The sequence below is a fragment of the Tursiops truncatus genome, chromosome 3 (assembly GCF_011762595.2).
Source record: "Tursiops truncatus isolate mTurTru1 chromosome 3, mTurTru1.mat.Y, whole genome shotgun sequence".
NCBI classification, from domain to species: Eukaryota; Metazoa; Chordata; class Mammalia; order Artiodactyla; family Delphinidae; genus Tursiops; species Tursiops truncatus.
In genome coordinates, this window is record NC_047036.1 from 25,111,793 (window position 1) to 25,255,971 (window position 144,179).

At 37.0% G+C, this 144,179-nt stretch overlaps 2 protein-coding genes across 2 annotated transcripts; one reads left to right on the forward strand and one right to left on the reverse strand.

Annotated features, from left to right (window-relative positions):
- Positions 1-33,301: 33,301 nt before the first annotated feature.
- LOC109548997 (transmembrane protein 125) lies at positions 33,302-57,046 on the reverse strand. Its single transcript, XM_019929176.1, is given in 3 exon segments — positions 33,302-33,591; positions 33,594-33,797; positions 56,977-57,046. Coding segments are annotated over 3 exon segments (564 nt in total).
- A 42,637-nt stretch (positions 57,047-99,683) lies between these two features.
- Positions 99,684-100,293, forward strand: LOC101331255 (high mobility group protein B3). The gene is given in 2 exon segments (XM_019929247.3): positions 99,684-99,818; positions 99,821-100,293. Coding segments are annotated over 2 exon segments (594 nt in total). The 5' UTR covers positions 99,684-99,697.
- The last annotated feature ends 43,886 nt before the right edge of the window (positions 100,294-144,179 follow it).

Below are 144,179 nucleotides of genomic sequence, written 5' to 3' on the forward strand. Positions count from 1 at the left end.
AAGCAATGGTGAAACTGACTCCACCTCTGGACGAGGAGCTTGAAGCGACATTGAAAAGGTGTGGTTTCAGTGAGGGGTGAAGAATTGGGGGCAATGGTTGCAATCGATCTACTACCATTCCTCTCTCTGGCTTTAGCTCCATAAATTACCACTCACAAATTACAAATTACGCTCACCCCCTCCCAAGGTGCCCAAATCCAATTATTGTATCATCTTCAAAGTCCAGCATCTTGTGATCTACATGAAGTCTAGATAAGGCTCTTCAGATGCGTCACATTTTGATTCAAAGACTTAATGAACCAAAAAAACAAGGTATTTGTACTTTACTAATCCCACCCTGCATGTGATAGTGAGGACAGGAAAATTGCAATAATGACAAGGACAGGAAAATTGCATTAAACAGCACTCTCATTCAGAAAGGCAAGAATGGGAGGCATGTAGAACTCTCTGGACCTTAAAAATTTTGAAATCCAACTGGGTAAATGTTGCCAGGTTCCCTGACACTGGGAGAAAAGAATGTTCCCAGATTTGGCCTCCATTCTGCTCCCAAGGACAGACTGTTCTCCATAGCTCCACTTTTAGGAACCTTCTTCCTTTCCCATCTCTCTCCTTACCCCTTCTGAAGAGATCAGGGGAATTTACACCCTCTGAATATCGGTTTCAACTGGCTTTCTCTAAAGGATGAGAACCCAGAAGCCATTTTGCATTTTGAACATTCTCAGTACCTTTGAGGCCAAGATGATGAGGCCACTTTTGCCTGTACAACTATTTAAAAAAATTTTTTTGAACTTTCAAATAATTTGATTTACATCCACTCAACAAATTATTTTTAATCACACTCATTTGGGTCATATCAGACAATTGCGGGAGCCACCCTTTGTTCCTAGCAGCCTTCTGCCTACCTGAGTGGACTAAGCACTTCCTTAACTCTTTCAGAGGTCTTAACAACACATCTTAAGACACACTGATGATTTGATCTATGTCCCTAGGCTATAGTTTACTTTGATAATCTTTTCCTGACTAGAAGGACTAGAGATGAGAAAATGTTTTATTTTGTAGCCCATAAGTTTGGCCCTCTCACGTTGCCTCTAAATTCTGCTTAGGAAGGGCCAGCTTTTCTTTAGTTCATCACTTTCTTGCTGTACCACACACAATTAAGAAAATTCAGCTGACACTCTCAACATTCTGCCTGCAGATCTCCTTAGGCAAATCCAAAAGTTCATTAGATATACTTTCCATCTTCCAAGTTACTGCAAGCAACAGTTTTGTCAATTATTTTGCAATGACATTACATGGATCATCCTCTTCTCCAGACTCCAGTTACAGTTTCCTACCATGCCCCCAGTCCTTGTTAACAGTCTGCTTATCATTTTCCAACCGCCACCTGCAACCAATCACATAGCTGATGCCACATATTTCAAGTTTCTCGTATGACAGTGCCCTCTGTCAAGTATCAATTCTGTCTCAGCTATCTGTTGCCACAATCAAATTTTGTAGTAAACTACCCCCAAACTCACTGTCCTAAAACCATAAGTGTTTATTCTTGCTCACAGTGCTATGAATAGGTTGGGTGGCTCCTCTGATCCTGACTGTGCTCACTAATAAGTCTCGAGTGAGCTGTGGGTCAGTTTGGAGGCTCTGCTGATCTTCACTGGATTCTCTCAAATCTGTGGAGTTGGCTAATTGTGGGTCACTCTTCTCCATGTGCCTCTCACATCCCTCGAATGTGCCAGCCCATTCTCATGGCAAAGCCAAGGTCCAAGGGGGAAAAAAAAAAAAGTACAATCATTTAAGGCTTTTGGAATCCCAGGCTTGGAAATAATGTCTAGTCATTTGTTTGCTAAAATTAGTCAAAGCTCAGCCCAGATTGAATGTGAGGAGACACTATCTATGATGAAAAGAGCTTCTAGGACAGATTGTGAAGGATGTTGCTAAAGACAAGTATGGAAAATTGGGTCCATTTTTACAATCAATCTACCACACAGGTAAACAGAAATTTAGTAAGTTTTTTCTGATGCCCATGCTTTATTAAAAGAGCCAACAGTTGTGATCTTTCCTATTAAAAAATAATAACTAGTGTTTAATCTGATCATGAATGTCATTTATTATATTGCAGTGAATATAAAAAAGAGAAGAAAATAAAAAATCACCCAACTCCAACTGAGGAAAATTGCCATGGTAATTTGATGCTGGTTTCTTTAAAATGTTTTATATTTATTTGACATAGATCCATATATAATTGCATCATTAAGTTGATACTGCATGCATGATTGTGGATTGTGCTTGTTTCACTTATATCATGAACACTAAACCGTCATTAAAAATTATTATTAAAACATTCAATGACTTATTCATAGCTTATGTCTATTTTAGATTTCATTACCGTTCTCCTAATTCTGTATGTCTACATGTTTTTGTCAACTTGATTTTTATGGTCTGAGAGGTAAGTTCAAGTCTTTCAATGTCTCCGACACTTCATTGCAATTCCTACAATTTAAAAATTTCTTTTGAAGTTGTACTCTATGAAGTATAGAGACTCATGCAGATCTTCATTGTAATGTAACATTTTTCATAAAAATATCTTTCACTGTGACTTGCAGTTTTAAAAATTTCAATTCAAGCTTTTCCAATATTGGGAATATTTTATATTTTTTAATCATGCTTCCTCCCAGAACTCTCTGATCTTTATTCTAAATTATTTCCCCTCTTAGACTCTCTCCTAACACTTGTTCTTTTCCTTTATAAACCCCATCACAATTTTAACTCCATATTTTTTTGTAAACCGCATCAGATATAGTATATTATTTTTGAAAGAAACCAGTGATAAACCAGCTCTCCTTCCATGACCCATTCAAGTACTGAACTCTAACACCTGAAGCTGCTCAGACTACCACTGGTTAGAATGAAAGGTAGTAAATTAGTAGTGCATGAAATATATGCAGCCAATGAAAGCCAAACAGTTCTTTTGTACAGTTCACAGAGAATATTTCGAACCTCTTGTTACAATTTTCTTCTCACTTATTAGATGGTGTAAGTCTAAAACTACCCTTGTTCCTTTTTAGTCCCATGTTTTCATTTTGCAATGAAATGCAATGAACTCTAATGAGCAATGAGTTCTAAAAAAACAAAAGTACAAGTCAAAAAAGAATTAAGTACATGGAACTTCCCTGGAGGTCCAGTGGTTAAGACTCCATGCTTCCACTGCAGGGGGCAGAGGTTCGATCCCTGGTCTGGGAACTAAGATCCTGCATGCTGTGGTGCAGCCAAAAAAACAAATAAAAAAAATTAAGCACTAAATTTCCATTTATCATGAAACATCATTATGAACATGTAACATGCACAAAATTTTTATTGACATTTACCCTCTCCTCTTACAGCCATAGTAACACAGAGACATAAAAGTTACAAGGCACAAATATGCTAAAGAATTGTCCGTTTTTATTTCAAAAGGTAGTAATTATTTTATGTAAGAAGTCTGGGATGAAAAATAATTTATCATCTGTATTTTAAAAAAGTATGTTTACTTCTCACTCAAACATAAATTTTCATTTAGATCAAATGACTCTTCTAAATTAATTTTTCATTTTTAGTTGAAATTGTCTTGTACATATACTGTAAGTAAAGCTATAACTATTAATGAACTGGCTCCATCAGCATAAAACTCTATACAGAGTTGGAAAAAAACAGATTTTTATCAAAGACAGATGTTTTAAATAGAAAATCAGTTAATTCTCATAGTGTTTTGACATTTTTATATACAATATAAAGATTTGGAGGTGTATTCAGTTGAAGGATAAATATTTCACATTATTATGAATGATATTATAAATTCAGTTCAAAAGTTAAACATTAATATTAAGATTATTTTTATTATTATATTTTGCTGAAAAAAATATGAATCTAAATTTTGATGGAACACATTGCCAAGATAAAGCAATGGTATTTCTAAATCAAAAAGCTGCGTAGTAGGGATGCTTTTGAAATTAGTTTCAGTAGTTATAATTCATAGTTGCTCCCCAAAGCTATGATATACTATCAGTATAAATGGGGCCTACAGTTTAGTTGTTGAAATTCCCTTTCTCTCTCTCTCTCTCTCTCTCTCTCTCTCTCTCTCTCTTTTCAATTGGATAGTTTGATAATATATATAAGAATAGAATGAAATGGAAAGCTCTATGATTTTATAGCAATTTGATTTGATAATACATAGTAAAGAATCATTTAAAAAAAGAGCTTATTTGAAGAATTTATTTGTCTTATTTGTCAAGGAAACTTCCTCTGAATAAAGAAAAAAAGACAGCATGTGTGAACTTATTTCATATCAAATGTTTACACATCTAAATAAAATATGTAATGTTTATAACAACTCCATTTAACAGCATATGTTCTCAGTTTATCACGGACTTCAGCAACTGCAGTGTATTTTTTCAATTAAAATATTATAATCTACATAGATAACTGCATTAAATGTATTAGCAATTTCAAATGTATTACATAAAAAGTTAACTTTGAAGATTGTTGATTTTATGAAAAAATTGACTTATTTACAGATTATATTCTTTATCAAGAAGGGTGGCATCTAATTAGAGACAGGTATACTCTAAAAACTGAGAAAAAGGTGTGAATATGTACCAAGTAAAACTATTTTGCTTATGTTAATTTTTAATGTTTAGATACTAAATCTGAGGGTTTTTTAAAAAAAATTATTCTTTAATGTACAAAGATATGTTACTTTTCATTTTGTTAGAGAAAATTTTAAAATAAGACTTGAAAAAGTAAATTAGTTATTATATTTACCAATACAATAAAACCAAGAAATATTTCAATAGTTAAATAATTTTAATTAATTTAGCATCCCTTTTACTCTCAGTAACATCCTGGTTTGGATAATGAATTAGTCTCCTTTCCTTGAGATCACTAAAATAGGTCCTTCAGCTTTCACTTATTTATTCCAATTAGATGTAATCCACAAAGTGAAGTTGATTTTTGTAGTCAGGTCCTGAGACAAAAATCATGAGAAATCTGGTCACTGTGTGTTGTACTTTTATTGTTCTGAACTTTAAGAGTGGTGCTTTGGAATCATTCTCATCTCATCATGTCCTAAATGATCTCCTTCAAGTGAAGGAAAGACAACTGGCATTTTCTGACACCTTTTACTTCAAAAATGCTAGATAAAATAGTCTTTACTTCACAAAGACTTTAAAATGGAAGACTTTATTTAATAATCCAGGCAGTCCTTACTTTGCACAGTATGTCAGACCATAAAAATGAGCATATAAACTAATACCATACACACTGATCTTAAATAATTAACAGGAAAAATTACAATTGTTCTGTGATCTCTAAAATTATTTTTCCAGAACTTTAAAACTCTCTTATTGTCAATTAAATATATATAGAGAAAGAAAACAACACATAAAAATAATATTTGTTTTGTGCACTGTAACTTGTAACATTGAGATTTTAAAGTGTTTTATTTCTTTACAAAAAAACTTACCAAGAACAGTTTTAAGAGTGCTTGCCTTCTCTTATCATCTTATAATTTACCATGTGGAGCCGGCATCTTTTCTACACCCTGATGAATTTTCATAATCCTTTCTAAGTTTGGATCAGCTTCCAACATTTTATCCTTTGCACTTTTGCAATGTTGTGAAATATCTCTGGGAGTTCCTTTCATTCAAAGATTTTGCCGGTGTCACCTTTCCTCTAGGATATCTTCAACCTTTTTGTCACAATCATCTCTTTATTTGTGTTAGTAAGTTCGTCTTTACTAAGTTTCTCCAGGTGCATATCTAGCATCTCTCAAACAGTGGCAGTGTCAACATGCCCTTAGACAGCTGTTTCTTCTACACCTCAATTTACATTCAATTCAAATTTCACTTCTAGTATTAAAACTTTTCCGCTATTTTTTTTTTCACTACACTTTCCTCTTTGTTGTCCATCCCTAAAAGACTTCAAGAGAAGAATCAACTCTACAGATCATGGATAATTTTTAATATCACCTGGCTGAATACAAGGGGTAAGTCTTGTCAACTGCTTAAGCTTTATTCTACCGCAAAGAAGAAAGATTCAAAGATTCTTTTATAAAAAATGAGAATTTTTACATCAGAGAAAAAGAAGACAATGTGGAGAAGCTTGACAGAAGGAAGCCCCAGCAATATAATGTTTTGCTCAGTTGAACCAGGCATGCGGTGTTAAGGCTGATTCTTGAAAGTATGCTACCTCTCTGTAAGTTTTCACAATTCAAATCTAGGTAAGGTAGAACTGCTGGAGGAGACTCAGCTATTGTTTAATTACAAGAAATGATTAGTTTCTCTCCTGGTGACTTCAGAAGGCAAATTTGTATTACGGGGCAGTCTGTCAATCAACGGTTGCTTTCTTTTTCCTTCTTCTTTTTCCTTCTTCTTTTTCCTCCAATGAAGTAATTCAGTGATGACTCAAGCTGCTGAACTCAGCAGTTAACATTTTGAAGAACATCCAGGTCTAGCATTTTATATATTTCTAGTCTTTATAACCAGGCCCTAAAATAGGAAAAAAAATGAAGGAAGACAAGACATAAAAAGAGCAAGAAGGGTAGCATCTTCCAAGAAAACTGTCAAGCAAAGCATATCAAATTCTTCTCCCTGGATATTTTGTTCATTCTCTTTCATTTCCACCATGGCATTCCCTCTCCACATTCATTTGAAAGAAAAAGAAAAAACAGCCATGGAGATGAAAGAATAGTGATCCCATTCAATGTCTCTGTCCAGGTGGATAAAGTGCTATTGGAAAAGAGCTTGAAGTATATTTCTAAAATCTGCAAGGTTTCAATTGTAAGAGATGTTTCTTCCCTCTTTAGCCCTATCTGAGCTATCTTTACATTTTTTTCCAGAAACAATCTTTGACATAACACCTTTTAAAAATCTTTAGCTCATTATCTGTTCTCTATTTTTCAGTTAATCTACAACTAGATGCTTTATATTCAGCTCCAATAAAAAGTCTCATAATCCTTGCTGGAAGAGTCTCTCTTGCCCAAGGTCATACGATAAAAATATATCCTTTCATAATTATCAAATGAATAAACCAAATTTATAGAGGAAAATACAATCTTGTCATAATTCCTTGATTCAAAGAAAATGCTAAAAATTTTTAATGTTTCTAATTTAGCAACTTCTGAAATTGCCAACTTTACAATTTTGCTGCATAGCTAATTTAACTGGTGCTTCAATTACAATCATGTGATAGAAATTGTATCTTATACAACCTTATAAAGTGATCCCTGCTAAAAATAAAAGAGGTGTGTCCATTCGTATCAAAAGCCCCAACTTCCTCTTATGCTCTGGAGCCCTTTCTGTCTTGCCTTTTGAAAGACTTGACTTCAGCAATTGTCTCTGGTAGCCTGCCTCATCAATTTCTCCTTCTCTAATTGTTCATCCATTAGCATAAAAGTCTATACTAATCTTCCAACTTAAAGTAGCCTGCCTCATCAATTTCTCCTTCTCTAATTGTTCATCCATTAGCATAAAAGTCTATACTAATCTTCCAACTTAAGAAATACCTTCCTTAACCCAAGCACTATTTTTAAACTACTGGCTTATGTTTCTATTCTCCATATCATATTAAAATGATACAAAAGATTTTCTACATTGAAGTCCACTTTATTAGGTTCCTTTCACTCTTCTTTGAATTGAAAACTCCCTATTGTTTTATTTAACCAGGAAGAAAGAAGAGGTAGGGAGAGTTTAGATTTGTTGGTTGAGCAACCAAAGTTGTCTTCCACGTGCTCTAATACATCATTAATGTTTCTGAATATTCCATGTATGTTTGAAAAGAAATGTTTATTATCGTTTTTGAGAATTTATTTTAATTATTCTTTTCTGATACTGGTAATCCTTAACATCTATGCATACACACATACCATATGCACTCACACATATACACACACAGAAGCCTGTAAATGTTTTATTCGATTGTTACACTCGTTTTTGTCTTTTTGCTTTGTCGTCTCTAACACGGATTTAAAATCTTTTATTTTTTTTTTGTCCATTTCTTCTGGCTTTCTATGAAATTTTGCTTTATGTATTTTGTAACTATGTACACATAAAAGTTCATGACACTCATATCACCTTGGTATACTGTTATTTTTGCCAGTATGAAATGTTTCCCTTTGCCCTACATAAATAATTCACTTTCAATTCTATTTTGTCTGATAATAACATTTCTTCAACTCTTTTCTTTTGATTAATCTTTGTTGTTGGTAATACATTATTCTACCCTTTTGCATTTCAATCTTTTTTATGTATTTTAATTTCAAGTATGGCTCTTGTATATGTATTTTGGCTCTTGTATATGTATAAGTATGGCTCTTGTATAGCAAGTGTATTTGGTTTGGGGAATTTTTAACACATTCTAAGGATATCTATATTTTAAAATGGAATTTAACTCATTAATATTTTTATGATTAATGAATTCTTATAAGTATTCTGCCATTTTAATATATGTATTCTATTTTTGATTTAAAAAAACATTTCCTTTCTCTCTCACTCTTCATTTGACTGATCTAGTATATTTCTGTTGTTATGTTTTTATATTTTTCCTATTACTATAACTCCTATTGGGAGTTATATATCCTTTTCCTTTTCTGCTACTGTAACCCTTAGTATTTAATATATAAACCTCTCAAATACATCAGAATCTACATAGCACACTGGAACATCTGATATTTCAATAAATTTTTTAATGTTTTCATCAAAAATTATTTGGTGTCAGTTATAAGTTTGTTTTTTCACACACCACTGTTTATTTATACCAAAATCTTGTCCATTTTGGACTTTTTAAATTAAATTTTACGGAAGACATCTTCAAGTAAAACATTTTAAAAAGGTCTATTTGTACTAAACTTTCTGAGACCCTTTTTGTTCCAAAATATTCTTATTATTCTCCCACTCTTGAATGCTTATAAAGCACTCTAAATTCCAAATAATTTTTCCTAAGATAGTTGAAGATCTAGTTTGCTGATGCCAATTTTATTTCCTTCTTGATAACTATTTTTAAAATAAACCTAATTTTTAGAACAGTTCTAGATTAACAGAAAAATTATGAAGATAATACAGAGAGTTTCAAACATCCCAGCCCCAGTTTCACTTATGTCGAGAGTTTAGCTAAGTTACTCCATGGCATTGCTGCCTTGACAACCATTTTGTTTGGCCAAGCAGCCTACAGTGACCCTAAACTGACACTACTCCCTCATACAAGCACATGTCCTAGATAGCAGCCTGCAGTCACTGTGTTCCTGGTATGACTTACCCAATAGCCCTTGCGGTCAACAGTCTACTCTGCCTCCCAATGCCTTCGCAAAGGATCTACTTAGATAAGATCCCCATGTGGATTACCGTAACTGGCCCTTTCAATTTGAACAGACCAATCCACCCTTAGCCTGGGAGCCCCAAAGCACTTCACCCATGGTCCCTAGTAAAGGCATGTGCCCCAGGTTTTGTATCTTTGTCTGCACTCTGCCTTGACCTCCCACGAGGTTCCTCAAGGCATGCTGTGTGCTTCCTCCAGGACATGTGAGTAATAAGCTTCTCTATTTCAATTTCTTTTGTGGTCTGTTGTTGAACTGCTCACCACCCAACACCCTGTGTTCCTTAACAAGTGTTACACAAATTCATAACACCTTATTAACACACTAGTATGGTATTATTGTCACAATAAACACCATACATTTTTACTAGTTAAAGTCCATGTTTTAGTCAGATTCCTTCAGTTTTTACCTAATATTCCTTTTCTGTTCCAAGGTCCCGTCCTTATCATATTAGTTATCATGTCCCCTTAGGCTTCTCTTGACTGTGACAATTTCCCAGACTTCCTTTGCTTTTTGATGACCTTGGCAATTTTGAGGAGGAGTAGTTAGATATTTTTTAGACCATCCCTCAGTCAAGACTTGTCTGTTATTTTTGTCCTGATCCATCTGGGAATATGAGTTTGGGGGAAGGAAGACCACAGGGTCTTCCTGCTAGGGTCTCATCACACCCTAGCAAGGATATATATGATCTATCAACATGACTTATCACTGTTGATGCTGACCTTCACCACTTGGATGAGTTAATGCTTGTCAGATTTCCCCACTGTAAATCTACCATTATATTTTCCCCATTCTTACTATGCTCTTTAGAGGAAAATCACTATCTGCAGCCCATTCTTGGGAAATGGGGAGCTCTGCTCGGCCTCCTAGAGAATGGAGTATCGTCATTCATTATTTGGAATTCTGTCTAGAAGAGTTGTCTCTTCTTTCCCATTTATTCAGTTGTTTATTTATGTCAACATGGACTCATAAATATGTATTTCATCCTTTGGACTATAACCCAAACTTATTTATTGTTGAAATTTTTCCAACTTTGGACATGGGGAGCTCTTTCAGTAAGATTCAAATATCTGACCTATATCATTTTTCTCCTCCCTGAAGAATTTCTTTTATGCTTTTCGCAGGGTGGTTCTGCAGACAATGCATTCCTTAAGTTTGCATGTGAGAAAATCTTTATTTCACAACTTTTAAAGGATGAATTCATTGGATATAGAATTCTAGGTTCATATTTTCTTACAACATTTCAAATATTCCACTCCACTCTCTTCTCCTTTGAATTTTTTCTTGGGAGAAGTCTGATGTAGTTCTTAACCTTGTTACTCTACAGGTAAATTTATTTTTCATCTGGCTTCTTTGAAGATTTTTAATTTGTCATTTTTTACTTCACACTGAATATGATATTCCTAGGTGTAGATTTTTTTGGGGGGTAGGGTGGGGGTATTCATTGTGGTTGCTATCTTGCTCTTTCTGTACCTATGCTCTGGTGTATGTCACTAGTTTTGGAAAACTGTCAGTCATTACTACTCCAAATATTCCTTCTGCTCCATTTTCTTTTTCTTCTGGTATTCCAATTATGTGTGTGATACCTTTTGAAATTTTCCTACAGTTATTGCATGTTCTGTCCTGTCCTATGTATCTTTGCATTTGGTTATTAGAAGATTATGATGATCTTTTGGTGATGTCATTTTCCTTGATTCTTCGTGTTCCTTGGAGTTTTACATTGCTGTTTTCACAAAGTACTAGTCACATCCTTCGATCTTTACCAGCGGCCTTCAGGTGACATACTCCTTGTTGGTCCTGCTTGTATTCTGAGGCTTTCTCTGACCTTATATGGGTACACCTGCTCCATGCTTCTTGCTCCCTCTTGTGGCAGAATTTTTAAGCTAGTATGCTGTCTCTCAAACTTAAAATGCACCAGGCCCGCTATTGGAAACCTCTCTTTTTTTCCCCCAGTGGTGGTACTACAGCTCACAATTGTGGCTTCTCCCTTCCCCACACACCCTGTTCAGTGTTTTGTGTGTATTCACTGTCTGTCTAAGTTTGCTTTTGCTGCTGCCCTCGGGAGAATGCACAAGGAGCCAGCCACAGAGAGGAGAGAGGTGTGGGCTTGGCCTTTGGGGCACTGGAGGTGCCGGCATGCCAGTTGGAGGGATTCTCTGGTGAGGTTTTGCCAGAAGATCGTAGGTGGGCTTTCTGCAGCAGGACCTGTGTTCCTTTAATGCTCTGATAGTCTTAACTGCCTCCTTCCTGATCTCCTCCCCTCCCCCAAGTCATGGAGCTCTTCCTTTAATATCTGAGAGAGAAATGATTTTCTTTAGCGGTGTCCTGCATGGCTGGGAAGGCCAGGTGCTCACTTACCACTCTCCCTTTTCACTGATAGGAGGGATCTCCAGCTTTCTTTTTCTCTAATTCTCTATGCTGTGCCGCCTTGGGGTGGGGGGGGGGGGGGGCGGTGATTCTGGCAAAGTTCCTTCTGACCACTCCAATGTGTCCAAACTTGTTTTTTTCTGTTTTTCCTCCAGTAGAGTGCTGGAATTTCTCCTCTAGGAACCTGAACTTCTACAAAGGCTCTCATGTGTAGGGCATTTGCCACACACATTATAAGGAACTGGCTCACATGATTATGAGGGCTGGGAAGTCCCGAGATCTGCAAGCAGGAGACCCAGGAAAGCAGATGTTACAGATCCAGTAAAATCCAGAGACCTGAGAAGCAGTAATGCTGAGGGTGTAAGTTCCAGTCTGAATCTAGAGGTCTGAGAACCAAGAGAGCCAATGGCATATATTACTCAGCCATAAAAAGGAATGAAATTGGGTCATTTGTAGGGACGTGGGTGGACCTAGAGTCTTTCATACAGAGTGAGGTAAGTCAGAAAGAGAAAAATAAATGTATATTAACACATATATGTGGTATCTAGAAAAATGGTACAGATAAACCAGTTTTCAAGGCAGAAACAGAGACACAGATGTAGAGAACAAATGTATGGACACCAAGGGGGGAAGAGGGGGGTGGGGGGGATGCACTGAGAGATTGGGATTGACATGTATACACTAATATGTATAAAATAGATAACTAATAAGAACCTGCAGTATAGCACAGGGAACTCCACTTCGCTGTACAGCAGAAACTAACACAACATGGTAAAGCAGCTATACTCCAATAAAAAAAATCAATCAATAAATAAAGTAAATCCAAAAAAAAAAAATTTCAATCTGAGTCCAAGTCTGAAGGCAGGAGAAGGCCCATGTCCTAGCTCAAAGACCATCAGACAAAGAGAGTAAATTCTCCCTCACTCTACATTTTGTTCTATTCAGGCCTTAAAATAGAGTGGACAATGTTTACCCACATCCAGAAAGACCTTCATAATAATGTTGAATCAAATATCTGGGTACTCCTTGGCCCAGTCAAGTTGACACATGAAATTAACATCACAGCCAGGTTGAGTTATCATTATTTGCAACATAAAGCATTTTAACTAATATACCGGGTTTGCTACCTCTGAAGGATGTAGCATGTCTTAACTAATTGATGTTTCAAACCCAGCACTTTTTCATGATTTTCATTATTCATTATTCACTTATTTTATCTAATCTATTGTATCTTATATTGTATGTGATAATCATAAAATTGCCTCTTTCACTTAATAGCCAATAACTACTAGAGGAGTTTTATAAGAGTGAAAAATAATTTTGTAAGAATAATTAAGGAAGAAACAGGAAGCAGAGTGAATGAAATTTTTTTTGGACAACCCGAGGAAAATACATAAACACAGGTGCAGTGGAAAACCTCAACATCAGGTTATTTCTCTCTCCATTCCTCTGTGGCTGGTGGTAATTGTATGTGTGTATGTGCACACTCGTGCATATGTGTGCAGATACCAGTGTGTAAGTCAATCATTCCAAAAGCTAAAATTCCCATCAACTGGTATTTTGCACAGCCAGCGCTCTATGTGGATTTTCTAACATTATGGTTAGGTGTAATCTTTACATGATAGGACTTTAGGGCATTCATATAACTGTTATGATCACAGCTAATTGCAAGCTTCTCATTCATAGTTCACAGCCTAGCTTATATTTTTTTCAAATTCCAAATAGTTGAATAGATTTAAAACTCTAGAGTAACATCTGGCAAAGTTTCTGAGAATGAATGGAAGTAAATTTGAACTCTCTTGCTACTTTATGAAAGACTAAGCCATGTTCTGTTGAGGCCTCCTATAGAGAAATGAGTGGCTTCAAAGCACAGTCACCAACTTATTAAAATGGGAACTATTTCAATTAATTAGATGTTTAGAAGAATTCGTGTAGACAGCAAGCATATTTTGTCATATTTTCTTACATAAGGTCACAGCCTCAAAAGCCAGGTCCTCCCCATCAGTAGGTAGAGTACAAGTGCAGTTAGAGGTGTGATATCAGCAGTTTTGAAAAGTAACTCACCCTGAAATGACTTATTAGCTCATTAACACTCAAGGTGGAACTGTTTTCAGATTAACTAGCTTCAGCAAGCACAGAATGGGCAAAAGCACAAATGCATCTGTTCTAAAACAAAATCTGTCTCTTATTGCAAAGCTGATACATGTTCATTTGAGGACATTTAGAGAATATACAAAAGTTAAAGAAATATAAGTCATCCATAAGCTCACTACCTAAGATTACTGTTCTTAACATTTTGGGTGAATATGCTCACTTTTCACTTATTTATGTGTATATAAACATATACATAGTTTAAAATTTAAGGTCACTACTTAGAAATACAGACATGATTTTACTTCTTCCTAACTGGATTCATTCACAAATCTCCCTTTTCACGTTTGTAGTGGAAGAAAATAAACTTGAGTTTTCCATTTTAAGATGATCAAAGCACTTCTCATTTAACTTAATCATTTCTGCGTTAGCTCACTCTCATTCATTTAAAGTTTCAACTTCTTTTTCTTTTCTTCCTCTCCATGATATGATGATGCTATGGTGTGAATGTTTGTATACCCCCAAAATTCATATGTTGAAACCTAATCCCCAATGTGATGGTACTAGGAGGTGGGCCCTTTGGAAGGTGATTAGATCATGAGGGCAGAGCCCTTGTAATAGAGACCCCACGGGGTTTCCGAGCTCCTACCCATACATGAGGTGAAAACTCAAAGTCCGCAACCTGATCTCAGGCTTCCAACCTTCTATACTGTGAGAAATACTTTTCTGTTGTTTATTAGCCACTTGGTCTATGATATTTTGTTAGAGCAGCCCAAGAGGACTAAGACAGATGGCATGGTAGGGCTGCCCTGGTTTGCACACAGATTTGGCCCTTAGATGAGAGGTCTCAGCAGACACAGTATTTGAGGGTGTGCGTGTGCCCCTGATGCATCTGCTGCTGATGTTATGTCACAGGCAGCACATGGTATTTCTCCTGCACAGCTCCCTGGTATGGTATCCAGCTGCTAGGCTGTCACCTTGGCCTGTGCTTCAACTCCCATTCAGGTACTACTTTGAACAGTTCCTTTGCTCAAGGATACAAATGATTTCCATGACAAATGGGACATCAATGACTTTCTGCACCTTCCCACCTCCTGTAGTGAGGTACCTGGTAACTACTTAACGCCTCCATTCCAAAAGGTTACAAATCCTACCCCTCCCTCTAGTAACGTACCCCTGCCATGGAACTTCGTGCACCCTTCTAGGCTGATTCTGGGTTCAGTGATGTCACTTCCTTTGGCCATCGGTATATTAGCTACTATGGCTCCAGCAGAGGCTAGTAATATACTTAGGGGTTGGGGTATGTCCTCTCTCTTGCTGGACTTGCTGAGACTACTGTGTGAACAAGTCGAAGCTAGCCTGCTGGAGGAAGTGGAGCCACATGGACGGAACTCAGCTGCCACAGACACTGCCGGAGATGTGAGCGAGGACATCTAAGTACAGACAGTACCCTGCAATTATCTGCCAACCAATTATATAACTAGAAGATGATTGCAGAGGAAAGAGTAAATCTAGTTGATGTCAGACCAAATTGTTGGGCTACAGAGTCAAGAGCTAAACAAACTGTGTCGTTTTAATCCAGTATGTTGTGGGATGGTGTGTTATACAGCAATAGATGGCTGACACAGTGATGGCTCTCTCAGGCCCTCTTTCTGTCTGAACATTTGCTGCCACCATTTCTGTGTTCTACTCTGCTTGTGTTGGAGGAGGGTGCCTTGTGGGTCAGCCTCCTACCTGAGTTCCATGTGGTAACTGATGTATAAATAGACCACATAATTTATTGTCTAAGCTGGGATGCTTTTGAGAGTGAAAGGGTGTGCTATTGATAATTACAGTAGTACAATAATAAATGAAAACCAGGACTATGGAGGGAAATGAAGATACATAGTCTTATGGGTATAAGTAAATTTGTTCCTTGGATTTCCATGTAGAATTTCTCCAGTAGAAATAAAGATTTCTTTGCCCCACTACCATCCATACCCTTAGGGTTTGTCTTTAGACAGTTTGGGCTGCTATAAAAAAATTACCACGGACTGGATGGCTTAAACAACAGAAATTTATTTCTCACGGCTCTGTAATCCAGGAAGTCCAAGATGAAGATACCAGCATGGTTGGGTTCTGGTGAGAGCCTTCCTCCTGAGTTGCAGATGGCCATATTCTTGCTGTGTCCTCACATGGCAGAAAACAGAGAAAGAGGTAGCAAGCTCTCTTGTGTCTGTTGTAAGAGCACTAATCCCATCATGACGGTTCTATCCTCATGATCTAATTACCTCCCAAAGACCCCATCTCCAATGCCATCATATTGGGGATTAGGGTTTGAACATAGGAATTGGGGGTGGGGGAGACACAAATATTCAGTCCATTGTTCTGTCTCCCCAGAAGGAGACAGAACCAGGGTTCAATGGCTTATATGCACCTATATTGTCTCTCTAGGTCTCCTTTTTGATTCTGATTCTTTCCCTCCCTCTAGCCCTCAAGTGGCTAACTCAGTATTGCTCTTTCAGCTGGAGAAATATGATTATATCTTGGAGAAGCCATACTGCACAGAGGTGAATAGCATGTTCTCTGGAGCCAGAATACCTGAATTAAAACACCAGCTCCTCTACTTACCAGCTGTGTATAACCTTGCTCAACTCACCTAACCTTCCTGTGCCTCAGTTTCCTCCTCTATACAATAGCAATACTAACACAACACCTACTGCACAAGGATTCAACAACTTAATATGTGAAAAGTACTTGCAGCAATTGATTTCATCCAGTGCAGAGGATTATAATTTTAATTATATCCTACCATGATTAGGTAGGATATAATTCACCCAGTTCTGTGATTTTCTTGGGTCTAAGTCCTCATGGCTCTTGTTTATGATCTTCCAATCCAACAATTCATAGGAAAACTCATAGAAAAACTTTCTGCCTTAATTGTCTAGTTCTTATATACCACATGTGCTTTGGTTTGTGGACTATTGATTTGGCAGTTGAATTTTAAAACTCTATTTTAAAAGTTAAAGGAAGATTGATCACTTTGGTAAGATGCTTCCACTTTTCTCTCCTTAGAGCAATAGGTGTCCACCTTGTAACCTGGTCTTAATTGTGGAAGGGGTGTAGGGATTAAAATATAGTTATCAAAACTGAAAAAAGACAGCAATTACATTTTAAAATATTATTCCATCATATACAAATACAGTTTTTAATGTGATTATCCTCTACAGATATTCCTTGACTTACAGTGGGGTTACGTCCAGATAAACCCACCCTAAGCTGAAAATATTGTATGCATTTAATACATCTAAGCTGCTGAACATCATAGCTTAGCCTAGCCTACCTTAAACATGCTCAGAACACTTACATTAACCCACAGTTGGGCAAAGCCATCTAACACAAAGCCTATTTTATAATAAAGTGTTGAATATCTCATGTAACTTATCGAATACTGTACTGAAAGTGAAGAACAGAATGGTTGTATGGGTACAGGATGGTTGTGAGTGTACCGTGTACCTTTTGTTTACCCTCCTGAACGTGTGGCTGACTCCATCACTGCTGTTGCCCAGCATCATGAGAGAGTATTGTACCATACATTGCTATTCTGGGAAAAGAGCAAAATTCAAAATTAGAAGTACGGCTTCTACTGAATGCACATTCTTTCACACAATCGTAATGTTGAAAAATCGTTAAGTCAAATCATTGTAAGTCGGGGACCGTCTTTACATATTCATAGTAAACTATGTTGCCATTTTGCACAATATATATATATACACACACATATATAGATATAATTTTTAATAATTATAACATAATGGTGATAGAATTTATTTTACCAGTATTTGAACATTTAGAATTATTTCTCTGATATGTTATGTGAATGAACACCTTATAGCAAAATTGTAGATAAATATGTCTTTACCATAAATCTGTAGAGATGAATTTGCTGTAACAAAGGGTATTTTCCATATTTGCCTACATATATATATATATATATATGTGTGTGTGTGTGTATATATGTATATAGATAGATAGATAAAGAGATAGCAAGATAGAGAGAGGCACCTCCAATATATCATTAGATATTTGGTTGGTCTTTAGTTAAGATGACCCTATGGAGACAGTTATGAAGTTAGAGTCAGAGGGTGGACTATGGAAATGGGTTTTCTGGGTGACTAGAAACACTTGACCCGTCCTCAGCAGGGATGGGGCTTTGCTATTAATAAGCATTCTTGGGTTTCGAGCCAGAATTAACTCGAAACCCAAGAATGCTTCAAATGTCAATGAATACTCTCTGTAAGGGTGTATATTATTTGTGACTATAAAGTCTTCATGAATTTTAATGCAAGCCAATAATACAAAACAGTTGCCAAACTTTTTCTATAAAGGGTCAGATAATAAATATTTTAGACTTTACAGGATATACGGTCTCTGCTGCAATTACTCAACTTTGGAAAGTAGCCATAGACGGTATATAAATTAATGAGGGTGGCTGTGCTCCAATAAAACTTTATTTATAACACAGACTATAGTTCAGATTTACCCAGCAGCTGTAGTTTGCCTACATCTGGTATAAAAGGACTGTGCATTAAATAAGTAGGCTTTCCCAACTCTTCATATCTTACACTATATGAGGGGTTGTATACTCCCATTAGGAACTTGGGAACCAAGAACAGCTAGCTAAGTTACACTATATTTTTCCCACATCATGCGGCTACTCTGTTCTGAGAAATATGAGACAATCTAATCCACGGTGGCTGTTTTTCTGTGAATACGTATGTGTTTATGTGTGCGTGAGAGAGAGAATGCCTGTCATTCTGTGGCAGTGAATAGTCTTAAACAATAGAATATATTTCTATAAAAGTTGAATCAGCTAACACAATCATTAGACTTACAGAAAAATGCACCCTTCCCATATAACAAAAATATAGTATAGTATATTGATCTGTTTAATCTTAACTGATTTGACAGATTTTTTAAAAGACAATTCTTTTTTTTTTTTTGCTTTAATTTGTATTTCATAGATTTCCAATGTGTTTAAACTTTTTCTTCCTTAAAATTGAATAGGTTATAATAAGAATTAGGTCCCAGACAAGTTTATGCTCCTTCTGGAATGACTGGGCCGCAGACTCTGAGAAGGCTCAGAAATTCACATGCACTCTCTGAAGTTGTCTCTTGAAGCCACAAAGCAATCAGCTGTGCCTAAGACACTGTGGTCAGTTGTTTAGTAATGCACTCCTTCCCTCCTTCCCTCCCTAATTAAGTTAGAAATTTTCCTCCTAATTAGGGAATTATGGATTTCCTTCCCTAATGAAATGTTAGCACGTAAGGTCTTTGCCTCTAGGTCTGTTTTCTACGGCACTTGTGCTAAGGAAGGGTGCATTTGTTTCCTGTGTATGTATGTGAGAGAGAGGCTAATTCAACTTTTTTACTTTCAAGGGCATTGTGTCATTTTGGATAGTAGATGTACCTTTCTAAAACTACCTTGCATATGTTAATATGAAATTAATTTTTATTACATTGCACTCACATGACCTTATACAATATAAACACTTCATTCATTTTCTTATATTAATAATTTTGGGGCTTCCCTGGTGGCGCAGTGGTTGAGAGTCCGCCTGCCGATGCAGGGGACACGGGTTCGTGACCCGGTCCGGGAAGATCCCACATGACGCGGAGCGGCTGCGCCCGTGAGTCACGGCCGCTGAGCCTGCGTGTCCGGAGCCTGTGCTCCGCAACGGGAGAGGCCACAACAATGTGAGGCCCGCGAACCGCAAAAAAATAAATAAATAAATAATTTTGTGTTCAAGTCAAAGAAGTAGAGAGATAAAGATGCATTATTTTCAAATTTTTCATTCTAAATATAAAAGCATAGAGTGAAAAAAATAGTTTTAAGTGCCAAACCACTTAGCTGGGTTTTCTATGAAGTATTAGTAAGTGATACACATGGCTTTAATTGAGAAGTGAAAGACTATTCATTCAAGAATGGCCGTTTTCTTTAAACTAGTATTTCAACACACAATTTGGCCCTCACTCACTGCTGAAGCCATCACCTCCTTCAAGTTATTCTACAAAGGAATCATTTTTAAAGAATCCTTTTGTCTTATTTTACTTCACAGCACTTACCAACAACTGACATATTTTAACTTTTACTTATTATTGTTACTCCAATTCACTGAAGTTTAAGGTCTGTGAGGACAGGAATTATTGTCTGTTTAGTTTATTGTTGTCTTCCCTGTACCTAGAATGGTACAGACTTGAAATATAGTAGGTATTTATTCATTTTTTAAAAATGAATAAATGTGGATTTAGGAAAAAAGAAACCAGGGTCAAAATTTAGATTATTACAATAATGACTTACACTTGTAAAACATCTAAGAAATTTCAAAGGGTTTTTCTGTATATCAATTCTATTATACCTGATAAGAATCTTGTCAGACAGGAAGAAGAGTTGTTTTGTGCTCATTTTACAGATAATCTACAACTTTTAGAGTTTGTGTGACTTCTCTAAGTTAACCATCTCAGTTATAGGAGGAAGCATAATCTTTACTGCTTTGTCAGATTTTAAGACCGGTGTTGGTGTTATTAATCTTTTAAGAATAAGTTATTTCTGGCTATAATATTATAGCAACTAGAGTTCATTATATTGTGACTACATAACTCTTATATTTTGAGACCACTGACATTGTGTCAACTGATGAACTTCCTTTGATACTGAAACACATAAACAAGTAAGGGAAGAATTAAATGGGGCAAGTGTTGAGTACGTCTGTTGATTATAAAATACACACACACACACACAAACACAACCCCCCCACATGTGTGCAGAGGCTGTACCATTAGATAGTATTCTAAAGGGAACATATCACTAGATAATAATTCATTACCTGCTGTTCTGTGATCAATTCTGGTGGAAAGCCTGCTGATAACCCTGGCATTTTCATCATTCCCAAATCTAAGTTCTTCTTTTTACTTCAACTTATCACCTCTTATCTTACACTAAAAAACCTTTTCTATTTTGTGCCATTCAAGAACTAATCTCCTGACCTGCTATTCTTGCCAATCAAATTAGTCAGAACTAATTAGCAAGAAAACAAATGTGATCATCTAAGGAGATTTTTGTTTCCTGCCTTATTGGAAAACAAAGACTGTGGTGGTTGGATTATTCGGTAAGTAGCAAAATAGGTAATTCCCATTTCTAAAGCAATTTAAAAGCCAAAGGTGGCTTCAGTTATTCACCAAATATGTATATCTCATGTGTTAACCAGGGGCAGTACAAAATGACGAAAGAATAATGGAATTTCTCAATCAACTCAGCTCTATTATATACAATGAAGAGATGTGCTCTTCACACTAAAACAGACAATGAATACACATTGTGCGACACACAAGGCTTAAAAATAGAGATGTGTGGGTGGCCAAGTATCTTCTGTGACAAAGACCTGATCTACTAATTATCTGCAACACATTTTGGGTCCCACGACTGCTACCCCAATCTTTTCACAATTCACCAGAGGGTGATTTTGGCAGGTTGTCAGAAAGCAAACAGGGAAATGAGTTGGGAAACATTAATAAAGGTTGAAAACAACAGCTTTTCATGCTTTGAGCTCATCATTCAAGTATAACAAAAACTGTAAGATGAGGAACGGGGACAATAGGCCGAGAAGATAAGAAAGAAGCAACCATTTAAATGACTATAAAGTTACATTTGTGAACTTCTTGTCAAATGTGTCTGTTGTAGCTTTTTCTTGAAGTTTTCTTATACTTTTTCTTTTTTAGAAAATCAACCAATGAATATGCACTCTCTATATAGTGAAACACTTCTCCTCCTAGATACAGCAAAATCCTTGTCCCTTTTAACATAAAAAAATAACACATTATTTTTTCCCAAAAGAGGAACAAAACTGTAACAGCTATAAAGATATTCATCAGAAGAACAGAACCAGAGGATAATGTGGAAACTAGCTTTGCTATGACTGATAAGAATAATTCCGTTAACAAGACAGTAGTCCTAATGCCTTGAACTCACTTTTCTGAGGCACAATTAACCAACAAGTGGCAAGGCTAAAAGCAGATTCCAAGCTTTCCAGATCTTAATACTGTGCCCTTGACACTGTGTCACCACTCTTCATCCATGTCTTTTATTTGCTACACAGATACTTGTACATTTATTCTCAAAACAACCCACAAAAGTGCCCCCTTATTATTAATCAAATGATCTTCTAATACCATTGAGTAGGCATTTGCCAGGACACAGGACTGGGAATTGGGAGACTTCAGCTATAATATCAGTGTTCAGTAATCTGTGGTCTCTGCACACCTCACTTAATTTCTATTTCTCCACCTCCTTCTTAGACCTTTCTTTGGTCCAACAAACATCTCACTTAGCATCTCTACTTGGCTATCTCACAGGCATATCAGCTTTACCATATCCAGAACTGAAATCTTGTTCTATTACCCCTCATTCTGTTTTTCCCCCAGCCTTTCCCATCTCAGTAAATAACATCGCAATAAGAAACACTCCGTAGCTCGAGACAAAAAATTTAGAGCAACTCTTTATGACACAGTCTCCCTAAATCCCAATATTAAATATTTTCTCAAATTATCTATATTCTGCTACCATAAGCCTATTCCAAGCCTGAATACCTGGTTTGATACTATTACTATCATGTTCCACTTCCCTCTCCATACCATTCTCTACATAGTACTGTACTTAAAATTTATTTTAAAATGTAAATTGGATCATGTCATCACTTGCTTAAAGTCCATGAAAGTCTCCTTATTACTCTTAAAATAAAATTCAAATTCTTTTTTATTTAGGTCTATCGAGTCTCATCTTGTGCCACTCTTGCCTTCGTTGGCAATGCTCCTGACATACTGGTCTTTTTTCAGTTCCTTACTTGTTCCAAGTTGTTTCCTATCTCAGGGTACCTTTGCTCATGCTCTTTCTTCTGCCCAGATCACTTTCTCTATTGCCCCACATAGCTGGTTCATTCTTATCCGTCAGGTATTAGGGTAAATATAACTTCTTAAAAGAGGTCTCCATTGTCCCATCCAATCTAAAATGAGCCTCCATCCCCTTATTCACTCTCAGCGTCACCAATAATTCTTGGTAACACTCTATTATTTTGCTAGGGTTGCTGTAACAAAAATACCACAAACCAGGTGACTAGACATGTACTGTTTCACAGTTCTGAAGGCTAGAATCTTGAGATCAAGGTGTCAGCAGAGTTGGTTCCTTCTGAGAGCTGTGAGGAAGACTCTGTTCCATGCTTCTCTTCTAGCTTCTGGTAGTTTGCAAGCAATCTTTGACATTACCCTGATATCTGTCTTCATGTTCACATGGTGTTCCTCCCGTGTTCATATCTGTATCTGAATTTCCCCTTTTTATAAGGACACCAGCCATATTGGATTAGGGGCCCAGCCTACTCCAGTGTACCCTCATCTTAAATTAGCTAATTACATCTGCAACAAAACTATTCCCAAATAAGATCACATCCTGAGGTACTGGGGGTTAGGACTTGAACATATGAATTTTTGGAGAGTACACAATTCAATTCATAACAAGCACTTTTCAAAATGTATTGTGTGTGTGTGTGTGTGTTTGCTTATTTTTTTAGTGACCATTTCCTCTACCAGACAGTTTATCTTTTACTTTTTTTTTTCACATAGATATACCTAATGCCCTCAATAGGTTTGGCACCTGATAGCTGATAAATATTTATTGTTTTACTACACATGTAACTACATGACTTATAAAGTCTATTACTGTTCTGAATTTTGTGATTTTGCTTTCTCTATACCCAGTTTTATCCTTATAATTTTACCCAATGCCATCCTAGGGCAAAGTTTTCAAAATGTAAACCATATGTCAAAATAAGGCAAACATAAATTCTGTTTTGCTCTATAATTTCCTAAATAATTCAAACCAAAGTATATATGTTTCTAGAAAGGAAATGGAAGTATTGCCATCGTTCACTTGGTAATTTTTCAACCAACTTTCCATTTACTTTAGCTCTGAGGAATGAGACCTGAGAATAATAATATAAAATGTAACCCCACTATATATTACACTGCACAAGAGAAACTTGAGAGAAAGCACCTCTACAATTCAAAATACCATACTGTCCATGGAGGAATTGTCTTTCCTTCTTTTTATGTCCATCCCACTCCAACAAGAGCCCTGAATCCTGTAATAGCCTACTTTCTGAATAAACTGAATCCTGCATTTATTATAAATTTCCTCAGCCTTCTCTTACTCTCCCTTCTTACCAGTTCCATCTCCTATGCTGTCAAAAAAGCATGAGTCTCCCATTTTAAGAAGGCTTGTTTTAAATCTTCCAAATCTATTATTGGATCTGGTCTCTCAACTCAACCTCTTGGATATTTTTCTTCAGCCTCTTTAAATCAATCATGTCACCTCTGCTAGACGAATCTTCCAAAATTGCCATTTTCATTATGCCACTTCCCTGACAAAACTATATTGGTACCATATCACCTATTGGATCAGGTTAAAGATTCTGAGTCTCCATTAACTAGCCTCAGATTGCTCATCCCTTTTTTTAACTTCCACTATGTCTCAAACTTAAGCCATCTGCTTTATTTTTCCAACAACTCTTGCCAATTTCAACTCTCTTGCTTTATTTATGCTGCTTTTCCAAGTGAGAAAGACTTGACTACTTCTTCCTGAAAAATCCAGCTCTATCCAGTCTTCAATTTCCAGCTAAGGAAGTTTTTCTCATAGGTTTGACCCTTCCAGTCCATAAAATCTTCTCTGTCTGAAATTCTGTAGCAATTTTATTTGGGAAGCAAAGAGAGAAAATATATTTATTTTTAGTTAGGTGAGTGAACAGTAAACTTTTGGTTCATCTGTGTTTTTTGGCATTCTTCATATCTCAGTAAATAGATAACCAACTTCAGCACCATCCACAATTAAGCTTGAGCTACATGGAATCAATTAAGGCAAATCCTTAAACAAGACGGAGTTTATTTCATGTACAAACTATTCTCTTTATATTTTGGTTTTATGCTCTTATTATTTTAATACCTAAGTGCTTTCATCACACCAGCTAATGTATAAAGTAGGAACAATTGCAAGATTTCATAAGAAATAAATTACATCTAAAATAAACCTAGAGAAGGTCTATAGCACTTAGTAGAAAGCCTTCACAAACACATGTCAGCAGAAATCACAGAAATTATAAAGCTATAGAAAGTTCATGGGAAAACATTGAATATTTTTCTCACCCCAAATAATGTTTTCTCTGGTAACTTTATTTTGTACCTAGTTGCTTTAATATTTTTAATCATATTAAAAGATTATTATGCTCCTGACTCAGGATTCAACTTCAAACTTACAGTGTAATACTGATTTGGGGAAAATGGGAAGCACAAGGATAAAAGAATATTAGTAGACTACAAAAGTGTGTTAATTAAGAATGCATTTCTTTAAAAATACCAAGAATAATCTCACCCACATAAAGAACACATTATCCATAATGTAGAGTGGAAATACATTAAATGCTGGGCATGTATTCAACAATATTAACTTTGTGATGCTTATAAAAACTGTGAAAAGTGTAAAATTTTACACTTTTGATTTATTGTTCAGAGTCTGTCTTCCATACTAGACTGTCAACTTTCTGAAGGTAGTGGCCGTGCCTGTGTTCTTTAGTATTCAATCCCATCATACAGACCCAGGTGGCCAATACTAAGGTTACTAGCCACATGTGGCTATTGTACACCTGAAATATATGGCTAGTTCAAATTGATTTATAACTAAAACATGCTGAATTTTGAAGTCTTAGTAAAAAATTACAGTATATCAATAATTTTTATGTTGAAGTAATACTGTACATATATTGTGGTAAATGAAATTTACAAAAAAAAAAAATTTACCTGTGTCTTTTCTACTCTTCGTAATGTGGAAGTTACAAAATTTTAAATTGCACATGTGGCTTAAATTATATTTCTGTTGGACTGTGCTGATCTCGACTGTGCATAACACCTCATAAACCTTCAGTAAAACCCCCTTATATGAATAAGTGAACACATTTCATAATAAGTTAAAGTAGCTGTATCTTGCCTCAATTATTTATTGTCAGTTTATAATATTAACTGTTTAAAACCATATTTTAAAATTTATTTTAAAATATTTATTTATTTATCTTGCCTGCGCTGGGTCTTAGTTGTGGCACACAGGATCTTTGTTGCGGCATGTGGACTTCTTAGTTGTGACATGTGGACTCTTAGTTGCAGCATGCTTGTAGGATCTAGTTCCCTGACCAGGGATCAAACCCCAGTTCCCTGCATTGGGAGCACAGAGTCTTAACCCACTGGACGAGGGAAGTCCTTAAAACCGTATTTTTTTTAAATTCTAGAAAATTTCAATTTTATGCTCAAAAAATCTGACTTTTTTTTCCAATATACTACTATCTTTCACATTATTTATACCATGCAGCACAAATAAATTTTATTTTTTTCTAGGCTGTTCATGTGACACATTAAAACATGTCTGTTTAAAATAAAATCCAAATTTTCAATTTTCCACATAAACCAAACAACATATTTCATACTTAATTTAAAAATTGGATTACTCTTTTCTTTGAATTGACTAGATGTTTTGACATTGTTAATCTTTTTGGTGATACATACTATCATATTTACAATAAATATTTACCAATATACCTTGAAATAAAGGTATATGCCAATATATCCCCCAGCAAGGTTGTTCTGCCTCCACTCTGTTCTACAGACAGCTTGCTCACTGACACACAAGTTCTACTACCAAGAACCAGTCTATTCACCTATGTTAGTCCTTACAGGCAAGAGCAAACCTCTCTTGAATACTAAAATTTAATAGAGCTTGGGAAAGTCTAGCCTAAGAATAACTAAATTAAGAATTACAGTTAGAGCCTGGATTTTTTTTTGTTTTGTTTTTTGGGGGGTACGCGGGCCTCTCACTGTTGCAGCCTCTCCCGTTGCAGAGCACAGTCTCCGGACGCGCAGGCTCAGCGGCCATGGCTCACGGGCACAGCCGCTCCGCGGCATGTGGGATCTTCCCTGACCGGGGCACGAACCTGTGTCCCCTGCATCGGCAGGCGGACTCTCAACCACTGCGCCACCAGGGAAGCCCTAGAGCCTGTTTTTGAGCACACCATATTGCCATCTGCTTCTCCTCTACCTTAGGCATCCATGGTCTATAAAATTGAGATTTTTGATTTTAATGACAAGAAATAATCATGGACCCTGACAGAATGCAAAAGCAAGAGGAGCTTTCCAGTAGCACAAAGATATAGAACTGCTAAGCAGCATTTTTTTCTCCAGAAAATTTTAGAACTGGCCAGTGAAATCTAGCCCAACCCTCTTATTTTACAAATGAATCAACAGATGCCTTGAGAGGTTGAGACTGCTCATTGTTCAGAGTGAGATCACTGTGATCCTCATCTAATTCTCTTCCCTTTGTAGCACATGATCCTCCTTTCACCCTGAATTTTTTTCATAAGACACATCCATATTGACTAACTGAACTGGGTTTCAAACAAGACATCAAAATTCCTCAAACTGAGCATATAAGAAAAATAATCAGTAGAAAAGAACAAAGATTGCTTAAATTCAATGAGAACAGTGAGATAAATGATGGCAGCCATAAATGATAACAAATCACTTTTTTTAGCATGATAACTTCCAAGGATACCATTTTCATTTTAGTTTTTTATACTTCCAAGCATGTACACGTTTTTCCTTCTGTATTTATGCGTACATTTTCCCTAATTACAAACTAAAATCACATGCAATGGAGGCACTCTGAATCCTCATACCTTCCCTCCTTCTCTTTAGAATCATTATTCTAAAGAATCACTCTTTAAACTCTTTAGAATCATTATTTCTAATCGTCATCTATGGGTATCTTATATGATTTTTAATACTTTAGGCAATCTTCCTTTATAACTAGATTGTGATTACAAGTGTTCTGAGAACAGCTACTATGCTTTATAAATCATTATTGCCCTAAGAGACTTTCACCAGAGGTCTGATACTCAGCAGAGTGTATTTTGCATATTAGACAATCAATAGATGCAAGTTGATTGACTGTTATGATCCATTGAGTTTGTGAGAGGGAGATGAACATGTTCCAGAGGCTGAAGGCAAGATGTGTGTTGTTGGTATCAGCAACTGGCAATACCTATAGTTGATTATGTGTCATAAGGACCCCTGATCAAATGCAGAAGTGAAGAGCCAGGCTACGCAGCTCTCCATGCTAGGGTTCTATAATGTTTACACAAACTCTGTGGCCTCACACCTCTTGCACTGTTTTTCTGGATTACAGGTCATAGCACTTTACAGACAATGTCATATTTACCTTTACAGTGTTCTCTGATTGTTGAGAAGGGGCTAATGCTTAGCCCATTTCCCTCTATTACCACAGGGAAAAATAGAAGCAAAGAGAGTCTGAATCATTTATACAACGCTGCACCATAAGGCAATGAAAGAGGCAGGTGCAGGTCTCAGATGGTTGTCCAAGTCCAAATTCCACGCTCTATCTGCTAGATAATCCTGCCTTCCCCCTCAATAGAATATTTCCCTAGATAGTTCCTGAAACATTTATAGCAGAAGCCTGCAGAGTGACTGTTATAGAAGTTTGTGGAAAACTTCCAGGCATCTAAAAATGTAAGAAACAGCCACATTTCACTTTGGGTATTCGCATTTGAGAAGTGATGGGTTTTTTTTTTTCTCCCCTCAAATATTCAAAAGTTTGATTTAAGGCAAAAGTTTTACTATTCCTCCCTAAAGTGGAGGAGTGAAAACACCCATGAATTTTCATCAGTTTGCTGTAGGCAGAAATTTGCCAGTTTGCAGAAAAATGGCTTAAAAATTGAAGCTGAGATGAAATACTTGAACTTCTTGTGTGAACCTATGAAAGTAATATTTTTCTTTATCAGCTGATATGAAGGTTTGCACGACCCTACATTACTTCAGAATAAAAGTGACTTTTCCTGTCTGAAATATCATAAAACTGTTTGGAGTCTTCAGAACACATTCATAAAAAGATTCTCATCCCCTTAATTTTGGCATAGGCCATCATTTCCCTTTTATTCTTTATCTATTCCCATATTTAACAGAAGTTCCTTATAACTAACTTCCTATATCCTTCACTATGAGGTACACTTTGGGAGGAGTGGTAAATGGGATAAAACTGGAAAACTTTCTCAGGGTATCAAACCCCGCAAAAGGCCAGAAACTTGCCTCCTATCTAGCTGGAAACCATAATCATATATAATGTAGTTGAGCCCCTGACTGAGTTGCATGCTGAAATATACATGTTGGGTTGGCATTTGCCCAAATCATCAACTACATCGTGTTAACATGGTGCTCATTTAGGCCATTTGGATGTCAGCAATAATTACCATAGGCAAAGGCACTTATGCTGCAGTGTGGTTCTCCCACTAATGGGACCAGAAGGATCCATTTGATGACACCTTGCTCTACTTATTTCTTTGTCACCCCCAGCTGGTGAGTCAGTTTTACCTTTATGGCATGTATTTAATTAAACCCATTTCTCAAAGATATTTTTCATTTCAGACCAACAAATATTTCTGGAGGCATCAACTACCTTAAAGCTGCTATAATAGATGCTGTAAAATATTTTTGCTGATAATGATATTAGCAATGTAAACATGAATTTATAAATCCATCCAATCACAGGCAACTGTTTGCTCAAGAAATTAGTTAGCATTGTAAGATGTGTGCTTCCTGTTTAACTGACTTATGGATGAAGGACACAATAATCCTTTCACTAATATTCTCCTGCAAACCACCTTGTGAGCTTTCTTAATTATTAGAATTTGAAGCCAATGAAAAGATTAAACAAAGTGGACATATCAGAATATTGAAGCAAGTGGAGGTTTTGACTTTCATTATTTTTTGACTCATACATATCTCTATTTCACTTTCTAATATAGATCCTGCCTTAGAAGTATTCTGTTGTCAGACAGGCATGTGTTTTTTAGTTGCTTGTTTAATAATTGTGGGGAAATTGTACATATTCACATGCTCTTGTTGCTGATCCTTCCTGTCTTATATTAAGGAAGAAAGAATTGAAAGGTTGCTGGGTGGATTAGGTGCACTGGTTATCATTACTGAATGAAGAAAAGCCAACCGGTGTTTACAAGAAGCAAGAAATACTCATGGCCTTATTAGTATTACGAAGCAGTCTAGATTTAGGATACAGTTTACTTAAACTCCACAAATTGACCTATGTTTCAACACCAATGTGCACTGAAGGTTCTCTGAGAAGCAGATGCCAAGACAAGATCAGATGGGCACGAGATTTGTTAATGTCTGTGAGAAAATTAGAAAGGAACCAGGAGGGTCTTCCCTCAGACCAAGATGTTTATCCGACTCTTGAGAGGACAGAGGGAATAAATGTTGACTGGAAGAAGGTAGATCTAAGAAATCTGGCAAGGTCAAAGGCCAATGGGAAGGACTGAGCCAAAGTGGCCCATTAGAGGAGTTCTGCATCTCCAGTAATGATCTAGCCTGCTGCTCTCAGCATTGCTGTCAGCATTGGCTCGGAACAGTGATTGAGAAGGCAGCCTTGGTGTGATAGTGGTGATGGATTTCAGAGCACAGTGCTTGGAGCCATTGCTGAACTATGCTCCCCTCAGTTGGAGCTCTGAGAAACACAATTTGATGCCTGCCACAGGCAACCTATTGCATCACATATATCTACTTTCCTCACTGGTTGGGGAGCATCTTATCCATGGTTCCCATGGGACTCCCTACCTGACAAGAAACTCAGAAGAGGTAGTGTTGATGCAGTCAATCTCGAGACCATAAATGATATTCAAACTATCCCTCCTCTGTTATCCATTCAGAATTGCCTTCATACTCAGTGATCACCTCAGCACGCTGTTGGTAGCACATCTCAGTACTCGTGTGACCCAAACCTTCTTTCCTGAGAGGTCTGTATCCTTAGTTAATCAGACCCTCAGATGGCGGTTGCTGCACATATCCATTCACAGTTACAATGGGGCAAGCGAGTACTAGGAGGTGCCCAGCTGAACCAACTGGGTGCTGCATATATTCCTACCCACTCCTACTGTATGAAGAGTAGCCCCGTGGCCTCTTGTTATCAAGGTCAATTGCCTCTACCAGTATGATGACTTCTCTTCTACCCTGGTGGTCTCTGGGCACAAGGAATCCAAAATACCCAGACAGCAGCTGTAACATGCACTTCAGTGGAACCTCTTATGTGTCCCTTGGCAAAAGTATGTCCCTTTTACTCACCAGGACCTCCAACTCTGCAAAACCCAGAGCATTCCATATAGAGGAACAAAATCCCTCAGCTGGTCATTGAGAGTGATGGTCCATGAGGATAATCCTGCTTCTATTCTATGGTTCCCAGTTCCCTGTATTCATCCCTTGGGGACACAGCGTCACAGAGAGGTCTCTGATTTAATGAATACACTACATCCTGAGAATGGCTCCCTATAAATTCAGAGTGTTGCCTCTGGACTGACACTTTGTCTGGATTTCTAGAGGCTGTTCCAGAGTTCTGTGGGGCTGGCTGGTACACTATGTTCTAGATGGTACACTATGTGATATAACCAGGGGCTCCCAAGGTCATCTGGCTTTACCTCACTTCTTTCATTGTGAGGTGCGCCCACTGTTTGGATGTTATGGGTTCAATATCTGAAAATTGGCTCATGCTTGGGAACTGAGCAAGAGATTTTTACTTTTTACTGAGGAGATTGTCCTTAATCCTCAGCCTCCTGCTTCTCTTTTGTTTCCTTTTATTTTTGGTTGTAGTTATTGAACAGCACTCTTGTTCCCAGGGACGCCATGTTCCATTAACCATCTTTAACCACTCCCTGTGAGTCAAGCTCATTTGGCTGCCCCTTTGACCTTGCTGATCTTTAGAGTAATTGTGGCCTCCTGGCATCTGGTGCCTAACTTTGCTACCTGGTTTCTAAAGACTGTATCTGCTTTTCAGCCACATTAACACAGGGAGATCAGCTCCGTGCTTTGAAACCACCTAGAGGGGTGGGATAGGGAGGGTGGGAGGGAGACACAAGAGGGAGGGGATATGGGGATATAGGTATACATATAGCTGATTCACTTTGTTATACAGCAGCAACTAACACAACATTGTAAAGCAATTATACTCCAATAAAGATGTTTAAAAAAAAAAAAAGAGTATCTGCTTTTCCTACCATCAGCTCTGGCTTGCAAAGGAGGCTCCTCAGAATTTCTGATACTAGTGTCCCTATCACCAGCATTTTGATGATGGCCTTGGAGAGTAATGTGACCTCTGGTTCCCTCTGTGGAACACATTCATCTGCTGGATCTTCTGGCCTCAGATAATATATCCACTCCAGTATGCCTGCTTCTCTCAGCCTCTTTATTCCTGCCTTTAATGTTAGATACCATAACTCAGATGCTTCTACTTCATTTAATGTTGGCCATCATTTTTCTTAGGTCTCCAAGAGCCACTGCAGCAGTGAGTTTACTTCATCTCCTAGGGTCCGTGCTAGGATATGCCTTGTCCCAGGAAAGTCAATTAACTGTCCCACATCAAGAATACTTGCTTACATAGTCTTACATTCTGGCCTCTTTAATGAAGCATCTTCAAATTCCCATCACAGGGGTATTCTCCTGGTTCAAGTACTTATTAGCTATTTCTTTCAACTCATTCATTGTATATAGTCTCTCTCCTTTTTGAGGCCTTCTTTTTGAGGTAATCCTGGGACTTACCAGGTATCAGCCTGCAGCAAGAAATGGAGAAGGGGCTCACCTGTCTCCTTGGGAGGAGAGTTTTTCATTTGTTTATCTTGTGTTTTTGTTTCAACAGCCACTATTCTTATTGCACATCTACCACGTGTCCAATCCTTCCATGCGTGATGCCATTCGATCCTCACAATTAATTACCACAACCAGGACTATGACCACGACCCTCAAGAAACTGAGGCTCAGAAAGGTTAGTCACTTGTCCGAGTTCCCCAGCTGGTAAGTGTTAGAGGAAAGATTCTCATCCTGACCTGTCACATTCCAGAGCCCATGTTCTTTCCACTTAGCCACCAGTTACTCTTCTCAGTGAAGGGTCCTTGGTGCAGTCTCTGGTGTGGACAGTCACTCCTGTGGAAATTCCTGATGGGTGTTACAAGGCAGGGTTGGATTTGACGGGTGTTGGTAATAGGAGTCAAGACATTTCAGGGATCCCAGACACTTCTTGGCCTAGAGACTCCACGTACAGCAGAGAGGCAGACTCTCACAGTTCCATGGACAAAAACTGGGGTTCCAAGGAGACATACATTCACCTTCCTGTGGTATGAATGTGTAGGTACCCATAGGCTCTGAATCACACATCATGCAATCCCACCAGAGGGCTATACAGTCCTGGGATATGCACCTACTCAAATACGCTCACCATCTTCTTCACACACACACACACACACACACACACACACATATACACCACTCAGGATGTTGAGGCAAGTGATGGAAAGAAGGGCTCTGGCTAGGTCATATGAGGCTGGATGTGGCTGCATGACACTGGCCAGCAGACAACCATCGTGAGATGCTGAAGATGCTTCCATTGCCACTGTGGTGGTCACCTTGGGCAGCAGGGGGTGGGCAGGCAGCCACACAGAAGGGTAGGCAGTGTCCAATCACACCCACTTGATACAGCAGCAAACCCAGCAGCAAGAGTGAGCCTGAGGCAACCAGAGCAATGCCTACTGACAACATGGCAGCCAGTGGCCAAGCAGGGCAAATGGCCAGGCCAGCCAGCACCAGGATGGTGACCAGTAGACAAGGCCACCAAGCAGCACCATGATGGCATCATCACCTCCACAGCTGTGCAGCTGACACATGCAGTTCATGTCCAGCTCAGCTGAGCTCATCAGCTGCTTAACCAGAACCAGAGGAGCCAGCAGACAGAGCACAGTGCCTACTACCAGCTGCTACTTGCTCAAGCAGCTGCTGGTGGGGGAGAGCAGTGCCAGGCTGGCCACAAGGCCTTCAGTAAGAGTGATAGCTCTTTCTCAGGAAGGTAGTCCACCTCTGAAGCCCAGAAGGTTCATGGACAAATGCAGAACTAGTATCAAGATATCCCCATCCTATGTCTCAGGGCCCCAGGTTTTCCCAGCCAGCACCCTGGCTTTGGCATAACAAAGCAGAACACTGGGTGATCATTCAAATGTCTCTGAAGCCCTGCAACTCTATTAGATCTTCAGCCTGTTGAACAGCTCTGTGTTTTCACTACAGGAAATAAGGGCCTCTTTGTAAGATACCAAAGCTTGTTAACAGCCCTCAGTCTCTTACTATTATCCCTCTGCAGGGCATAAATACAACTTAGAAAGAACTAGCCAAGTTCACTGTCTTTAAAAGCATTGTTAACAAAAAACTTTCAAATGCCTGAATCCTCATCCCCTATCACAGACTTGTTCTCCACAGAGACATTTTCCTGCCACCAGCAGTGAAATCCTTAGCAATTAACATTGCTTTGTACAAGGGAGTACCATTGCCCCACCTACCAAACAGAACAATATTCTTCCTCTTCACCCACAGGGCGATGAGTTGCCAGTCCTAAATACTTATCTTGTTTTCTTGGATAACTCCTGATACCACTTGTGTTATTTGGGTACTGTGAGAAGCAAATGACCCCTAGACAGAATTAGACGTGCAAAATTTTTTTAGGGAAAACATCTGTGAAGGAAACTGGGGAAGGAGCTGGAGGAGGGTGGGAGAACTGACAGTATGCAGGGCTGACCCTTGTGAGGGGAAAGAAAAGAAAGGAATGTCAGGTGCACGAGTAGTAGAGAATGTGGCAGTTTTAAGAAAGCTTGGCAAGGCTGTTGGTGAATCTTCAAGCCAAAGTTGCCCATTAGAGGAGTCCCCCATCTCCCAATATCAGGCCTGACTTAGCATCCTTCAGACCCTATAGCAACAGGATTGCTGATTAAGCTAATGAGTTAGTGTTTAGTTTCATCAAAACTTAAAAGTAAGAAAATAATGTAGAGATCTTCATGGACTGTATGTCTTTATTTTGCTATGTTTGTGTCATTACTGTAACCCCTATATTCTCTTGTTCTATAATTTTATTTTATTTATTTATTTATTTATTTATTTATTTTTTTGCGGTACGCGGGCCTCTCACCGTTGTGGTCTCTCCCGCTGCGGAGCCCAGGCTCCGGACGCGCAGGCTCAGCGGCCATGGCTCACGGGCACAGCCGCTCCGCGGCATGTGGGATCCTCCCGGACCGGGGCACGAACCCGTGTCCCCTGCATCAGCAGGCGGACTCTCAACCACCGCGCCACCAGAGAAGCCCTATAATTTTATTTTTATTAGCTCTTTGAAGTCCTCAAGAATTTAAAAGTGATTTTGTAAATTACTTTATGATTAAATTATTACGTCTACATTGTTATGTAGAGAACCCTGGATGAATCAGTCTGTGGGGAAGGAGGGGAGATTACAACTGATTTTTTTTAAAGAATATGTATTCTCAATTATAAATTGAACATAATTAAAATACTAAATTGTTTTGGTAAAGATTAATCAATCATCATATTGTACCGCATCAATACATATATCACTTCTACAGATGCACAGCAAGCTTCAGCCTTTCCTTCAGTTTATCTGTACTAGCTTTTTTTTCCTATTGCCATATTCATCTGTGCATAAAGCCTGGAGATAACTAATTTTACCTGCATCTCCATCTCTGATGGAATCACATCAGGCTGTTTTAATTTCTGTTGAAGTGCAGTGTTCACCACAATTCAGCATTAAATGTCTAGAGACAAGAGAGTGCCTAAATACTCCAAATTATCTCTGTTATAACTTATTTGAGATTATCATTTCACATTTTTGGGGTTTATTTTGTTACTTTTATGATTTCGAATCTTTCCATTTTTACCTGAGTGTCTCCTATATATTTAATACCCTATTCACATTATACATAAAATATGTTTCTAAAGGTCCAAATGTTTCTGGGGGGAGACACAGAGCATAAGGACTTTTGTAACCAAAGTTTTCTTCTGAGTGAAATTCACATGTATGTCTTTTCAAATGATTTCAGAGAAAACAATAAACCTTGTCAATACAGTGCAATTGATTCCAGTTGCCTGTTATTGTTTTATAAGAATGGCCCATCTCCGAAGAAATTATCAAATCGACCATGAAGAAATCCACACTGACATTAATATTGGCATTAGAACAGCAGAAAATAATGTACTCTGCTCATTTTCAGTTGGACAGACACAGCCTTAGACAACAAACATTTTCAGTAAATAGTATGGTGAGTTAATTTCCTTTGAATCCTTTATGAAGACAAGGGATTTATCACAAATGGAGTTCCCATTATGAGTCATGTTCTTTACCAATTCTCAATGCAGTCTTTGCTAGGTTTGAAGTATACATGAGTCAAATACACTCCTTTATTGTTTGCAGTATACCTGCTTACCCTGTTGTCATCACAATATGGATGGGATCATGTAGAAAACTGAACAACCTATTTTTGGACTTTCAGCTTAAGTACTTTAGTAGAAGCCACTCTGATAAATGATTTTATCTCTCATTTTCATAGGTTCATAGGTTCATGCTTAGCCTTCAAGGGTGAAGGCAACTGCCAATCAAGGAATATACCCACATCCGTTAGAAGTATAGATATAAAGGAAGAGAGAAGATACCCACCCAAAGAGCAGCCTGAGGAGTAGAAAAAAGAAACAAAGTAATAACCAAAGAAAGTGAACATGTCTCTATGCCTTTCCATTTATTCTCACTTTATTCTTTATAATTAAAACCCATATGCTGCAATATGACATTATCGTGTTTCTGAAGATTCCATTTTTCCATCTAGATATAAGGCTCCCTCAGGCTGGCTACAGATTTAGGGAGGAAGTCTTATATGTCCCCTAAAGTAAAGGTCCTTAACTCAGTGTAAGAGAGTCATCTCACTTTCTAAAATTGTTTGCAAAATAGTATAAACATGCATTTATCTGAGGGGAGGATTCATAGCTCTCATCAAGTCCTTATCCAATCTATAAAAACAACTACAACATTAAATAATATTAAGGATTACTGTTGTACTTTCTTTGTGTTTGTTTGTTTTTTTCCTGCTTCCTGTCATATTTCTTTCACTGCTAAGAATTTCTGCAGCACTACGGAAGTACTTGCCTTTGAACTTAACCTGAAAGTCTAGTGCAACTTCACTCTTCCTCCACTCCAAATCTTTGCTTTCAGAAGATTCTTGTATCTCTATTTCGCTGAAAAGATGTCACGTGATGTGATCATTCCAATTTAAAAGTGCTTTTTCTCTGACAAAGGTAATTTCCTCTTTTTCAGATGACAAGTTCCTCATATTCTCTAATATTTATTTATCCACCCTAGACATCAATCACATTTCTTCTAGTTCCCCATGATCCCAGCTATTAAACTTTCTGTATTCCCTCAAGCCTCATCAATTCTACCTAGGTCTTAATGCAACTTGTTGAAATTCACCTTCTCCTTTCTTCTTTACCAATACATTCTTCAAATTTTATAACAATCAAAATGTCAAAGAGAATGAGTCCAACTGTAGCAGTAGTGGAGGAAGGCACAATTAAGTTTCAGATTAGTCTGGGAAAGGCATTTCTAAATACTAATTATATATATATATTTATATGTGCATATATATATATATATATATATATATATATATATATATATACCAGAAAGAAAAATAAGAATATATTTTTAAACTCATGAATTAAAAAAACTAAATTTAATGATAAAATACAAACTAAGAAAAATATTGGTAACATTAGAGTAGATACAGTGCTAATAACCTCAATATAAAATTAGTTCTTATAAATCAATAGCCCATGAAAATATGCCTAAGAAATATCCCAAAAGAAAATGTGTAACAAACATGAACAGTTAATTCAGATACAAAAAAAAAATACCAAGTTATATTTGTGTTGAGCAAAGATAGTTTGAAAGCCTAATTTATAAGCAAACTTAGTAGGTAATATAAATGACAAAGAATAGGAAGTTAGTTAAAACAAAAAACAAAACCAAACCAAAACAAAAAAAACTTTGATACACGCATACCACTAAACACCATACAATTTCAAAGTCATTTAAAAATACATCTAATAATCTAGAAAATACTTATATTATTATTTAAAGCAGCAGGTTATCAAACATTACTGCATAGCACCTTTATTTTAAAGCTGTATCTATATACAAATCTGGAAATATATAAACCAAAATGTTAACTTATTTTATTCTCAGTGATAGAATTCCAACTGACTAATTTTCTCTGGGATTATATCATTCTATAATTTCTAAATTTTCTAAGGAAAAAGTTAGGTTTGTATGTTAGACATAAAAAAAGCAGAAAAAATAAATGTTATTTTAAAACAGATTACAAAAAGATGATTGAAAAATCTATGATTAAAAAGATTATTTTTAAATGGAAAATATTGTTGTTATACTAACTTATAAAGTCTACAGCTAGCAATAGAAAAATACTAAGGTACACCTTCTTGTTCTAAAGCCAGTGTTCCTTGCAGATTTATGTAAACCTAAAAGGCTTCTGCTCAAAGTAGCTTATCACTATAAGAAAAGCAGTGATTTAATTTTAAAACTTTTCTCCATTAATCATAAATATTAGAGTCCTGGGGAAAAAATGACATGTAATTTTGAAAATCTGATTATCTTTGAAAAAGATAATCAGTTTTCTCTAATAAAATAAAAAGTAATTGACTGATTTTATAATTTTTTGCATAAAGATAAAAATACAAGAGGAATGAGAAAGAGCCTTGTAAACTGCAAAATCAGTGCACACTTATTTTATTAGTTACACTACGATATTTAAGTGGAATATTTTCTTCTTTTGTTACCTAGGACCTCAGATAGTTAATAACTCTCAAATAATAAATCAATGTCCTAAATGCTGTAGACATACTGCATACTTTCTGTTTGGAATTACTTTCTTGAAAATAAGTTACTTTCTTTTAAAAATAAACTGTCAACTTTTAAAATTAAAAAGAATGTATTTTCTGGCGTTTAAAAAATGCTATGCTTGGCACTCTTGATGGATTAGATTAGACAGATGATAGATAGATATAGATATGACACGAATTCATATATTTATATGCATGCATGTTCACATTCTCTGCCAAAATAAACAATTTAAAATATCTGAAAAAGAGGTTGAAGATAATTGAAAAGAGAATCCTTCACTCCTTACCAAAAAAATGACAGATCTAGCATCAAGACACAGATATCCATTTTCTTGAACCTCTAAAAGTTAGTTGATAACAGAGCTTTGTTTTTCCCAGAAATCTTACTTCCTCCTGATGTTCCAAGAACTTGATCATTTCCCACACTTCTAGAGAAGCTATGCTTTTCACAAGCTTTGCTGAAACTCCTCTAGTGGTATGAGCAAAATGACTGACATAGCTTGAGAAAGAATGCACAAAAATCACTAGTGTGAGGTTGGCCATGTCCTCCTGCGGGAACAGTCAGAATGTGGCCCAGCTCTAATAGCAAAGAAGGAAATAGAGAACATACATCTGGGCAAAGAGCAAATGATGGTAGCAATTGTACCCTCAGAGATGAAGGGATTAAAAACAGCAGTGCCATTACTCAAAAATACCCATCAAAATCATGAATGCTAAGAAACCCCAAAGAAATTAAGAAAATCTAAATATCTCCCCAAAGGGGCACATAATTTTAGTGATAGGAAAACATTTATACTTCATTACTCTTTTAAAGAGTCCTGCTAGCAAAAGACATCAATATTTGTTTGAAAATAGGATGAAAGCCATATTTGGCAGGAGCACATGTGAAATCTTTCCAGAATGTATTTTTGTTCTCAATGGAACAACAAAACTTGATTTTTCTCCAATTTTAGAAAGGCATACACATATTTATATGTGTATATGCTTGTGTCAAAGCAAATGAAAAGAGTAACTTTAACAGGTAGTCCTCCCTCCTCCCTCACTCAAGTCATTCTTTTCCCCTGACCAACACGCGTAAACACAATCAGTAAAGACTTAGTTATGATAGCTGTATTGATGCTTTGAAGGACTGTTTGTGTGTGTGTGTGTGTGTGTGTGTGTGTGTGTGTGTGTGTGTGTGAGAGAGAGAGAGAGAGAGAGAGAGAGAGAGAGGAAAACTTTGTCAGGTGTCTTTTTTAAAATGTGCTTATATAAATGATATGTATCTATGAAAATATATAGTTTATAAACATTATCATGTTATGTCAACTGTCTGCAACTTACTTACGCTCAGAAATATGTCTTTGGGAACTTTCCATTTTAGGTACATATAAGTGTTCCTTTTAACTATACAGAAGGTCCATTACATAATACTAGCCGATATTTATTGAACACTTAGTATGTGCAAGACACTTTTGGTGGTTTATTTGTATTGTTTCCTTTAATTCCCACAAATGAGTTAGATGCTCTTATCATCTCCATTTTACAGATGAGAAAACAGAGTCACAGAAAAGTTCAGCTATTTCCCCAAGTTCACACTGCAGGGAAACAGCAGAGCTAGGTTTTTAATCCAGATAGGCTGATTCTTCTCTCAGTATTCGATATCATCCTTTATAAATGCCTAAGATTTTTTAAAGATATACTCTCATTAGTGGACAATTAGCTAATTGCATATTTAAAAAAAAGACAAAACATGCTACAGTAAACTTCTTTGTCTTAACCCTTTATGTACACAAATGAGCACCCCCTGACGTATACACTTAGGACTGCAATTCCTAGTGGAAAGTTATTTGCATAGGTTGTCCCTTAGAACTTAGTTTAAACTAGAGCCTAGAGGTTAAGACCCCTCAGCTGTAAAATCAGACAGACCTAGATTCAAATCTGTTTGTCTACTTAGGGGCTTTGGGGAAAAGGTCTCTCTGAACATGTTTATTCATATGTGAAAGGAGTATAATGACAGTACCTCTCTCAAAGTTTTACTAGAGATTAAATAAGTTAATGCACACAAAGAGCTTAATCTAGTGCTTAGTACGTAGTGAGTATTCATGATCATTATCAACTTCCATGGGAAGCCTTCTGTGAACCCCACGTCTATTCCCATTTCATCCTGCAGTAGCTTATAACCCATACATTATTCCTCCCCATTATATTGTAAGCAATCACTTCTTTTTCTGTCTCTCTCTCTCTCTCTTTGGATTTCAAGCTTCCTGATAGAAGGCACTATAGTTTCTATATGTATCAGAAATACTGGAAGGTACCTAGTACCATTCATGTTTTATGAATGAACGATTAATGGAGTTGCAGAAAATAGATTCCTAAACTCCTTCTAATTCTTCCCCATCTTTTTGGCTATCAATCTAAATACTCTTAATAATACTGATTTCTTTACATTCCTTCCATCGAAGCATACCTAATTTTCCTTTGTTATATTATTTCATGGGGCAATGTAATTAAAAAAAAAAAACTAAAGAAAATGAAGTTTAACCAGCTGAAGTCTCTCTGCAATATATAGCTGGGCCAAAGCCAAAACAACCAAAAATATTTGACACAGTATTCTGATCTGACCAAGATATGACAACCACACAGGCTCCTGCAGTCCACAAAGTAAAAATGTGGTTTCAGCTCTCAGATTTCATTATTCACATTGATCAAAATAAGTGGAGAATGAGAATTTTCCATTTCGCTCTGTGTTGTATAGACACAGCATAAGTTGTTGCAGTTTGTTTTATTCTGTTTGCCTGGAGGAAAAGTCGTTTTGCTGTTTTAATAATACATTGAGACGGTTTAATGACAGATGGGGTTTCAGAACTCTTAATCAGCTTGCCACGATAACTGGGGTAAACTGAGCCTGTGCAGCCATAACAAAGATGAAGAGAAATGTCACCTAACTTACAGTGAACATGTTAACAGAACTTATCATATGCTTTCAAATTCTGTTTCATTAATTCTGCAAGTTTTTTCCATCCTCTTTTCCTGTCTCTCTACTTTTTATTCTTACTTCGTTCATTTGATTCTACCTTTGTGTGTTCATAACTGACTCCAACCCCTATATTTGGAAATTTTGCTTTCATTTGAATAGGAATTTGGGATTCATTCTTAGTAAGGTCAAACAAAAAAAAATCTGCAGCTGAATTTGTGTGCTGGCCGAAGTACAAAAGTGAAATGAAACGTAGGGAAAGTATCCAAAATGAGAATGAAAAGAAATACATGAGTGCAGGGAATTGGAAGTGGTCTGGGTTTCATCTGCCTGATCTGTGTAATTTCTCCCTTTTACCACTGTTTCCATCATCCTGCATGTGTATGTTCCCTAATTTGTTATAAGAAAACTGTGAGAGAATTTAAAGGATGCAGTAGAGAGTTAGGGGCTGAGTTCTGTTCTCACATTCATTTTCTGTACTGGGCAGTAAAGGGTTCAGGTCACAGAACCTAGAGAGAGCATTCATCCAGAGTGTGATAATGGGATGTGGAGAGACAAAGCATAAAAGAACAAGAAACAGAGCTCTGTCCCTGACCAGATGCAAACTTGGAAAGAAGCTCTGACAGCTTCTGCCAAAAGAGCAATACTGTAAGGCACAGGCGAATGTCCAAATGGCCCAGTCAGCCCCAATCCTACCACCATGTACCCAAAACACCCATTAAAGGTTGGTGCACAGCAGCATTAATCCTGTGCCCACTGTGATGTGCTCCAACTCTAGTTCCAAAAAGCAGCATGATTATTTCTGACTCCTCTCTTACGACTACACTAATGAATTGTTCCTTTAGCTGTCATGTAAGATTTTGAAAGAAATAATTGGCTTACTATAGGAAAGAGAAATATTAAAATTGCATCTTCAATGTCTTAGAAAAACCTCCCCATGTCATAATCAAAGTTCCAAAACAAAGATATAATTAATTGGAGCTCTAGTGGAAAATATGTGTACGTATAATAAAGTTCTTATATTAAGTCTAGTGCCTTAGTGCTGCACTCTCAGCTGTAGGAGATGTCTCTATCTTGGTTTTATCAAGATGCTCTTCTCATGCAAGTTTCCTGGATTTTTTGCATCACCGTATAGTCAGTATCTATGACCAATACCAATCCATAACAAACTTGGCATTTCCTTATATTTGTGCTGATAAATATTTTCATAGAGGTCTTAGTATATCTTATAGTCATTGTTCACTTTTGCAAACCTCATGTAGAATCTGCATTTTTTAAACCTCCGTGGCTCTAAGCACAGTTACTCCTAATTTGATATACCCACAGCCAAAATGCATTGTGGTTCATTAATTTGAAATTGGTGCTGGGTAAATGCTCTCAGTAACTTATTACTTGGACAGGGTTGCTTACTGAGTTGCATTCCAACTACCCCAAAGTAATTGATTATACTTAGTTCTCGGACAGTCCTCTAAAATAGCTTCCCAAATTGGCACTAAGATGTTATATACACATCTCTAGGTCAATGAGGAATGGTTTGCTAAAGCATTTATTCAGCCTCGTAACCATTTCCAAATCACTTACTGAACACACACTTGTGGAGAGGCACTGGGAAAGTCCTGGGGCTATGAAGACATAGTTTATTCACAATCTGATGGAGAGAGAGATAAATGTGTAAACTAATGTGCATAACATGTGATAGATACTGTAAAAGGGATACAGCAGAAGAAAAAGGGAGTCGTCAAGTCTACTTGGAAAGAGTGGAATAGTCATTTCTACAGTTCAAGAATTCCTGGTATACCATCAAAAGAATATCAGATGCAGCTGAAACGTGTGTCATTAAACTAATATATCGAATAATGGACAAGATAGGATATTCAGTGAGCTCTCTAGAATTCTTCCCTTCTTTCTATTCAGAAATAAAAAGTGAATTCATAGTTTGCAAAATGTTTATCTCGATCAGGAAAATAAGGAAAAATATTTGTTTCCTAGTATCTCTTCTAGAAACTCCCACAATCTTCCCACCTTGGGTTGTGTTTTAGCTCCTGTCAGGATATAGTAAAGTCAATCTTTCCAGTGAATAGTTAATGGCTGTGCTCACCTCAGAAGAAAGTCAGGGAAATGTATGCATTTTGTACATTTCACCTGCAGAATTATATTTAGGGGATTAATTTTTGTATATTCTATTCTCCTTTGAAGTTATTCTTTTAAAAAGCATATTTTCAAATTCTTTAATCAATATAAAATTTTAAAAATTATACATTAAATATTCTCTGTGAAATACATCTTGGTGCTACAGCCCCTCATGTTTAATCGTTCAAACAAATTCAAGATAAAATTGTAGAACTATAGTATTAATTGCAAATGTTTTCTATAAAAAACTTTTGATGATTTTCATGTTTTCAGAAATGCAAATTCCATTTTGAGGTATCTTTTTTGTTTTTAAAGTAGTCATCAATAGAAGTAAGTCATTCTTAGTTGTCAGACACGCAAAGACTAGTAACAACATTTGTTAGCTGATTCATAGGATTCTCTAGTTAAAATTGAGGTGATTATTTATTGTATAAAATCTCTAAAAAGCATGAAATTCTCTTTCCTACTCTCATCTGCCTGAAGTCTATGAAAATTGATCAATCGGAATACTTCACATTCTACTTCCTCTAAAAAATAAAATCAATCAATAAATATTAGGTAGAACTTGTCTTTATTGCAGACATTTTATAATCCAATCTTAAGAATAAGAATTTTGATCTACAGATGATGATAATACCTAATGCATGGTCCTTTGTTTCATAACAGAAGGAACACAAGAATTATTTGACCTATATGGTCAAATGAAGTTTTTGAAACCATTAAATACTGCCTGCACTTCAGCAGAAAACATAGGAAGGCATTTGAAAGAATATAATCACTCATCATGCTTTCCCCTAGGACAACCACTATTTTCTTATCCACACACAAAAAAAGCATGAACAAAAGCACCACGAAAATTTCGATTACTATCACTTTCATAGCAATGAAAACTATTATGATGTAACAAAAAAAGATAGTGAACAAATCACAGCACACATAAATGCTCAAATTTTTGCAAATCTCTTCTGTCCATTAAAGTTAACAAATAAATTTTTTTCATAGTAATAATAGTTACAGACATTGCATAAAGTTAAAATGTCCATCAAAAAGGAATGTTATCACTGATAACATGCATATGTTGTGTATGTTTTGTGTATTTCTCAGGCTTAGAAAATGCCATTGAGATTGTGGGGAAAACAGGGCTGACACTGGGAGTTATCAAATTAAACAAAACCAAGCAAATAAGTAAACCTTGTTAGTCACAAAGGCAGTGGGAGCAGCAGGGACTCGACTGGAGGCAGCGAAAGATGTGCTTTTTAATCTTACCTCCTACTTCCCCACAGGAAATATGTTGATTCTTGGTGCAATCGGTTCCCATAAGAACTCAAAGGAGCCCTGATGATTTCTTTACTTTCCAGGAACTACTATAATAATATTTTTCAATTATTACAAAGCTTCCACCCATATGCTCAGGGTGCTATATCAACAATTAAAACATCATCATCGTAAACAATAATAATTAAAAACACATAAAGAGCACAGCACAAAACAGCCACAGAACACTGAGCACAAGCCGTGTTGAAGGGAGAAGGGTCCTTTTGCAGTGCTCCTTGTAATGTGATATTGCGTAGCCATTTTTTGAAGTTCAAAACCATAAGCAGTTCTAAAAGCATCATCAGTTTACTAACTACAAAATGCCTACAGGTTGATCTATGGAACATGGCTCTCATACTTGGGAGAATTATCTAGTATCCATTGTCTCCTTTAAAATCAGAACTTTCAAAAAATAATGTAATGCCAATTAAAATGAGGAAAGAACCTGCCAACAGAGCTTCTGACAGAATAGAGAATCTTGGCAGGATTTTAATAATTCTGTCTCCTGTTTCATGTTCCTCTGGTTGTGATGATTAGTAAGTTGCTTAACCCACTTATGGTTTTATTTCAGCATCTGTGAACAAGGAGTAGAATTGTTTCTGGCACTAGAGAAATTGCTTTAAGTTGTACAAACTAAAGATTCTATTTCTCCACCAAGTAATTCACATAACCCTCCCCACAAACCTGATGTTTAACCAGGAATACCAGCTCTCTGATTTGAAATACGCATTTTTTTAAAATTTATTTTAAGGAAATAATTCAGTGACATCTTCTTTATAGAAATGCCAAATATATTTTTAATAAAATTAACTTATTGAAGTCTTTTCTACACACTACAACATGAGCAAAGTATACATGTTTAGCTTGATAAATGATCAGGAAGTGAGCATACCTATATAACCACCACTCTGATAAATAAATGGAACGATTCCAGCATCACAGAAACCTCCTTTCTGTCCGCTCAAGTTGCTATCTTACTTCCAAAAGGTAACTAGGAGGCTACCTTCTATGGCCATCTCTTTGTGTTACCTGGTTTTGATCTGTATGGAAATAGATCTCTACTGTGCCTAGTCTTTACGACTCTTCTTTTGCTCCACGTTATGTGTGTGAAATTCATCCACTATGCTGTGTGTAGCAGCAGTGCCTCCACTGACATTACTGTTTGGCATCACTTAGTGTGAGTATGCCACAATTGACTTGGTCATACCAAGTGTTCAGCTGCTCTTATGAACATTCCCATACATGTTGTTGAGTGCACACAGGTTTTCACTTCTGTTAGGTACACACCCATAGTAGAATTGCCTGGTCATAGAATTTGTGCACCCAAATGTTCTGCTTTAGTAGATATTTCTATTCAGTTTTCCAAAGTGGCTGGCTCGTTTTACATAAATACCATCTGAATGGAAGAGTTCTAGTTGCTCAATATCCTCATCAAGAATTTTTCATTTTCAGCTTTTAAATTTTTTAAGTTCATTTTAAGTTAATTCATTCGGTTTCATTTTTCGTATTACCTCATTAGGGTTTTAATTTGAATTTCTGATGACAAATGATATTGAGCAATTTAGTATATGCATATTGGACATTTGAATATCTTCTTTTGCGAAATGACTCTTCAATAATTTTGCCCATTACTTTTAGACTGAGTTGTCTGTATTTTCCTTAATGATTTTAAGAAACTCTCTGCATACTCCTGATATGAGTCCTTTTTCAGTATTACCAACATGTTCTTGCACTCTGTGGTTTGTCTTTTCTCTTTCTTACTGGTGACTTTGAATGAACAGAAGGAATCAATTTTAATAAAGTTCACTTTAGAAGTCTTACTTTTATAGCAAAGGGTTTTTGTAGCCAACTCAAGAAGCATTTATCAACTCTCAAACCACAGACATTCTCCTTTGTTATTTTTCAGAAGACACATAGTTTTACCTTTGCATTTAGATCTACAGTTCATGGAGACATGATTTCTTTTTTAATCATTTGAAGTAAGCTTCAATTTTTAACTTTTATTTCCCATATTATGTCCAGTTGACCTAGAACCATTTACTGCAAACAACATCTTTTTTCCTATTGTGTTGCTTTATTTATCTATTCTTACTTCATTAAATTCTGAATAATTCCTGAATTACTAGAGTTTTATAAGTCTAGATATTTGAAAATGTCAGATTCCCCACTTTATTATTTTTCAAGATTGTCATTTCTATTCTAGTCTTTTGCTTTTCCATATATAATTTAGCTTCAGCTTGTCAGTTTCCACCAAAATATTTTGATTGGAATTCCATTAAATGTATAGATCTATTAGGGTATATTTGATATTATTACAATATTGAATTTTACAAACCATGGATATGGTACCTCTCTCCATTTATTAAGTCTTCTCTAATTTCTCTCATGTCTAGCAGTTTTGTTTGTAGAGAGTTTACATATGTTGTGTCAAATTTATTCCTGGTATATAATGTATTTTAAAGCTATTCTAAAAGTTATAAGTATATAGTTTTCATGTTCTAAATTTTTCTTATATTTAGAAATAAATCTAATGTTTATGTTAATATTGTATACAGAAACATTGCTGAATTTATCGATTAATTTTACTAGTTTTTCTAAATTATATCATATGCAAATAATGACAATTTTTTTCTTCTCTTCCAATACTTTTCCTCTTTATTTATTTAACCCCATTTCACTGACCAAGATCCCCAGAAAAATGATGAATAGAGGTGGTGTTAGTGGCATTCTTATCTCATTTGTCTCAAAGGGCAGCTTTCAATATTTAACCACTAAATAGGATGCTTGCTAGAGGTTTTGTTGATATCTTTTATCAAATTGAGGAAGTTCCCTTCTATTCCTAACTGCTAAGAGTTTTTATCATGAAAAGGTGTTGGACTTTATCAAATACCTTTTCTGCATCTATTTTAATGACCATATATTTTTCTCCTTAATCCTGTTAACTTAATTCTGGGAAATTACACTGATTGATTTTTGAATGTTAATCTCAATGTTGAATTTCCAGAATGAACATGCCAAATAATTTTCTTTGCATTTTATATGAGACTTTCAAATAAGAGAAAAATGTTTCATTGCAGAATTAATTGTGCCTTTAAAAATCTATCCTATTTTCAACAATTTCTGACACCTTTTTCTAAGGCGTTCAAAGTTACCGCCAGACAGAGTTAATGTCACTGGTTTTCATTTACCCTCAAGCATGCTTTTGTAATGATCTGGGAAATTCACATTTTCTTTGTCCATTTCAGCTCCTATAACCTAGAAATCAGTTTCTGAATATCTTAATATAGGAATAAATATTAAATATTGTATATTTATTTTATTGTAGGAAAATGGGTTACTCTTAAACCAGTGCTTTTTTTTAAAACATTGATCTAATAACTGGTTTGAAATGATACACACATGGCCTTTGTAATAATCAGTTCTGGGGTCCCCTTTAAAACCCTGATGAAGGCCTTTATAATTATAAGTCAAAGTTGTCTGAGCTTTCTCAGATCTCAGAGTAGCAACGTATGCTTCAGCCCCTTCTTCCAACCTATCTTACACTTCTAGATGGCAAGTTTCATGCAAACAGGAAGATACGGTTTATGAAAAGTTCATATAAAAATTTTAAAAATCACACAAATACGTGTAGCCTTAATCACTCTAAAAACACATATTTCCTTCTACTATACCACCAACATTTGGAAATGGAAATGCTATATACTAAGTACCATAGTACGGGAGTACTTAAGTTGGAAGAGACTTGGCTTTTCTAAAAAGTATTTGGAAAAAAAAAAAAAAGGTTTAATTATACAAAAGGAGTGATAACTAACCAGGAAGTGGGTGAAAGAATTTAAAAGCAATCCATTCAGAATTTTAGAATTGCCCCACATTTTAGGGGAGGCAATTAATAGCCAGTATTTGGGACTCCAGTAATGTTTCATGTTCAAGTAGAAAAATGTGGAAACTAAGCCAAGATGTTAGTCTGGGAAGCAGCTGCAGCCCATTTTAGAAGTACACACAGGCGGGCAGTCCATCAATGCTGTCACTAAGATACCAAATTTAGCATAAAACAATAAAGCTTGGAAAAAAATCTAACAAAAACTTGGAAAAAAATCTAACAAAAGCTTGGAAAAAAATCTAACAATCATCTTCACCGAGAACGTAAAGCTTGTGATAGGTTTGCTGTAATACGTTCATATGATTTAGCTCAGCTAAAACTTTTTTTAGTTCTTTGTAGTAAAATACGTGGTTTTCTCTGTCTTCACTCTTTGAAGTCTACTAGCATAATCCGTTTTACCTGATTTATGAGAATGTTTAATCAAACAGGATTTTGAACTTTTATTGTACCCTTCAAACAATGTCTGAGGATCATCTCCAAATGTTTTGAATTCCTACCAAGTAGCACTGTGCCTGCCATTTCCAATATAGGTAATAAGAAACCCTTATTATGTGATAAATAAATGTTTGATTAAAGAATGAAACAATTCAAATTTTATCTTTCAAAATCCTGATTGTGAATAGTCCATGGATCAAATTCATTAGCCTATATGAGAAAAAAAAGTTCATGTCTTTACTAGTACCTCTCATTTGTTACTACTAACTTTTACGCAACCTTGGAGTCTGGGATCCATGTTTGAAACTATGTTACTTTAATAATGGAAGTAAAACTTTCCACATACTCTGAAGATAAAACATTATTAAGGTGCAAAAATGAGAATCTTTCCCAAATCACATATTTGGGGGGATATTATTTTGCTCCAGTTGGCCTTACTAATTTTGCACTCAAATGTTACTTTTTTGTGTGTTACTTCTTATTCTACCCATGCAATTTCTAGTGGGGCACTTCAAGAAAAGGCTTTTTCCAAAAACTGAAGTAAAGAGGCTTACTTTTTATATGAACACTTCCTATAATAGCTTTATATTGTACTTTCAGAAATATCTTGATAAATAAAAATGATTAGTTTCATGGCCTTATTTATTAATCATAGGCATCCTTTAATTATCTTCATGTTATATTCACTGATAGCAAATTGCTTTCCTCAGATTGTATAAAGCAAAAATGGCCAGCGTTCAAGCACTCTGAATAAAATGTAAAGGAATGTGACATCACCTTAAAAGAACAAATGTGGTTCATAGCAACCAACATGGCAGGATTGCCACTGTCATCTTCACAACCAGTGGCTCCCTTGTCAATCCTTCAAATATTCCAGCACTTTGTTTTCTTTAATTATTAATTTAAACAATGAAATAGGGAGGAAACTTTAGCCACTTCTATAAGCAAAGCATAAAAAAACTTCTAGGCCAGATTTTGTTGTTATTCACACATTTCTCTCAACTTGGTTAAGAGCCTTGGATTATGGAGTGAGAATGGAGAATCTTGCTGGGAATTCTAAGTTCTCTCAATAGCAAGCGGAAAAGTTGATATGTAAAATTCTTTATTAACTAACCGGAGTCATCTAAAAATCAGCATGTCACATTCATAATTCAGTTCAGAAATTTAGAGCTAGAGATAGGGAGCATTAACACTTGAGAATCGCACAAAGCACTTCATTGGGTGTTCAGTCTGTTTGTACACAAGAAAAAAGGGGCACTTCTAGAAAAGAGAAAGTTTTGCTACTTCCATTCCCTGAAAGGATAAATGTTCTTAATTATATCTGGCACTACGTTTGAATGAAATGTGCCATGTTACTACATTTGAAATGTGTTTTTTTTACAGTGTTAGGTTGATGACATTTTTAGTCTTGGAGTTTATTTTTCTAGAAAGTTAGCAATCTAGAAACAAATATGAAGAATCATAGACTTTTTAACTGAAGAGAGGTTATAGATTAATTCAAATAATTACAACCATACTTTAACTTGTTACTTAAATTCACTAAATGTTCATTGAATGGAATTCTAAGTTGAAATATCTCAAAATAAATTCACATTTTTACTCTTCTAATGACTTCTCCTTCTCCCAGGTGTGAACAGACCTAATATGCAATAGATAAAATTTATTTTATTGTGTACACTATATACTATATAAAGCATCTATAATCTATGTGTAAGAACAACATTTGTATAAAGTACACATTCCAAGGAAATTCCCTGGTGGTCCAGTGGTTAGGACACGGTGCTTTCACTGCTGGGGCCTGGGTTCTATCCCTGGCTGGGGAACTAATATCCATAAGCTGTGTGGTGTGGCCAAAAAAAATTAATAAATACACAAAATAAAAATGTTATTAAAAATAAATTTTAAAGAAAGTACACATTCCAAAGCATCATAACTCAAAAATTCCAACTCATATAAATGTAAGCTATACTAACATTATTCAATTATTTTCAAATCTATTAATATAATTTATGCAAATTATGTATGTTTATAGAATATATTATATAAATATTAGAAATAAGTATATAAATATTAATATATACAAAATATATTCCTAAATAGATTAGGATTTTTTATAGATTCTGTTACAGCAATTGAAAATAAAACAAATTATGCTCAAAAAATTGAGAAGTGGTTAACAAACTGCATTTCACGATATCTAGAAATAATCACACTCACACGTATGCCCAAATATATAATAGCATTGTTTTATCAGTGTTTTCATCTTAATGCAATGATCTTATTACTAGAAAACTGTGTATTCTCTAGAAAGCAGATGTTTCCTACTTTGTAATATGCATCCTTTGAACAAGTTCAATATTCATTAAAGGTGAATTCTATTAAATCCAGATGTCCCTTATGATTTATCTATTACTCTTAATCTCATAGTTAAACACTCTGTTTCTTATACTCCTGTATCTTTTTCACATAGTTCTCATAGTTTCACATAATTACAGACTGTTACAGGCTGTAACTCTGTCCCCTTTTGTTTACATGGCACCTAGTGGATGTTCAATACATGTTTTTAAAATAGTATTTAATAAATTATTCCATTTCAGAAACTCAAAATATTGATTTCCTGATGTAACCTCTCAGTGTGTCATTTATCCATCCATTCTTTTACATTCTTCTGCCATTATTTCATACGTAGAAGTCCCTCAACTTACAGTTTTGCCCATGCTGAATAATGCCATCAGAATAATGATTATGAATCAATACTGTCATCCTACCATGCTTCTACAATAAAAATCATCAACACTCCCTATTGCTTATAGGATTAATTAATTAATTCAATCAAAAAACACATTTATTGAGTGTTTTCTATGTACCAAAATATTCAAACTTCATGAAGTGGAATATAAGTCCCTCCGAATTTGGCTGTAATCAACATGTTCAACAACATCTTCAAACTCTGACCCTCTTGGATCTTACATTCTAGCTTAATTTTTTTCTTTTCTTGCCTCCCTTATACATAACTTGTGCCTTCCTACTTTCCAAATTTTGCATGTTAAGACTGCTCTTTTCTTCATGGTCTACCCTAGTTTTTAAGACATGATCAAATTTTTCCTCTTTTATGAAAATTTCACAAACCATTCCAGATATGAATAATTTATTTTCTATTGTACAATTTCAATTATCCTTTAATTAAAGGCTGTCTTCCAAAATATTTAATTTTATTGTATCGTTTATTATTATTTTTTTTTCTGTGCGCGGGCCTCTCACCGTTGTGGCCTCTCCCGTTGCAGAGCACAGGCTCCGGACGCGCAGGCTCAGCGGCCATGGCTCACAAGCCCAGCCGCTCCGCGGCACGTGGGATCCTCCCGGACCGGGGCACGAACCCGCGTCCCCTGCATCGGCAGGCGGACGCTCAACCACTGCACCACCAGGGAAGCCCTGTATTGATTTTTATTAGGGAAATCAGCATTATATAATGAAAAAATTAAGGGCTTTAGCATTGCCCATATTTAAGTTCAAATTTCCAGTAAGCTACATACGAGCCAGGTGATCTTGGTTAAATTAATTTCTGGATGAGTTTCCTAGCTCTAAAGTAAAATTAATAATAACTACTTCCTAGAGTGATGGTAAGAATTCAGTGAAATAGCATTGGTACTTACTGACTATGATTTTCCTATAGTTTTGCATTTTTTAAATATACTTAATGTTTACTAATTAACAATTTGCAAGCCCTTGAGAGCCAAAGGGTTTTATTACATTTTACTATGTACACTATTGTAAAGAATAGAATCATAGGAAACATTTCTTTAATAATGGATTTTTTAGGTCATTTTCCTATTAATACACTTATGGAGAAAAAATAAACTATGGATATACAGACATGAGTGGAAGATGATACCCTATCATTTAACAATTTATGCTAAATTGTACATGTGTGTGCATGTATGTATGTATTTTTACATATGTTTAAGTTTATATATTATATATAATATACATGTATACTTGTATATATAGGTGTGTACAATATATAAATACACATACTCTCAAACATGTATATGTGTGTGTGCATATATATGCATACATGCATACACACATATATACAAAAATAATTAAGCCAGATAGGAAATTGAGTATCTTGGGTTGAAATATTTCTACATAGCACAGTTCTGTTGGATATGCATTTGGAATTAATAATGCACTTTCTCAGAGAGCAACATATCAACATTCTAAGGCAGATTTCAAGCCTTTAGTTTGAAGAGGGCTCAAAATGTGTACTTTAAACTGATCAGTTTCAATTATATTAAAGGAAGATCAATAAGTCAGTAAAATATACAAAAATTATTTCTGAGATTATACTAATTAAAAACTTATTTCTGGGCTTCCCTGGCGGTGCAGTGGTTGAGAGTCCGCCTGCAGATGCAGGGGACACGGGTTCGTGCCCCGGTCCGGGAAGATCCCACATGCCGTGGAGCGGCTGGGCCCGTGAGCCATGGCCGCTGAGCCTGCACGTCCGGAGCCTGTGCTCCACAGTGGGAGAGGCCACAACAGTGAGAGGCCCGCGTACCGAAAAAAAACAAAAAAAAAAACCCACTTATTTCTCTAAATATTTGCTTTTAAAGAGCATTTCTGGATTTAGGTGGAATTTTAAACAATCTTACATTGCATTATTAACTTGATTAAAGGAGCATTCCCATTTTTCCATATTTTATATCCTACACTGAATTCCAAGCACACAGTTCTATGGCAGTGCCCTTCACTTGTTCTTTCCAGTTGGAATGCATGGCTAATCTCTTAGGGGAATGTTCTTGCTATTTATTATTGATTTTACAGTTCAAAAATGTAAGTGGGCAGTGAATGGGCTGGATTTCAGATTAGGGAATAACCACTAAGAAGAAGAAACCAGTTGGACATTTGTGATAAATTGCTATTTTCTGTCTGAATTTTATACCTAGTTATAGGTAGTTTACAGAATTAAGCTCCATATGGACAAAATGTTACTAAGGGGACTACGACATAACCTGTATGTAGTTACAGATGCTTCTCTCACTCTTTCGGGACACATTTTAGGAGAAACATGGCATAATCAGGGATTTAGAAATAATGAAAGATTTGGCTTTCATCTGTTTTTCATGGATTTACCAGAGTTGAGATAAGAAAACAAACACACACAAATGTTAGCTGTAATAGCATTAAAGCAGACTAAACAAATGTTCCCTGGACGTGTTTACACACACACAGGCACATACATGCACATAAACACATAAAACGCTCATACCACCACCAGCAGCAGCAGTTAATTCCCAGTACAGAAATAGTTTCAGTGCTTTACAGTATTGGAGAAAAAAAATGATCTGTTATAAAAGAATCTTGATGAATTCCCCAATTGTATGGATTTTTTTGGCTTTATATTATCTAAGCTAAACTAATGCAGATGTCCCAAGTGCTGACCTATCAGGAATCTTCCAAACTGTAATAATGATTTGGGGTTATACATTACTGTTCTTTAAAATGTATTATAAATAACGTATCGGCCAATGTTCATCCAGGAAACTGAAACCACTAAGAATTTGAAACTGATAAAATTTAACGCAGGGAATTGGTCATACATATGATGGAAGAGCTGAAATGACCAAATAGGGGAGAGGAAGCAACACTAAGATTAGCAAAAGCATGAACCCACTTCTACCCACAGGCTCAAGAGATAATACAAAGGAGTAGATGATATTATTTGGGCCCAGGGCCCTAGATTACAAGGAGTCTGGGGCCAAGGTGGACCTTTCTAGCAGGAGCTGGACCAATGAAGGAGATACAGCTATTGCTAGAGAAGCTGCCTGAAGCAGAGAGCAAAGGGGAGAAATAATCTAGATTCTTCCTTCTGGGGCCTTCCAGTTGCCAACCTGTAACTCTCATTGGCTAACCCTGGCCAGAAGGCAGCTGACACAGGGGGAAATACCTCCTGCTGGGGCAATCCTCCCATGATTTTCCTTTCTGAGGAAAAAAAAAAAAAAGAATTGATCTGAGAGTAAATAGGTCCAGGATCAAAACAGATTTTATATATATATATATATATATATATATATATATATATATATAACTTCTACATAAAAAATTTTTTTATTATATCTACTCTTTTTTAGATTCTTTTCCCATTACAGAGTATTGAGAAAAGTTCCCTGTGCTATACAGAAGGTCCTTATTAGTTATCTATTTTTATATAGTAGTGTGTATATGTCAATCCCAATCTCCCTATTTATCCCTCCCCGCCCCTCCCCCTGCCCCACTTTCCCCCCAGTAATCATAAGTTTGTTTACTACATCTGTGACTCTTTCTATTTTGTAAAAAAGTTCATTTGTACCATTTTTTTAGATTCCACATTTAAGCAATATCATGTGATATTTGTCTTTCTCTGTCTGACTTACTTCACTCAGTCTGACAATCTCTAGGTCCATCCATGTTGCTGCAATTATTTCTATATTACATTGTCAAATGTCAAACTATTTAAAATTCAATCTACTATATTGAAATCCCAGATTTATGTAGAATTCCATCACCAAACTATAAAAAAAAAGAAACAAAACAATTTGGAGGTTAAAGAAAAATTGTTTGCATTGCTGAAAAGCTTAGACACTTCTCAACAGGGAGAGGTCAAGATGGCAGAGTAGGAGGACACTGGGCTCACCTCCCCTCATGAACGCATCAAAACTACAGCTACATATAGGGCGACTCTTGCTGGAATCCACCTGAGGACTAGCAGAACAGCTCTTCTACAACCAAGACTGTAAAAAAAGAGCCAAACAGAGTCTGGTAGGAAGGAAGGAAAAACGATCCAATTGGTACCCACACCACTAGTGTGGGACTCAGAAGAGGAGGGGGATATCACAGGCTCAAGGATCTTCCCTGGGGAGCAGGGGTTCAAGCCATATATCAGGCACCCCAGGCCTTGGGGCTGACATCGGGAAGATGAGTCACCTTAGCTGTTTGAAAACAAACAGGACTTACTGGAGGCCAGTAAGAAACCAAGAGTCTGCTCATGAAGAGCTTCCACACAGACTTGCTGGCTCCCAGTCACAGGGCAGAACAGCAGATTGAAAACTGGGGCTCTGGCCAGCTTGCCAGGACTACCCCAGCACAACCCCCCAGCCCACATTGGGCTCCTGCTCCAGCCCCTCTTACTGCAGTGTTGCTCGTCACTAAGGCAGAGGCTGCCAGTACCAACAAAAGTATGCACACTTGGAGGAAACAGAGCTGGCTCAGACCTGGCCCTGCCTCTGCCTGGGATGGAGGCAGCCATTGCCAGCACATACTTTGGTTCCCCCACTCAGGAGGAAGCAAGACTAGCTCCAGGGAGGAGACCTCCACAGCCAGCATGCATCCCTGCAGGCACTCAGAAGGGAGTGAAGCTAGCCCCAGGACAGAGATTGCCATCCCTGAGGCACACTTGTGCACACTTAGGAGGGGGTGGGCCCAGCTCAGTAGTGTGGCACTAACCCCTCTGGCTCTGACCCAGCCTGAACCAAGGCTCATACATCAGCCAGCACTCACTTTGGGGTACACACTCAGGAGAGAGCAAGGCTAGCTCCAGGGCAGAGAATACTGTCTCTGGAGCTCCCATGCCTGCGTGAAATGAAAAATACATTAGAAGGAATTAACAGCAGATTATGTGATACAGAAGAACACATATGCAATCTGGAAGATAGAATAATCAAATTCATCCAATTTGAACAACAAAAAGAAAAAAAAATTAAATAGAACAGTTGAAGGGGTCTCTGGGACAACATCAAGCCTACTAACATTTGCATTATATGAGTCTCAGAAGGAAAAGAGAGAAAGGGGTAGAAAATATATTTGATGAAATTATGGCTGAGAATTTCCCTAACATGAAAAGGAAACAGATATCTAAGTACAGAAATCACAAAGTCCCAAACAAGATGAACCCAAAGAAACCCACACCAAAACATATCATAATTAAAATGGAACAAGTTAAAGGTAAAGAGAGAAAACAGGGCTTCCCTGGTGGCGCAGTAGTTGAGAGTCCGCCTGCCAATGCAGGGGACACAGGTTCGTGCCCCAGTCCGGGAAGATCCCACATGCCGCGGAGCAGCTGGGCCCGTGAGCCATGGCCGCTGAGCCTGTGTGTCCGGAGCCTGTGCTCCGCGGCAGGAGAGGCCACAACAGTGAGAGGCCCGCGTACCGCAAAAAAAAAAAAAAAGAGAGAGAAAACAAGCAAGAGAAAAACAGAGTCACAAACAAGGGAATCCCCATAAGGCTATCAGCTGATTGTTCAGCAGAAACTTTGCAGGCCAGAAGAAAGTGGCATGATATATTTAAAGTGCTGAAAGGAAAAAACCTACAACTTAGAATGCTCTACTCAACAAGGCTATCATTCAGAATTGAAGGAGAGAAAAAGAGCTTCTCAGAAAAGCAAAAACTGACAGAGTTCATCAATAATAAACTAACCTTAAAAGTATTAAAGGGTCTTCTTTAAGTAGAAAAGAAAAGGCTACAAAAAGAAATAAGAAAACATAGGAAGGGAAAAATCCTACTGATAAAGACCAATATATAGTAAAAACTGCAGCTCACCACTTAAATAAGCTACTGTGAGGATTAAAAAACAAAAAAAATCGTAAAATCAACTGTAACTAAAATAAACAGTTAAGGAATTGACATGAAGATGAAAAATATGACATCAAAAACACAAAATGTGGGGAAGGGGAGTAAAAATGTAGGTATTTTAGATTGCGTTTGAAAGTAAAAGACTATCGGTTTAGAGCAAGTGTATATATAGTTATAGGTCAACATATATCAACCCCATGGGAACCACAAATCAAAAACCTATGACAGATACACAAAAACTAGAGAGAGAAGAGCACAAAAATAACACTTGAAAAATATCAAACTGTAAAGGAACAGAACAGAAGAAGAAGAAAAGAACAGAGAAGCCCACACACCTAGAGCCCATGCTCCACAAAAAGAGAAGCCACTGCAATGAGATGCCTGTGCACCACAAGGAAGAGTAGCCCCCACTCGCCACAACTAGAGAAAGCCTGCACGCAGCAAAGAAGACCCAATGCAGCCAAAAATAAATAAATGTATTTTAAAAATGATAATTAAGTAAATAAACCAAGAACTGTTTTTTTGAAAAGATAAGCAAAATTGATAAGCCTTTAGCCAGGCTTACTAAGAACAAAAAAGAGGACTCAAGTAGACAAAATAGAAAATGAAAGAGAAGTTGTCATCAATAACACAGAAATACAAACAATCAAAGAGAATACTATGAACAGTTATATGCCAACAAATTGGATAACCCAGAAGAAATGGATAAACTCCTAGAAACAAAACACACAGTCTTCCAAGACTGAATGAGGAAAAAAAAAAAAAAATATATATATATATATATATATATATGTACACACATACATACACACACATTTTTATTAATATATACATATATATATTATATAGTCTAAAATACCAATTACTAGTACTTAAATTGGATCATTAACTTAAAAACTCCTAACAAACAAAAGTCCAGGAACAGATGGCTTCACAAGGGAATTTTACCACACATATAAAGAAGAACTAGTAACTAACTTCTCAAACTATTCCAAAAAATTGAAAAAGGGGGAATAATTCCAAATTTATTCAACATGGCCACAATTACCCTAATACCAAAACAAGACAAAGACACCAAAAAAAGAAAATTACAGGCCAATGTTTCTGATGAATATAGATGCAAAAATCCCAAACAAAATATTAGCAAACTAAATCCAACAGTATATAGAAGGGATCATACATTATGATCAAGTGGGATTTATTCCAGGGATGCAAGGGTGTTTCAGTATCTACTAAGCAGTTAAGGTGATACACACCACATTAACAAAATAAAGGATAAAAATCACATGATCATCTCAATAGATGCAGAAAAAGCATTTGACAGAATTCAACACCCATTCATGAAAAAAACTCTCAACACAGTTGGTACAGAGGAAATATATCTGGAAACATAGGAAACATAATAAAGGCACAGCTAACATCATACACAATGGTGAAAAACTGAAAGCTTTTCTTTTAAAATTATGAACAAGACGAGGATGCCCACTCTCACCAGTATAGTATAGTATACTATACTATTTATAGAAGACCCTTACATCTCCACAAAAAAAACTATTAGAACTAATAAAGTAGTTTCAAGGTACAATATTAACACTCAGAAATATGTTGCTTTTCTACAAACTAATTATTAAATATCAGAAAGAAAAAGCCAGAAAACAATCCTACTTACAATCGCATCAAAAAGAATAAAATACCTAGGAATAAACTTAACCAAGGAGGTGAAAGACCTATATGCTGAAATCTATGAGAAATTGATGAAAAAAATTGAAGATAATACAAAGAAATGGAAACATACTCAGTGTTCATAGATTGGAAGAATTAATATTGTTAAAATGTCTATAGCAATCATAGCAATCTAAGATTTAATGCAATCCCTATCAAAATACCCATGATGTTTTTCACAGAAGTAGAACAAATTAATCTTAAAATTTGTATGAAACCAAAGTAGAAATCAAATATCCAAAGCAATCTTGAGAAAAAAAAAGAATAAAGTTGGGGGTTTCATGCTCCTTGACTTTAGACTATACTACAAAGCTAGAGTAATTAAAACCGTATGGTATTGGCACAAAACCACACACACTGGTCAATGGAACAAAACAGAGAGCCCAGAAATAAACCCACACACTTATGGTCAATTAATCTACAACAAAGGAGGTAAAAATATACAATGAGGAAACGACAGTCTCTTCAATGGTGATGTTGTGAACACTGGACAGCTCCATGTAAAAGAATAAAATTGGCACATTTTCTCACAAAAATAAACTCAAAATGGATTAAAGGCCTAACTGTAAGACCAGAAACCATAAAACTCCTAGAAAAAAACATAGGCAGTCCACTCTTTGACATAAGTTTTATTAATACTGTTTTTGGATCTGTCCCTCAGGCAAAGAAAACAAAAGCAAAAATAAACAAATGGGACCTAATCAAACTTCAAAGCTTTTGCACGGCAAAGGAAACCATGGACAAAATGAAAAGACAACTTACTGAATGGGAGAAAGTATTTGTAAATTATAAGAGGCTAATATCTAAAATATATGAACAGCTCATACAGCTCAATATCAAAAAAAACAAACAGCTCAATTAAAAAAATGAACAGAGGACCTAAATAGGTATTTTTCCAAAAAAGACATACAGATGGCTAACAGGCACATGAAAAGATCCTCAAAAACACTAATCATCATGGAAATGCAAATCAGAACCACAGTGAAATATCACCTCACACATGTCAGAATGGCTATCATCAAAAAGACAACAAATAATAAACATGGCAAGGATGTGGAGAAAAGGGAACCCTTGTTCACTGTTGATGGAAATGTAAATTGGTACAGCCATTAGGTAAAACAGTATGGAGGTTTCTCAAAAAATTAAAAGTAGAACTACCATATGATCCCGCAATCCCACTGCTGGACACATATCCAAAGAAAATGAAAACACTAATTCAAAAAAATACATACACCTCAATGTTCTTAGCAGCATCATTTATAATAACCAAGATACGGAAGCAACCTAAACGTCAACAGATGAATGGATAAAGAGGCTGTGGAATATATATACAATGGAAAATTACTCAGCCATAAAATGAATGAAATTCTGCCATTTTCAACAACATGGATGGGCCTGGAGAGTATTATATTTAGTGATTAAGTCAAACAGAGAAAGACAAATGTTCTGTTTTCACTTATTTGTTTGGAATCTAAAAGAAAACAAACAGAAAAATCAACAAAATAAATATAACAAAACAAACAGACTCATAGATACAGAGAACAAACTAGTGTTTATCAGTGGGGAGAAGGATGGGGTAAGGGGCAACATAGAGGAAAGGGACTAAGAGTTACAGTCTACTAGGTATAAAAGAAATAAGATACAAGGATTTATATATTTCACAGCGAATATAACCAATATTTTACAATAAATTTAAATAGAGCATAATCTATAAAAATATTGAATCACTATATTATACTCCTGAAACTAATATAACATTGTAAATCAACTACACTTCAATTAAAAAAAAATTCAGATACATCATGTAAATGCCAATAACAAGTCCATTTTTATTGCAGTTTATCAAGCAAAGATAATAATTGCACTGAATCGTTTGGATAAATATACCAATTATATACTTCACATATACTCATCACTGTATCTTAGTGTTTATGTCATCATCTTTTCCTAAAATCAACATCATTAAATATGGAAAATAGTGGTGGATTTTTCAAATGTATTTTTGTACAATTGAACAATTTTGTAAATTAAATATTAATACACTTGATTTGAGAAAAAACAGAGACAGTCTTAACCTGTTAAAGTATTACTATCACTTATTCAGGAAATAACTGGCTAATCGTGTCAAAGGCAGATCATAGATTGATTTTTTTCTAAACCCGTCACAGACTCTGTCACTCTAGCTATAAGTTAAAAGGGTGAAAATATTGTCGATATTTTTAAATAAATAGAAAAAAGCTTTTTTCAGTAATACACTCTAATTAAAAATTACATTTAAACTCATGGGAATGTAATCAATAAAATAAGCTTGTGGCATTTTTCTGAATCTATTTCCATTATTCCCTGGTGTCTCACCAAAGACCCATTTCTTTAGAAAATCATTTACTTGAAAATAGTCTTATAAACTTCAAGAAGAAACTAAAATTTCTTACCTATTTCCGGTACTGCCATCTCCAATATATAACAAACTTTGTCTTTGCTGTATGACAGTGCAGGAAATCGTACACAATGACAGATCATAACTACATCACAGGCTACCGTGATTTGGCACCTAAATCAGTCCTACCTCATTTGACACATACCCTCACCCTCTTCAGACTACCAGGTTAACCTTGAACACCCAAATTCCTGACCCATCTTGGAATACCTTAAAAGACAATAAAGCAAGATAGACTACTATGATAAACCAACTGAAACATAAACTTATCTAAAATGATACAATTATAAGGACTAACTCCAGTCAAATACCACTGTAAATATGGCTCTTAACTATACCCGTTGGTAAACATACTAGCAGAAGTATACTGGAGTGTACTTATCCATGATATACATTCAGCAGGATACAACTGATTTTTCTTATTAAAGAAAAACCTGGAATTTATAGATTCATTGGTGGGGGGGGATGACTGGCTGTGACAATGTTGGAGAGGAAGGACATTTTGGGAACTGTGTTGGTAGAGGTAGACCTTTCCAAAGGAAGAAGCATTTGCCACAATAAAGCATAAGCCAGTTCTCTTGGAATGGCACCTATCTTTGCCCTACTGAAAAATCATCTTCAGAATATTCTGAGGTTTGGGGAAAAACAAACATCCAACAATATTCCTGAGACTAGAGATGGGAAAATCCTAGCACCAAATCTTGAACTATTCTCATGTCGTCATTCCATCCCACATATAAAGTAAAAGGCAATAATGGAATTAGAATTCTAGGTTATAGGAGATGCAGACACTTGGAGCTTCTTTCCATTAAAAGATAATTAGCAAGGCTAGAATGGGACTTATTACAAGAAACTCTAGGTGAATCCTGAGTTTCTCATCTGTACACCTTGAAAACATCCTTTCCTAGCAGGAAAGTGTATCCACTCTTATTCACAATTATATATTCATAATTATTAGAAATGTCTTAAGTTTCTGTTTTAGAAGGAAGTACAAATTTAGAGTAATCTCTTCATTATTTCCAGTTTATGAAAAAATAACCAGAAATTAGAGATCCAAATATCATTTGATAATCAGCAAACAGAATATTCTGTTTTTAAAAGGGTCTATAATATTAAAGAAAGATTAATCAAAATGGCATGGTCAAAATGGCTATACTGTTTTAATATGAAGGAAATACAATAGAAAGGAAACGGAAGCCTCAAAATCAGACTATTTAAGACTTTCATCTCTCAAGTGGAAGAAATTCTAAATAGAAACGTTTTGAGCATAAAATGCCTAGTTTGATCAATGAACCAGAACAAATACGACTAATGGGGGAGGAGAAAGAGGAAGAAGCAAAAAATAAGTAGCTAAAAAAGTTCATTTTTTTCTTATTGTTTTTGTTGTTCTTCAGACCACCTTTTAAAAATAAATTGATCTTTAAGTTAATGAAAACAAGACACAAACACAAAATAAATAGAGTAATAAAATCCTTCCATAATATGAAAAACATAAAAGGGAGCACAGTGGCTTTCAATCCATAAAAGAGCATATAATAAATGGTAGCTTACGCTAAAATCACATATTGTCCTGAATACATCTATTTGCACATAGATAACCTATACTGATTGAAAATATATGCCTTTTCAAACTTTTATGTCCAGAGACACATATATCTGATGCCAAGAGACACATACAAAAAGTAATAAATCCATATGTAATTCCAGGTTGATAAACAACATGCATTAACAGATATACTATTGTAGATGATGTATTTCATTTGTGTTTGCTTCATGTTTATTTATTTATTTATTTTATATATATATATATATATATATTTTTTTTTTTTTTTTTTTTTTTTTTTTTTTTTGCGGTACATGGGCCTCTCACTGTTGTGGCCTCTCCCGTTGCGGAGCACAGGCTCCAGACGTGCAGGCTCAGCGGCCATGGCTCACAGGCCCAGCCGCTCCACGGCATGTGGGATCTTCCTGGACCGGGGCACAAACCCGTGTCCCCTGCATCGGCAGGCGGACTCTCAACCACTGCGCCACCTGGGAAGCCCTTCATGTTTTTTTTACAGGAATACAATATATACTCATATATGTGTGTATATGTGTAATCTATTGCTACCTATGCACGCTCAAACAAACACTTTCAGATAAAAGTGATGGTTGAGAGTGCATGAATTAGTGGTTGCAAGGAAAGCAATTGTACAATAGAGATTACAAGATGTATACTGGAGTACCTCTCATAGTCTAAAGCGAGTTGGCAACCACACTTCAATGAAATAGGAACCTGATCAAGTGTGGATAATTTAGCATCAGCAACCTGTAGATTTTCCCCCTTGAGCTCTACGATTACTGCGACTTAGCCACCAATTCTCAGTAACATGTTTCTCAGTTGTAATTTTCAAGGGAGAGGATTTGATGAACCCAGCTTGAGTCAGGCATTCAGTCATTCATTTAGGCACTCATAAATGAATTGTGCATCCACCGTATACAAGATAGTACAAAGTACTGGATATACAGAGGTTCAACAAAGCAGGCATGTGAAGGCCATGAGGGTGGGTGAGCAGGACCACACAGCAGCAACAAGGTTGGATAGGCTTACTCTTCATGAGCAGAAAAGAGAGGATCTGCTGATATCCAAATAGGGGTACACTACATGGATATGATGAATAATGGAAGTAGAGGTTGGTGAATGTGTTAAGTACAAAAAGACTAGAGCTGGTAGGTAGAGTGTAGTTAGTTAACCGGACAAAGGAAAGAATTTGAGGAGGTGAGTGAGTTGCCTGACAAAAAATCCTAAGAAACCACTTCATGGCTAGATATTTGAACTCAATGTCTTAATACTATTGGTAAGTGAATTCAGGTTCAATTAATTAAAATTAACCTTCCTGGCTTCCCTGGTGGCGCAGTGGTTGAGAGTCCACCTGCCGATGCAGGGGACGCGGGTTCGTGCCCCGGTCCAGGAAGATCCCACATGCCGCGGAGCGGCTGGGCCCGTGAGCCATGGCCGCTGAGCCTGCGCGTCCGGAGCCTGTGCTCCGCAACGGGAGAGGCCACAACAGTGAGAGGCCCGCATACCGCAAAAAAAAAAAAAAAAAAAAAATTAACCTTCCTGAAGGATTTGAAGTTGGAAAGAAAGATGCATCTATAAAAGAATTTCCATGTTTAGCCTAGTACAGTGAGTTTACAAAAGGTAAGTATTGTATTTCACGTTCTGTGGACTGTGAAATTTCACCAATAAAATACAACTTTGAAAACATGTGTTACCCTAAATTATTCTCTTTAATGTTGTGTTAATTTAAACTTATTTCTCTTCTCCCTCATACTGGTAGCTTTAAGTCAAGAGAAACTTGCCTTGAGGAGGCAATTATTTAACCCCACTTTCCCATCGTATAAAATATTCTCTGTTAGATTAGAGAGGTAATAATTATTTTATGTCCTGACAAAGTGCCAGTTACTGATGCCCTAAACCTTTTTGTACAAAGCTTTATCTTTAAAATAGTATGCCACATAGCTTTTTACCTTATTTTCACTCTACAATAGAGGGATCTTAGTACAATCAAAGGGATATTGCATTTTTACTAAGAAGAGCTGAACCAATTATTAATTAATAGAAATGGCAAGTAATTTTGAAACTTTTCTATACCTCCCCTTGGCCCAACAGCATTATATTAGCAGAATTAGAAACCACACATATGGACTTTTCCAGTTAAATAAATCTAAGGCACTATGAGCTGTGCATAATAAAGTAACAATTTGAGATCCCTGTCAGTGCACATAAAAATCAAACAGTGACTCATTTTTCTCAAGAAAGACAATTTGAAAGATAGTCATCATAAGACTGTAGTCTGAAACACTAAGAGAGCTGTGAGAAAGGTAAAAATATAGACTTCAGATTAATAATTTTAGAACACTCATAACATTGATAGAAAAAAATTACAGCATTTTACCTACCTAAAGGAATTATTCAGGAAGTAACTTTTGCGAATTAATTTATTTTATAAATAATAATTATGTGCTTTGAATCAGGGACAAGGTAGGAAAAAATACAGATGGTCTAACCTCACAGAATTTCCAACAATGTGAAAGGCACACCAAGAGGCCATACTAGTTCAGTAGGCTAAGCGTTAGAAGAAGGGAAGTAGAAGACTTCACGTGAAAACCCAGGCTGGGAACTAACCATCCTACTTGGAAGAAGAGGGTGGAGGCTAGGCTTCCAAAGCTTTTTGAAGCTAAGACCTGAAGGCCGAGTTAGCCTTGGGAAGAAACAGAAAGTGGGTGGGGCAATGGGGTTAGGGAAGAGGGTTTTCCAGCCAAAGGAACCATTTTATGCAAAAGGTCAGGAGATCAGGAAGGCAAAAGAATAAGACTTGTTTGAAGTTTTGTCTGAAAAAAATTCAGGAGGACTGAGGTCTAACCACGTTAAAGAACTTTACCTTTTCCCACGAGAGATGGAAATAATTGTGTGATTGCATGCAAAGAACGAAAATGATGAGATTTCCAAAGTAATCTTTGGAAACATTACCTGGTAGAATATGTGGTAGGATGGGAAGGTAGAAATGGTTAGGAGGTTTTCTCACAAAGGTAGATGAGAAATGATGAAAGCCCGGTGGGACAGTAGCAGAGGGGAGGAGAGACGGACTCATGCAACAGATACTGAGAAAGTAAAACGGAATTTTGAGATTTATTTCATATGGAGAGTTAGTGAAAGGGAAGAGTCAAAATATGGTGTCCAACTTCCCTGGTGGTACAGTGGTTAAGAATCCGCCTGCCAATGCAGGGGACATGGATTCGATCCCTGGTCCGGGAAGATCCCACATGCCGCAGAGCAACTAAGCCCATGCACCACAACTACCGAGCCTGCGCTCTAGAGCCCGCGAGCAACAACTACTGAGCCAGTGTGCCACAACTACGGAAGCCCGCGCACCTAGAGCCCGTGCTCCGCTACAAGAGAAGCCACCGCGATGAGAAGCCCATGAACCACGACAAAGAGTAGCCCCCACTCACCGCAACTAGAGAAAGCCTGCACACAGCAACAAAGACCCAGCGCAGCCAAAAATAAATAAATAAATTTTTAAAAATGGTGTCCAAGCATCGCTTAAGCAATCCAATGGTGTCTGAGACTCTCTGTTAGCAAAGGAGTACTGGGGAAGAAGGAGCTATGTATCATTATCTCTCCCTAAAAATGTGAGGAGAAAAAAAAAGCAAGCAGGCTAATGAGTTTCAATTTTGAAGTGTTCTAAGAGCTGAATAATTGAAGAGTCACAATTATTCAAGATGACATAAAAATAATATAAATAAAACAGTACTGTCAGAGATGCCATACCAGGAAATAAAACACAAAAGGAAAAGGAAAATAATTGTATAAATGAATTGAAAAATATGAGGTTAGCAAAGGAAAAAATAGATCAATTTGCTAATTTGAAAGGTGAATGAAGGAGATTTGAACTTTAGAATATTGATTTGGCCATTAGTTAATGTTACACAAATCTGACAAAAATCTTGCAAAAGAAAACCCAGGAATGAATTTAAAATTAGGTTTAAACAGTTTCAACATAGTAGATGTTTTAAAACCACCTATCTTATGTACTGTGAAATCCATCTCAGGAATATTTATACTTAAGAATATGTATTCTTTTGAGATACTAGGTGACAAAACAAAACAAAATTGGAATGAGTAACACTTTGTTAAAATGGAGATGTATATCCAGTAAGATATAATTGTCCCCCTCAGGAACCTAATGAAAAATGTTTTCACATATTAAAGCAGGCTACACATATTTGTCAAAAATAAATCATGTCAAGCATAGTGTTTCTCTTTGAACTTTTAGGTAGGAAAATGTAGTATATGTTATGTGGAAATTATTCTGGCTTTGAACATTCACACTTGGCAAACAAAGATTGGCAAATGAGAAGACTGATAGCTTTCTCACATATAAAGAATGTCAAAGAAGAAATTGGAAAATTAGACAAGAGTCTGCATTGAATATAAAAAGGGGGAAAACTTCAAATGAAAGGATTATTTCTTTCAGTCATGATGACAAAAATAAAATCATACAAGTGAATTTAATAATCTAGACTTGCTTCTTTCAACTAATTAAAGACTTTGTGTTTAAAGCACATGTAAGAATTATAAAAGGATAATTAAATTGATTCTGTCAATTACACAACAAGTTTTAAGTACCCACTGTGTACCAGGAAAGGCTCTGAGGATACAAAGATGAAAGGTATTACCTTTATCCTCGTGGAACTTAGAGTATAGCAAGGAATTGACAAGTAACAAAGAAACTACAGGTTATGATAGAGGAAAGACCTGAGGAAGCATATGGAAAAAGCAGCTAAACTTATGTGTCAGGGAAATCTTTTCGGAGAAAGTAAATCCTTAACTGAGATTGGCAGGATGATGAGAAGTTAACCAATGAAAAAAGGAAATAGAGTCCAGGCAGAAGGAATAGTATATACAAGCGTCCAACGAGAAATTTTACATGTCCCAAGTTGAAGTGTAGGAGAAGAACAGGGTAATGTAAGAGATGTGACTAACCGAGATGAACACATTTTCAATCTTTATCAGAAAGTATACTTATATTTGGTCATTTTACAGATATTGATATTTTGGGCACAACAGCATGGTTTATTTAACACCATAATGAATCAGCAGTTCATTGTGTACTTCCCCAAAACAGCAACGAAATACTTCCAAATAACTTTCCAATTTTATGGCTAACTTATGGCCAATTTTTGTTCCTGGTGGTATAGTAATTAATTAAACAATTAATGTATTAAGTATTTCTGTTGAGTAAATGACATAAGAGGATAAATAGTATTTCTATAACTTGTTAGCCAACTAGAGTATTTCTAGGTTCAGTGCTTTATCATTTTCATTACTTTGTCTCTGTTGACTTCTCTTCCTAAAAATGAAAGTTTACCAATAGAATCTCTTGACAATATCCATTGAACTCCTCTCAAATAGGCTACCTCTTCTTTAGCATCACTCACCTTCCAATATGCATCACAGGCTGAAGAAAAAAAGAAAAAGAAAGAGGAAGGAAGGAAGGGAGGGAGGGAGGAAGGAAGGAAAATTTTGGGGGAAAAATGTGTTCTGTTGGTGGTAACAATACCCAACTGTGATCAGCTTAAACCAAGAAGACTGGACTTGTTTAACACATATATCTGTTTAGAAAATAATCTGGAAGAAGTTGATTGCTGTCATTGGATTAGTGGCTCAACAATGTCAGAACCAGCATGCCTATAGTTTTCATGTCTTTTCCTCACAGTTACTAGATAATGATTGCAGTCCTGATCATTTTTAGTACAGTCACGATGGGAAGAAAGTGGAAAGGAAAGAATCAGCTTTACCTTTTCTTTTCAACAAAAGAATAAAAATATTTCCAGAATCCTCCTAGAAGACTCCCATTTATGTCTTACTGGTTGAAAATGTTTTACAAGGTAGCACTTAGTTACAGGGGAAGCTGGGAAAATAATTACAGCTTTTCTAGATACTATATTGGTGTTAGTCAAATGACAGATGTTGGGAATGAGTGTTGGACCTATACTAATTTTGATTTCTATAAGGAAAAGAATCAGAAATTTAAAAACTGAATGAGGGGCTTCCGTGGTGGAGCAGTGGTTAAGAATCTACCTGCCAATGCAGGGGACACGGGTTTGAGCCCTGGACCGGGAAGATCCCACATGCCACAGAGCAACTAAGCCCGTGCACCACAACTACTGAGCCTGCTCTCTAGAGCCCGTGAGCAACAACTACTGAGCCCGCGAGCCACAACTACTGAAGCCCACGCACCTAGAGCCCGTTCTCCGCAGCAAGAGAAGCCACCGCAATGAGAAGCCCATGCACCCCAGCGAAGAATAGCCCCCGCTCGCCACAACTAGAGAAAGCCCACACACAGCAACGAAGACCCAACACAGCCAAAAATAAATAAATAAAATGTATTAAAAAAAGAAATTTGATAACTGCATGAATATTTTTAAACTTGCAAAGAGTGGATACCTCTAACTCGAATCCCCGCTCCCTTGTTGGAAAAAAACTTTTAACCTCTCTGAGTTTCAGTACCTTCATGGGAAGGCAGAAATACCATACACTTAGGTAACACAGTTGTAGTATAAAGATCAAGTGAGATATTGCATGTGAAAATGCTATGTGAGCCACTGAGGACTATAAAATATTATACATTATTATGTTGGGACTGCGATAGACTAGAGATATGGATATGAATAACCAAGCAACACGTAGTGTGAATTATTTTAACTCAAATGTCTTTTTGTTGGGTGATCTGAAGGTAAAGGAGTAAAACAAATGGCCAGCTGCACTATTTAACTCAATGGAATGAAACAAACCATGACTGGTATATTGCCTTTAACCACTTTTTTTAAAGCTATTTCAGTCACCGCATTCAACTCCTAAGAACAATATCAGTATCAAAAGATTTTTAAACCATGTTTTTCTACAGAAAAATTGAAGCATCTATAATATTAATCCAGAAAATGTTCACTAAAGCCACTAAATAATCTGCAGATTTTTGAAAGCTTAGCATATAAAAAGAGGGTTTGAGGGTTGAAACTTTTCTATATGGCCTTAAATGTTTCAGAAGAAAAATAATAAAGAAATGAATTTAATCTCAAATATAAAGGAAAAAAATTGATAGTCAGTGTGGCTGATGAAACTTTTCGAAGATGGCAACAATTTCTCTCTCTCTCACAAGCTGTTCTGTGATGTAACCTTGTCACTCTGGCACTCAAGAGATGGAATCTATCCACCCCATTGAATCCAGGCGAGCTTTGTGACTGCTTGGATCAACAGGGTATGGCAGAAGCTGCAGCATGTAACTTCTGAGGCTATAGGGCATATTAAGCCTTTCTACATCTATTTGGGTCACCTGTAATGCTCGCTCTGGGGATGATCCCTTTCATGACCCAGCCACCATGCTTAGAGAAGCTTAAACCACCTGGAGAGGCTAAATGTAGAGATAGTCTCAGCTGAGCTCCCAGTCAACAGCCAGCTTCAGCTACCAGCCATGTTGTGTGCCCTCTTAGACATCCAATTCAGGCAAGTATTCAGATGTCTCTGGGTCCTCACTTACACATGTGAGAAACCATAGTGAGAATCACACATCTGAGCTCAATCAATACACAGAAAAATGAAAGCAGTGATTTGTTATTCAGTGAGAAATAACCAGAATAGTCAAAGATGAATAAACGTAGTAAACACTATTTCATAGGCATCAACTTTCTAATGTTTATTGAGTGCCAACTATATGTCAGGTACCATTCTGAAGTACTTTATCTACAATATGGCACTGGGTATTCACACAAACATCTCAGGGAGACGCAACTATTATCTCCATTTTACAGATCAAAAAACTGAGACACATAGAACTTAAGTAAAATGGGTCACCTAGCTAGTGACCCCTTAATTTGTATTAACTTAGTCTTCGTTAAACATATTAATGACAAGAACAGATAAGAAGTTACCTTGGGTGTACACACAGCTAAGTGTTAGCTTCTTGTTTCTAGGATAGGTGATTTCTATGCCTGCCACACAAGAAAAGGAGGAGGAAGGGGTAAAGGAGAGATGGCTAGAGGAGGAGTAGAAAGAAAGTAGGTCACATATATGTTTTTATGCCAAAATTACTATGCAGTTAAAAGTAGTTCAGAGTGGTCCTTCATTCTTTAATTCATTCATCAAATTTTTAGTAAGGTTATAATAGATACTAAGTACTGTTTAGACTCAAGAGATGATAACAGTGGGGGAGAAAAAAAGCAGTCCCCATGCCCTCAAAGAGCTCACATTCCCATGACTACTAAGTTTTTTGTTAGAAATCTATATAAAAAGACTAGAGAACCACCTGGAGAAATTATTGAAGAGAGATCCAAGAATTAGAAGTGTTGCAATAGGAAGCTCTTAAGCTTCTTTTCAGTCCCAAGACCTTAAGACTTTACTTTGCAGAGGACTCATATCCACTTTTCACAGTCTGATAATCTAGGTCAGATAGATACAGCCCTGCTTAGCAGGAAAAAAATATTGGTGGTGTCTTTTAATTCCAGCGAGTTTTCTGTGAATTCAATCAGAGATATTATTTTGTAGGGTGTTTCACCACCAGATTGCTCTTTCCTCCCTAAACTAGGCTGACCTCAGAACCGAATGACATATTTCTTCTTAGTATCTGCACTGCCACAGAAGTCCCTAATGACACCACAGCTATAGAACAAGGAGACTCAAATAATGTCTATTTTTGGAGGAAACTTGGGCTTTACCACTTTTTTGAAGGTGACATGGGAAAGTAGGGCAGGACTAATCACAGGTAAGATTGGATTTAAAAAAAGAAAAGAAAAAAAGCTTTTCATAAAACAGAGAGTGTTATAAAAAAAAATGAATCATAGATTGTGGGTAAGGGTAAGAAATCATGACTAACAGAGACAAATCTTCAATAAGAGCAGGGAGAGATCTTCCTGCCATGAAATAAGATATTTTTAAGAAATAGCTCTGAACTCTTCTAGCCCTTCTAAAAGTAATTCTTAAACCCTCTCCACCCACTCAATGAGTTAACTATTATATTTTAGCTTATCTGCAGTACATGAATTGTGCTTTATAGGCTTCTGCCATTGTTTTCCATGATCTAAAGTTAATTTCATTTGAGGGGACTTCGCTAATAACTCATAAAGTTTAAAAAAAATGCCAAGTACTGTTTTCACAAGACCCTTTGATTCAAGTTTTGGCGGCTTTTTGAAGGCCAAGTTCCACGAAGGAAATTCTACCATGAATGCTGCCAACACAGGACTGAGCTCCCCAAGGAGCCGAGACAATCTTTGTCAATGCTCTAAGGTAAAATTTCTTTTACTTCATCTGTATGGTTTTTATCATTTTGGGTGAACCTGATTCTCATTCCATTCTACATCCTTTGAGGCATTTCTATTCAGAGGGCTCACACTGACTTCATTAAGAGGAACTGTGAAGTGCGGCTCCACTTGGCCCTGAAAGCTTCTACTACTGCCTTAAGAAGCACAGGAGCGTGCTTTAGATAGTTAATGTAGCATCCGTAAGCACAATGCCTTGACAGCCACTACAGACAGAGAAATGTTTTTATCTCCCTTGATTTTTTCCCCTTAACTTTCTCTGATGAATATTCTCCAATTTCTAAAAAGAGACTTTATTACTTTGTCACATTTTTTAAACTTTTTCCACACGTAGGCACTATTTCCATGTCATATGTACTAGATAGGCATTTTTTTTCCTTTTCTTTTTTGTGGATTACCTCAGTGAGTTAGTCAGCTGGTGCTTTGTGGGTGAGGGGAGCTAAAGAAATAGAAGAGAGCTATCCAAGCCCTGGACTTGGTCCTTACCCTCCAAAAATAAAGGGTAATGATGAGATCACTCAGATGGCTCTCATCAGCTCTACACTAGCAGGGTGCCTGGAAATGCTAAGAGTACTCCTTGCTGGATCCTTTGCTCTGGAGAACTCCAAATAGCTAAAGCAATTGCCAGTACGCAGAGTCCACAATGAAGTCAATTCGAACACGATCCAATGTAGTCAGATGTCCTACATGTCAGGCTACAGTGGATGAGACACTACCCTGGTCAGTCCAAGAACTGTCCCAGGGTTGGATCTTCCTGGGAGCATTACAGACAGGAGCTCATTTCTAGGTCTGCCTTGGAATGCTATCATTCCTCAAGGAACATCTTAGGAGTAAAATCCCTCAGGAATGGTTTGAGGATGTTCCTTTGCCCACTTTTTAGCTAATGAAGACCCAAACTGTTCACTGATATCCATAATATGGCAGTGATTTGCTTTTTCTGAGGAAAGCTTAGTATAGTGAGAAGAGAGAAGACTGTATAGTACTCAGTAATTATTGGGATTTGAAAGCAGAATAATCACCATCTGACCACATTTATGTGTATCAGCTCATTTATCCTTGCAACAAACTCATAATCAGGCATTCTCAGGTCCATGGTTCATACACACAAATGTGCCCATATTCACATACACAAATGTGCATATACACAGAAGAATCTTAGGGAGAATAAATACCCCAAAGTTTAGACATTACATGGAGAGCAAGTATTAAAATTTAAGTCTATCAAACTTTTGAGCTTTCTCTCCTGTGATTCTGTCCCATCTTTACTTACTAAATGTTAGAATTTAGTGGAAGGTAATTCAACTTCTTTAAAACTTAGTTCATTCATAAAAGCAAGAGATAGAATATATTTGCCTATGGAATTACTGTAAAGATTAAATGGGATAACATATACATAAGCCAGTTCTAATCAGTCCTAGGACAAGGTCCTAAATAAATATTAGCTCATTTCTCTTTGCCTGTGATTCCTAGTGCATGTCCATCAAGAGGCTCTTCCAATAATTCTAAAGGCCAAAAGGGTAAGTTATTCATAGAAATTGTCTATACATGTAAGACATATATTTAGGGATTTTATTTGTTTTTTCATTATTTCAAAGGCTCATTGTTTTCACTCAGGCAGTCAGTCTTTAGTCCCACAGACATTCATTGGCTCCAGACTCTTTATAAACGGCCCTGGAACTAAACAGATGAAAACACAGGCCCTCCATCTAAGACGTTGCTGAGTCTGAGAAATAGACATTTGCAATACAATGTGAAATCCACTGTAATACAAGTGAGAACTCACAGAAGGAAAACCTACATTAACACTAATGCTGTCTGGAAAGGTTTGGGGAGAAAGAAATGCGTGATCTGAGAGTAGAAGACTGGGTAGGAGTTAGCCAGGCAACAGAGAGAAGAGGTACTGCTGGCACCAAAACACATAAGGCACGGTGGCATCCAGGAGCTCTAAGTACTCATCCCTGAGGGAATAGGCATTAAGTGAAAATCCAGCATCCAAAAGCCTATGTGGCCCCATGTTGATTTAGACTGGCATTCTTACCTAACCAAGTCTACAGCAAGAGTTCAGACAATGAAATGCCTCAAGTTGGGTGAAAAATATTGACACTTGGCTATCAACCCATCGGAAGGAATGTAGTCACTCATGTGAACTGGGTGCTTAGTCACATTAATACTGGGAAGAGATTCCAACCTTTATCTTGGCTGGCAAGGAGAAGTAAAAGAGAAAAAAGACTCAAGGGCGAAAGATCAAGTGCAAGATTACTCTCCTTCAGGGAACTGAAACACCAGAGGTATTTGCAGTAATACTGCAGTGTCTGCAGTAATCTGCAGTGTTACCAGATACTGCAATCAAAAGCCTAAGGACAAGGCTCACTTGCAGAAGAGCAGTGCAAGGCTCTGGTTCCACTAGACCGTGCCAGACTCACCCCAAGCATCCACCATACAGGGTAAACACGTAATTCCTGCCTCAGCTACCTGGCTGCCCTTGGTCAGCTGTTATGCTGTCTTGAAAAGCAAGGAATACAGTATTTGAAGCAAAAACAAACCAAAAAGTCCTGGGCTTTAGATTCAGACACATATAAATCTCAGTTTAGCCATATTCTCTGTGTGCCCTTGAGCACATTAGTACTACCATCTTCGAGCCTCAGTTTCCTTATCTGTAAAGTAAGCTGCAGAGCCCGGATCACAGAGATGTTGGGATTAGCAAACATAGGTAGAAAAGAACTTTTCACACTGAAAAGCACTGTATATTAATATAAAAATATTATTTAAATTTGAGTGCACTCGATATACAGGTATTACAGTTTGCATTATCTTAAATATACAGAATATTTATGGTTTACTTGATTTCTGAATATGGCTGTCTATTCTGAAACAATAGAACCAAAGTAATTCCCATTGTAGTACCTCACTCTAAAGTTAATTCTTCTATTTTCTAAATTTAGTTATTTCTACTGATTCAGATTTCAGCAGTTGTAGTGCTTTTTATTTGCTAACTTTCCTTTTATAATATAACTGGAATCTCTAAGATCAAATCGATATATTCATAACAATGTCTCCACACTGTTTTATAATATCATAAAGGACAAGATAAACTCACAGTTGTTCTTTTTTAATTGATTTTTAAGAGTTAGATTTAGACCTTCAAATTTTCCTACTATTGATTTGATGCTTCTGAATGGAAACAGCAATGTTGATATTTAAAAATTATTCCAACTTTACATATTTCCTCAACACAGATCAGCTTTGGGCAAATCTAGCCATGTCAGATGCCTGCTTAAATGACTTCAATGGCTCCTTATTGCCTTCAGGGGCAAATCCAAGCTCCTTACCTTGGCAATCAAGGTCCTTCTCGTAATCAGTCCCTTATATACTTTCGGCTCATCCCTGCCACTAAACAACCAGCACCCTGAAACCTCAGCTACTACAAACATTTAAAGTCCCAGATGTGCCTTGCTCCATTTTTCCTCCCTGATTCTTTTCTGGCTGTTCTTTGTCCAATAAAGTCATACATTCCATCACTATATGTATATATTTATACACACACACACACACACACACACACACACACACACACACACACACACACACATATATAGTACCTTCCACGTGTAAAGTTCCAGGAATGTAGTCAATGGCATCAGCTCTCTCAGTGTCCTTTCTTGCTCTCATCCAATGCCACCGGCCTCTGTTTAGCTTTGCTTTTAGCTAGAATCTTTTCCTAGGGCAGCAAGGTAACCACTGCTGGTCCCTGTCCTACATGTTGTATGTTTCCTGAGAGCTCCAGCACAAATTGCAAGAAAAACTCTGATCAACTCAACTTAGATCAGACCAGAATCAATGTGGTCATGGGAAGGGAGAACTTTCATTCTTGCTAGTTTGAGTGATACACAATCCCAAATTTACAAAATACTATGAAAAAAATAAAGAGTAATTCTGGTCTTCCAAAAGAAGGTATACTGAAATGACGGAACTCATATATAAGATATATATATAGAAAGAGAGAGACGGAACTCATATATAAGATTATATATATATATATATATAATCACTTCTTTCACAAGCATTATATGCATCAAACCTAAGGAATTAAGTACCTCTTACTAACTGTTACAAATATCTCTCAGGTTCCAGTTGTGTATTAATTCTTTCCACTGAATCAGCTTATTGGACAAAGGAGCCAACGTTTAAAAAAATAATGTAATATCTAAAAATTAGAAATCCAATTATCATGGTAGTGCTTAGTTAAAATTTGAAAGAACTTTAAAATAAAGCATTTTTTAATTAATAATTGCACAGTGTGAAAATGAGTAATCCTAATATAAGAGCTAACAAAATCAAAGTTACCACACAGCAAGCACTGGTCCTAAATATTTCTAAAAGAGAAATACAATGCTGGAGAAGGAAAGGCAGAAGGAGAAAGGAAGAGGAGGAAAAGACAAGAGAGAGGAAAGTAGGAGGAAGGGAGAAGGAGGAGAGAAACAATAGGGCTACTATAGTAAAAGAAAAGGAACTCTTTGAGGACTAGATGTTTTTCTCTCCTCACACCACATACCAAACCTAAAACCTCATGGTGCAATAATCATGGATGTTTTAAATATCTAAGACACTAAGGCTGTCTGAATCTGTTCCTGAGAACTGGAAGTAAGAAAAATAAATCCTTCCTCATGTACAAAGATTAATTACATAGTTTAGCAAGGGTTTCTAAGGCAGCAGGTTTTCATTGACATGCAAATGGAAATCTTTCTTTTGCATGAATCACCCTGAAAGTACTAATTAGAACTTAAAATTCTTGTTTGTAAATCATATGAATCTTATGAAATATGCTTCTGCCTTAGAGAACTGTTTCCTAAGGGCTACCATATGACCAGAGTGTGGAGCAGATGTTATCAAACAGACAAAGACAACCTTTTAAAACTCAGAGCAGCTCGGGATAGCTGGGGTAGCAAAGCCCTATTGGATTTCTATAAGTAGGCATGAAGAGGGGAAAAAGCTTTCTGCTAAGTGGTCCACTAGGCTTTTAGTTAGGTGAGCATTTGTACTCCTAGGTCATAGTCTGTGAAAGTAAATAAGTTAAAATCCCTGATTCAGTTAGGAAGATGCAAAAGTGATCTGCTTATAATTTAGAGGAAACCATTAGAAGCCAGGACTCAGATTCAATTGGAACTCAATCGTTATTGATCTATATGTAAACTATATGCTGAATATGGTCAGCCAAACAGTGTCTGTAAGGATCTCTTCAAATAGAGCTTGTTTTGCTTTACTCTGGGAAGCCATGTGGCAAGATTATAACAATGAAATGGTACCGGGAGAGGCCTTGACTCTGAATATATTTAAGATATTTGCTGAAAACAAAATAAAACAAAAAACTGAATCATTATGCTGTATACCTGAAACTAACCCAATATTGTAAATATTCAATAAAAAGAAAAGAAAAACAAAAGACAAAATGCCTCTAAGAGGAGCTCCGCAGCCTTGTCAAAGATGTCCTTAGCTGATGCTGTCCATTGTCCTGATCTGTAGGTACCATCTTGATATTTTTCATTTGCAGCTGTTATAATCTGGAGCACATCTTGGAATCTGGACCATGAGAGCATTTTTGTTCATGAGGTAAATTATTCATTTTAAATCAAATTAAAAGAGTACTGGAACATAAATGACAAAAGAATATCTTCCAACTTCCATCTACTTTCTCTTTGACCCTGATAAGTCTTCTATACCCCAATATCTTCTTTTTCTTTGTTTTTTCACTCATAACACTGAAATAGATCTGAACCTGAGCCCTGTCCCATATTCTCTTCCAAGATACAAAAATCATGTGACATCCACTTTGCCTCCAACCAGTGAGCTTCTTAATTTAATACATACTTTGAATAGTAAAGGCCGGAGACATAACCAGGAAGTCACTTTAATAGCATCAATCCTGCCTTCTCTTTTGCTGCTTTCCTAGCACAGCTAAGTTTTAGCTTAGGTGACTGCAGTCCTTCCCTTTCTCACTCACTCCCTTCCTCTTCAGGTGCTCAATGCATATTTCCTGTGGTCCTATCTTAGTATTACTTATTCTCAGCAGAGCAAACTTTGGTTGAAAGGGATTTTAGATATCCAAAAGCTGGTTTGTAAATAATGTAGAAAATTAGGATTGATCTTCACAGGTCTTTAAAAATCATATCACCTGTCCTGCTGTTCAAGGTTCAAAAACCAAAGAAAAAAATCTGAAAATATGCAACTTAATCCTAGCACAGCTTATATTTTCCTATTTGGTTCCCAGATCTATGCAAGACTGTACTTAACTCACCAGCCAAAGCACTTCGTATGTGCTCAGAGTTTCCAATGATACTATCATTACTCTGTGAAACAATGCACTTCTATTGTCAAAAACACACAGCTGCCAAATTTGTAATTACTTTATTATGTAAGCAGAATTCGTTCTTCATCTCTCAAGGTTACATGAAAAGAAAAGGAAACACTAGGTTATCTTGTTAGGAAGTATATGTCCCACCATGGCAAAGTGGAAAATGCTATTACCTTAATAATTGTCCATTTGCCCTTTAGAGAGAGAATAGGTCTTTCTTTGGGGAAGAACCTTGATAAGGCACTTGGTATGGTAAGACCCTGAGAATATGGGTCTTGGAAGGAGAAGCCACAACAAAGCTAAAGGATGAACAAGCCTGCCTGAGACAAGGAGATGAGTTTTAATCTCTCTTTGGAAGGAGGAGAGCACAGAGGGACATGCAGAGAGAAGGAAGCAGATGGGTGGGCAAGAAAGAAGCTGAGATGCAGAGGTCCTTAGATTGGGAAGATCAGTGGAAATTTTCTGGAAATGGAGAGACTAATATTTTAAAGTGCCAGGGTTCAATTTGAAGTTATTTCCACTATAAATGACCTTTTACCTTCTCACACTTCTCCGATTCTACAACTCTTGAAGATACTTTGTATGAGGGGTGCACATTTGGGGGAAGTTAGGGTAGAGTCTGCTTCATGTCTGCATAAACACCATTACAATGACTATATGTCAGAAAAGAAGGAAATGAGAGGTAGAAGGGACCTGGAAAACACAGGCACCACCCTCCCCTCAAAGTGCAGAAGCTTGAGGACTTCTTTGGCTTCCATTGGCATGAAAAGATGTCCAGGTGAGTCTCAAGGGGTCAGGAAATCCCAGTTGATATCTAGGTTATCTCATTTCCTAATGGGGAACTTTCATCCATCTGTCAGAGTTTCAGGAACACAAAACACTAAGGTGTCTTGCCTGGCTGGGAAGGGCATCCTCTTGCTTCTGCTGCCAGTCTTAATGACATTGATAGCAGAGGCTAGATAAGCAGTGCCCTGAAAGAAACTCACAATGGCTTTATGAACCCTATGAATCAATCCCAACAATATGTGCATAAGCAGTCAGGTCTTTTTTTAAGCAATTGAGAATAGAATAAGAAAACAATCCATTATTAAATGGGTCATTTTTGTCACCATTGTCTATGTCACACTCAGTCTAGATATGCACCACAGAACATTTTATCAAGTACAGAATTAAACTTAAGGTCAAAGAAAAACTAAGGAAGGTGGTGTTTATTTATTTATTTTTTTTGGTCAAAAATATGAAAGTTTAGTTAATATTCTTTGAATTAATTAAAAAATTAACCACTGGATGATGTATGCAAAAGTTTAGTTAATATTCTTTGAATTAATTAAAAAATTAACCACTGGATGATGTATGATCTCCAGCAACCATGGCATAGTTACTGCAGGCAGAGAAAAGCTACCCGTTAGTAGCTGTATAAAATCCAAAGGATAGAGCTGCAAAGCATTGATTCCCTGGTAAAGGATCCCAGATACAGAAGAGGGAGAAAAAATACCCATCCCGCTGTCACACTTATTCCATTCTTTATAACACAGAGGAGTTATAAGGTTTCTTTGACAAGGGCTGTAAAATACTGAGAGCTCCCCAGAGGAAGGAGTAGCCGAGGAACAAGGTTTTATTAATTGCAGGGTTTATTAAGCATGAATCAATTCCCTATGCCTCCTCATATAACTTGGGCCTACTATTCATTTATAGGAATTTTTAGGTCCAGAATAATTTTTACAAGCCTTTATCGTTCAAGGCAGATGGAGGCTGGGATGCAAAGTAGTTCTTACTATATTTTTTTCTACGAGTGACTATTTTATACTTCATAATATCTTTTCTTTATAGTGAATGTTTTCTTATTTTTGTTTTCCTTAGTCCCTTTTTAATCTGTATGTTTCAGAAAGAGGGAAAACAACCCAGGTTGTTTTTCTACTTGTGAGAATTATGGCCTGTTCATATTTTTAGCCCCAGTGCCTAGCACAATACATAGTATATAACAGATGTTCAATAAACATTTTCTGAGTGAATGCCTAAATTATCCTTCTGAGCCCATAAGCTGGCTGTGTCCTGTTTCTCTCCCATACCTAATTTCAGTCCTTATTCCTTGAGCTCTGTGTCTTGCAGGTAAAGCTAACTAGTACAAAATGCATCAACAGGGTCCCATGCACTGAGGCTTACTTATGACTTTAGTCAATGGGAAGCACCACAGGGTAGAAAGGAGAATGAAGTTTGGGTATTTATTCTCCATGCTTCCTCCCTGACAGGTTACTACCAAAGACCACAGCCACAGCTCCTGTCAGATGACCCTCTCCATTTCTCTCTATTCTAGGAACCACTCTGTCCTGGTGTCCTTTCAAGTCTTGGGATAAACATGACTTCAAACAGTTGTTAGCCCCAGGGAACTTCACAGTACCTTACTGGTATCTCTAAATCCTGTCCATGACTTTGGAAGTAGTCCCTTTATTAAACTCTCTTCAATTACTCAATTGATTGTGTCATCTGTTTCCTGCTGGGACCCTGACTAATACGGCCTTATGATTTATAAAATACTATCAAAGTTCAAAAGGTAATTAAATGAAAATTTCAGTATCTGAACATTTTTTTAAATGACAGCTGAGTCTGTTGATCATCTGCATACCTCAGGCTGTCCTTTTTTTAACTGAAGGCAGAATTGTTTTTTATTTATTTCCTGAGTAAATGTTTAACCAGTTTTATTGAGCTAGTTATGATCTGGGAGCTCTTTTCTGATGAAGGTGCTCAGAGGTGTTTTGTAGCTAGTAGCTACAATAGTTATGAAAATACCTTTTTATTTAAAATGTGCACTAAATTACACTTCTGTGAAATTTTAGATTTAAGTAAGAAGAGTAATAAAAAAACTACATGAAATATATTGTTAAGAAAAGTTATTTCGATGATTGTACAGTAAAATTTTACTAAATGTTCATTTATACTGCAAATAAGGATACTGAATTAAAACACGGAGCTCAAAATTTCTTTGAATCACTCTATGTTATTATACATGATTGAATCAATGGGGTTGTATTTTTATTTTATGCATCTATAATATAATAAATTATACATGTAATTAATTAAGAGTATAAAATTATTTCCAAAAATATCTAGTGTCCTGAATTTTAAGTAAATCATTATTTGAGTGGAATTTATTTCAATATATAATAAAAACTAAATTAAAATCCATACTGCTTCAATATTAAAGAAAAATTAGTCATTTTAACCTTTTCCAAGATATTTAATTTTTTAAAATATCTTTATTGGAGTATAATTGCTTTACAATGTTGTGTTAGTTTCTGCTGTACAACAAAGTGAATCAGCTATATGTATACATATATCCCCATATCCCCACCCTCTTAAGCCTCCCTCCCACCCTCCCTATCATACCCCTCTAGGTGGTTTCAGAGCATGGAGCTGATCTCCCTGTGTTATGCAGCAGCTTCCCACTAGCTATCTATTTTACGTTTGGTAGTGTATATATGTCCATGCTACTCTCTCACTTCGTCCCAGCTTCCCCTTCCCCTCTGTGTCCTCAAGTCCGTTCTCTACGTCTGCATCTTTATTCCTGCCCTGCCACTAGGTTCATCAGTACCGGTTTTTTTTTATGATATATCAGAACAACAACAAAAAAGGCATGATAGCATTTTTTCATTCATCTTCATACTAATTTCCCCAACTCAAATATAAAGATAAAGAAAAAGTCACAAGGGAAAAGGTATAAGAAAGAAAACACTAGGGGAAAAAAGCTGTCAAAATATTATTTCCCTTCTTTCCTCCTTGGATATCAACATTGGGGCTCTTTATGCCAAGTGGAAGCTTATAAAATGTAAGATTATAGCTGGATTGGATTAAATTCAAAATGCCCTTTAGCATCACACTCAGTTTTTTTCTTATATGGATGAAAGAATGGATTTATCTTCCTGGATTATCATTTTTTCCCACTTGCCAGTGTGTTTTGGCAGACTGAGAAGTGGAGGTGGTAAGCACAGTGGTACTCATATCTTCATCAATTATAAAATCACTCCCTCAGTCATTTTTTGCTACTGAGCTCCTCTCTTTTTTCACTTTTCTTTGTACACTGGTATATGAACTTCTTGCTCTCATTAAATCACTTAGCCCAGATAGAAATATTTATTAGGGATAACTTGAGAACACCACTCTAGAAGCAATAACCAGAACATTGGTTTCTTATGCTGGTGCATACTATCGTTTAATTACCCACTTGCCTGACTCTGACATTTTTTGTACCAAGCATTTATCACCTCATAAATGTGCATTCTCCAAGTTCTGTCTCTCCTCCTTGAAATGCTGTCTATACATTTGCCCAATTGAGTTTCCTAAGAACCCAATGTTATAATTTCAGAAAACAAAGTTGTTGCTCACTGTTCATCGCTTCCAGTCTAAACTTCTCTGTGTAAATTTTCCCAAAGCTGCTTGAGTTGGTTGCTCTCGTCACGCTCAATCATATGTCCTATTTCTTCCTACCCAGTTCTCTTATGCTAGTCATACCAGACCCAAGAATACTATCTAACTCTTTCTGTCAACCAAAGCTATGCTTATCCCTGCTTACACTGGTCTACTGTCTTTTCTATTGGTTTATATCTGTTCTATTTTTCTTTTTTAATGTTTTTTAAGCAATCTTCCAGGCAGTAGATGTTGGGGATGTTTTGGAAAGATGAAAAAGCAAAGGGATGAAGCATCATCACGTACTGAGTTCTTAAAGTCATTGGCTTTTGACTTCAACGGCAGTGGCACAGGGTCCCAAAGAGCTACACAAAGCCAGAGATCCCTTGAGTTTTGGAAAAGAGAATCTGAAAGAGTCCAAATCTATTGCTTACTTTTAGTTTTATTAAATTTTGGCCAGAGAAGGTTGTCCATGTATTACCAATTCTTTGATATTTCCTAAGACTTCCTTTATGGGATAGGATGGAGTCAAACTCTGTAAATGTTCTACATATGTCTAAAAACTATGATTTTGCTTGGTTTATTGGGTGAAGCTACACACACACACACACACACACACATACACACACATAAATGTAATGAAGATGATAGTTTCTTGTGTTGTTCAAATTCTCCAAATCTTCTCATTATTTTTTCCTGCTTAATTTATAGTTATTATAATTCTCAGTGAATGCAGAATTTTTTCAATTCCTCCTTTTATATCTGTCAGATTTCTATTTAAGTATTTTGAGGGTGTATTTGAATTGGATTAGCCTCTGGATTTATTATCCAATTTGTCAGTGAATCCCATCTCACCAAATGAGAAGCTTGCTGTAGCACTATGACTACAGGACTGTGTCATAAACACCAGACATATTGGATTAGAAACATATTTAAGAACTATTAGTATGGCTGATAGTTCACATATTATTGGAGATGAACACGTGTTATTTGATGGTAGGATGTGTCCACCTACACAAATGTGTCCAGTTGTGTCCACATTGCCCAGTTCACAACCTGGAACTCAGGGTTGTCAATAAATGGTTTCCAAGGGCAGCAGAGTTTTTTTTCTCAAGTATGGTGATAGTAAAGCAAAGTCAGGACAATGGTTTATAACCATTGTTGAACCCACTGTCAAAATTCTGATTTCCAATTAAACAGTTCAAAGGAAGGTCTCTTTTTCTCTTCTTTTGGCTGTGCCACATGGCATGCAGGATCTTAGTTCCCTGACCAGGGACAGAAGCCGCGCCCCCTTCAGTGGAAGTGCAGAGTCCTAACCACTGGACGGCCACGGGAAATCCCGAAAGGAAGGTTTCGTTTGTAGATTTAAAAAATCATATGAGCTACAAATCATAGATCAAACAACTGAGAAGATTATTATGATTGAATTTGGGGAAAATCAGAAAAGGAAGGAAAAGGAGAAAATACTATGAAATGAGAGAAATAGACTTTAGGAAGATGGCTGAAGAGTAAGACATAGAGATCACCTTCCTCCCCCCATAGATACATCAGAAATACATCTACACGTGGAACAACTCCTACAGAACACCTACTGAACGCTGGCAGAAGACCTCAGACCTCCCAAAAGGCAAAAACTCCCTACATACCTGGGTAGGGCAAAAGAAAAAAGAATAAACAGAGACAAAAGAATAAGGACGGGACCTGCACCAGTGGGAGGGAGCTGTGAAGGAGGAAAGGTTTCCACACACTAGAAAGCCCCTTCGCGGGCAGACTGCGGGTGGCGGAGGAGGGGGAGCTTCGGAGACAGAGCAGAGCGCAGCCACAGGGGTGCGGAAGGCAAAGCGGAGAGATTCCCGCACAGAGGATCGGTGCTGACCAGCACTCACCAGCCCGAGAGGCTTGTCTGCTCACCTGCCGGGGCGGGCAGGGGCTGGGAGCTGAGGCTCGGGCTTCGGTCGGAGCGCAGGAAGAGGACCGGGGTTGGCAGCGTGAACACAGCCTGAAGGGGTTAGTGCACCACGGCTAGCCGGGAGGGAGTCCGGGAAAAAGTCTGGACCTGCCGAAGAGGCAAGAGACTTCTTCTTCCCTCTTTGTTTCCTGGTGCGCGAGGAGAGGGGATTAAGAGAGCTGCTTAAAGGAGCTCCAGAGACGGGCGCGAGCCGCGGCTAACAGCGCAGACCACAGAGACGAGCATGAGACACTAAGGCTGCTGTTGCTGCCACCAAGAAGCCTGTGTGCGAGCACAGGTAACTCTCCACACCTCCCCTCCCACGAGCCTGTGCAGCCCGCCACTGCCAGGGACCCGGGATCCAGGGACAACTCCCCCAGGAGAATGCACGGCGCGCCTCAGGCTGGTGCAACGTCACGGTGGCCTCTGCCGCCGCAGGCTCGCCCCGCATCCGCACCTCTCCCTCCCCGCGGCCTGAGTGAGCCAGAGCCACCGAATCAGCTGCTCCTTTAACCCCATCCTGTCTGAGCGAAGAACAGGCACCCTCCGGCGACCTACAGACAGAGGCAGGGCCAAATCCAAAGCTGAACCCCAGGAGCTGTGCGAACAAAGAAGAGAAAGGGAAATCTCTCCCAGCAGCCTCAGGAGCAGTGGATTAAATCTCCACAATCAACTTGATGTACCCTGCATCTGTGGAATACATGAATAGACAGCGAATCATCCCAAATTGAGGTGGTGGACTTTGAGAGCAAGATTTATTATTTTTTCCCCTTTTCCTCTTTTTGTGAGTGTGTATGTGTATGTTTCTCTGTGAGATTTTGTCTGTAGAGCTTTGCTTTCACCATTTGTCCTAGGGTTCTATCCGTCCTTTTTTTTTTTAAATTTTTTTCTTAATAATTATTTTTTTATTTCAATAACTTTATTTTATTTTACCTTACTTTATTTTATTTTCTTTTATCCTCTTTCTTTCTTTCTTTCTTTCTACTTTTTCTCCCTTTTACTCTGAGCCGTGTGGATGAAAGGCTCTTGGTGCTGCAGCCAGCAGTCAGTGCTGTGTCTCTAAGGTGGGAGAGCCAACTTCAGGACACTGGTCCACAAGAGACCTCCCAGCTCCACATAATATCAAACGGCAAAAATCTCCTAGAGATCTCCATCTCAACACCAACACCCAGCTTCACTTAACGACCAGCAAGCTACAGTGCCAAACAACTAGAAAGACAGGAACACAACCCCACCCATTAGCAGAGAGGCTGCCTAAAATCATAATAAGGCCACAGACACCCCGAAACACACCACCCGACATGGACCTGCCCACCAGAAAGACAAGATCCAGCCTCATCTACCAGAACACAGGCACTAGTCCCCTCCACCAGGAAGCCTACACAACCCAGTGAACCAACCTTAGCCTCTGGGAACAGACACCAAAAACAACGGGAACTATGAACCTACAGCCTGCAAAAAGGAGACCCCAAACATGGTAAGATAAGCAAAATGAGAGGACAGAAAAACACACAGAATATGAAGGAGCAAGATAAAAACCCACCAGACCTAACAAATGAGGAGGAAATAGGCAGTCTACCTGAAAAACAATTCAGAATAATGATAGTAAAGATGATCCAAAATCTTGGAAATAGAATAGACAAAATGCAGAAACATTTAACAAGGACCTAGAAGAACTAAAGATGAAACAAACAACGATGAACAACACAATAAATGAAATTAAGAATACTCTAGAAGGGATCAATAGCAGAATAACTGAGGCAGAAGAACGGATAAGTGACCTGGAAGATAAAATAGTGGAAATAACTACTGCAGAGCAGAATAAAGAAAAAAAAAATGAAAAGAACTGAGGACAGTCTCAGAGACCTCTGGGACAACATTAAACACACCAACATTCGAATTATAGGGGTTTCAGAAGAAGAAGAGAAAACGAAAGAGACGGAGAAAATATTTGAAGAGATTATAGTTGAAAACTTCCCTAATATGGGAAAGGAAATAGTTAATCAAGTCCAGGAAGTGCAGAGAGGCCCACACAGGATAAATCCAAGGAGAAACACGCCAAGACACATATTAATCAAACTATCAAAAATTAAATACAAAGAAAACATATTAAAAGCAGCAAGGGAAAAACAACAAATAACACACAAGGGAATCCCCATAAGGTTAACAGCTGATCTTTCAGCAGAAACTCTGCAAGCCAGAAGGGACTGGCAGGACATATTTAAAGTGATGAAGGAGAAAAACCTACAACCAAGATTACTCTACCCAGCAGAGATCTCATTCAGATTTGATGGAGAAATTAAAACCTTTACAGACAAGCAAAAGCTGAGAGAGTTCAGGACCACCAAACCAGCTTTACAACAAATGCTAAAGGATCTTCTCTAGGCAAGAAACACAAGAGAAGGAAAAGACCTATAATAACAAACCCAAAACAATTAAGAAAATGAGAATAGGAACATACATATCGATAATTACCTTAAATGTAAATGAATTAAATGCTCCCACCAAAAGACGCAGACTGGCTGAATGGATACAAAAACAAGACCCATATATATGCTGTCTACAAGAGACCCACTTCAGACCTAGAGACACATACAGACTGAAAGTGAGGGGATGGAACAAGATATTGCATGCAAATGGAAACCAAAAGAAAGCTGGAGTAGCAATTCTCATATCAGACAAAATAGACTTTAAAATAAAGACTATTAGAAGAGACAAAGAAGGACACTACATAGTGATCAAGGGATCGATCCAAGAAGAAGATATAACAGTTGTAAATATTTATGCACCCAACATAGGAGCACCTCAATGCATAAGGCAAATACTAACAGCCATAAAAGGGGAAATCGACAGTAACACATTCATAGTAGGGGACTTTAACACCCACTTTCACCAATGGACAGATCATCCAAAATGAAAATAAATAAGGAAACACAAGCTTTAAATGATACATTAAACAAGACGGACTTAATTGATATTTATAGGCCACTCCATCCAAAAACAAGAGAATACACATTTTTCTCAAGTGCTCATGGAACATTCTCCAGGACAGATCATATCTTGGGTCACAAATCAAGCCTTGGTAAATTTAAGAAAATAGAAATTGTATCAAGTATCTTTTCCGGGCACAACGCTATGAGACTAGATATGAATTACAGGAAAAGATCTGTAAAAAATACAAACACATGCAGGCTAAACAATACACTACTTAATAATGAAGTGATCACTGAAGAAATCAAAGAGGAAATCAAAAAATACCTAGAAATAAATGACAATGGAGACACGACGACCCAAAACCTATGGGATGCAACAAAAGCAGTTCTGAGAGGGAAGTTTATAGCAATACAATCCTACCTTAAGAAACAGGAAATATCTCGAATAAACAACCTAACCTTGCACCTCAAGCAATTAGAGAAAGAAGAACAAAAGAACCCCAAAGTTAGAATAAGGAAAGTAATCATAAAGATCAGATCAGAAATAAATAAAAAAGAAATGAAGGAAACGACAGCAAAGATCAATAAAACTAAAAGCTGGTTCTTTGAGAAGATAAACAAAATTGATAAACCATTAGCCAGATTCATCAAGAAAAAAGGGAGAAGACTCAAATCAATAGAATTAGAAATGAAAAAGGAGAAGTAACAACCGACACTGCAGAAATACAAAAGATCGTGAGAGATTGCTGCAAGCAACTCTATGCCAATAAAATCGACAACCTGGAAGAAATGGACAAATTCTTAGAAATGCACAACCTGCCAAGACTGAATCAGGAAAAAATAGAAAATATGAACAGACCAATCACTAGCACTGAAATTGAAACTGTGATTAAAAGTCTCCAAAAACAAAAGCCCAGGACCAGATGGCTTCACAGGCAAATTCTATCAAACATTTAGAGAAGAGCTATCACCTATCCTTCTCAAACTCTTCCAAAATATAGCAGAGGGAGGAACACTCCCAAACTCATTCTATGAGGCCACCATCACCCTGATACCAAAACCAGACAAGGATGTCACAAAGAAAGAAAACTCAGGCCAATATCACTGATGAATATAGATGCAAAAATCCTCAACAAAACACTACCAAACAGAATCCAACAGCACATTAAAAGGATCATACACCATGATCAAGTGGGGTTTATTCCAGGAATGCAAAGATTCTTCAATATATGCAAATCAATCAATGTGATAAACCATATTAACAAATTGAAGGAGCAAAACCATATGATCATCTCAATAGATGCAGAGAAAGCTTCCGACAAAATTCCATACCCATTTATGATAAAAACCCTGCAGAAAGTAGGCATAGAGGGAACTTTCCTCAACATAATAAAGGCCATATATGACAAACCCACAGCCAACATCATCCTCAATGGTGAAAAACTGAAAGCATTTCCACTAAGATCAGGAACAAGACAAGGTTGCCCTCTCTCACCACTCTTATTCAACATAGTTTTGGAAGTTTTAGCCACAGCAATCAGAGAAGAAAAGGAAATGAAAGGAATCCAAATCAGAAAGGAAGTAAAGCTGTCACTGTTTGCAGATGATATGATACTATACGTAGAGAATGCTAAAGATTGTACCAGAAAACTACTAGAGCTAATCAATGAATTTTGTAAGGTAGCAGGATACAAAATTAATGCACAGAAATCTCTGGCATTCCTATACACTAAGGATGAAAAATCTGAAAGTGAAATCAAGAAAACACTCCCATTTACCACTGCAACAAAAATAATAAAATATCTAGGAATAAACCTACCTAAGGAGACAAAAGACCTGTATGCAGATAATTATAAGACACTGATGAACGAAATTAAAGATGATATAAATAGATGGAGAGATATACCATGTTCTTGGATTGGAAGAATCAACCTTGTGAGAATGACTCTTCTACCCAAAGCAATCTACAGATTCAATGCAAGCCCTATCAATCTACCACTGACATTTTTCACAGAAATAGAACAAAAAATTTCACAATTTGTATGGAAACACAAAAGACCCCGAATAGCCAAAGCAATCTTGAGGACGAAAAACAGATCTGGAGGAATCAGGCTCCCTGACTTCAGACTATACTACAAAGCTGCAGTAATCAAGACAGTATGGTACTGGCACAAAAACAGAAATATGAATCAATGGAACAGGATAGAAAGCCCAGAGATAAACCCACACACATATGGTTACCTTATCTTTGATAAGGGAGGCAGGAATGTACAGTGTACAAAGGACAGCCTCTTCAATAAGTGGTTCTGTGAAAACTGGACAGCTACATGTAAAAGTATGAGATTAGATCACTCCCTAACACCATACACAAAAATAAGCTCAAAATGGATTAAAGACCTAAATATAAGGTCAGAAATTATCAAACTCTTAGAGGAAAACATAGGCAGAACACTCTATGACATAAATCACAGCAAGATCCTTTAAGACCCACCTCCTAGAGAAATGGAAATAAAACCAAAAATAAACAAATGGGACCTAATGAAACTTCAAAGCTTTTGCACAGCAAAGGAAACCATAAACAAGACGAAAAGACAACCCTCAGAATGGGAGAAAATATTTGCAAATGAAGCAACTGATGAAGGATTAATCTCCAAAATTTACAAGCAGCTCATGCAGCTCAATATCAAAGAAACAAACAACCCAATCCAAAAATGGGCAGAAGACCCAAATAAACATTTATCCAAAGAAGATATACAGATTACCAACAAACACATGAAAGAATGCTCAACATCATTAATTATTAGAGAAATACAAATCAAAACTACAATGAGATATCATCTCACACCAGTCAGAATGGCCATCATCAAAAAATCTAGAAACAATAAATGCTGGAGAGGGTGTGGAGAAAAGGGAACACTCTTGCACTGCTGGTGGGAATGTGAATAGGTAAAGCCGCTATGGAGAACAGTATGGAGGTTCCTTAAAAAACTACAAATAGAACTACCATATGACCCAGCAATCCACTGGGCATATACCCTGAGAAAATCATAATTCAAAAAGAGTCATGTACCAAAATGTTCGTTGCAGCTCTATTTACAGTAGCCAGGAGATGGAAACAACCTAAGTGTCCATCATCGGATGAATGGATAAAGAAGATGTGGCACATACATACAATGGAATATTACTCAGCCATAAAAAGAAACGAAATTGAGCTATTTGTAATGAGGTGGATGGACCTAGAGTCTGTCATACAGAGTGAAGTAAGTCAGAAAGAGAAAGACAAAATGCCGTACGCTAACACATATATATGGAATTTAAGAAAAAAAAATGTCATGAAGAACCTAGGGGTAAGACAGGAATAAAGACACAGACCTACTAGAGAATGGACTTGAGGATATGGGGAGGGGGAAGGGTAAGCTGTGATAAAGTGAGAGAGTGGCATGGACATATATACACTACTAAACGTAAAATAGATAGCTAGTGGTAAGCAGCCGCATAGCACAGAGAGATCAGCTCGGTGCTTTGTGACCACCTAGAGGGGTGGGATAGGGAGGGTGGGAGGGAGGGAGACGCAAGAGGGAAGAGATATGGGAACATATGTATATGTATAACCGATTCACTTTGTTATAAAGCAGAAACTAACACACCACTGTAAAGCAATTATACTCCAATAAAGATGTTTTAAAAAAAAATGAGAGAAATAATAATACTAATTCCTGTGTTACCACACAATTAGGGTACTTTAAATTGCTTATCTCAACAAACACCTTAACAATTTTATGGTAAATATAAACATCTCCATTTTATAGAGAAAAAACAAAGACCAGAGTACCTAAATAATTTGCTCAATTTCAAATAACTAGTAACAAACTGAGACAAAGAGCAAAAATGTGTCAATGTCCTGCAGCCAAAGATCACCAGGAATACAATTCTAGTTGAGACAGGTTTGATTTAATACTTACTGTATTGGGAATCATGGGGTGTCTAAGAGATGGTTAAAAAGAACCTTTCATTGGATTTTGGTTTTGATTGGCTGATTTGGAGCAAGAGGATCTAAGGAAGCAGGGGTTCACACAAGATTGCATGCTGTCAGAAAACAGGGGAACTTCCATGATTGTGTATCTCAACAAACCTAATTGACAAGGAGTGGAGACAAGAATGAAGATAAAACTGTAATTGATAAAGAAGTAGCAGTCATGAATTCTGGATGAGTAAGGGGGTGTTTGATATTTTGTGGGTGGCATAGCGACCTTGTTTTTGTCTGTGCTTAGACAGAATTATGAAGTGGCCTTGCTTTATCTCCTTTTATCATGATCTCAGAGTAACCTTGTCTGAGGTTGGTATTCTGTGAGATAGTTTATGTCTACTTAGAGAATAACATGACCTGCTGTGAGTGCCAGGCGGGCTTCTGAATGTCAGGGGCTGCTCCTTATATCTTTCCCGGCCAGAACTCAGAAGAGATCATGTTCCTTCTAACCTCACCATTTTTCAAAAGTGGAAAGAAACCTGAAGAATGATTTTTGCATGTCCGTTTTCCACCTCTGTAGCATCTATTTAATAGCGACACATTGAGTTAATATCAGAGAACAAAATGTTCTACTCTCATTTCCCAAGAGGGAAAAAAATATTCTGAACCAAACTTAAGAGTTCTATAAGGAACATAGAAGTCTAAACCAAAAGGAGATATTTATAAATTACTCCTTCAGTGAAAGACACTGCCATTTACTACAGAACAAAAAGAACCTTGTAAAACAATGTGGGAGTAACATTTGACAAAGCTGTCTACTTAGGTGTTGAACTTTTCTGCCTTCTTTCCTTTTAAAATTCTAGAACACATGCTAAAAGAATAAAAGTTGACTCAGATGGCTGTAAAATTAAATACTTCAAAGGATGAGGGTGAAAAGCAATGATCTCTTCCTCCGTTGATGGAAAACAGCCTTTGTGCTTCATTAATGCACAGACAGCTGTCACTTATCCCTGATGGAAGCCAGAGGACACAATCCTTGAAACATATATCTACTTAAATACAGAGAGATAAATTTTGAGGGTACAGTTTAGTGAAAAACAAGTTACTGCACAAATTATCACATGAAATACCTACCAAGTTATTTGGCAAAATTTGATGAAATCTTAAGGAATGTATCTTTCTAAAACAGTCAATCTATTAAGAGTATTTATAGACAATACCGTTGGCTGTTAGGGGAAAATGAATGTGATGGTATTTATAGAATGACTCTATGTTCTGTCAGATCCTGGTTCTGCTACCTATTAGTTGTGTGAAGTGATCAAATAACCTTTCTGTGACTCAGTTTCTTTTTAGGTAATAAAAATACCTGCTTAGGACAGAAATAAAGACACAGACATAGAAAATGGACTTGAGGACACGGGGAGGGGGAAGGGTAAGCTGGGACAAAGTGAGAGAGTAACATTGACATATATACACTACCAAATGTAAAATAGATAGCTAGTGGGAAGCAGCTGCATAGCACAGAGAGCTATCAGCTCGGTGCTTTGCACCACCTAGAGGGGTGGGATAAGGAGGGTGGGAGGGAGATGAAAGAGGGAGGGGATATGGGGATATACGTATGCATATAGCTGATTCACTTTGTTATACAGCAGAAACTAACACAACATTGTAAAGCAATTATACTCCAATAAAGACGTTAAGGAAAAAAGAGAAAAAAAAAAACAACAAAAACCTGCCTAGCCCTTCCCACAGGGCTTACTGGAGAAGAAAAATGTTTATAGAAGTACTTTGTAAACTAAAAAGCACCATACATGTATAAATTATCATTATCTAAGATACAACATACCCAAAATGTTCTAAAAGTAATCTGTATTCGTTCACAAATAAGGACTCATTTTATACTTTTACTTTATTTCCTTAGTTTGATCTTATACCTTTATTAATTCAATATATTCAATATTGAATTGTACTGAATATGTGTTCACATGCCAAGTATATGAAGCATCATGTTACTGTGAAAATTTAAAAATTTAAATAATCATTTACTTTCTAGAACAAATGAGCATAATAAAAGTGGGCATCTTAAATTTAAAAATTAATAGGATTGATGAAAGATACAATTTATTTCATACTTTGAACTTCTATATATTTTGGATGGTTGAATTAGGTTTCTAAGGGCTGTTTACATCTTCAGAGAGAGAGTTTAAAATGATAAACTCATGGTACAGCTAACTTCCTAAGTAATTGTTACCTTTACAAAATTTTCCCTGGACCCTGATGATCAGCTGCAGGTCAATTCCACTGTATTTAAATGCTAAGAAAGAAATATAATTGCATAATAAAAACTTGACTTTTCACATTTTATTATTTCTCATTAAAATGATAACACTATTGCAATTAATTTAATTTGTAGCTATTCTGAAGACAAGAGAAGCACATCAGTAAAGAAAAATAGATTCTGAGATGCCTGCTGATAAATGTACACACACTTGGGAGTAGCAGGAGGTTTTGTCCATAGTGCATCTCTAGTTTCAGCACACTACTTTTGTACAAATTATAAACCATGGGTGATCTCTGTTATGGCAAAAAAAATTAACAATAATATATAAGACCAGTTGGGCACAGACTCATCTTTTCCTTTGACTAGTCAGTTCCTTTCATCAAGTCAGAGCCAAGTTCAGAAATCGAACAAGTAGTTAGAAAAAAATTTCTTACAGAAAGATATCTACAAACTTATTTGTGACATGTTCTCTATATCTACTTAATAAATATCATATTAGATCCCTGGCTTTAAATTTATAGCTACTGGTCCTGCTGATAGTGTTCTTTGCCCTCAAAGTGTTAAGTCACTTAATAACAGACTCCCTATGAGTTATTTTCTAATAGAAACCCTTTAGGGCCATGTCTCCATTTCTGAAATTAACGCTTTAATTTTGGATACAATTCCCTACTCTCTTGAGTTATCTAAATAATTGAAGTCAAGATTACTTAATTAATCTGAGTATTGTATTAGCTATCATTATACTACTCTACTATTTGAGCAGAGAAAATATAGCTGTTGAGTCGACCTACAGGTGTAACCTTGTCCTTTTCTCTCTGATTTATGCAACTGCTGTGCCCTTTAGTTCAACTCCACACAGTTCAAAGGCGACTGTTCTACAGAGTCCGCTCTTGCTGGAGGCCATTACCTAATTGGCTACCCTCTCATCCAGATCCATCAGTTCTCAGACAGCTTCTTCATAGGTGAAGCAAAGTATAGGCATGTCACTATTAACAGAGAGACCTGGGGAAATATTATTGAGGTTGTGATCAAAAGACAAAGAAATATGCACACTGTTTTTCTCTGATGTTATTCTCTGACAGACTAGAGAAGACAGGAACAGTACAAGTGATTTCAAATGATGTATAATGTTGGATTTTTGCTGCTGCTGTTACTGCTATTGGTGGTAATATCAGTGGCTGTAGCAATGCCATTAAGCATCTTAAGTCACATACTAGTAAATGATTTATTTAACCAAGATTAGTTGAATACCTTTTATGAGCCAGAATTTGTGCTGGGATTACTACCTGCAATAGAACACAAGGAGTACCACTGGACCTCTCAAACCACAACTACCCTAAAACAATGACCAACTGATAGATTCGGAGTGTGAAACAAAGTCTGTTGTACAATCATGAAGCCCGGCTGTAGATAGAAAGATGACTAATGAGGTAAGGTAATATCTGAAGGCTGGTAAAGGATATTTCCCCATAATATCCTTATCCTGATTATATGAATTTACATGTGTGTGAAATTACTTATCACTGACTTAACTTGATAATTGTGATCTCAGATGGCACTTATAAATAGCATAAATAAAGTGATGGATGATGCAATTTCCTGACTATTAGACAGTCAGTAATTATTGGGTGCTAAAGTAATTGTGGGATTTGAAAATAAGTACACTTTACTTCTAGAGTCAAGGCATAAATTTTTCAAAATATGATCAACAATTCAAAACAGAATATGAGTCCTGAATAAGCGTTACTGAGAATGAAAGCTGTAAGAGTTGAGAGGAGGAAAGGTGAGTGAAGACAAAGGTGGTCAGAGTTTTCAGAGTGCAGAAGAAATACACATTTGACATTAAAGAAAAGTAGAGTTTTAATAGAGGAGGAAATTTACATCTATAACCTTTGCTTTCAGTTTTTTTTTTTAGTTAAAAAATTCCAAGCCAGTACTAGGAGGATTAACTTATTCTAAACAGATACCTAAAATTTAAAGTAAATGACACTAAGTAAAATGTGGTGTCCTATATTAAATCTGTGAAGCCCAGTAACTGTCAGCTGAGTCTTACCACTTATATACAACTAACCAATTATATCTTTTCTATGAAAACACATGTACTCATTTAATGATTCAAATACATTTTAATTAACCAATATCAAATGTCAAGCATTGTGGTTAAAACCAGCACGCTATCATTAGTAAAATATATGACCCTACCTTCATAGATATTTTTCAATACAATGGGAAAAGCACATAATAATAACAATAATCAACAAACAAATAATGCTATTATTTAAAACTTGTGTAAGTGCTAGAAAAGAAATGAGCAGGTTTTCATCATAAAAAGAAAATACTGGGTTGGAAGTGGGAGCCGTACTTCTAAGATACGATAGGAAGAACAATTTTAGAAAGCACTATTTAGTCAGGATATGATGGATGAAAAGGAGACAGCTTCGAAAAGGGAAGGGTAGATTGTGTATGCAAAAGCCCTAAATAGGGGATTGTGCAAAGGCCCTGAAGGAAGAATTGTTTTTGCAAAAGCGCTGAAGCCATGTAGAACTTGACAGGTTTGAAGGAGAGAAGTGAAGTCAGTGCAGTTGAAAGGGGGAAACAGAAGGAGGTGAGGATGTTGAAATCGTCAGGGGCCAACAGTTTCAGTAATCGTAGGACCAGGTGAAATTGGAGGGGCTTTTGAATAAAGGAAAGTGTCATTATCATATGTATGCTATAAAAATATTGCTCTGGTTGTAGAGGAGCAATAAAAGGAAGAATGCAAGTCAGAGGCTGCCACAGTCATATCTAAGCAAAAGGGGATGAGAGCTGGGATGATATCTTTCAAGGTATGTATTAGAATTAAAATCAACAGAACTGGCACTGGATTGAATGTGGGGGATGAGGAAGAGAAAAGAAACGGGATTGAACAAACGAGAGAACAGTGGTGCCATTTGGTGAGATAAGACATATTTAACAAGGATTCAGTTTGGGAGAAATCAAAAGTTAGCTTATACAATATATGTAAGTTGTCATTATGCTGTACACCTTAAACTTATGTTAATTACAAGTCAATAAAACTGAAAGAAGAAAAAAAGAGTTAACTTTTGGCCATATTAATCTTGGCATGCCTATAAGACACATGTGAAGATGTCAGGTAGACATGCCTAAACTCAGAAGAGGAATTTGAGCCAGGGACATATAATTGAAATTTTTTGTAACATAGATAGTACTGACATTTGGGGAACTAGATGACATGTGTAGAGTTTAGATAGAAAATAAAGGTCTTAAAATCAAGAAAGAGAAGTGTTTCAAGGTGAGGAAGTGGTCAACCAAATCAAGTGAAAGGCGATATTCTCCCAATTTTCATTCAGGTGCTTGAGTGCAGGTACTGAGAAGATAAATTATTGAATTCATCATGGTTGGTATTTTATAGAAATATTAAGAAAGAGGTGAGATTTTTAAGTTATGTTTAAGAGAGTGATAAAATAATAGACCATGGACTCAAGAATGGAAGTATAAACTTCCATGAATAGTGAAAAGATAGTGGAAAATGAGCAATTATAATGATGCATTTGAAACACAATCTCTGCCAAAGGAGAGGGAAGAATGAGATATGACTGTAGAATAATGAGAAACTGTGGCATCACTGGATTTGAGATCAAGATGCTATTGAGAAATTGCTGTAGTAAGATTATTGAGCAAGGACTATGGCAGAGAGAAGATTGGGGTCATTGAGTGTGATACTTGCATTTGAGGTTTTGGGGGTCAGAGTTGAAGATAATAGAGACTGATGGCAAAAATGAAATTAAGAAAATGGTCATAAGAGAGAAAGAAGTCATGAATTTGGAGGCCAAGATTTATACTAGTGATACACAGGGATTTAGAGGCCAACAAAAATGATGACAGCTGCTGGGCTGAAGTAGAAAGATGTGATCCAGAGCCTAAGGTCTTCAAGAAATAATGGGAATTTCTAGAATGTTTGGAGATGAAAGTAGTGAATAAGGTACAGAACTACTGCAGAAGCCACAGTGATACAGAATTTTTGCAAGAAAGAGAAGACATGGGGAGCTAGGAAGAAATATCTTCCACTTCACAGCTGTAAGGAAAGTGAGATGTAAGAGTAAATACAACCTCCATTAGGGATGGATGCTGGAAACATGGGACTACCTAGTTTCTTTTAAGACTAGCATGTAAAGAGAAACTCCCGAAACAAGATTAAGATTATAGGAGACTGTTTATTAAAGAAAGAGAGACTCAATCAAATATTATAAATAATTTAACTAGAAATTACTAGTTATAAATACATTTAAGAAAAGATAAAATTGAGAGATTTATTTTAAAAAAATATTGGCACTTAGGAGAGAAGATCAAGATGGTGGAGTAGGAGGATGTGGAACTCACCTCCCCCAACGAACACATCAAAAATACATCTACAGGGCTTCCCTCGTGGCGCAGTGGTTGAGAGTCCGCCTGCCGATGCAGGGCACACGGGTTCGTGCACCGGTCCGGGAAGATCCCACATACCGCGGAGCGGCTGGGCCCGTGAGCCATGGCCGCTGAACCTGCGTGTCCCGAGCCTGTGTTCCGCAACGGGAGAGGCCACAACAGTGAGAGGCCCACGTACCGCAAAACAAACAAACAAACAAAAAACACATCTACAGCGGAGTCCACTGGCCAATCAGGCGGCTCTTGTGCAGGCAGCTAGCGCCAGGCTGTGGAGCGCTGAGCCGCGTGTCGTGCCCTGCGCTGCCCAGACTAGCGAACAATACAGTCAAGATGGCTAAAGGTGATCCCAAGAAACCAAAGGGCAAGATGTCTGCTTATGCTTTCTTTGTGAAGACGTGCAGAGAGGAACATAAGAAGAAAAACCCCGAGGTCCCTGTCAATTTTGCAGAATTTCCAAGAAATGCTCTGAGAGGTGGAAGACAACGTCTGGGAAAGAGAAGTCTAAATTTGATGAAATGGTAAAGGCAGATAAAGTGCACTATGATCGGGAAATGAAGGATTACGGACCAGCTAAGGGAGGCAAGAAGAAGAAGGACCCAAATGCCCCCAAGAGGCCACCGTCTGGACTTTGCCTGTTCTGTTCTGAATTCCGCCCCAAGATCAAATCTACAAACCCTGGCATCTCTACTGGAGATGTGGCAAAGAAGCTGGGTGAGATGTGGAATAACTTAAGTGACAGCGAGAAGCAGCCATGCATCAACAAGGCAGCAAAGTTGAAGGAGAAATACGAGAAGGATGCCGCAGACTGTAAGTCTAAAGGGAACTTTGATGGCGCCAAGGGTCCTGCTAAAGTTGCCCGGAAAAAGGTGGAAGAGGAAGATGAAGAAGACGAGGACGAAGAAGAGGAGGAGGAAGAGGATGAATAAAAAAAATACTGTTGACCTGTCTCCTTGTGAATACCTTAGAGTAGGGAGCGCTGTGATTGACACACCTCTCGCCCGGGACGTGTCTCTTGCCCCCATTAGGTAGAATTACCCTGTTGGATCATGATCATATCGTAGTCTCTCAAAGTGCTCTAGCAATTGTCAGTGGTTTACATGAAGTGGCCATGGGTGTCTGGAGCACCTGGAAACTGTATCAAAGTCGTACATATTTCCAAACATTTTTAAAATGAAAAGGCTCTCGTGTTCTCACTCTGTGCACTTTGCTGTTGGTGTGACAAGGCATTTAAAGATGTTTCTGGCATATTCTTTTTTTTGGTTGTTTTTTATTTGTGAGGTGGTGTGTTAACTCTATGGTCATTGGCTAGGAATCCTGAGTTCTCAACTGTACATATCTATAGTTTGTAAAAAGAACAAAGCAACCGAGACACACTCTTGACGCTCCTTGCTTGGCGTGGAGGCTGTAGGAGCGATGCCTTCCGGAGGGGCCGTAGCTCAGGGCGTGCACTGTGGGGCTGGACCTGTGGACACTGCAGTGGGCATCGATTTAGCTTCAGGTTGTCTTGTTTCTGTATATAGAGACATAGCATCCCGCTGCCATTCTTAGCTGTGGAAAAGGTGGGGGTCAGCTGGCATGAGACGTGTTTTGGATCCTTTTAAGTTGAAGTGTGGTAGTTTTAAACTGTTTGTTTTTTAAACAAACCACAGAACTCTTCATTGTCAGCAAAGCCAAGAGCCACTGCATTGATGAAAGTTCAAGAACCTTCTGTACTAAACACTATCTGCAATGTTCTGGTTTTTGTGTGTGTGTGTTTAGAATGCTGAAATGTTTTTGAAGTGAAATAAATAGTATTACATTAAAAAAAAAAACCTCTACATGTGGAACAATTCTGACTGAAAACTAACTGAAGATTAGCAGAAAGACTTCTCTACAACCAAGGCTATAAGAAAGACCCACGCTGAACTGAGTAGGAAGGGAAGAGAACCAATCAGGTTGGTTGTCCTGGGAGAGGACTCAGAAGAGGAGGGGGATTACACAGATAGAGATCCTCCCTGGGGAGTGATTGGTTTGAGCTACATATTGGGCACCCCAGACCTGGGGCCCAAAACCAGGAAGACGAGTTCCCTTGGCTGGAGGGCTGGCAGGACTAACATGAGGGCTGTAGGAAGCCTGAACCCCACTAGTGAGGAGTGCACACATACTTGGTTACTCCTGAGACAGGGCAGAGAGGGAGGATTGAAACTGCACAGGACGCTGCCTGATTTTTCTCAACCAGCCCAGCACATACCACAGCCTGAACCAATAGCCCACTGTGGCTGCTTGCTTCTCAGTGCAGCTCTACACTGGGGCAAGGACTGCCGTGGCCGAGGGAAACCTCAGCTGTGAGGGACAAAGGTAGCTTAGACTAGGAGCAGCATCTGAGCAGGGTGGGGACAGCCATCACTGGTGCTCACACAGGTGGCACATCAGAATCAGCCCAGGTTCCTGACTGCAGCCAGCACAGCCACAGCCCCTGCCCAGATCCATGCTAAGCCACCTGCACTAGTCCCTCTTGCTCAACACTGCTCCCCTCTGGGGTAAGGGTGCTAGTGCAGAGAGAGGGGAGAGCACATGCTTAAAGAGAAAAGAACCAGCTTGAACCAAACCCTCAGGGCTTCTGACCAGCAATGTGGGACCTGCCCCCGTCCCCCATAGGGTGGTCTGACCAGTAAGCAGAAAAGAAGCCCCTGCTCACAGCTGGCTCTGGCTGTAGCCCCTCCATCTTCAGTCCCACCTACTACCGAGGTGATACTTGCCAGCATATCCTGGGGAAAGACATGACTTGTGTTCATATCAGATCCAGCTCTCCTACCAATGCCACTGGGCACAGAGACAGTATAGGGACACTCCCACACATGGACACCTCTTCAAGACCACAACAGGTAATGGTTTCACTTACTTTCATACAGACAGAGAAAGCTGAGCAAAAGTAGAAGACAGAGGAATATGTTTCAATCGAAAGAACAAGAGAAAAACCCTGGGGGGAAAAAGAAAAAACACTGCTAAGAAAAAGAAAGAAAGAATTTACCAGCTAAATAGGTAAAAGCATTAGTAATAAGAATGCTAACCAAGGATCCGAGCTTCAAGATGGCAGAATAGTAAGAAGTGGAGATCACCTTCCTCCCCACAGATACATCAGAAATACATCTACACGTGGAACAACTCATACAGAACACCTACTGAACGCTGGCAGAAGACCTCAGACCTCCCAAAAGGCAAGAAACTCCCCACGTACCTGGGTAGGGCAAAAGAAAAAACAGAGACAAAAGAATAGGGACGGGACCTGTACCAGCGTGAGGGAGCTGTGAAGGAGGAAAGGTTTCCACACTCTAGGAAGCCCCTTCGCAGGCGGAGACTGCGGGTGGTGGAGGGGGGAAGCTTCAGAGCCTCGGAGGAGAGCGCAGCCACAGGAGTGTGGAGGGCAAAGCGGAGAGATTCCCGCACAGAGGATGGATGCTGACCAGCACTCACCAGCCCGAGAGGCTTGTCTGCTCACCTGCCGGGGCGGGCAGGGGCTGGGAGCTGAGGCTCGGGCTTCGGTCGGAGCGCAGGAAGAGGACCGGGGTTGGCAGCGTGAACACAGCCTGAAGGGGTTAGTGCACCACGGCTAGCCGGGAGGGAGTCCGGGAAAAAGTCTGGACCTGCCGAAGAGGCAAGAGACTTCTTCTTCCCTCTTTGTTTCCTGGTGCGCGAGGAGAGGGGATTAAGAGCGCTGCGTAAAGGAGCTCCAGAGATAGGCATGAGCCGCGGCTAAAAGCGCGGACCCCAGAGACGGGCATGAGACGCTAAGGCTGCTGCTGCCGCCACCAAGAAGCCCGTGTGCGAGCACAGGTCACTATCCACACCCCTCTTCCGGGGAGCCTGTGCAGCCCGCCACTGCCAGGGTCCCGGGATCCAGGGACAAGTCTCCCGGGAGAACGCATGGCGCGCCTCATGCTGGTGCAACGTCACGCTGGCTTCTGCCACCACACGCTCACCCTGCATTCCATACCCCTCCCTTCCCCCGGCTTGAGTGAGCCAGAGCCCCCGAATCAGCTGCTGCTTTAACCCCATCCTAGCTGAGCGAAGAACAGATGCCCTCCAGCGACCTACAGGCAGAGGCAGGACCAAATCCAAAGCTGAACCCCAGGAGCTGTGCGAACAAAGAAGAGAAAGGGAAATCTCTCCCAGCAGCCTCAGGAGCAGTGCATTAGATCTCCACAATCAACTTGATAAACCCTGCATCTGTGGAATACCTGAATAGACAATGAATCATCCCAAATTGAGGTGGTGGACTTTGGGAGCAATGATATATATATATATATATATATATATATATATATATATACTTTTTTTTTCCTTTTTCTCTTTTTGTGAGTGTGTATGTGTACGCTTCTGCATGTGACATTGTCTGTATAGCTTTGCTTTTACTATTTCTCCTCGGGTTCTGTCTGTCCATTTTTTGTTTTGTTTTGTTTTGTTTTTTAGTATAGTTTTTACCGCATGTTATCATTGGTGGATTTGTTTTCTGGTTTGGTTGCTCTCTTCTTTCATTCATTCTTTCTTTTTTTTATTATTTTAAAATTTTTTAATAATTATTTTTTATTTTAATAACTTTATTTTAATTTATTTTTTCTTTCTTTCTTTCTTTTTTCCTCCCTTTTTTTTCTGAGCTGTGTGGATGACAGGGTCTTGGTGCTCCAGCTGGGCATCAGGCCTGTGCCTCTGAGGTGGGAGAGCTGAGTTCAGGACATTGGTCCACCAGAGACCTCCCAGCTCCACATAATATCAAATGGCGAAAATCTCACAGAGATCTCCATCTCAACGCCAAGACCCAGCTCCACTCAATGACCAGCAAGCTACAGTGTTGGACACCGCACGCCAAACAACTAGCAAGACAGGAACATATCCCAACCATTAGCAGAGAGGCTGCCTAAAATCATAATAAGGTCACAGACACCCCAAAGCACACCATCGGAGGCTGACCTGCCAATCAGAAAGAAAAGATCCAGCCTCAGCCACCAGAACACAGGCACTAGTCCCCTCCACCAGGAAGCCTACACAACCCACTGAACCAACCTTAGCCACTGGGGGCAGACACCAAAAACAACAGGAACTACGAACCTGTAGCCTGTGAAAAGGAGACCCCAAACACAGTAAGTTAAGCAAAATGAGAACACAGAGCAACACACTGCAGATTAAGGAGCAAAGTAAAAACCCACCAGACCAAACAAATGACAAGCAAATAGGCAGTCTACCTGAAAAAGAATTCAAAATAATGATAGTAAAGATGATCCAAAATCTTGGAAGTAAAACGGAGAAAATACAAGAAACGTTTAACAAGGACCTAGAAGAACTAAACAGCAAACAAACAATGATGAACAACAAAATAAATGAAATTAAAAATTCTCTAGAAGGAATCAATAGCAGAATAGCTGAGGCAGAAGAACGGATAAGTGACCTGGAAGATAAATAGTGGAAATAACTACTGCAGAGCAGAATAAAGAAAAAACAATGAAAAGAATAGAGAACAGTCTCAGAGAACTCTGGGACAACATTATACACACCAATATTCGAATTATAGGGGTCCCAGAAGAAGAAGAGAGAAAGAAAGGGACTGAGAAAATATTTGACGAGATTATAGTTGAAAACTTCGTAATATGGGAAAGGAGATAGTCAATCAACTCCAGGAAGCACAGAGTCCCATACAGGAAAAATCCAAGGAGAAAAACACCAAGACACATATTAATCAAACTATCAAAAATTAAATACAAAGAAAAAATATTAAAAGCAGCAAGGGAAAAGCAACAAATAACATACAAAGGAATCCCCATAAGGTTAATAGCTGATCTTTCAGCAGAAGCTCTGCAAGCCAGAAGGGAGTGGCAGGACATATTTAAAGTGATGAAACGGAAAAAACTACAACCAAGATTACTCTACCCAGAAAGGATTTCATTCAGATTTGATGGAGAAATTAAAACATTTAGAGACAAACAAAGCTAACAGAATATATCACCACCAAACCAATTTTACAGCAAATGGTAAAGGTACATCTCTAGGCAGGAAACACAAGAAAAGGAAAAGAGCTACAATAACAAACCCAAATTAATTAAGAAAATGGTAATAGGAACACACATATCAATAATTACCTTAAATGTAAATGGATTAAATGCTCCCACCAAAAGACACACACTGGCTGAATGGATACAAAAACAAGACCCATATATATGCTGTCTACAAGAGACCCACTTCAGGCCTAGAGACACATACAGACTGAAAGTGAGGGGATGAAAAAGGTATTCCATGCAAATGGAAATCAAAAGAAAGCTGGAGTAGCACTTCTCATAACAGACAAAAAAGACTTTAAAACAAAGACTATTACAAGAGACAAAGGGATCAATCCAAAAAGAAGATATAACAATTGTAAATATTTATGTACCCAAAACAGGAGCACCTCAATACATAAGGCAAATGCTAACAGCCATGAAAGAGGAAATCGACAGTAATACAGTCATAGTAGGGGACTTTAACACCCCATGTTCACCAACGGACAGATAATCCAAAATGAAAATAAATAACAAAACACAAGCTTTAAATGAAACATTAAACAAGATGGACTTAATTGATATTTATAGGGCAGTCCATCCAAAAACAAGAGAATACACTTTCTTCTCAGGTGCTCATGGAACATTCTACAGGATAGATCATACCTTGGGTCAAAAATCAAGCCTTGGTAAATTTAAGATAATTGAAATCATATCAAGTAACTTTTCCAACCACAACGCTACGAGACTAGATATCAATTACAGGAAAAAATCTGTAAAAATTACAAATACGTGGAGGCTAAACAAAACACTACTTAATAACCAGGAGATCACTGAAGAAATCAAAGAGGAAAACAAAAAATACCTAGGAACAAATGACAATGAAAACACGACGACCCAAAACCTAGGGGATGCAGCAAAAGCAGTTCAAAGAGGGAAGTTTATAACAATATAATCCTACCTTAAGAAACAAGAAACATCTGAAATATACAACCTAACCTTATTACACCTAAAGTAATTAGAGAAAGAACAAAAAAACCCTAAAGTTAGCAGAGGAAAGAAATCATAAAGATCAGATCAGAAATAAAAAAAGAAATGAAGGAGGGTTCCCCTGGTGGCGCAGTGGTTGAGAGTCCGCTTGCCGATGCAGGGGACATGGGTTCGTGCCCCAGTCCGGGAAGATCCCACATGCCACGGAGCGGCTGGGCCCGTCAGCCATGGCTGCTGAGCCTGTGCGTCCGGAGCCTGTGCTCCGCAATGGGAGAGGCCATAACAGTGAGAGGCCTGCGTACCGCCAAAAAAACAAAAAAAAAAAGGAAATGAAGTAAACAATACAAAAGATCAATAAAACTAAAAGCTGGTTCTTTGAGAAGATAAACAAAATTGATAAACCATTAGCCAAACTCATCAAGAAAAAAAGGGAGAAGACTCAAATCAATAGAATTAGAAATGAAAAAGAAGTAACAACTGACATTGCAGAAATACAAAGTATCGTGAGAGATTACTACAAGCAATTCTATGTAAATAAAATGGACAACCTGGAAGAAATGGACAAATTCTTAGGAAAGCACAACCTTCCCAGACTGCACCAGGAACAAATAGCAAACATAAACAGACCAATCACAAGCACTGAAATTGAAACTGTGATTAAAAATCTTTCAACAAACAAAAGCCCAGGACCAGATGGCTTCACAGGCAAATTCTATCAACATTTAGAGAAGAGCTAACACCTAACCTTCTCAAAGTCTTCCAAAATATAGTAGAGGGAGGAACACTCCCAAACTCATTCTACAATGCCACCATCATGCTAATATCAAAACCAGACAAAGATGTCACAAAGAAAGAAAACTACCGGCCAATATCACTGATGAACATAGATGCAAAAACCCTCAACAAAATACTAGCAAACAGAATCCAACAGCACATTAAAAGGATCATACACCATGATCAAGTGGGTTTTATCCCAGGATTGCAAGGATTCTTCAATATAAGCAAATCAATCAATGTGATACACCATATTAACCAATTGAAGGAGCAAAACCATATGATCATCTCAATCGATGCAGAGAAAGCTTTTGACAAAATTCAACCCCCATTTACGATAAAAAAAAACCTCCAGAAAGTAGGCATAGAGGGAACTTACCTCAAGATAATAAAGGCCATATATATGACAAACCCACAGCCAACATCATCCTCAATGGTGAAAAACTGAAACCATTCCCACTAAGATCAGGAACAAGACAAGGTTGCCCACTCTCACCACTCTTATTCAACATAGTTTTGGAAGTTGTAGCCACAGCAGTCAGACAAGAAAAAGAAATCGGAAAAGAAGAATGAAGGCTGTCACTGTTTGCAGATGACATGACAGTACACATAGAAAATCCTAAATATGGTACCAGAAACCTACTAGAGCTAATCAATGAATATGGTAAGGTAGCAGGACACAAAATTAATGCACAGAATTCTCTTGCATTCCTATATACTAATGATGAAAAATCTGAAAATGAAATTAAGGAAACACTCCCATTTACCACTGCAACAAAAAGAATAAAATACCTGGGAATAAAGCTACCTAAGGTGACAAAATACCTGTATGCAGAAATGTATAAGGCACTGATGAAAGAAATTAAAGATGATACAAACAGATGGAGAAATATAACATGTTCTTGGATCAGAAGAGTCAGTATTGTGAAAATGACCCAAAGCAATGTACAGACTCAATGCAATCCCTATCAAACTATGAATGGCATATTTCACAGAACTAGAACAAGAAATTTCACATTTGTATGGAAACACAAAAGACCCCGAATAGACAAAACAATCTTGAGAAAGAAAAATGGAGCTAGAGGAATCAGGTTCCCTAACTTCAGACTATACTACAAAGCTACAGTAATCAAGACAGTATGGTACTGGCACAAAAAGAGAAATATAGATCAGTGGAACAGGATAGAAAGCCCAGAGATAAACTCATGCACATATGTTCACCTTATCTTTGATAAAGGAGGCAAGAATATACAATGGAGAAAAGACAGCCTCTTCAATAAGTGGTGCTGGAAAAATTGAACAGCTACCTGTAAAAGAATGAAATTAGAACACTTCCTAACACCATAAACAAAAATAAACTCAAAATGGATTAAAGACCTAAATGTAAGGTCAGCCACTATAAAACTCTTAGAGGAAAACATAGGCAGAACACTCTATGACATAAATCACAGCAAGATCCTTTATGACCCACCTCCTAGAGAAACGGAAATAAAATCAAAAATAAACAAATGGGACCTAATGAAACTTAAAAGCTTTTGCACAGCAAAGGAAACCATAAACAAGATGAAAAGACAACCCTCAGAATGGGAGAAAATATTTGCTAATGAAGCAACTGACAAAGGATTAATCTCCAAAATTTACAAGCAGCTCATGCAGCATGAGCATCAACAAACAAACAACCCAATCCAAAAATGGGCTAAAGACCCAAATAAACATTTCTCCAAAGAAGATATACAGATTGCCAACAAACACATGAAAGAATGCTCAACATCATTAATTATTAGAGAAATGCAAATCAAAACTACAATGAGATATCATCTCACACCATTCAGAATGGCCATCATCAAAATATCTACAAACAATAAACGCTGGAGAGGGTGTGGAAAAAGGGAACCCTCTTGCACTGTTGGTGGGAATGTAAACTGATACAGCCACTATGTAGAACAGTATGGAGGTGCCTTAAAAAACTAAAAATAGAACTACCATATGACCCAGCAATCCCACTACTGGGCCTATACCCTGAGAAAACCATAATTCAAAAAGAGTCATGTACCACAATGTTCACTGCAGCTCTATTTACAATAGCCAGGACATGGAAGCAACCTAAGTGTCCATCAGCAGACTAATGGATAAAGAAGATGTGGCACATATATACAATGGAATATTGTTCAGCCATAAAAAGAAACGAGATTGAGTTATTTGTAGTGAGGTGGATGGACCTAGAGACTGTCATATAGAGTGAAGTAAGTCAGAAAGAGAAAAACAAATACTGTATGCTAACACATATATATGGAATTTAAGGGAAAAAAATGGTCATGAAGAACCTAGGGGCAGGACGGGAATAAAGATGCAGACCTAGTAGAGAATGGATTTGAGAACACGGGGAGGGAGAAGGGTGAGCTGGGACAAAGTGAGAGAGTAGCATGGATATATATACACTACCAAATTTGAAAAAGATAGCTAGTGGGAAGCAGCTGCTTAGCACAGGGAGATCAGCTCGGTGCTTTGTGACCACCTAGAGGGGTGGGATGGGGAGGGTGGGAGGGAGGGAGACACAAGAGGGAAGAGATATGGGGATATATGTGTATGTATAGCTGATTCACTTTGTTTAAAGCAGAGACTAACACACCATTGTAAAGCAATTATACTCCAAAAAGATGTTAAAAAATAAAAATAAATAAAAAATTTTTAAAAAAGAATACTTAGGGAAAAGAATGGATGAACCCATTGAGAATTTTTACAAGGACCTAGAAAATATAAAATAGAACCAGTCACCACTGAAGAATACAATAAATGCAGGAATTTACACTAGAAGGAATTAACAGCAGACTATGTGCTACAGAAGTACATGTACGTGATCTGGTAGACAGAATAATGGATGTCACTCAGTCAGAAAAACAACAACAAAAATTTAACAAATGAGAACAGTTTAAGGGACCTTCAAGATAACATCAAGTATTCCGGCATTCACAGTATAGGGGTCCTAGAAGGGGAAGAGAGAGAAAAAGGGGATGAAAATATTTTCACTAAAACCAGGAACAAGACAGAGATGCCAACTTTTGCCACTTCTATTTAACATAGTGTTGGAAGTCCTAAACACAGCAATCATAGAAGAAAAAGAAATATAAGGAATCCAAATTTCAAGGGAAGTAAAACTCACTACTTGCTGATGACATGACACTATACATAGAAATCCCTAAAGTCTCCAATCAAAATCTATTAGAATTCATAAATAAATTCAGTTAAGTTGCAGAATACAAGATCAATATTCATGCTGGTGTGATGAATTGGGAGATTGGGATTGACATGTATACAGTGATGTGTATAAAATGGATGAGTAATAACAACCTGCTGTATAAAAAAATAAATAAGATAAAATTCAAAAGAAAAGAGAAGAATAAGAGAAAATATTTGCAAATGATATATCTGGTTAGGGATTAATATTCAGAATGTGTAAAGAACTCCTACAACTCAACAACAAAGAACCAACTTTTACAGAAAGAACCAACTTGAACAGACATTTCTCCAAAGAAGATATACAGATGGCTAATAAGCACATGAAAAGATGTTCAACATCATTAATCATTAGGGAAATGCAAATCAAAACTACAATGATACTGCTTCACACCCATTAGGATGGCCATTATCAAAAAAAGCAGAAAATAACAAAGTGTTGGTGAGGATGTGGAGAAATTGGAACCCTTCTGCATTGCTGATGGGAATGTAAACAGGTACAGCTGCTGTGGAAAACAGTTTGATGGTTCATCAAAAAGTTAAACATAGAATATGATCCAAAATCCCACTTCTAGGGCTCTACCCAAAAGAATGGAAAGCAGGGACTCAAACAGACACTGCAACACCATTGTTCATAGCAACATTATTAACAATAGCCAAAAGGTGAAAACAGCCTAAATGTCCATTGGTGGATGAAGGATAAACAAAATGTGGTAAATCCATACAATGAAAGATTATTCACCCTTAAACAGGAATGAAATTCTAATACATGCTGCAACATGGATGAACATTGAAAACATTATGCTAAGTGAAAGAAGCCAGACACAAAAGGACTAGTATTGTGTGATTCCACTTAATATGAGGTGCCTAGACTAGGCAAATTCATAGACACAGGAGGTAGAATGGTGGCTGCCAGGGGCTGGAGGAAAGGCAGGGAATGAGGAGTTACTAATAGGTACAGACTTTCACTTTGGGGTGGTGCAAAGCTCTAGAGATGGATTGTGGTAGTGGTTGCATAACAATGTGAATATACCTAATTGTACAATTGAAAATGGTTAAAGTGGTAAAAAAAAAAAAAAAGGAAAGAAAGAAAAAGAATAATATTCAGAAATCTGTTGCTTTTCTATGCATGAATAATGAACTATCAGAAAGAGAAAGCAAGAAAACAATCCCATTTACAATTGCATCAAAAAGAAAAAAAAATACCTAGGAATAAACTTAACTGGAGGTGAAAGATCTATACTGTAAAAACTATAAGACACTGATGAAGGAAATTGAGGATGCTAAAGAGAAATGGAAAAATACCCGGTGTTCATTGATGAGAAGAATTAATATTGTTAAAATGTCCATTGCAATCATAGCAATCTGCAGATTTAATGTAATCCCTATAAAATTACCCATGACGTTTTTCACAGAACTAGAACAAATAATTTTAAAATTTGTATAGAAACACAAAAGACCCTGAATAACCAAAACAACCTTGAGAAAGAAGAACAGAGCTGGAGGAATCACACTCCCTGACTTCAGACTATATTACAAAGCTACAGTCATCAAAACAGTATGGTACTGGCACAAAAACAGACATATAAATCAACAGAACAGGATAGAAAGCCCAGAAATAAACCCATGCACTTATGGTCAATTAATCTATGACAAAAGAGGAAAATATACACTGGAGAAAAGACAGTCTCTTCAATAAGTGGTGCTGGGAAAACTGCACAGCTACACATAAAAGAGTGAAATTAGAACACTCTCTAATACCATATACAAAAGTAAACTCAAAATGGATTAAACACCTACATGTAAGACTTGAAACCATAAAGCTCCTAGAGGAAAACAGAGGCAGAACATCCTTTGACATAAATTACAGCAATAGTTTTCTGGATCTGTCTCCTAAAGTAAAAGATTAAAAAAAGCAAAAATAAGCAAATGAGACCTAATTAAACTAAAAGCTTTTTCACAGCAAAAGAAACCATCAACAAAATGAAAAGACAACCTACTGAATGGGAGAAAATATATGCAAATGATATGACTAATAAGGGATTAATATCCAACATATATAAACAGCTCATACAACTCAATATCAAAAAAGCAAACAACCTGATTCAATAATAGGCAGAAAAACTAAATAGATAGTTTTCCAAAGAGGAAATGCAGATGGCCAACAGGCACATGAAAAGATGCTGAACATCACTAATCATCACAGAAATGCAAATCAAAACCACACTGAGATATCACCTCACACCTGTCAGAAAGGTTACCATCAAAAAGACCACAAATAGCAAATGCTGGCAAGGATATGGAGAAAAGGGAACCCTCGTACGCTGTTAGTGGGAATGAAAATTGGTGCATCCGCTGTGGAAGACTGTATGGGGGTTTCTCAAAAAACTAAAAATAGAATGACCAAATGACCCAGCAATTCCACTCCTGGGTGTATATCCAAAAAAACTCCAAAACACTAATTTGAAAAGATACATGCACCCCGGTTTTCATAGAAGCATTACTTACAATTGCCAAGATGTAGAAACAACCTGTGTCCATCAACAGATGAATGAATAAAGAGGATGTGGTATACATACCACACACACACACACACACACACACACACACACACACACACAGGAATACTACTCAGTCATTAAAAAGGACGAAATTTTGCCATTTGCAGCAACATGCGTGGACTTGGAGGGCATTAAGCTAAGTGAAATAAGTCAGAAAAAGATAAATACTGTATGATATCACTTATATGTGGAATTTAAAAGATATGTGGAATCTAAAAATACAACAAAGTAGTGAACATGATATTAAAGAACCAGAATCACAGATATAGAGAACAGACTAGTGCTTACCAGTGGGGAGAGGAAGGGGGCGATATAGGGGTGGCAGAGGGAGAGGTACAAACTATTGGGTATAAGATAGGCTCAAGGATGTATTGTACAACACAGGTAATATAGCCAATATTTTGTAATAACTGTAAATGAAAAGTAATCTTTAAAGTTGTATATAAAAAAACTAAAAATCGAGCTACCATATGATCCTGCAATCCCACTGCTGGGCATATATCCAGAGAAAAACATTGTCTGAAAGGATACATGCATCCCAGTGTTCATTGCAGCACTGTTTACAATAGGCAAGACATGGAAGCAACCTAAATATCCATCGACAGAGGAATGGCTAAAGAAGATGTGGTACATACATACAATGGAATATTATTCAGCCATTAAAAAGAATAATGAGGAACTTCCCTGATGGCGCAGTGGTTAAGACTCATTCTCCCAATGCAGAGGGCCCAGGTTCAATCCCTTGTTGGGGAACTGGATCCCACATGCAGGCTCCCACAGCTAGGGAGTCTGCGAGCCACACCTAAAGGAGTCCACCTGCCACAACTAAGGAGCCCACAAGCTGCAACTAAGACCTGGTGCAACCAAATAAATAAATAAATAAATTTTTTTTAAAAAAAGAATAATGCCATTTGCAGCAACATGGATGGACCTAGAAATTGTCATACTGAGTGAAGTAAGTCGGACAGAGAAAGAGAAATACCATATGATATCACTTATACACGGAATTGAAAAAGAAATGATATGAATGAACTTATTTACAAAACAGAAACAGACTCACAGACTTAGAGAACAAACTTATGGTTACCAGGGGGGAAGGGTGGAGGGAAGGGATAGTTAGGGAATTTGGGATTGACATGTACACACTGCTATATTTAAAACGGATAACCAACAAGGACATACTGTATAGCACAGGGAACTCTGCTCAGTATTATATAACAACCTAAATGGGAAAAGAATTTGAAAAAGAATATATACATGTGTATGTATAACTGAACCACTTTGCTGTACACCTGAAACTACCACAACATTGTTAATCAACTATACTCCAATATAAAATAAAAAGTTAAAAATGAAAAAAATAACGTTGTAGAAAAAAAAAAATCTAGTGCTGTACCAGGTCTTAGCACTCAATAAAAACTCTTTCCACTTCCATTTTTATTGGAATAAATAAATAGTAAAAAGGGGGGAAAGTGTCAGATTGGTTGGTTGGCTTGTCCTTTGTTCCTACAACTAGCAAATGACAGAACTAAAATGAGAGCCTCTGAATCTCATCCAAGTGCTTTATCCACATCACCAAAATGGCCTGGTTTCCTCGTGTTGGAATGGAATTTTACAAGTATTAACCACATGCTTGCCTAGAAAAACCGCTATGTTCATCTCAATCTGCCATTTCCTTATCAGGACATAAAGAGAAGAGACAATAGAAAGAGTAATGATTTCTTTTCCTCTCCAATACATAGTGCATCTGGAGGTGGATGTGCCATGAAGCTAACAGAGCTGAAGCTTTCAGTTCTCTCACTTTCCAAGGCCCTGGCAGTGTTCACTTGGTCATATGTTTTATAAAATTTATAAAATTGAATACTTGTGCATATGTCTTCTTATATGTCTTCCAAAACTACATAAGCTCTGGGTTCCACAAAACCCTGATCTAGATACACAAAAGCCCCCATGTGTAGACAATTCTATGAAAATTCTGTTCCAATTTCAAAGAAAACATGATCTTAGCCAAACAACAAAGTCACTCTTTGATCCTTTTTTATCAATTATTTTGTAAAGTTTAAAAAGATTGTGATCCCTAATAGATATCATGATCTCCTTAAGAACAGAGGATTCAACTTAGTTCAACAGTTACTTACTCTTCATCTGGAATGTCTTCCCCCAGGTACCCAAATATCTAACCATATTGCTCCATCATTTCATGCTATTCTCTGTCTAAATGTCATTTCATGGAAATTCCACCCTAAACACTGTATCTAAAGTAGCATACTCCCACCCTCTGCTCTCACACTGTTTTAGTTTTTGTCATAGCACTTGTGACCATGGACATATTTCATATTATTTGTTACATGTGTATTATTTTTGTCCCACCCCTCTCCTATGGAAACTTTGTGAGGAGAGTCATCATGTTTTATTTTATTGATGTCCCATCAATGTCTAAAATAGTGGCTTTTACACTGTAGGCAATCAATAGAAAATTGTGGAGTGAATAAATATTTACAGCACCCATGCCATGTCAGGACTGAGCAAAGCCCTGGGAATTCAGTAGTGAATGAGGCAGATAACTTATTATAGACGTTAATAAGTAATTACCCGTGCAATGAGTACTTCCAACTCAGAGTTACAGGTGCTAATGGAGTGTACTACAAGAGCACTGGCATAGCCTATCGGGTTAAGGAAGACCTCTCTGAGGCAGCAATGTTTATTTTATATGACTTCAGAGGCCTTTGTGCGGTCATTACATGCAAGGGAAAGAAGACAAGGATGTTTTACTCCTTTTTCAACTCATTATAAGCAGAAACCTTCCTAGTATTGGAAAATGTCACCACACCAAACGAAATGTGCTACTTCTGTATAAACTGACTTTTCATATGACAAGAAATAGTCAGACAAGCTGTCAGATCAGTTAATACAACAAATAAAGGGCTAGATTAGTTGAACTTGAATTTATCTACTAACTCAAGGAGACTATAATTAATTACTTTATTCTTTCATTACATAAATATTTATTAAGTACCTACTTAATGTCAGGCATTGAAAAGCTGAAACTCAGAGTGTTGTCTCTGAGAATTTAGAGTATCCTAATTGGGCTCATCTCTTGCTTTCCTGCTATATTTCAGTTCACAGACAACTGTCAGCTAATCTTCACAAATGTCAGTGCTCAAAATATTCACTAATTCTCCAGTCCAAAAAGCAATCCAAACTCCATACCTGCCATTAAAGGCCTGCTATTCCTGGCCCTAAACTTACTTCCTAGTGCTAGTCAACTCTAGCTTATGCTGTGATTCTCTGTTTATTGCTCAGAAGTACATGGACAGGAATATGCCCCCTCATTTTTGCTTGTAAACCCTCAGCCTCTGCTTCTCCCAGGCCTTTTCAGCTGTACGGAAAAGTGTCTCCATCTGGGAGCTCACCCCTTCCGAATGCCTGAACTAAAGATGGATAATCACCTTATATGATGCAGATGTTGGAAGTGGACTGGAAATAAAATTCCTCCTTGTAAAATGAGAATCTACTGCTGGCTCCTAACGTGCAACCGTCCTGGGCCATTTGTCATGATGACCCAGAGCTACCACTTCAATTTTTTATTTGAATTTAACGGCCTTGTTAATCCTGGAGTTCTGCTCTGAGCTCTGGCTGTCTTGGCTGGGGCTCTGATCCCCTGCCTGGCTCTTGTCAGGTTCCATCCAAAATAGGTGGGGCTCCTGGGTCCAGATTCTCCTGCCCACAGTGGCTGCATCTGGACTCAGTCCAAAGGGTGGCCTGTGTGGTGGAGACGTAAAGGCCAGAGCTCAGCTGGGCAGAGTTGTCACCTAGAATGAGTAAACGTAAGTCATGCCCAGTAGAGTGGTAAGGACAGAGAGGGAAGCCAGGAAGGTGGTAATAAATGGAGCCAAAAACTGCGAGCAAAATGGAGGCCTCCAGGAGCTACTTAGGTACCAGGAAATGAGCTGAGAGATAAAGTCTTGGGGGAAAAGAGCAAGAGGGAACAGCACCTTTGCCATAATAGGGGCTGGCATGCCCAGTTTGTCTGTTGGTGGGTGCCAGCTTCACGGCTCATTGGTAATGCAGGAGAGGGTGTGCAGCAAACAGCTGCTAGAGGTCTTGTTCCAAGATGGATTGATCATCCGGAAACAAAAAACTGACATCTGCAATCAGCGAACATCACAACTGCCTGGAAAACCCAATTACCTTTCCCTTTAGATATCAAAACACTAAATATGCCCCTGTTCACCATGTCACGCCCTTTAGCCATTTGAGTTGAATGGCGGTTATTCCACTCAAAACACTAATCTCGTTGCTGGGCCAGTTTGTGCAGTTTCAATCCCATCATCCTCACTTTCCTTATATGTTTGTTGCTGAAAACTCATTTGCCTTGGGACCAAGCCTGAACCTGCAGGACAACATGTTTCACCCTATCCACCTGAAAAGTCCTCTTCTCTCTTTTTGCTACTCTTCTGCCTTGGAGATCTAACTCAAGTTTTGTCTCCTTTGTATATCATATATCACTGGAACCATCTCCACGTGGTCTCTGCAGCTACTGAAAACTATAATCCTATTTAAAGATACTTGTTAAGCATTTTATTCATTTAACATTTATATAGTACTTACTCTGTGCTGGCATTAAGTGTATTACAAATATTAACTCGTTTAATCTTCTTAGCAGCACTATGAAGTAAGCATTATTACAGTCTTCATTTTACAGATAAAGGAACTGAGTCATAGAAAGCTTAAATAATTTGCCCAAAGACCCTCAGCTGGTAAGAGCCTGAGCTGAGATTAGAACTGAAGCAATCTAGCTCCAGAGTCTGTGCCCTGAACTACTTACCTTTCTAGGCTGCTTCTCAGATTATGCTGAACTTGCTTTGTAGGCTATACTATAAGTAAATACATAAAAAAGCTAATCCTAGATCCACGGCTTCTTGAAGGTAGAGATTGTGCATGTAGTTTTTCAGTGCCAAGGTTTTGTATATATTATACATATGTCTATCTGTACACACATATGCTCTTTATATAAATATATACATGTTTTGCATATATAAGACATCAAGAAATGTTTATTGACTATGATACTGAAAATATCAATAAAATTAAAGATCGTTTAGCTATTACCAATGAATTAGCTCTTATCACTGTATGCAATCAAAAGTAGGATGTACATGAATAATTCAGCTAACCTATTTTTTCCTTGAAACATACAAATGATTTGCACAAATCACGTATTTGTATAGGATCTTATAATTCAATTTACTAAAACTTTGAGGTGACTTATCCTTGAAAAGCACTATAGAGAATAAAATTCAATATCGTTCCCACTTGACAGGTAAACTTATAAATAAACCATGATTCTTTCTAAAGGACAAAAGGTCTATCTTTTGTCACCCCATGAATTACGGGATATGTATTTTACTTCCTCTGTCAGCTGCCACTCTTGTGATTTCCAGAAGCTCTTCCATTCCTCTGGATAGCAAGGTTATTATAAAGCAAATGGTGAAAAAGTCAAAAATGTAAAATAACTTGACACTAAAGGGTAAAATCTCTCCTAGCAAAGTGCCAAAGAATAGATTAGCAGCTTTTCTTCTCGAAAATTTTAAGATGAAATTATAAGCAATAGGCAATTTTCAGGTTGTCAAATATCTATAATCACTATGATTTCTGAATTTAATACACTGTAGCTATGATTATTGTACATTTTGCTAAAATATACATTTTACATTTATGAAAACCCACTAAAAATGATGCAGTCAAATTTCAAAATTAAGGGGTTTTTCTTAACTTCTAATATGTGATTTCCATTCCATTCAACAAAGCTACTATAAAGCTATTAAAAGGATTTTTTTCCTATTACCAATGCTGAAATATTTAAACATCTGAAAGAAATACCCAAGTGTTTCTATGTAAAAAGAAACAGCGTTCTTTCGAAAACATGAATTATATAAACTATAATTAGAGCTTCAAATTGAAAGTGTTTAAACTAAGATTACAAATTTCTGTGTTAAAAAGATACTGAGACATTCAGGGGAAAAAAGTAAATGCCGACTAACTAAATTAATTCTCCCACATTCCAAGCTGTTCTATCTCCTTCTTGACTTTCCCTCTACCATTATTTGATGATACATGAACATTAGTTCTGCTACAATGAATTCAGGTGAATTTTGCTTCTCTTACCATGAGAGTTGGCAGTTTCTTTACTTGAAAGTATAAATTTTTATTAATCTTCAACTAAACATGGTCTGTTGAATAAAGTAAACTGATATAGGTAAAAATACAAATTAAATGCTACATTTTCGAACTAAACTGGAAATAATTTGTTAATTTTTTAAATAAAATGAGTTTTGTGCAGTTTTTAGGAACACACAGTAGAGATCTAGAAATTAAATGAATAACAGATCAAGGCACCACAAGGTAAAATGTGGGAGAACTGGACAGGAACCAGTGAGTGTTGAACTGACTGAGAATAAGAAGCACTAGAGTAAAAGAAGTTGTTTTAATAAGCTGTTTATGAAATTTAGAAAGATGACTCCAAATCACACATGCTAAAATTTTTAATGTCACTATTTTTGTAATCAGGGTAGCTCTTTATCCATCACAATTCTAAGTTCATAAAGGAGAGGACGCATATGCTTCTTTACACTCTCCTGAGCATCTACTATAGTTCAGCTATAGCACATAATCAATTAGAAATGCTCTCTCTCTGGTATTATTTGCCAAAGGGGAATGGTAGGGTTCTTCCATTTCTAAATCATTTTGTTGTGTTTCCTATGAACATAAAACTGGGTATTGTAAAATACTAACAACAGGATAATAGGAAGAGAGTAGATTGATACCCATATTAATAAAATTTGGCTTGTTTCTGAAGACATAAAATAAGAAAAACTCATTAAACCAAAAAAATTCTTGCAAATAATACCTTTATTAAAGTAAAACATATATACCCTAGCACATTAAATACCCTGATGATTTGTAATACTAATATTTGTTTAAAGGGTACTCTTCCTTCAGCATTGCAGCAAAGATTTACAAGATTTTTCTGTGAAGTATTACTATCTCAAACCAATCAAAGTTAAATAGCACCAGTCAGGAATCAATTTTCCAGGCTTAACAAATGTCCAAAATGTTTACTGTCATTGAATTTATATTCACTGTTTGGAAGTGTTAGCAAAAGAATCTAATACTTTGAGCACTGCACCAAAATATAACAGGGTGGTCAGATGACAATTTTATGAAATTCCATTTACTAAATCAGATTTATTAAAAGTGCACATGCAGAAAAAAGGTTATAATGATTAAAGAAAAATCTTAATCCATTTGTGTTAATAATTAGTTTTAGATAGCATTTCAGCAATCTGGTGAGGTGAACTATTTTAATAAAATATTTTGAAAGTCTACATTTAAAGATAACTGAGAATATTCTATAGTAAATGTAATTTGTTTCAAGATAGAGAGGGGAAAGTATGTGGAGACATGCCTCTTGCTTCATTTCATCATCAATTGATCTTTGACATTCATTTTTTCACTTAAATCTCTCTGGGCTAAAAGATAATCTGAGTTCTTTTCCCACTTTCCCTCCAAGGTGTGCAGAAACTCACAGCCTTCATAGCACATTATCGAATTTGCTTTCCCCTTCACCTAAATAGTCCTTGTGCCTATTTTTGTGAACATCCAGAGAATTGCTACCATCTAGTGTGCATGATCTGGTTAGATCTAGCTTTCAAGATACTTTTTTTTTCTTTTTAATGTCTATATTCTTGAGGGAATGACTTTTAAAATTTATTTTCTAGCCTTTCTTCCAAGTCTTAATCTTATCATATCAAAGAAAAGGGATGAGAATGTCTTTTTTTTTTCCCCACTGGAGGCTTTCTTAATAGATGCCCAGAAGTGTATGATTCCTTAATCAATTAATCAGGCTCAACTGCATAGTGCCAACAGCTAATAAAATAATGGTACCTAAATTTATATAGTGTTTGATAATTTGCGAAGTATCTTCACAAACTTTATTTGATCATCACAAAAAACTTTGAGGTGGGCAGGTCAGATATAATCACCATTTTATAAATGAGTAGAGTAAAATCACTGTGTTAGCACAGCTGATGCAATAGCAGAGTTGGAACTAGAAGCCAGTTCTCTAATCCTGTCTCCAGTCCGCTCTTCCCTAACACACATAGTTCCTGTGATATGTGAAGAACTCTGTAAATATCTCTCATCTTACTTTTATATGTTTATATATTCTAGTACCAAGATAGAAAGATTCTGTTACTCAAATAAATTGGTAAATAAAGATTTTATGTCCTCTGAAGTTAAGTGATATATAAGGAATGAAAACTAATTTATCTTTCCCCAATATAATTAATGTTTCAAACAGCAAAACTAACGAGAATATTTATTTTCAAACTATAAATATTTAGTGTAAGGTCTTGTTCTCTAAGTCCCAGTTTTGCATTTACTTTCAATACAATAAATCATTGTTATAAAAGCTTCACATTATTGAAGAAATATATTCAGTGAGTAATTTCAGTGAAGGAAGATTTCCACACAACTTTTTAGTTTTTGACACTTTAAATATTTAAACATTATACACAAGTATATTACATATGTTACTCATCCCTGATACCTTATCATGAAAGTTGGGTATTAATATTATAGGAAAAAATGATGCTTGACTATAAATATTGTTGGAAAATTGAAGACTGAGCACAAATGGGCAATCACTACTGCAACACCGTACAAGTTTTTCAAATAAGGAGCAGTCAGAAATCATGCATAATGCAGTGGTGCACCAGCTAACAACAGACCAATGAAGATCATTTCAACCAGAGTTGGACAAGACTCAGAAAAATCCACCTGGTGAACAAAACCCAATAGTTTCCAGTCATCCTTTAAGTCCAGACAGGTGTTAGTCGAAGTCAAGGATTCATATTTAAATCTGAGACCAAGGAACAAACAGCCACCAGAAAAAAGAAAAAAAAAAAAAAAACAGCAACAACGTGTAATTTGGCCCTTCCTCTCCTAACTCAATGGGAGTTTATCAGGCCAAAAGGATGGAGAAGTGAACAGTTATCCAGCGAATTGGTCTTCATCAAGAGAGTCAATCTGGATAACTGAGGCTCTGTGATCCACTTCTACTTGAATTGTCCTGAGCTCATTCAGTATAATATGTAATTATGCAACTCACTGCTTTAATTCTTAGTCATGAATTCATTGCTAAACGTGCATTAGGGATGCAGGATTATAGTAATATAAGATGATTATAGAGATCCTGAAAGCTAACTTCTTTTGTGATCTTTTTTCTTTCCCAGTTTATGGTTTCACACTGTGGCTTGTCTGTCTCTATATTAAGGAAGAAACTCATATGTTAACCAAGGACTTAAAATTGAATTAAACCAGTTTTCTCCCTACCAAATATATCCAGATTGATTTTACATTGCTTTGAAGCATCTAATTAGCCATATTTTAAATATGGAAATGAAAAGATATTTTAGTCCAATAGACATCACAGACCCCGCAAATATTGAGTTCAGAAATGACTTATTGATCTTGTATATATCTGGCCTTTATCACATTCACTTGGTATGTTCTTAAAAATAATCCCCAAAATAGCTTAGCATTTTTCCTCAGGAAAAGAAGAAGCAGAGCAAAGGAGGAATAAAAGTCTACTCTATTCATTTTGGGTGAGTCACAAGTCAGCATTCCACTACAAAGACTACTTTACGTTATTTCTCACGGCATAGAAAGAAGTGTTCAGAAGCTATCCCAATGAGAATCTGTCTTTGTAGGTTTCATGACAATGCTCTGTAAATTTTACTATTTCTTCAGGCTTTCTTCTATACATAAGTATTAAATATCTCAAAACTTGGACTTGAACCATTTAATTATTAAGGTCAGAAAATGTTAGTTTTTATTATTACCGAAATAGATTCTTCAAGGCTGCAATAAATTTTTTGGAGCAGAATTTTAATTAATTTAATTGAATAAATTACTTGTTTATAATTCATTTTCTTGTTCTGGTTCAATAAACATTGAGTACATGACATGTATTAGGCCCAGTAAAAGGTATTCTAGATGTGAAAATGAGAAAGATGTGGTCCCTAACCTTAAGGAATGAGAACACAAGACAACACAGACACACACACACACACACACCTTTTCAGTACAATACAACAGTGGTGTTTTTGCAAAAGATGCAGGTAGGAGACACATGAGGGACAATAACCCAGTTTGAAGTAGGCATAGGGAGAGGCTACAAAGTTTAGGAAGCATCCTTAGAATAGATAAAGCCTGAGATTTGTCTTGAATCAGAAGTCAATATTTTTCAACAAATGTAAGTGTGCCGTCTGCACCTGCATGAAGAGAGTGAGTGCCTTAAATTTTGCACCCTGGCCACCTCCCTTGCCTCACTCTACTTTGGAGGCTCAAAAACAAGATAACACTTTACATCACCACCTCAGGTATTCTGCTTAAAATAGATTTCATAGGAATTACAGAAATTGGCTAATTCCTGACTGTACATTCCTAAATAATTTGGATTGTTTTATATGTGATATGGTAGTCAAATTCAGAAAATACAGACATGTAATGCTGGATATATTTTTGCTCCATTTTATGGTCTTAAATAAATATGCATGCCAGAGGGTCTCTTCTCAGTTAGGTTTTGTAGGAACCCAATCATTCATATGAGTGTTAAAAAAGGGACTTGAATATATTGGTTGCTGTTCTCACAAATGGAATTTCTAAAATCTCAAAATTGGTGATTCCTAGAGAGACCATATAATTTACCATGTAAACCAGAACACTGTTTAGAATGAAAGAAAGCACTATTTATAATTTGGCTGCAACAGCGGGCATACACCAACACTGTCACAGGCAAAGATAGGACACTCAACTACCCTAATTATTCCCATAATTCTCATAAATTTGAGAATCATGAGAAACACAGCAGCACCTTTAAAAATGAAGGAAGCTTCCTCCTCAGATCACCACTCTAGGAGACCTAGAACCAAGCAGAGATTTTCTTTTGCCTTGGCCTCAAACAGCATGGATGCTCTGCAGTGTCTGTCTACGCACTGTTTTCCCTGATAAGGGAGGCATGACCACAAACTTAGATGTGTTTTGACTGTCCGTCCTCAGCCACTCACGCAAATCACAAAAGGTAGTCAGAAGGAGTTAACCTCACTGCACAGACATATCTGAGTAGGTCATGTAAGACCATGCTGTGGAGGGCTGCTTTCACTCAGCCTATTGGAGAGTATTGACTCTGAGCTACTCACTCCTTCACGAAAAGTTTTCTTTTATTTGTCACTCTGACCCATCTCAGCTGGGTCATTTTTTAAAAAGATGTCCAAGTTAAAAAGAAAGTCCTGTTGCTTATATAAGAAAGAAAACAAAGTGGGGAAAAAAGAAAAACAAACTCAAAACTAAAAATGGATTATTTGAAGTATCTCTTCCTTCTTTTCCTTCAGTATCTTGAGATATTTAAAGGGCAAAGTGGGGTCAAAGATGAGGACAGTATAAAGAAAAGAAGCAATTTAAATTGTACTTTGAGACTACTTCTTGCTACTTCTCTCTTCTTTTCCCATTGACTACCTCTTTGATATTTGTCTTCAACCTTCAGCCAATAACTCTCTTTTGATAACAAGGCAGTAACTCCATCTGATACAGAGAGCTCTAATATTGACTATGAGGCATTTTCTTCCTTTATTTCGAGAAGAACATGGAAGTAATATACCTAAAGGTCCTCATAAGTCATTAGGATTTTTCTAGGTCTCACTGTGCTGGCTTTACCCTGTGGTTGAATTACTGCCTGCAGGATACCACATTTCACTACAGTTCTTCAGCCTAAATTCAGAACCTCAGATTTTTCACATACTGGGGAAATAAGAATGAATTAGGCATACTTTATGCCATCAAAGAAACTTAATATAATCACTTCAGGGAATAAAATATCAAGATCAGGGGTTTCTATTTTCTGGACTTTCACTGCTACAAAGCAGGAAAATCCCATCCCATATAGTCTTATCTAGATATGAAAGTAGGAGTCTAATAGTTCTCAGTATTGCCCTAGGGAGATAAGCCACCAAATGCCAGACTGTGGAAGCACAGTCACCGTTCGCTGTGCCAAATTTCATCAGCTACCATAACTTCACTCTGTGAAGATCATCTCTGCTTACGTGTTGTTATGCGAGGTGTCTTACAGCTAAAATATCTATGGTATTTATTATAATAGTACATCATTAGCTGATTGTTTTGCAGCGCCCCTAGTAAAAAGCATTTTCTCCTCCTCAAAATCTGTTAACATAAGTAACCCTGGAACTCAAGTTTACAAATTCAGTTTTGCTTAACTTATAATTGTTCCTTTATTTCCCTTTAGTTTATATATTTTTAAATAAGTGGTATGTTAACACAGTTCAAAAATGAAAATAATATAAAAGTATGTACAAGAGGAAGATCCTCTTACCTTGTCCTTTCGCCCAATCCCCATCCCTTCAAATACACATGTAACCACTGTCATTAGTTTTGTATCTATCCTTCAAGCATTGCTTTATGCTTATTCACACAATTCAAATATATACACTTAATTACCCATTCTTTTTTAACGTAAAAGGTAGCAGATATTCAACTTTCCTTGCTTTAGGAGTTTACTAATTCTACAATTTTTCTCTTTTCAAATTCACTGATCCTTGATTTTCTTCTTTCTCTATTCTTTTCATTTTTATTAGATTGTTTTGCTCTCCCCTTTCTTACTTTTTGAGTGGAAGGCTGTGGCAGAGACTATAAAATGTTCACCAATTTCTTCTTCCTCTTCTGCTGAGCACCTAACTCAACTCTACACTTCCCAGCCTCCCTTGAAGTTGGATGTGCCCAAAGGAGTGATTCCAAAGCCAATGGAATGTGAAGGAAAGTAATGTGATCTTTCCCTGGGTCAGGTTTTCAAGAAGAATTTGCATCTCCTCTGCAATCTCCTGGCTGGTGGCAAGTGGTGATGAAGCCCTAGAAGATGACAGAACCATAAGATCAAAGGATCCTGGGTGCCTGAATTACTGCATTTAGGTGAGCCCTTGATGACGAGTAACATCTAACTTAGTGTATTGCATGAGTACGAAATAAACTTATTTGATTCACTTTATGTTTGTATTACATGTTATAGTATGTTTACCTCTTCTGATATTTAGAGAGTATAGTATTTTTAATGAATTTTTTATCATTATAATTACTTTATAATCTGTGCATACCCATAGTGCTCTATATTTTGTCATGTCTGTTTGCTCTCTATTATGAGCAGTGATAAAATTAGCATTTTTCTTCTACTTCCTCTTCTATCACATAATACTTTTCAATAGTATTACATATTTTTCTTTGGCTATAACATATGCTTTAGACTTCTCTTACCACGTTTTACTGAATGGAAGAATCCCACTTTTTCACATGTAAGTATCTCTAAAATTGAAATGTGTCTTACAATCAAAGGTAAGTTACAATTGTAATTGGAGGTGTGTTTTTTTGGCAGAGCTCGAAATAGAGCATTTCACAATTGAGAGTGCCTTAGACATGATTTGAACTCTATGAGATTTCTAATATTCAACTGTTTGGGGATTATAAAATGGCAATTCCATATAGTTCAACCTAATACGTTTTCCAACTTTAAATAAAAATTTGAGACTTGGTTATTACAAATGAAGCCATTATCAAACATAGTTCTTCCCACCTTCTTTTACCCTTCCTCTCCCAATGCTTCTAAGTAAAATCATTCTTCCTGTTACAAGAAATGAGATTTACATTTTAAACCATCATTCTAATTCCCACACTTATTTTGATCTTTGTTCTAGTGTTAGATATATTCAGTGCTCACTTCCAGTCTTTTTGCTGAAATTTCCCCAGTGACTCTTGGTTGACCTACCAGACAGCTCTGTAGCTGTTCCCTCCTCTATTATCACAAACACAGACACACTGCTTCCTGCAAGCATTGTGCCTCTCTGTGTAGGCCCACCGCCTCTCCTCAGGGAAAAAAACCAAGTCCAGAAAGGCTTCTGCCTCTAGCCCTGCTCACCTTAAGTTCAGGAATACTGTTAAAGGATAAAGCTGTTGCCACTTCAGGAAGTGTTTATTTGCTTCCATTTTCTGAAATCTCCTTTTCCTGCGCCCTCCCATCCTGTTTTGTGTTTCTTCCCTTTTATTCCTCCCTTTAACTAGTCTCCTTCCCTTTAATTCTTCCTTCATGGTTTCCACCAGAACTCAGATGCTCATGGCAGTTCCTACCTTATTTTGGAGTATGTGTGATTTCTGTCTCCCAGTTTAATTGCAAATGAAATTTGCAGGCTTTTGCTTGTTTGTTTGTTTTCCATCCTTCTTATTGCTCTTTTTATGATTTGCAGGAGAAGGGTGAGAATGCTGACTTCTACAGCCACGTTCACACTGGTAGTCAACTTTATTTCAGAGCAGTTCTCCATATACAGATGTGATGAACCAAATGTAAAAGAAAGCTTTATGATTTAGAAGTAAACTGAATTTGCTTGATCATAATTAATGTAGTTTGGAAAAGCGATTCACTTCTAATCAATCAAATCTTCATGTGTTAAAAGACAATTCTGTGTGATACGCACATGTATAACTTAATACAACATTTGTAAATAAAAATTGTTGGTTATTTTCCTTAGAATTATTTAATGCTTAAGTAAGCAAATCCATGATACTGTTACTTTAAAGAAAAAACAGTAGTATTAAAAAAAGGCACATGTATCTTCTCAAATGCTCAATATGCCTCTAAATTGAAATGCCATCTTAGCTTTTTTAACTGATTTCTTTCTTCAGTCCATCATTTAACATCTGAAACAATACACCTGCAGTTGATGTAAAGAATGTTATTTGTATATTTGTTTTTTGAATTGCTAATACACAACTTCAGATATTCTGAGAAAGAATATACCCACTTCTCTATTAAATATGGATCAATATTATTCAAGGTTAAGAACATATCAGCCAATGCAGAAAAAAAGAACCCTTAGAAACTCCTCACAACATTAATCTTTCCATCACTTAATATATTCCTGGGAAATGAGCCATGAACAGCAAAATCAAAATAAAACACACAAATTTGAGAGATCCTGATTGCAAAAATTAGTTTTACACCATTCTATACTCACAGGATGATTTTGCCCAGTAGAATGTAGAAATATTGGCTCATTCTTCAAATCCACAGCCTAAACTATTAAAATGTTCGGTGTTGTTATTTTCATAATTTACTGCCGTTACTTAAATATGTGCTATTTACATTGGTAATACACTGTAGATTCTAAGAGAAATTCCCGACACTCTTGAAAACAGATAAAAATAAATATATCAGTGTGGGGGCATTTCTTCTCAGAAACTAATTTTTGTTGCTTTTGGCAGAATAATGCAGCTACTTGACCAAAGAAGAGTTATTTTAAGAGAGCATACATCTTCAGGAGGAGGACATAAAGATTAGTAGGGAAGGAAGGCCCACCTGAGCAGCAAGCAGGATTTGTAAAATTAATTCACGGACGATAAAAGTCACATCCAAACTGACTGCATATTCTGTTACTGCTTCTAGCCCAGAAATGACAAAGAAGTGGTTTGCATGATACCAATTCCCCATTCCATAGCTGTGGCAGACATTGCTAATTGATGACAGCAGTCCCTCTGTCTTTGAATGCAGCCTCAGCACCTTTTTCAACATGGCATTACAAGTAGCCACCTCCAAGCAATCACACTTGACCTCACTTGGAACCTGTTCCCCAATTCCATCTGGTGCAGCGCTATCCACAGTTTTCTTAAACTAACCAAGTCACACCCTGCTATTTTCTGCCAAGCATACTTTAGAGCCGCATAAGACTTATTTAGGTCTAAGAGCTTTAAAATGGATAATGAGCCTTTGGATACACTCGTCCTTGAGCTCTAAAGTCTGAGTTGACTTCAGGTTATCAAAACCACAGTCAGGTGCAAGACAGACTGTAGGACACTGCTGCCTTAGAGTTTTGCCAAGTGTTTGGGTTTGGGACCTTAAAGGGGAGTAAGCAGAAAAGGAAGCACCTCCTTTTAAATCACATCTATCAGTTTTATCCCTGAGTTGTCTTTGGATTATCACAGCCTAGGGCTATCCTGCTGGCATAGCTCTGTGACTGGAAGAACACTTCTGGAGAGACCTGACATTACAAGACTGGAGCCACAAAGAGTGGAAAGTGTGCTTGGGAAATGAAGTGGAAAGAACTTTGCTCAGCATATTTGGGTTCAAACCTTTCTGCTACTATGTGTGAATATTAATTACTTGAAACTCTTCTCACTTTGGGTCTTCTCAGTTCTAAATGACAAAATCTCCCTCAGAGCCTTAATATGAGGATTAATTGAAATAACACGTGTCAAAATATCTGATGAATAGCAAGCCCTCAACATACCTTCGTTTTCTTTTATATTTTCATTTTGGTTCATTTTGGTTCTTTTGTATTTTCACTTCGTTTTCATTTTGGTTCATTTGGTGAAAAGGGGTCACAATTTCCCATTATGTTTCTATCCAGGAATTTCCAAACTAGCCCTCTTCAAAATGTCTGAACTATGACCCAATGACATGATATAACAACGGCAAATAATAATAGTTGGCACCAATTGAGCACTTACTATGTGCCAGGAAAAAATGTATTTAATCCTCACAATAACCCTAGAAGTTTATTTGGTGGAATTATTATCCTCATTTTACAGACGAGGTCAATACAGAGACAGAAAAGAGAAATTCATTTCCCACGATCTTATGGCTTTTATAAGTTGCAAAGTCATTATTTGAATCCAGAAAATCTGTTTCTTCAACTTTAATCACTATAATTATTAATAAGTACACATATCCAGTTTTACTCCTTACTTCCCAAACTAATTTTTTTTTCATTTTATTGTTTCTACGGATAGACTTTTCTTGGAGGAACAAATACTGTGAAAATTTGTAGTCTCTGCAAAGGAAAGGAATCCCCCAGTGACTATGACTATGACAGTTAATATTATTCTTGCTATTACTCCTACTAGTGGAATGTAACCAAGACCAATAGAAAGATCTGGACCAGAATGTATCACCAGAGACCAGGGTCATTTCTGCCTCCAGAACCAAGGCAGGTGTTATAGAGGCCAAGAAGTTTGAGCTGAACCTCAGAATAATTTACTTCACTTTATCTCTGATGACTAATAATATTCATTTGAAAATGGAAAAAGTGGGAAATAGATGATTCTAAAAATCTGCTTTTCTGTATTTGGGTCAAGTATCGGTAAATCTCATGCTTACCAAAAAATGAACTCTTTGTCATAGTTCAGTAGCTTGTACGTTACTTATTTCTGCTTTTGCTCCAATTATAGCTAGTAAAAACCAAAGACAAAACTCCCCCTAAGAATCATTGAAAATAAAACATCACAATCACATGAGCATTTTTTCTATCCTTCTTTCTCTACAATAGTAATGAGGATATGGTCCTCAATGCCCAAACAGTTGGATTCTCTCCTTTTTTATTCTTAGTGAAAAGAAAAGTAAAAACTTATAAACTCCATGAATATTTTAAGAGCTCTTCCATAAAACTACCCCTGTGGTAGATTACCATATGGAATTCTACAAAAGCTTCTCTACCCTCCGTACCTTAAATTATTGTAAAAATTGTTCACAATTCTATTTTTCCATTTCCTAAGATAGAGGGCTTGTATTTTGTTTGTTTGCTTATGGATTTTGTTTTAAAGCTAGAGTTACAGCTTGCTTATAGTACCGCACCAGAAAAAAAAGAGACATGTTTCTCCGTTACTATACAGATAATATGGCACAGCTGAGTTCATCTCTGTGAACAGGTTCTACATTTAATAGTCTTATTGTGAATGTGAGCCTTATGATAGCTACATATTATCACTCCCATTTCATGCAGGATTTGTACCCTACCCAGCCTATCCAGCATGAAAGATCTCCTGGCCCACTGTACATGAACCTATTGTTCATTTGTTTTTAGTTTTTCTTGAAAGGCAAAAAATGTTGAACATCACAGTGCATTCAGATGTTGAGACACCTGTTGTATTCTGATGTTTTGACATGAACAATCTGTAGAAATCTATTTTTTTCCATTGCACAGGGAATAAATCAGCCTTGTCAGAAAATTATTGTTCTAGTTGTTCTAGCCCCTTCATATCAGACATCTACTCACTTTATACAGTAGTTAAATTCTTTTAATAATTCTACTCAGGCTTTCACTGCTGCTTTTGATATTGCTACCACGGCTGCCCCAGCACTATAAGTATAATCAGTAGCTGAATGGACCAAAAATTAAATCATTTAATGGATTTCTGGTTGAGTTCATTTAGGTCACTAGGTTTCCACTCCTGCCGGCAGCCAGCATGATTTTATATCCCTCTATTGTTGTAATGATACACGTTTCCACTTGGCTGCTACCCTATGGCATGTTGTGCCAAGATGCAGCTTAGCTCTGTTTTCTAGAACTATACAGAGAAATGTGAATTAGCTATGGTCAAAGACATCAGGAGAAATGCTGGTGAAGAGCACACTGTTTTCTTCCTCCAAACAGAGCTATTCTAAGAAACCACCCTTAACCTATAAGCATATACTTTGTCTCCTTCAATGTAAGACTTACAGTAAGAATGCATACATAAAGCAGAGGTACTATGAAGACTTGCAGCCTCAACTGAGTACTGTATAACCAACCCTTAATTTTGTACAGCAGATATCTGCTGATCTATTCAGCATATAGGACTAGCAAGAATAGAAATATGTCAGATGATATTACTAGTCACATATATAAGTAAATTCAAACTGAAGGTTCGTTAAGTACTTCTTTTTTGGTCATTAAATTTTATGTTTTCAAAGGAAACTTCATGTTCGTGAAATGGCAGTTTCACTCCCTTATTTTTCAGACTGTTCTTTGTAAGTAATCTGACCTAAAAAGAAAGGAGTCAATTAAATCGTAACTTTTAACCTCTAGAGCTGATCTCTGACCTATCTGCTAAGATATTGCACAAGGGTTCCACTGTCATCTGGTGAAAACCTTCTTTCATAAAGCCTAGAAGACATAAAATAGGCACGCCTGTGTGCTCTGGATGAACCCTGGCTGCCTAAGAGACAATTCACAGCTTCGAGTCCTGTCTCGCTACCCCTCACTACATGAGCCGTCAGCACCTGACTTGACCTGTGACCCATGCCTCTGACCACAGGGTGACCCAGATGCTCTCCCTTTCATACTGTCCAGAGACTAAGACACTTCCACCCTCCGGGACATAGGTGGGGAGGACAAAAAGGACACAGAATAGCCAATATCTTTCAGAAAGGAAATGTTTGCTCATTCAATAAATCAGTGGTTCTCAAATGAAAACTGTCCCCTCCAAACCACATCACCTCCCAGACATTTGGCAATATCTGTAGATATTTTTGTTGTCATAACTAGGGTAGGGGTGCCACTGGCTTCTAGTGGGATGTTAGTTAGCAATGCGCAGGACACCACATAAGAAAGAATTTTCCAGCCAAAATGTCAATAGTGCCAAGGTTCAGCAAACTGCAGTAATTACCCAATGGGTAGAATACTTTGTGCCAGGCACTGGATGGTACAGGATTAACTTGAGGCAAAACTGTGAAGTAGTATCATGTTTATTTTTTTAGCAGCTGCAGAGTCATTGTGGTAACTTCATCCTACAGATGCCTGGCCATCAGTGCTCTAAACTTCTTCTTCTATGATTACCCCCGCAAAATAGCACATTTTATCCTATAGCCCATTGTCCCAGGACTCTTTTCCCTAGTTCTGGGGACAGCTAGAAAGTCTAATCTGGTAAATATTTCAGTATCATTGCATTAAACAATATTTATAAAATTGTGAGATTTTGATGGAGAAGGGCTAAAGACAAAGTAGTGTAGATAAATACATTCAAGCATTTAATACCCAGCTTAATTCACATACACATACACATCTTCCTACAGAAATAATCCATACTTAACCATAATCACTTGAGGGTGTCAAACTGTGGTGTGGTTTTAAGAAAGGTAGAAAACATTTCTTTTTCATAATAGTTTGGATAAAATATACTCTCAAAGTTGCCATTTCTTCATTTCTCAATGGAAAGTCTAAGAACTCTGCTTAGGCCTTCTAGCCCACTAAACAATCTTGATAAATTATCAGTGACCAAGACAACTACCATACTATATATTTTCTCTCAAGTGAAAGTATATTTAATTAGCTGATTTCAAACAGAGCCAGTCTGAATCAGGAAAAATAAAGACCATTCTCTTAATACATATCCTGCAGGGCCTTCCTTGCCAGTCTCTTCCACGCCTAGCCTTAGATGTCATCTAAGTTCCTCTGACTTTCAAATGTACAGCTTCCGACCAGACTATTTCCCTGTATTCAGAACAATCTACATATTGTCAACTCAGTTTCACTGTGTAGATGCCTTAAAATCGGTTCAAACTCAACAAATCCAAAACTAAATGCATGATCACTGTACGTTGTCCATCCAAAAGGAAAAAAAAAAAAAAGAAAGAAACTTGTCCATTTTTCATGCCTTACAGTTATTCCTATCTCAGTTGTTTAATCCAAAACGTAGAAATAGTTCTTGAGACCTCCCTTCTCTTCTTCCCATAAAGCAAATCTTTATCACTGAATCCTATAAGTTCTCCCCTCAGCAACTCCTTTCATATCCCACCACTTCTCATTGTCTCTCCTGATCTGACCCAAAGCCAAGCACCATCTTGACTGTGCTGGCCTCCCCAGTCCACTGTGGCTTCCCAATGCTCTTCAAGAAATGCCTCAATCCTGTCTGCCTCTCTAACCTTGCTGGACACTGCACCTCCCTTGCATTATTACATGCACCAACAGTTCAGACTGGCTCTTTCCTTCTCAAATTGATCATGCTTTTGCCTACCTTGTGGACATAGTATCTGATGCTGCTTCTTTCTGAAATATTCTCTACCCACCCACCCTCTCTAGTAATTCATATTTAGGATTCAGACTGCAACTAAAAGTTCCTTTCTTCAGCAAGACCTCCCTGATTCTTGGCCACCACCACCACCAAAAACAACCCCTAATATCCACAATTTAGTTTAGGTTACGCAAAACATGCTTTTAGAACAACTTCTGCTTTTTTCATATCATTTTATTGCAAAAGATAAGTTACTGTTTGATTTAACTTTGGTTTCTCACACTAGCCACCAAACTCAGCATCTTTTCCTTTGTTTTAGTTGTACAGTACATAATAAATACCAACTTGTTGAAAAAAATGAATGTAAGTAATTTAGGTATGACACACACCACAAATTTAAATGTTTTGTGAAAAAATACAAATACAAGCTCAAAAATTGTTCACTGCCTCCATTCTTTTCTCCCTAAAGATTACATTTTAATTCTCATGTTATATAGTCAAGTAGCATCATTTATTCATGGGATATTATAAATCAGGGGTTCATAAATCAGAACACATAGGCTGTAAGATGTTCACTAACAACGTTAAAATTGTATTCAAAACTTCTTATGTAACGTGCACTTTCCTATGAATAGATTTCAAAGCTTCCATCGGATTGTCACTTTGATACAAGAAAGGTTAAAAAAAACCATGTTATTAGTGTTTAACATTTTAACATTTACTATTAAAATATCAGTTACTGCGGTACTAATCGTGGCTGACAATATTAATGATAGATATTGTCTCTTTAAAATACATTTCTGACATTATTTGAACTATATAAATACTGGGTTTGAGGAAAAGAAACACCATAGTTCACTGGAATAAGAATGGTCTTTTCAAGAAATGGTGTCAAATAAATAAGATATACACATATCATAAAAAGTAAATCTTATACCATATCTAAAAATTAATTCCATATGAATTAGGTATCTAAATCTAAAATATTATAAAATTCTGTGATAACATGAAAGAACATCTTCATGACTTTGAGACAGTTATTTTAAATTAAAAAAATTTTAAATAGGACATAAGTGTTAAGCAAAAATGGAAAGACTGATGAATCAGAGTACACTGAAAGAACCTCTTTTCATCAAGAGAACATTAAGAGTCAAAAAACAGAGAGTAAAAAATGTGTTTATAAGACACAGCTCACAAAGGATTTGTATGCAGAATATATAAAGAACTTCTAAAACATCAACAAAAAAGACAGAAATCCCATTGGAAAAATGAACAAAAGACTTGAGGAAGCACTTCACAAAAGAGGATATACAAATGGTCAATGAATATATGAAAAGAACTCAACCTTATTATTCATTAGGGAAATATTCATTAAAATCACAATAAGATTTCAATACACTCCTACTTGAATGGATAAAATTGCAGTGCCTGTGATATTCTATTTATTAATCTGGATGATAGTTTCATGGATGTATTCACTTTGTGAAACTTTACTAAGAGGTATATTTAATATTTGTAAACTTTACTCTGCGTATATTATACTTACATAAGTTTTTTTTAAAGGGAGCATATTTAACTGAAGTGAAAATACCTGTATTAATAGAATAAATATATGGTCTTATAAGGGGTTGGCTACCATTTTTTATTTGAATCAGAGAAAACAACAGTCAATTATCAGCCACTGCAGAAAGTGACTGAATTAGAAAACCCTTTCTCTTGTCCTAGGCACTTAGATCTAAAACTAGAGTATCTGTTAAAAACAAAACAAAACAAAAACAAAAAACAAACAAAAAAACACACAGGGAAACCTTCAGGAAATGGACTTTCTTCACTTGATTTATTTTAAGTGCTCCATATACAACTCTTCTCATTGGATAATCAGCAAGTAGAAAAAAATATGATTTAATTATACTTATTTAATTTAAAAGGGAATAATTATCTCCAATGAAAGTAAGAGCTAATTATATAATGAAAATATATACTCACATACAGGAGAATTATAAAGCTACATGAAAGTTATATAAATTTATGTATGTATGTACATACATACATAAATAAATGAAGAAGTAGGTAAACTTCTTCATTCTATTGATATGGCACTAAGGTATATCCATTTCTAGATAAAAATCAAAAGGGTTCTTGAGTCACAGGTTCTATCAATTTGAAATGCTTAGAGAACTTTTCCCTCTTTTCTCATCTCTACCCTGATGTTGGATCTGTCACCAATAAAAGGTGACAAATATATATGAGTGACTACCATTATTCTGGGAAGTGTATATGAATTCTCAGCTGCTAGGATGTCATTCACTGATTCATTCAAAAAGTACTTACAAAGCACCTACCATGTGCAGGCACTGAGTCAGGTGCAGGATCCTTGTCTTCTAGGAGCTTGCATTCTAGCAACCAAAAGGAAAAAAAAAGAGAAAGAGACACAGAGTCAGAGAAGAAAGAAACTAAGTAAATAAACTATTTACACATTGTGCTAAGTCTTGTAATGGACATGAATGAGGAAATACAGAAAATTACAAGGAGGGCTAGTTTCAGCCAAGGTGTTCAAGAAAGGCCCTTTTTAGGCAGATGATGTTTAAAAGTGAGAGCTGAAGGATAAGAAGCAGGTGGAAGTGAGTGCTGGGCAATGCTACAGTAACTGGGAGTACTAAGAGCTATCTCTTATTGAGCACTTAGGATTTACTGCACACTGTTTGAAACATTTCACATTTAGTCCTCAGAGAAACTCTGTGACATTGAAACCATTATTTTCAGCATTTCCCATACAGATGAAGAAAATGAATTTAGGCACAGAGAGCTTAAGTGATTCTTTTTCATGGCTGAGTAATATTCCCTTGTATGTGTGGATATATATATAAATACATATATATGTCATCTTCTTTATCCATTCATCTATTGATGGGCACTTAGGCTGTTTCCATATCCTGGCTATTGCAAATAATGCTTCAGTGAATGTTGGGGTGCATGTATCTCTTTGAATCATTGTTTCCTTTTTCTTCTGATATATACCCAGGAGTGGAATTGCTGGATCATATGGTAGTTCTATTTTTAGTTTTTTGAGAAACCTCCATACTGTTTTTCATAGTGGCTGTACCAATTTATTTCCTACCAACAGTGTATAAGAGTTCCCTTTTCTCCACATCCTTGTCAACATTTGCTATTTGTGGTCTTTTAGATGGCAGCCATTCTGACAGGTGTGAGGTGTTATCTCATTGTGGTTTTGATTTGCATTTCTCTGATGATTAGCAATGTTCAGCATCTTTTTATGTGCCTGTTGTCCATCTGTCTGAATTCTTTGGGAAAATGTCTATTCAGGTCTTGTGCCCATTTTTTTGATTGGTTTGTTTGTTTTTTGATACTGAGCTGTATGAGCTGTTTATATATTTTGGATATTAACCCCTATTGGTCATATCATTTGCAAATATTTTCTCCCATTCAGTAGGCTGTCTTTTCCTTTTGTTGTTGCTGATAGTTTCCTTTGCTGTGCAAAAGCTTTTAAGTTTAATTAGGTCCCATTTGTTTATGTTTGCTTTTGTTTCCTTTGCCTTAGGAGACAGATCCAAAAAATATCACTGATTTTAGGAGGAACAGAAGTCCAATTGCTGTAGTCCAGGAGACAGATGATGGTAGCCCCAACAAGGCAGAAACAGACGAAAAATGGAAAGAAGCAGATGATTTCAAGGTATATTTTGAGAGTAGAATTGACAGAATTTGCTGACAAATTGGAAAATTGATATGAAATAAGAGTCCCTAATGCCTCGCAGGAGGTTTCTAGCTTGAACAAGAGGGTAGATAGAGTTTCCATTTACTGGAGTAGACTGGTAAGGACACTTTGGTTAACAAGAATCAAGACTTCTCTTTTTCAATCTTTGTTTAGCTCGAGATGTCTGTGAGACATCTAAAAACAGACGTCAAGTTGCAATTGCGTATGAAAGTACAGAGCTCAGGAGAGCTCTGGACTGGAGCTGCAAAGTGAGACGTCATCTGTCTATGTAAGGAATGTAAAGCCATGGAGGTTGCTGCAGGCTTCTAAGGACAGAGGAGAGAAAGAAGACCAGGTGGGTTGCAGGAAGATATTGATGTGGACTGAGAAGGAGGGACCAAAAAGAAGACGGAAAATGTCCTACAGGTACGCAGAAAACCAGGCTAGTGCCAGGAAAGGAGAATGTTTAAGGAAGGAGGACCTGAATAGTTGTGTCAATATTACGCCAGTTTGAGGAAAATGCGAAGAGATGAGTGTCTATTGGATTCGGCAACATTTTGTGGATTGTTATAGTCAGAAGCAGATTAGAGGGTTGGAGAATGAGTGGGTGTAGAGACAAGAGGTATAGACAATCCTTCCAGCTGAGGAAAATCATCAGTGCCCCTGCTGTAGATTTTTCCACAGCCTCTAGGTTCTAGGAACCATTTTTCCTAGTAATAAATGTAGAAAGTTGTTTCACACTGGAAAATGAAAAGCATTAGCCAAATAGCAAATGACATCAATGATGTCAAATGATGTCAATGATGTCAAATGACATCTGGTTTCTATATAGTAAGAACTGAATCGGGAAAATTATTTAAGATAAATTACCAAAAATCAAGAAAAATGTGTTCTTTTGATCATTTTGACTGGGATGGTATCTGATGTAGTACAAAACAGGACACATATCAATCAAGCCTAGTCATGGTATACATAGACATTCAATCATACCAGCAAAGCTTATTTCCTACTGTGTTCTAGGCATTGGGGTGGACAATAGGATTCAAAGATACAGAGGTGAACAAAAAATAAACCCTCCTCACAATGAGCTACCTGATTGGAGGGGGAAAGGAAAATAATCATCCATTGTAGGAAATTTAATTTCATATCAGAATCATAATGTAAAATCAGATGCAGCAAAATAACAAGCTAAAAAATATGTTACGACATGCCTTTAATTTGATATTTGGGCCCATCCCTTGAGACTTTCAAGCAGTTGTCATCATCTGAATTAGGACCATCTCAATAGCTATTTTGAACAATGAGGTAAGTTATGCTAACAGTATGCCCACTATATTCTAAATAATTACAGTCTTTGGACAGAGGTGTTGCTCTATACATCATTATGGCATTTTAGAACATGCATTTTCTTGATAGCTAAAAATATATGTGCACAAATCTGTATCTTTGCATACCCTGATTTACTTAAACTTCTAGAACAAAGAGAAATTAAAGCACATCAATATATGAAAAAATTTTAATGCTATTAAGCAGAATAGAGTAGGTATTTAAAAAATATTATCCAAATACCTATCACCTGTATAAACTACAACATCTTAAGCATTATCTTTATAATTTTTCAAATATGCATGTATTTATGATCTAGATAAGAATTCTAATGAATTATGTTTCTTTTTAGAAAAGCACAGCTATCCCAAAGTATTAGCAGCCACAGTTAAATTCTTCAACAATTACAAACATGTTTTTTCCATCATTCATTTAAAATTATCCACACTCTTCAGCAAAACGAAGAAACAGCTTAGCTGCCCAGATGGGAGGAAAACAGGGTAAAGAGTTCATGCACTTCTATGAAGTGAAATTTCAGAGAGCAATTTCTGAAAGTGTAAGACAACTGGAAACAACACAAATGTCCATCAACACAAAAACAGAAAAACAAATTATGTTATATCCACACAACAGAATAATAAGCAATAAAAAGCAATAAAAAGAAGCAGGCTACTGATACAAACCATATTTCTACTGCTACATGGAAGAATCTCAAGAACACTATGTGAATACATATTGTATGATTCCATCTGCATAAAGTTCTAGATCAGCTACAACTAATCCACCGAGAAAGAAGAGGTTGCACCTGGTGGTAGTGAGCGACCCAATAGAAAGGATCATGAGGAAATTTCCTGGGATGATGAAATGGTATCTTTTATAACAGTATGTGCAATTGTCATAACTCATCAAATTGGAAAACTTAAGATCTGTATACTTTATTGTATATAAATTATTCATTGATTTTTTTTAAATAATAAAAAGTTACCTTTTTAGCAATCTAAAAAAAGTGTTTGGGTTAGATTGACAAAAGGTAAAGTAACCCATACTTATAAAAACTCCTCTTTAGAATCTGTACATAATTATATCTTCTGAAATTCTCTTCTTGAATTTATTACTATTAGTCTTATAAAATAAAAAAGAGCAAAAATTACTGAGGACTTAATAAATATCACATCAAGTTTTAGTCTTTCTGTTGATGGAGGTATTTAATATTCTTTTTCAGAGAGATCAACTGACACTTCGATATTTCTTTTAGGGATACAAAATTCCCTTACTTGAAAAAAAATCCTCATTAACAATTTTGGAAATAATGAAGAACCCTGTTTCTAATTTTTACTTTTTCAATTCTTTTCATGGAACACTTAACTCAGTTAAAGTTGCTGACATGCCACAGTCCCATTTTTAATGTCAGGATGCAGTGATTGACCTCTTTTACTCCAGGGTGTTCTTTTATTAATCATGTTTATATGGTGCACGTTGGCGCAAGACTGAATGACAGGGCCCTTGTGATGGACTGTTAATTAATTGATTTCACCAGAAACATCCCCTCAATACAGCAGGACACTGAATGTTGAAACAAACACCAGGATTTAATGTTTTGAAATTCAGATGTGCTCTTCTCATTACAAATTAATAGTGGGCAGTTCTTATTAAATTATCACCTATTGGACATGGGATTAATAAATGAAAGAGATGGAGGAAGATGGACGCCTCTGTCTGACCAGCATCCTGTCTGAAGGGAGAGTTCTAGGACAACATTCTTTCCCATGAAAATACCTCTTAAATTGGAGGCAGAAGCCCATTAGTAAGTAGTACCATGATAAAATAGCCAGTTCAATTTCATGTAAAGTATCTTCAAAGAATTTACACATGTGTTCTACTTTTTAAAAAAAAAAAAGACATGCATACAGTATGGTATATCCAGGAGGGTTATTATAATTTTTTTCATCTACAAAGACATTAACACACCATGAATGCAGCTTGACCTTTTGCCCCATACCAATTTGCTCATCTTCTCACCAGGACAGCAAGTCAATTGCACAAGTCCCCTGATGGGAAGAGCAGACTTTAGCATGCCTGATATATGCTGCTTAAGTTATAGGTTGTAGAGCTCTGAGAAAGAGCTGGAAAATGGAGTTTGAGCCCTATAAGAGATAAAAAGAAGGATCACTGTCATAGCCCAATTGACTTTGTAAATAATGCTGAACTCCCTGGGGGGGTATTTCTTATTATCATTGAATTTACATTTTAAAAATCTCTAGAATCTGGTTGCTTGTGAAGCTTTAACCTGAATCATAAATCCTATCCAATTATAACATGTAAAAAAGTGGTTGTTAGCTAAACAGTAGATCTTGTTACACAGAACATGATATTTTATCTTTGTATTACTATCATTGTTTTTCCCAACTTTGTTCTATTTAAAAATTGCTTTATTTCTTTGAGGAGGAGGCAAAGACCTAGTCTCCATGATATAGGCATTCATTAGTTCTACATAATATTGACAATGTGTATGAAAACAGAAAGAAATCCACACTAGACAAGCAAAGGAAAGTAAACCTGTAAACTAACATCCTTTTTTTCCAAATAGTATGTTTCTATCACCTTACCGAGCTGGATTAAAAAACAAAAACAGCTCAACCTATCCTATATTTCAGGTCTAGTTTATTAGATCAGTGTCATATCAATACAATATATTATGTTACAGATTATCATTTGTGCATGGAACAGCAGTCTTACTAGTTGCAGAGCAATATCTCATTTCTGTGGACTGGGTCAATCAATGACATGATGCAGAAAAAATAATTTTTCTAAATATTTGAAGGACTTTCTAAAAATACTACAAGAATACTGCAAGAAAAGAAACTTAAAGACGCACTATCTTCCTGGGATGAATTTAAATATGAGGAGAAAATAAATTTATTTCACAAAAGAAGAAAATCTTAGTGGATGCCACCCACAAAGAGAACCTCTTCTCTTCTGAGGACCATAGATGAATTACATATTATATATAGAGAGAGAAGTTTTGGCTTTACCTTTGATAAACTCTAAAGCTACTTGGAAAGATAAAATATGCAGCTCTAAAAATTAGGAAAACTTGGGGGAGATATTTAGAGTGGGAGAAATAGTATGGTAAAAAGCAAGGCTATGTGTCTTTATCAGAAAAATATAAGTGGAGTAAAAGATTGCTGTCTTTTCTTGTAGTAGATATCACAGAAGTGATAATGGTGACTTGAACCTTCAAGAAAATAAGAATTTCAATTAGGACACAGGAAGCAAAATACTCAGGCAGGAAGGAGAGCAAAATTAGTTGATGAGGGAATAAGCATGCATCGTGAAAGTCTTTTATAAATGTTAAAAAGCTTACGTAAAATTGAAAGTATGATTATTGACCTACAAGTGATGATGGCAAAGGAGAGCAGTGTGAGTTGAGAAGAGATCTGAGTTGAGGAGAAGCCGTTGATATATCTGAATAGGACCAGACACACAAGGAAAGACAGATACATTTGATTATAAATCTTCATAAAGCATTAGGAAGTTTTTGTAGATCCTAAGCGGGAAGAAAAATCATAAAAACAATGCTTTATTTATATTCACCTATCAGCTGTGTACAAGACAGATTGTACTGAGAGTGCCTTGGAGGCAGGGAAGTCAGTTATGAAGCTATTGCAGCATTTGTTTGTAATCAAAAGCACCTGGAATATTCTGGCTCAGTTCAAATTTGTTGAGCACTAAGTGTGGTCTAGGCACTGCACTGGGCACTGGGAGTGGAAGGATGGAAGGAATAGTGCAATGGAGGACCTCATAGAATGAACACAATTCTCCTGCAACTTCACAAGTGCTGTGAGAACGTTGTAAATTTGTTGCTATGGAGGTAAGAGAAGAGGCACTTAGCTCAACCTAAGTGGGAAAAGGACGGTCTCTAGAGTAGGTTATGCTTGAACTTAGTCATGAGGGTTGAGTGAGAGTTACTAATGGCTGGAGGGAGGGGTCAGTTTGGAGGAGGAAGACTGCAATATAATAAGAGAACCAAGGCAAGCTTCTGAGTCATATTATGGGGCTTGGTATCGACTTTATAGATGAAAGAATACCATTCTAATTCTAAGAATGATACGGTCAGCTTTGTGTTTTAGAAATATCCATCTAAGGCATAAATGAGGCAAAAGGTGAGACTGGAAAGAAGGAATCTAGGATGCTGTTAGAATAATCCCAATGAGAAAAGAGCTTTGACCTGTGCAGTAACAGCAGTGATGAAAAGATAAGGAAGACTCTAGAAATATCTGAGAGATGAAATGGAAAGGATTGTGGGGTTGACTGGACAGGAAAGGGGAAGAAGGAAATATCTAGAATGATTACTAACTCTCTGTTTCTATCAGCTGGCTCAACGGGTGGTGTGTCAGTAATTGTCATTCAGAATTCGAAAGGATGATTCAAGAAGGGGAAGCACAGTGAATTCAGCTTTGAACACGGTTCATCTGAGGTGCCTGTGAAACTCAAATGGATAAACAACAGACTGTATAAATCTGAACATCAGCAAAGTGATCAAGACAAGATATATAAGTGTGGGAATCATAAGCACTTAAGCGATTACAAAATGATGAGCGAGAATGAAATTTCTAAGGAAAAGAACATAACCTGAGGAGAGCAGTGGGAAGAAGGCAACGTCAGCAGTTAACAGATAAGAGGAAGAAGAGGAAAACAGGAAGAAGACAGAGGAGAAACTGGCAAAGCTGCAGGAAGAAGATTGGTAGGAAGGGATTAGATAGAAGCCAAAGAAGTAGAGAACATCCAGGAGACTAGCAGAGAGAAAACTTGCAGACACGTGATATAAGAAAGTGGTGACTAACAAATAACTCAATTTCGTTTCTTTTTGTGGCTGAGTAATATTCCATTGCATATATGTGCCACATCTTCTTTATCCATTCATTTGTCGATGGACACTTAGGTTGCTTCCATGTCCTGGCTATTGCAAATAGAGCTGCAATGAACATTGTGGTACATGACTCCTTTTGAATTATGGTTTTCTCAGGGTATATGCCCAGTAGTGGGATTGCTGGGTCGTATGAGTTATTTGTAGTGAGGTGGATGGACCTAGAGTCTGTCATACAGAGTGAAGTAAGTCAGAAAGAGAAAAACAAATACCATATGCTAACACATATATATGGAATCTAAAAAAAAAAGAAAATGGTCACGAAGAACCTAGGGGCAGCAGGACAGGAATAAAGACGCAGACCTACTAGAGAATGGACTTGAGGACACAGGGAGGGGGAAGGGTAAGCTGGGACAAAGTGAGAGTGGCATGGACATATATACACTACCAAATGTAAAAC